The 133,803-nt window shown below is 43.2% G+C and overlaps 2 long non-coding RNA genes across 3 annotated transcripts; both read right to left on the minus strand.

Annotated features, from left to right (window-relative positions):
* Nucleotides 1-6,574: 6,574 nt before the first annotated feature.
* Nucleotides 6,575-14,821, minus strand: LOC309563007. Its single transcript, XR_014225657.1, has 3 exons — nucleotides 14,742-14,821; nucleotides 12,463-12,551; nucleotides 6,575-6,612 (listed from the first exon to the last, which is right to left on the minus strand). It is a non-coding gene; the product is annotated as an uncharacterized lncRNA (long non-coding RNA).
* A 24,031-nt stretch (nucleotides 14,822-38,852) lies between these two features.
* LOC309563005 lies at nucleotides 38,853-103,247 on the minus strand. 2 transcript variants are annotated; one of them, XR_014225654.1, is made up of 3 exons: nucleotides 103,107-103,247; nucleotides 100,799-100,887; nucleotides 38,853-38,923 (listed from the first exon to the last, which is right to left on the minus strand). It is a non-coding gene; the product is annotated as an uncharacterized lncRNA (long non-coding RNA). The 2 variants fall into 2 exon arrangements; XR_014225655.1 differs by lacking the exon at nucleotides 38,853-38,923 and adding an exon at nucleotides 95,748-95,817.
* Between the last annotated feature and the right edge of the window lie 30,556 nt (nucleotides 103,248-133,803).

A 133,803-nucleotide genomic window follows, 5' to 3' on the forward strand; every position in this document is an offset into this window, starting at 1 on the left:
TTGGAACCCGTTTACAAAGCAGTACTGTGTGTGATAGTGAATTCTCCCTCCAAAACTTGTAAATATTGCTGTATAGACATTTAACTGTATTTTTAGTCGATATAAGATTGCATGCCATTGTATAGATGTATGTGGAGATTGTATGTGATATTAAGCTGAGCCTGAAGGTATACACTTGCCCACCAAGGATAGTTAGAAAACCATGAGTCGGGTGTATATAAATCTGATTAGAAAGTAGCAGGAAACCACATAAGTTGGGAAACTAGGTTTTCCAATAGAGTCAAAATACTGACCTCACCACCCCTATATATATATATAAACCTTCAAACTCAGCTGATCTCACTTTGTGTTCTGAGCTTAGATAATGGGAAATTCTCAAGGTAAGGGGAATCTCAAAAAAAAAAAAATGATGAAATTTACGTTTGGGAAATTGTATGTAAATTGTATCGTGTATGGGCAACCTTAGATCCATGAATCGTTATGTTGTGTTCGTTTTAACACTGTTCCTAAAGGTGCTGTATCAGCAAAGCATTTCATAACACTGAATGAATATTGGTTGCATAATAATTTGTTTTGTGTTTATTACTTATGTTTTAAAGTGATGTGATTTTGCCACGGAAAAGGTAACAAATCCGTACTATGCTGGTCATGGCAGCTTTTAGAAGCAAGGAAATATATATTTGGTGTGTAAAGTGTGACCTTAAGGACTAAAATTGTATTTCCATCCTTAAAAATCGTAAGCAATTTTGAACTTTTATCATTAAGGTTTTGTGTCACCAACTTTTCTTTCTTTATCACTGACTTTTTAAAAAAATATATATATTTGCTGGTGCCTTTTTTAGCAAACAAACCCCCCCTCCCCCCTCTTTCTGTCTGTGACACAGGTAATAGCAAGATGGACTGTAAATAGTTGTATTGTCATACAAATTTAACTATCAGTTTTGCTTTGTAGAGAAAACCAGTTTTGAGGAATGTTCCGAATGGGTGAGAAGAATGGTGATGGTGACGTATGGGTTCTTGTATAAATGGTAAATTGCAAATGTTTATTTTTGAGCTGCTCATTTTTTAACCATGGTGAACAATAATAATTTTTTTTCTTTAAGTTTATGGTATACCATAATATATATAAAAAAAAAAAAATATAGAAATCCACGTGGTAATAATTAATTTGACGTCAACAATTTTTGGTATTAGAGAAGTGCACTGTTAGGAAGGAAAATGTTTGACATGCTTACTGTATGCTAAATTCCTCTAACTGTTGGATTATTTTTAGGAGGAAAAGTAAAATGTTTTGTTACTAAACCTTTCTTGATGCTTATTCCTCAGATAAGTATAATTTGAGACTTTCAGAACGAACAATCACAGCCTTCAAGGACAACTCAACCTTATAGGAGTATTGTTTCCAAATTGTTTTTTTTCTGATTGATTAGACTGTTTTTATGGGTGTTAGAAAGTTTTTATTTATTGGGTGTCAGATATTTGATGTGTTCTAATTTGACATATATGAGCTCTGGCATAAATAAGGTGCTATGCTTTAGATAATTAAGCATCTCTGGTCTTTTTAAAGTTTTCTTTTAGTATATTGGTCTTAGAAAAAAAAAAATAGGATGGAAGTGGATGGCTTGTTGATAGTGTGCTAAGAATTATAATGAATTTATGCCAGCGTTACTACCTTGAGATGTTACTACCTTGATATTGTTAAAGATTTAAAATTTTAAGGTAACCTCCTGCGGTGAATTCAATTAGTTGATCTCTTTTCATTCTAAAGGTGACTCATTGCCCAGGCTTTGCATATAAATGGTCCTTGAAGTCAGATCCTGTGTCTCCAAGGCTATTTGTTTTCAATTTCCTGCTCTGTGTCACTGAGCAAACTGTGCAATCTCTTATAAATTTATGTTTGCATGAGTACTTACTTCTAGCTGTTTTGTGTGTCTCTATGTGTCCATGTACACAAGACAGCTTGAATTTCACTCCCTGCTGTTCAGTGATCACAGCATCTTAGCCATGCAAGGGATTCTCAGTTCTAGGTAGCTGCCTGCTTGGGTGAGTCAGAGGACTGCAATTTAACCCATCTCCACCTTTGGAGGAATACAAGGCAGTTCAACCCCTCCAAGGGCCCTCACCATTGTTGCATGCGTAGACATGCTGTGTTCTCCCAAAACAGTGCCATTAGGTAACCTTCCTGTCTGAAAATTACCTGCCTTCCTGTAGGCCCTAAACCCCAGTGCTGCGAGTAGTTTCACTAGCATTTATTTTTGCTGCCTGCCTGTAGGCCAGAAGCCCAGTGGCGCAAAATACTCCTGCCATTCTTGTAAAACTTGTATTCTTGTCTCTGTACTTACCTGCTATTCTTGCTAAAGTCAGAATGACTCCAGACCCGTCTCAACCCCATGAGTCCATTTATTCTCATATCTAGAGATTTTGCAAGAGGAATATGTGGCAGAATTAATTAATTGAAAAAATTAAACAGTGATTATGGTGATATCTCGCTCTCGTTTCCTTTGCCAACAGGTGCACCAACCCACCCATTCAAGCCTGGAGACAGAGTCCTGGTGAAGGCCCCCCCTCCATAAGCTGACGTCGCTAGACCCACCCTATGGACCTCCTGCAATAGTTCAAGCAGTGACCAGAACAGCGGTATTGACAGATGACTCCCCGGTTAGGATCCATGCATCGCGACTGAAGGAAGCCCCACCCCTGGACCCCACGACAACTTACCGGAGATTGTGACGAGCACCAGCCGAATTATTGGAGATTGTGACGAGCACCAGACAAATTCCAGCTGGATCTAGACAGACGCATTGGTACAATGCCAACGGACACCCCTACTCCTGGAAGACTTCGCATTCGTGCGACAGTGGTACGCTTTGTAGCACTAGTAGCCACTGTCTGGTTACTTGCAACATGTGCTCACCACCCGGTGAACCTCTCCTCATTTTGCCCTTGCTCACCCCAGGAAAAGAGAGAGACACGAGACATTCATGTCTCCACTTTACAGTCGAAGTCAAGCCGATTGGACACAAAGGACATTGTTTTACGTTGTAGCCGCCAGGGACTTAGTCTGACCGCTCTGATGACGAGGGTTGAAAGGGAATTTTTTTCCTCTCATTGAACGGGAGGTTTATTTTGCCCTTTCCTGGCAAAGGCTTTAGGACATGTTGAAAAATCACATGCCATAGTCAACAGGTGGTATGTGCTGCCATGGTCTATTTGTAGTGACTTTATTGCAATAATAATGGAGTTGGATTTTTCAGGCCATGGATTCTTGCAAGCTATGACCCTCCCCATTGAACATGTCTGTTTTGATTTGATAGAATTATAAGAAGTTATATCCCTATGTGCACACAACCAAGTCACCAGCCTACATACACCTTGGAATATAATGTCACCTGTTTTGTGCTAATCAGTTACCAATAATATGACATGCACTCATACAAACCCACAACCCAGGTATGTCAAGAATGTCCAGCTCATTCATAGTTGGACATATATCCCAGGAGGGCACATAGTGCTATTCAGAGACTCTAAGTGATCCCACCGTTATGAATAAAGTTGGGATCAAAGGTTGGGTTGAAAGATTGTATTAACATGCCTTATTACATTTCATATATATTTCAACTTATGCCCATTCTATGATGAAATATGGGCCCTTGCATTTACATAGTAACAAGCTAGACTGACACCCATTCATCCACCTTGGACAGCAGCCAGCTGTATTTTGCATTTAGACGACATGTTAAACCACCTCTCCATTCATTCATTTGAACACTTGACAGTTGGATATTTAGCATTTAGATTACAAGACATTTTGCATAAGAGATTACTGACACCACCCATAAACAATTGACAATGGCTTACATTAACACATGACAACTGAATGCAGACGGGGCGACTCTGCCACAGGACACAGATTCAGATACAAAGACACCTCATATTGACACAAATGCATAGGGAAACCAAAGCCATTCATGTACAGTTTCTGTAAAACATGTTCTATTGTCAATTTGACCAGTAAATTGTAAACCAGTTAAAGCAGTTTTTTCCCCGCTTAAACGTGCCTTAAATAAGAGCTACACTTGCAATAAAATCAGTTGTGACTGCGCTAAGTTTGAGTGCTATGTGTCGTCATAACTCCCGGCCGGACGAGAGGGAATTTACTATCTAGGGGGGTTGGCAACTGAAGGGCTGTATATCATCGTGATTGCCTCCTGACGAGAATTGAGCTAACACTCCTCCTATATCTACTTGATAGTGGACTCTGATAGAGTACAGGTGTGTGTGGGGGGTGGGGTGCTCAACCTCAGAAGTCTGGTCAGACCGAATACATAATAAACAAGCAAAAAATTGGGGGAGAAAACCCTGAACATGTATATCTAAAGCCGGTGCAGCTATGGACCAAGCGACATGTATATTAAAAAAGAATAGAATAGCGCACACATGCAAAAGAAATGACTATCAAATATGGAGACAATCCATAAATAAAAATGGGGATTTAGTCCCACCATATGGCCATATCATGCTCAAGCCCACCACTGCGTCAAAGTACCCCATTATCAGTGGGTCCTACACTATCCATAAAAAAGGGGTGAATCCAGCCTCTCTAACCCTTGGAGACAACACTTCTTGCTGGGATAGATGTGCTAATGCACTACAAAGGACTCCTCCTATATCTACTTTATGGTGGACTCTGATAGAGTACAGGTGTGTGTGGGGGGTGGGGTGCTCAACCTCAGAAGTCTGGTCAGACCGAATACATAATAAACAAGCAAAAAATTGGGGGAGCAAACCCTGAACATGTTAAGTGCCTGTATCTCATTGTTCTATTTTGTTCTATTTGCATTGGGATCAGCCTATTATGGGATGTATATGATTATGTGGATTAGCTGCTAAAGGAGAGGGGGGATTGTCCCAGAGTGTATATCTCTTTGTGTCTGTGTTTGAATAAACAATCTTACTGTATGCTTCTTACCACCCTAAACTGATGTCTCGACAAGTGACTGGGTGGGCTAAGGGATCTTGGATCGTGCTGGTATCAGGCAAAGGGAAGCTTATACGGCGGACATACTCTTCTTGAGTACGGGTTCCGTTACATATCCATTTATATTTGTATATTGAATTAGTCTCAGAAGGGGTCTGTGTAAGAAAGAGGTTGTATTATAATTTTTATTTATTATTTTTAATAATTTTTAAGATTTTGTTTATATTTTTTGTTACCATTTTTAACATCCAACATTGTACTAATTTTCAAAGTGTAAAATTGTTTATGTTTTATAGTAGAGGTGCACAATAGTAGGGGTAATGGTATATAAAATAGTATTTATCATATTTTTAAACATTACCGTTATTGATAAATGATAGGGTATGGTATATAATGTTTTTGTACATCAGTCATCCTGAGGAGTGTCATGTCGGGAGGTTAATAGTTTGTCACGGGTATAGCTGGCCGAATAATTTTAGATGTCCCTGTCAGTTTGCCGTTGTTCCGGTGACTACTGAGAAGTGACGGCATCGTCACTTACGGTTTCCGGAGTATAGATGCGTAACGTCACTTACGGTTCTGGAGAGGACGAAGTTCTTGTTTGAGTAAGGGACAGGGACACCCCACAGACATGGGCACTTCCGGATGTCGCTGATTGGCCACTTGTTTAGAGTTGTTTAGAGTATTGGAAAAAAAAAGGGGCCGAATATTAAGTCCACTCCCCATCTACTGAGGAAGTCCAATAGAAGGGTGTAACAGGTATAAGTGGGAGGAGCCGAGGCTGTGACGTCATACCAATGTTTGAGTATCAGTGATGAGCTGAGGATTTGTTAAGCTTCCCTGTTTTTAAGTGAATACCAAGTTATACAGAGAGCACTATGGTTCTCCCCCTTTTTTGTTCCATGGCATGTTCTATGAAGGATGAGTAAAACTATACTCTGACCACTCATAATTGGATAGAGGAGAAGCTTTAAAGAAATGGAGACATCAAAAAGAGAAGTGCATAAGGCATTATAGACTCTGTAGTGGGGTCTGATGCAGGAGGTGAGCGGGCACTTCGTATAGAGGTGGAGGTTCACTGAACACAGTTGGGAAGATTGTTTTATTTGTCACAAGTTTTATGCACTGTGGCGTAAAATGGAAGGACACTATCATGCACATATAGTCAAGAGATGAAAGAGACTTTCCAAATTCATTAGGTTTTTGTTATTACTTTTCACAGGGCTTATGGGATATGACTTACTATGTTATATGAAAGAATGAATTGCGCTGCACTGTTATATTTATAATGTATCCAACTGAAAGTCAATAAATGATTAAATTCCCTGGAAAGTGCGCTAAGGACATTATTTTCCACAACTAAAGTAGGTTCATCACAAAAAAATAATAAAAAAAGGAATACGCAAAGTATGTGATATCTTAATTTTTTTATAAGACATCTGTTGTGCATTTAGTTAAATGATATTCCACATCAGATGATTTCCAATTCCATTTCCAAAGTTTCAACATTTTTGGGTTATTTGCCGAAAACTTTACTCAAAAGTCCTGCAATGCCTGCAATGACTGGTAAAAATCGTTTTTCCATTTCAACATTACTTTCATCTGGATCATCTCTTCTTTCTTCCTCGGCATCTCTCCTGGGAGAAGACAGAAATTATCGGTCAATAAAATATCATTGATTATTTCACAAAAACCCTATTTCACTGGAACCACAAATGTGTATTTTTAGGCCATGTTGACTATTATTCTATGACTACATTAACATGGTAAAGGAATATGGCACAGCAGGATGCTACAAACTTAAGTCTCTTATTGAATAACCAGCTGGAGCATTCTGATGTGTTTCATTCTACAGCACAAGTGGACACAGCTAAAGCTGCCCATACATCAGTAGGATTTCATTCATATGGAAATTCTGAAAAATCATTCACCAGACTTGGCGTCATTGAGTCAATTATTATTGTTCAAAGGCCCTTAAAAATTCATTCAGACCTGCTGCTTGCATGGAATCCCAAATGTATTAAAAAGGTTTCTTCTGTGCTTTAGAACATCTGCATTACAGTATGTGTGATTTTTCCCAAACAGAAATCGCATTCACTTCTTTAAATGTAAAAGGTGCCTTTGTGTAAAACTATCAGGCATAAGGATCAAAAGAAAAATACATTTTAACCATATCATACTAGTAAACAATATAAAATAGATAAACGAATTTCCTGCCATAGCTCACATGTCACCTACATATTGGAGTGTCCTTGTGGCCTCCAATATGTGGGAAGCACAACTAAGAATCTTTCTACCCAGATTAATGAATACATAAACAATATACATAAGGGTTTTAAGAAAGATAAGGGTTGATTTACTAAAACTGGAGAGAGCAAAATCTGGTGCAGCTCTCCATAGAAATCAGTCAGCTTCCAGGTATTTTTTTGTCAAAGCTTAATTAAACAAGATGAAGTTAAAAGCTGATTGACTACCATGCACAGCTGCACCAGATTTTGCACTCTCCAGTTATAGTATATCAATCCCATAGTGTTTTAAGCCACTTTAAAGTATGCATTACTAAGGACTGAAGTGGCTTGATTTTTTTTGGAATAGATATAGTAAGTATCCACTGGAGAGGATCGGACCTAAGAGAGAAGATTTCCAGGAATGAAACCTTATAAATATATGAAATTGAAACACTTAAAGTGTTTGTAAACCTAAAATAAGAATATGCTCCTATCTCTTTAAGGCAGGATAAACTGCATTGTGATCTTGCTGTGTAAAGTTTTCTACGTTGAACAATACCTGGTTGATCCTGCCTATTCCCGTGTACCTATCTGTAAACTGACCATGCTAATCATGGCTGCCGATCCATGATAGCGTGGTCAGTTAGCGTCCCTCTTTCATGGGTATCTCTGTACATCGTCTCTCTATCTCCCCCTCCCTTCCTTGTTCCTTTCTGTTATTTCCTTCCCTGGTCTGTGTAAAGCCCCTACCCTTCTCTCCCCCTCCTGGCGTGAATGGCTGAGCATTTCTGCTCTTCCCCTCCTCCTCCTTTGTTAAAGCTGCAGTGTTTTCCAGCATTTATGATCTTTGAAGACAGCATCAAACAGGACAGTTTTGCATGCTTTCACATGGCAATATATTAGAACAATTTAAAAAGCTATATCTAATTTAAATAAAATGTACAAATAATTAACTGACACACTTAAAGTGTTTGTAAACCTTAAAAAAGAATATGCTCCTATCTCTTTAAGGCAGGATAAACTGCATTGTGATCTTGCTATGTAAAGTTTTCTACATTGTACAATACCTGGTTGATCCTGCCTATTCCCTTGTCCCTATCTGTAAACTGACCATGCTAATCATGGCTGCCTATCCATGATAGCGTGGTCAGTTAACGTCCCTCTTTCATGGGTATCTCTGTACATCGTCTCTCTATCTCCCCCTCCCTCCCTTGTTCATTTCTGTCATTTCCTTCCCTGGTCTGTGTAAAACCCCTACCCTTCTCTCCCCCTCCTGGTGTGAATGACTGAGCATTTCTGCTCTTCCCCTCCTCCTCTTTTGTTAAAGTTGCAGTGTCTTCCAGCATTTATCATCTTTGAAGGCAGCAGCAAACAAGACAGTTTTGCATGCTTTTACATGGCAATGTATTAAAACAATATAAAAAGCTATATTTAATTTAAATAAAATGTAAAAATAATACTGAATTATTGAATAATAATGAATTATTTCTGCAAAGTTTTTTAAAATTGACTATATATATATATACATACATATATATATAGATAGATAGATAGATATATGTCTGTATATATGTCCAGGTGTGTATCTATGAATGCATGTATGCATTTATGTGCATATGTCAGTGCATGTATGTATGTGTGCATTTTAATGCGTGTATGTACCTGTGTATATGTGTATACGTGCATGTGTGTATCTATGAATGCATATTTGTATGTGTGTACGCATTTATTTGTATGTGTTATCATGTACTATATGTATGTGCATGCGTGCATGGTTTTATTTCTATCAAGTTCATTATTTTTGTGCTATTAATTTTTTGGTGCTAATAAAATTGTATTTTTACTTTTTCGCAAATATATATTTAGATATATATTAACATACAGTATATGTATATATATATATATATATATATATATATATATATATATATATGGGATGAATTATTATCAGAGGAGATATAAAGTGGATACAGAACATCACGGCATGCAGAATAATGTGCTAATGTGCCATAATATTCTGCACCCCCTCTTTATCTCCTCTGATAATGATGACTGTGATATTTTTCACCCCCTCTATTTCTCCTCTAAAAGCAATGCAGGCCGTGATATTCTGCACCCCCCTCTTTATCTTCTCTAATAGTAAAGTAGGCCATGATATTCTGCACCCCAGGATACCCCTGCCCCCCACTAACAGAGCCCCACATTCCTCGGACTGACACCCACCAACTACTGGCCTCCCCCATTGACCCTTTCAACTGCCAATCCCTGCTCCCCGCTGACAGATCCCCACCCACACAGACTGACGCCCCCACCACATCAGACTGATGGACTTCCATCACCCACATTGATAGACCCCCACTCCCCCACACTAACACCCCCACCCCATACACTGACACCCTCCCACTCCCCCACACTGACACCCCCCATCCCTCTACACTGACACCCCCTCATTCCCCAACAGTGACACCCCCCCACCCCTGTACTCTGACGACCTCCACTCCCCACAGTGACACCACTACCCCCCAACACTGACACCCCCTACACTCTCACCTCCCACACTGACACCCCCAACTCCTACACTGACACTCCTGGTACCCAAACCCCCACATTAACACACTTCGCTCCCCAACACTGACACCCCCTACACTGACACCCCCCTACACTGACACCCCACACCCCCACTACAATGACACTCCTTACCCCCTACACTGACTGACCCCCATTCCCCCCAGACTGTGAGAAATGACAGATTGAAAATAACTAGCAGACTTCAAGTAGTGGCTGCTAGTTACATAGTGAAAGTGCCTGGCCATTGAGGGGTTAATTGCGATCCTCCTGCTCAGCCCCCCCCCCCCTCCCAACAGCTATGGGGTTAAATCTGTGTGTTTTCTTCCACTGGCTCTGTTGATAATGATGATTATGAAAGCACATATTCCCCTTCTTCCTCCTCTGTTAGTAGAGATATACATGAAGTGTCGGCAGAGTCCGACTCTGTAATTCCTGGCAGTTGCTAGGCTTACTCCCCTCTATGAAATGCTGAATCCCCTGTCCCTCAAATGGTTCTTAGCACATATGGGGTTAACCGCTTTCACGTTCTCTGTAGGCTGCAGCTTGTGATGCAGAATCACCTGCTATATCGGCACAGCACCAATCAGACACAAGGTCAAGGTTTATGGAGTGCTCTGCTGACCTATCATATATACATCAGCAGAGGACTAGCAGCCCCAACCAGATCAGTTCTGGAGCTCCAGAGAGGGACCAGACGTAATCATGTGAATGCAATATTGGGCAACATAGAAAACATTTTGACACTTTATTTGACAAAAAAAAAAAAAAAAACACACTGCCAATATAAGAGCCCAAAAGTAAAACAGATAATGCTGATTTAAATTTTTGACCTTACAACCACTTTAACCCACATGTAAAGAATATTAAAGTTCATCTAAATTTTATTGTAGATTTTTAAAAGTTTAATTATGGGTGAAGTTTATTGTACACTTCCCCCTTTATAAGGCATGATCACATTGGTATTTTATATGTTTATGTATTTTGTTTATTAATATAAGGATGATTTTATTCTGTAAATTTGATAGTGTATTATTTCGGGGTTTTTTTGGTATAATATGAGATGAGGGATAGATAGTTGAGGAATAGATACAATCTTTTCACTACATTAGTCTGTAGGATAGATATGAGTATGAGTCTGTAGGATGGATAATACACATTTTTTGACTATAAAGTGATGTTAGATGCAGTAAGGTGTGTATACTTTTTAACCACAAGATGGTGCTAATATGTTTGATATAGAGCAGTGTTCTCTAAACTGCGGTCCGAGGGCGGAATGCGGCCCTTTGCTAGCCTTTATTCGGCCCTTGAGGCAGTATTCCTCTCAGTGACACCAACAGTGAGGAATAATTTCTGCCACTGACAATAATGATAGGGCACTATTCCTCCCACAAATATAAATGATGGGGCACTAATCCTTCCACTGATACCAATAAAGGGGCACTATTCCTCCTCTACTGACCACAGGCGTTATGTAACTGACCACCAACCCTGTGGCAATGTTTATTCTCACTAATGTTGGGCCCAGGACATTTTCTAACCCCACTGGCCACCATCTAGCCCCCCTAAGGTCTGAAGGACGGTAAACTGGCCATTTGTTTGAAAAGTTTGGAGACCCCTGATATAGAGGTTTCAATAAAGGTTTAAAGGTAAAATTTTATGGCACATTTTAATTTACATTTTATTTTGTATATCAATACCAATGATATACAATTCAATCCCGAAATGACTAAATATAGAATCAATCATGTTTATATTTGTAATTGGATTTGGTTAATGAGTAAATATATGGGGCGGAGATGGCGCCAGACGATCTGCTTCCTGAAGACATCTGATTAGCAATGAAACACGTTGTTGAGATCTGTGTCTCCCAGGTACCATAAGAATATATGATGTAAATACTCTTGGTGGCCAACTAAATGTCCCTCTAAGAGTGTCCTGGGCTTGGAGGAGGAAAATTTGATTTTGAGCACTGGCTGCACCTACTTATAATAAATAAGAGGTAAATTAAAGCTGGTGGAGTGGGCACACTTAAAGGGACACTTTGGAGCACAAATTGGTGTTAAAGGTGGTGAAGATTTATTCACAGAAAGCTTTATTCACAGAAAGCTGGTGCGATGAACTTGTTATAAGTCTTGTGCATTCACAGTGGGGAGGATTATTTTGAGTTCACAAGATACAAGGAGATTGAGACACTGAACTTTGCGTGTAAGTGATTTATTTGGTTAAAAACACTATGTCACAGATGGACTAAAATATTTTTAAGATATATTTTGTGGGGGTTATCACATGGATTTCTATTTCTCTATCACAATTTATGTCGAAATTTAGCACTATCACATTCACACTGCTAGTTTGCACAAATTGGGTAAAAATTAGGACTTTGGATTTATTTAAGGTTTATGCTAAGCGTGGCTTTTTCTCTTTTAATACTTTGTGGTATACATGTACAGGGGTATATGTAGTGAGCTGCTGCTATGAATTTTTGATATTCCCACATTTGATTATTGAATATTTTAGTTATAGGGGTATAGAATGAAGAATGCCCATTAGCCCCGGGTGCTGTGAATATTATAGTGGGAAGTTTTGTTTCTTCATGGAGAGAATGCATTAAGGTAAATCATACTTAGACTTTAGAACCACATTAAGCTTTTAAAATCTATACTTTTATTTAAAAATAAGTCTTAACACACTTACTCTTCCTCACAGAGAGATAAGTTGATGGTCCCAAGGAAGAAAAGGAGTAACAGGGATTTCTTCAAGGTGAACATCTTTGGGCTCTTGATAATTTGGATTCATGGAAAGAAAAAGAGGACAAAATTGAAAATACGGCTCAAAAAAAACACGAAGAAACCCCGATGTTAGGCACACATAAAATGTTTGTTCCAGTACAATAAAAGTTCCAATGTTTGTTCTAAACAATCATAAAGGATCACATACGACTGGCACTCATTATTGGCAGGTTGAGTGTTGTTAATGACATGGATTTGCTTGATGACTTTCAGACCTTATCAGACCTTTCAGACCTTATAGGATCTGGCTACCCGTGGATAATAAAAAGGAATTGCCCAGCAGGCTCTCAGATACCATTAGAGCTTGTTCACAAAAACCAAATCCAATCTCCATTATCTATGGTTTCCAGGGCTTCCAGGGCATCCAGGGCATCCAGGGATGCCTCTTGCCTTACTTTGTCTACCCTCTCTTGCCCTCACTCCAACAGTGGTAAAGGATGTTAGATTGAAATACATTTTAATGTATATGAATCTGCTTTACTAACTGGACTAAGGTTTTCTTTAGGATTTTTCTTGTATGAATGAGAAGAGTTGCCTGAGAATGGTCTCTGTGATTTAAATTTGTTCCTGGTTTGGGGAGAATGAGAATGAGACTATTGAGTTTATGTGAAAATAATTGATCATTATAAGGTATATAACTTATGAATGCTTTCTTTCTACTGTACTGTTTCCTAATAAGGGCATACATGATGAAAGAACAGTACTTTATGTATAACTATATTAGGATATGTAATAATATTTGCACCAAATAATTGATATTGGAATTCAGTGAAAGTATGTTCAGTTTTTCTATGTTCTAAAGGGCAATATCCCCACCCCCTCCTCTACTGGTTGGCTAATAACAAAAAACTTAATTACACCATGTGCTACATATACCTACTGCACCCGAATTGTTCTCTAACATCTGGACACACATTTCCACAAATGTGCACATAAAAAACTGACTTAATCAAATATTTTTTTGTTTCCACTATACCTTTATGTTTATTAGGGTTTATGTTTTGTTTTATTTGCTTACTCAGTAAAATTTACTGTTAAACACATTTTTGATTTTGATACAAGTAAATCGGTACCTTTTTATCTTTATACACTTCCCATCCTTAAAAGGCATTTCTTCAAAGTTTAGGTAGTTCCAAAAATAAAGTTAAACAAAGGGCCACTGATCAGCCTACCAACAGGTACTTATTACGGCACTACAGAAACCCACAAAAAATGAGATCTCTGGGAGTGTAAACGGCTATGGTGCCTATACCCAAAAATGTAGGGAAGGTGAATCCAAAAATATAACATGAAAGATAAACCACAATAGGATGCAGCATCTATTAAGGCTACCATTGTTCTTTATTGAAAATGGGACATACTGTACATCCATATACAAATAACCAATGACAACCCCCCTAAAAATGAGCGCATCCCTCCCCCCCAGACCTTTCCTACCCTTCAACCCAAGCCCCCACCCCACTCAAACCCAGATTTTGCGCCCCAACCCTCACCCCACTACGAGCTGTGAAGGAATTTTAAGACCAAAACTCAAACAAACCAGGTAAAGAAGAGACACCATACTTTGTGGCGTCAGGAGACTTTTTCTTTACTGCATTTTTCACAGAACAGAGAATATAATGAATGCGCAAGAACATTAAATGGGGATCACACTAATATTATTTAACAAGTATATGGCATTTTTCTATTGAAAAGCTATTGGACTCAGAGCTGTCTGAACTTCAATAGTTAAGCTAAATACAGCCCAGAGAGCCTACAAGAGCCCACATGTGTAGATCTACATCATAAATAAATCGCCAAGAGCATTGGTATGAAAAAGTCATGTAGATATGAGCAGGCAGGTCATCATTCTTTCCAAACAGATGTTTTATACTTTTGGTTGACTTTACCCCTATAGCAACCATTATAGCAAAACAATGGATTCCTCCTTTACATATCAAATGTAGTTAAAGGTTGAAGAAATTTGGAAAAAGAAATGACCTAAAGAATTAATTGTGCAAAATAAGCCATCACGCTAAAAATTATATGAGGAACCTTGCCATTATTTAAAATCAAAATGAAACAGAGGAGATTTTTACATTTTACCTGATATCTGAATACTAATGTTTCTTTCCTTATCAAAAACTATATTAAGAATATTAATAATAATAAGATAACCATATTCCAGAATATACTCACCGAGTAGTTCAGTTGGTGCTGAGAATGTAGACAGCTGGAAGACTTCTGTGGAGGTCTATCTTACAAAGGACAGGGTTGGCTTATATAATAAAAGACAAAGAGCTTGAGTACACAGAAGTTTTAATTAAAGTTTAATTTAGAAGTCACATCTTTCTTTTCTCACATACCTGATACCACATGTATTTACTAAAATATTTACCTTCTAGCCTCCAGGTGGGACAAATATCAGCACCCAGTCAGCAGTTTAGTTATCTCCTGATCTGATATTTAGAAAGTTTTATTCTAAAATCAATTTAGGAGGAATTCATGCCAACGTTTTTTCTTTACAGTATTATGGGGTCATTTTGGACAGTTATTTACTCCTGTTTAAAGGATAAGTCCAGGCAAAACCTAACTAATGCTAAACCTGCTCTGTGCCAAATTCCAAACCTAATCTATCCAACCCTGTAAAGTAAAAATCACTGTACTTACCTATTCTGCAGCTGTTCGGGTCCGGTCCCATGGTGAGCTGTGGAGGCGGGTGCAGGAGAGGCACTCGACAATGGAAGCCCCATAGTAAGTCTCTATGTTTGACATCACTTCCCATTTATTTCACAGCCGTTGTCGGTCCTCTCCTGGACAGAGTTTCCATCACAAGAGACCGGATCGAATCGGGTGCAGAATAGGTAAGTACAGCGATTTTTGCTTTACAGGGTTAGATAGATTAGGTTTAGAATGTGGCACAGAGCAGGTTTAGCGTTAGTTAGGTTTTGCCTGGACTTATCCTTTAAGTGTTCACCCAGTTTTGTTTAAAATAAGTGACTGGCACATTAACACCCAATTTTATATGTGACATGTATATATATATATATATGTGATATAGAGAAAGTGAGGCAAGATGATTGAGAGGTTTTGATCAAAGATAAAGAGCCTAGAGAGGTTGGTATAGAGAATGGTGAACAATTCTGAATTATCTTGGATTATAACATACAGAGCAAAAAAGTAAAGAGAATTATTAAAAGATACTGGAATATTTTACAGAGAGTATTGGGTATCGTGTTACCACTCCAACCAAAGTTTAACAAAAAGGCAGCAGCACTTAGGAATATATAAGCCACAGGAGCGATAGATGCCCTCAACAAGAAAAATAATGGCACATTGTTCCCATCATTAGTAGGGTTTCAGGCAGGCAGCAAATGCAAAGCTTGTAGGACAGCGAAAAACAACATTAAAAAGACTTTACAGCTAAAGCCACGGGGTAATTGTATTATGTGCTCCATGAAAGGTGTGGTATACATGCTGGAGTGCATGTGTGGCATCCAGTAAGTAGGACGCACCTCTAGAGAACTAAGAGTGTGAGTCAGAGAACATATAACTAATATTAGGAAAGGTAAGAAAGAGCATAGTGTTCCCAAACATTTTAGATTAGCACATAAAAGAGATCCCACAGGCCTCAAATTTTGAGGATTGGAGAAAGTGGAAAGACATTAGAGAGTAGAGATGGCCTTGCGGTTCACCCTGTGGTCGTTTTGCACCGAATTTTAATTGTTCGCTACCCGCCAATTTTGCGAACACATGGCGTTGTATGCGGCGGCCATATTAGTTTACATTGGGGAGAATTTGACCCATGACACAGCCATCAGGTGGAACGGGACAGCCAATGAAACATTTCAGCACATGGACATGCCCCCTACCTTATAAATAGACCAGAGCAGGCGGCCATTTCACATTCTGCTTTTTTCAGCGTAGGGGGAGGTCTGCTGTGTTCATGAGGGAGAGATTGCCAGACACAAATAGCTCTGTGAGGATCCACAAAAATTCCTTTTCAAGGCTGGTATTTCGTATAGGTCTACTACAGTCTCTTTTGAGTTTAGGGACAGGTATCCAGTCAGTACTTTAGGGACAGTTAGAGATTGGCAGACAGTGACACAAATCGCTCTGTTAATGCCCACAAAAGTCATTTAAAGGGCTGGAATTTTTTTGGTATTGGTGTGCAGTGCACTATATAGGGGTGTAATCCACGGTATAATATACTTTATAGAAAGCATATTAAAGTGGATTTATATTGTGCACTGTGCAGCATTGTGACTGGTGTGGTGAGCGTTGCTGCAGCAATACTACAAACAGTGACAAAAGCACTTTTAATGTATTATAACTAGTGTGATAGACCAGTGGCCCCCCAATACCACATATTGAAGCGGGGTGTTATCTGAGTATACTTTTACAAGTGTTTTTTTGTCCTGCAACAATATTGCCTCTTTTGCTGTGTCAAGTCTGATACAGACAGTGCCAAACTCCCTGGCCAATTTTTTAACAACTGGTGTGATAGACCAGTGGCCCCCCAATACCACATATTGAAGTGGGGTGTTATTTAACAGTATACTTTTCTAAGATTGTATTTTAGTCCTGAGAAATTTGGCCTCTTTTGCTGTGTTAACTGTGCTACACACAGTGACAACAGTTACTGGCCAATTATTTGTAGAACTGGTGTGATAAACCTGTGGCCCCCCAATACCACAGACTGAAGCGGGGTGTTATATACCTTTTTCCAGATATACTGCGATTCTCTAGAGACTTTTGTCACAGGGTAATTTAAAAACATGACAGGCAGAGGAAGAGGCAGACACTTATGCAGGGGTGGTAGGGGTAGGGCAGGAGCAGTAGGCTGGAGCCAAAGTGTGAAGTTTCAGAAGGCGCGTTCGATTACGTCAAAGGATGCACCAGACTTGGTTGTGTGGCTCACTCAGCCTTCCTCTTCTGCACCCTCCTCATCCTCTCTATTTGCACCCTCTTCACTCTCCGCTGTGTGCACCCCCAAAGACACCACCACAAACACCACCACCACCACATACCCTCCGATTGAGTCACTGGAATTATTTTCCGATCTATCACAAGACATTTGCGATGCACAGACATTGTTGGCATTGGATTAGGAAGAGGAGATAGCAACAGCCGCCACTCAGCAGTCTGACGACAGTACCCAGATCAGCCCAAGGAGGTTGGTCCCCGCTGTTGCTGCCTACTCCGAGATCTCGAATGTTAGTGGTGGGGAAGGTGATGTTGATGATGACATGTCTATGGACGTCACGTGGGTGCCCACAAGAGAGAAAGAGGAGGGGAGTTCAGAGGGAGAGATGGACCGGCAGACAGGAAGGAGAGGCATAGAGATGGCCTTGCGGTTCGCCCGGCGGTCGGTTCGCGGCAAATTTTGCTTGTTCGATACCCGCCAAATTTTCGGACACATGGCGACAAAAGTCCTTTTCAGGGCAGGTATTTCGGTAAAGGTCTAGTATCTTTAGAGCTTAGGGGCAGGTATCCTGTGGTTGCTGTAGGGGCAGTTAGAGATCGGCTGCAGTCACACACAAATCGCTTTGTCAATGTCCACCAAAGTCATTTAAAATGCTCCAATGTCGTTTAAGGGTCTATTACAGTCTCTTTAACATTAGCGCTAGGTATCCTGTGGTTGCTTTAGGGATAGTTAGATATCGGCTGCAGTCACACAGAAATTGCTCTGCTGCTAATTTTTGGTATTGCTGTGCAGTGCACTAAAAAAAGGGGGGGGAGGGGGGTAATCCACAGTATAGTATACTTTGTAGAAAGCATATTATAGTGGATTAGTACTATTATTGTGCACTGTGCAGCATTGTGACAGGTGTGGTGGTGAGACTGAGCGTTTCTGCAGCAACACTACACACAGTGACAAAAGCACTTATAATGTATTATAACTGGTGTTGCTACCTCCTCTTCCTGAACCAACCCCCCCCCCCCCCATGCCACATATTGAAGTGGGGTGTTATCTGAGTAAACTTTTTCAAGTGTATTTGTGTCATGCAACAATATTGCCTAGTTTGCTGAGTGAAGTCTGGTACACACAGCGCCAAACTCACTGGCCAATTTTTTGAACAACTGGTGTGATAAACCAGTGGCCCCCCAATATTGAAGTGGGGTGTTATCAATCTGAGTATACTTTCATAAGTGTATTTGTGTCCTGCAACAATATTGCCTCCTCTGCTGAGTTAAGTCTGGTACACACAGTACCAAACTCACTGGCCAATTTTTTGAACAACTGGTGTGATAGACCAGTGGCCCCCCAATAGCACATATTGAAGTGGGGTGTTATCTGAGTATACTTTCATAAGTGTATTTGTGTCCTGCAACAATATTGCCTACTCTGCTGAGTTAACTGTGCTACACACATTGACAACAGATACTAGCCAATTATTTGTAGAACTGGTGTAATAAACCTGTGGACCACCAATACCACAGATTGAAGCAGGGTGTTATCTACACAGACACATGGTCTAGCAAACACGGGCAGGGAAGGTATATCACTTTTACTGCCCACTGGGTGAACCTTCTGACGGCCGTTAAGCATGCAACCCGTGGCACCCATGTAGATTTAGTTGTACTGCCATGGATTGCAAGCAGGCCTGCCTATTCTTCTCCTCCTCCTCCATCCTCCCTCTCCTCCTCGGCTGACTCCTCCTCTTCCGCTGCTACCGTCTCTTCTCCTGCACCGCCCAAGATCCCCAGAACCTATTCCACATCCCAGGTGAGACGTTGCCATGCTGTGCTGTGTCTGTTGTGCCTGGAAGCCAAGAGCCACACTGGTCCTGCACTCCTTTCAGCTTTGCATTCACAGGCAGATCAGTGGCTGTTAACAGCCGATGTGGACGCTCTGAGGAGTGATGAACCCCTGGACTACTGGGTGGGCAGGCCTTACCTCTGGCCAGAGCATGCACAATTTGCTCATGACAGTGTAGACTACCTCACATTTATAAAAATGAATTAGGCATGGATCTCTGAGGAATTCAACACATGTGACCAGTAGACCAGGTTTCATCGAAATTCCTCCACCCACAACAATTCCTGGTCCTTGGCTTCGCTACATACAGCGGCATAAAAGGCATTTCATATCCATTGAATGGCAAATTTTTGGGGCCTTCCAGGGCCGACAATTATTTTTTCTGTGAATGCCTAATGTACCTCAAACCATGTGAGCTAATTTTTGGAGCCTATACAGGCCGACACTTATGGTTCTGTGTACTGTGAATGCCTACCATACCTCTAGCCATCAAAAACTAAGTTTTTTGCTGTCAGTTCAAACCATGTGAGCTAATTTTTGCAGCCTATACAGGCCGACACTTACTTCTGTATACTGTGTGAATGCCTAATGTACCTTCAGCCACAGAATACTACGTACTTAGCTGTCAGGTAAACCCATGTGGGCTAATTTTTGGGGCCTGGAATGGCCGACACTTACTTCTTTATCCTGTGAATGCCTAATTTTTCAGACTGGAATTGAAAATCAATGGGTCTATTAAGGTTCCGCCAAACTGTGGAATGGGTATGGACCAATTTTACAGATGTGTGAATGGACCCTATAAGTATTTGACATGTATTAACCGGCTGCTGTCAGTTCTGGCTGATTTATGAAAAAAAAAATTGCTGTAAAAAAAAAAAAAAATTTAGGGCAACTTTTCCAAATGCAATACTTCTGTTATGACATTGTCCATGTGCTGGGACTATTTGTGCACATAGCTAGTACATCTTTTGTGGCTGCAAATATGACCTAAAGGTTTTTAATGTTCGCCTCCCATTAAAGTCAATGGGGCCCACCGCGAACTTGAGGTTCGCGGACCTTTGAGAAAATTTGCGGCTGACATTCACAAACCGCCCCGGCCTATGTTCATCCATCACTATTAGAGAGGAGGGAACTGTAAACACGATAAATAAGAGATTATAACCTGTGGCAGGAGTCACTTTGTGCGGGGGGCTTGTGGAACCCAGATTACCTTAGAGAGGTCGGGAAACTCCTTGTCCACTTCCCCAGCCCCTCCTATGTGTAAGTCACCCTGTGTCTATTAGGAGCACAGGGTGACCAAGAATCCCAGTATGGTCTGGACTAATCAGACTCACTGTACATAAGGTGCTTGTGATTAAAAGCAATCAAATTAATAAATTATACAGACAATTCATGAAAAATAAATAAACAGTCCAGTGATCTTGTGCTGGAAAGGTGCGAAAGAAGGGGGGCAGGGTCTTCACTGGCAATCTGGAAGCCGACAGCCAGCTCGTTTGATTTACATTGCGGTTTTCATGCACTATTTGTAGTACTCACACATGTGAGTTTTATACTTTATCTTATCTTGAATAAAATCCTGGTTACACTGAGAGCATTAGATACTGTGCCTTTTTGTTTTTTATGCAACATCTACGATGAGAACTTTGTTTGGGCAGCAGTGTTCTGATTGAGAGGCTGGGAGAGAGCCCGTTAACCCCTGCTTGTAATTACTTGCTTATTCTGACCTTGTGGTGAAACACAGGCCAAAATTTAAGGTGAGAGGGCAATTGCTTATGTGTTGGTTGTGGACAGACACAGATTTATCTAAGAGCACTGGTTGAAGTACCATCTCCAAGCTTCTTTCGCACCTTTCCAGCACAAGATCACTGGACTGTTTATTTATTTTTCATTAATTGTCTGTATAATATATTAATTTTATTTCTTTTAATCACAAGCACCTTATGTTCACTATAGCAGTTTATTATTATTGCACTGATATATGTTTGATCCTTTGTTTACATATAGTCACTGAGTGCACTTTAGTCGCGCTGTACCTTTATTATTTGGATATTTGATATTGCTTTGTAGTGGTAAACTAAGTTTGTATAGCAGCTTTATTCTGCACTTTATTCGATTATATATAGTTAATTGTTTGCGCCGATATATATTCACTTTTAGACTCACTGTACAACCACACTGAACTCAGCATTTCATTTTACCCCTCTTATCCTGGGTTCTATATGTGTGGTTTGTGTTGAAAGAATACCGTAGGAGTGTCTCATACACCATGAGTCTGACTAGTTTGAGGTTGGGTGGGGTTAGTTATTAATAAACAAGCAAAAAATTGGGGGAGCAAACCCTGAACATGTATATCTAAAGCCGGTGCAGCTATGGACCAAGCGACATGTATATTAAAAAAAAATAGAATAGCGCACACATGCAAAAGAAATGACTATCAAATATGGAGACAATCCATAAATAAAAATGGGGATTTAGTCCCACCATATGGCCATATCGTGCTCAAGCCCACCACTGCGTCAAAGTACCCCATTATCAGTGGGTCCTACACTATCCATAAAAAAAGGGGTGAATCCAGCCTCTCTAACCCTTGGAGACAACACTCCTTGCTGGGATAGATGTGCTAATGCACTACAAAGGACTCCTCCTATATCTACTTGATAGTGGACTCTGATAGAGTACAGGTGTGTGTGGGGGGTGGGGTGCTCAACCTTAGAAGTCTGGTCAGACCGAATACATAATAAACAAGCAAAAAATTGGGGGAGCAAACCCTGAACATGTATATCTAAAGCCGGTGCAGCTATGGAGTAAGCGACATGTATATTAAAAAAGAATAGAATAGCGCACACATGCAAAAGAAATGACTATCAAATATGGAGACAATCCATAAATAAAAATGGGGATTTAGTCCCACCATATGGCCATATCGTGCTCAAGCCCACCACTGCGTCAAAGTACCCCATCATCAGTGGGTCCTACACTATCCATAAAAAAGGGGTGAATCCAGCCTCTCTAACCCTTGGAGACAACACTCCTTGCTGGGATAGATGTGCTAATGCACTACAAAGGACTCCTCCTATATCTACTTGATAGTGGACTCTGATAGAGAACAGGTGTGTGTGGGGTGCTCAACCTGAGAAGTCTGGTCAGACCGAATACATAATAAACAAGCAAAAAATTGGGGGAGCAAACCCTGAACATGTATATCTAAAGCCGGTGCAGCTATGGACCAAGCGACATGTATATTAAAAAAGAATAGAATAGCGCACACATGCAAAAGAAATGACTATCAAATATGGAGACAATCCATAAATAAAAATGGGGATTTAGTCCCACCATATAGCCATATCGTGTTCAAGCCCACCACTGCGTCAAAGTACCCCATTATCAGTGGGTCCTACACTATCCATAAAAAAAGGGGTGAATCCAGCCTCTCTAACCCTTGGAGACAACACTCCTTGCTGGGATAAATGTGCTAATGCACTACAAAGAACTCCTCCTATATCTACTTGATAGTGGACTCTGATAGAGTACAGGTGTGTGTGGGGGGTGGGGTGCTCAACCTCAGAAGTCTGGTCAGACCGAATACATAATAAACAAGCAAAAAATTGGGGGAGCAAACCCTGAACATGTATATCTAAAGCTGGTGCAGCTATGGACCAAGCGACATGTATATTAAAAAAGAATAGAATAGCGCACACATGCAAAAGAAATGACTATCAAATATGGAGACAATCCATAAAAAAAATTGGGATTTAGTCCCACCATATGGCCATATCATGCTCAAGCCCACCACTGCGTCAAAGTACCCCATTATCAGTGGGTCCTACACTATCCATAAAAAAGGGGTGAATCCAGGCTCTCTAACCCTTGGAGACAACACTCCTTGCTGGGATAGATGTGCTAATGCAATACAAAGGACTCCTCCTATATCTACTTGATAGTGGACTCTGATAGAGTACAGGTGTGTGTGGGGTGCTCAACCTCAGAAGTCTGGTCAGACCGAATACATAATAAACAAGCAAAAAATTGGGGGAGCAAACCCTGAACATGTATATCTAAAGCCGGTGCAGCTTTGGACCAAGCGACATGTATATTAAAAAAAAAGAATAGAATAGCGCACACATGCAAAAGAAATGACTATCAAATATGCAGACAATCCATAAATAAAAATGGGGATTTAGTCCCACCATATGGCCATATTGTGCTCAAGCCCACCACTGCGTCAAAGTACCCCATTATCAGTGGGTCCTACACTATCCATAAAAAAGGGGTGAATCCAGCCTCTCTAACCCTTGGAGACAACACTCCTTGCTGGGATAGATGTGCTAATGCACTACAAAGGACTCCTTGAAAGATTGTATTAACATGCCTTATTACATTTCATATATATTTCAACTTATGCCCATTCTATGATGAAATATGGGCCCTTGCATTTACATAGTAACAAGCTAGACTGACACTCATTCATCCACCTTGGACAGCAACCAGCTGTATTTTGCATTTAGACGACATGTTAAACCACCTCTCCATTCATTCATTTGAACACTTGACAGTTGGATATTTAGCATTTAGATTACAAGACATTTTGCATAAGAGATTACTGACACCACCCATAAACAATTGACAATGGCTTACATTAACACATGACAACTGAATGCAGACGGGGCGACTCTGCCACAGGACACAGATTCAGATACAAAGACACCTCATATTGAAACAAATGCATAGGGAAACCAAAGCCATTCATGTACAGTTTCTGTGAGACATGTTCTATTGTCAAATTGACCAGTAAATTGTAAACCAGTTAAAGCAGTTTTTTCCGCTTAAACGTGCCTTAAATAAGAGCTACACTTGCAATAAAATCAGTTGTGACTGCGCTAAGTTTGAGTGCTATGTGTCGTCATAACTCCCGGCCGGACGAGAGGGAATTCACTATCTAGGGGGGTTGGCAACTGAAGGGCTGTATATCATCGTGATTGCCTCCTGACGAGAATTGAGCTAACAGTTTTGGTGTCAGAAAAGTGGGATCTGCCAAAACACAGTATGGGGTAAGTAATTATATTTTTTATTATTATTATTACTACCCTATACTGTCAGAGCAGATAATCGGTACCCAGTTAACCGCTAATTTTAGCACCTCCCGGGAATCTGATATTCCCAAAGATGGGGTCTGATACTCCAGGGCCTGAAGCTCCAAAGATAAGATGGGGTCTGATATCCCAGGGTTTGGAACCCGTTTACAAAGCAGTACTGTGTGTGATAGTGAATTCTCCCTCCAAAACTTGTATATATTGCTGTATAGACATTTAACTGTATTTTTAGTCGATATAAGATTGCATGCCATTGTATAGATGTATGTGGAGATTGTATGTGATATTAAGCTGAGCCTGAAGGTATACACTTGCCCACCAAGGATAGTTAGAAAACCATGAGTCGGGTGTATATAAATCTGATTAGAAAGTAGCAGGAAACCACATAAGTTGGGAAACTAGGTTTTCCAATAGAGTCAAAATACTGACCTCACCACCCCTATATATATATATATAAACCTTCAAACTCAGCTGATCTCACTTTGTATTCTGAGCTTAGATAATGGGAAATTCTCAAGGTAAGGGGAATCTCAAAAAAAAAAAAATGATGAAATTTACGTTTGGGAAATTGTATGAAAATTGTATCGTGTATGGGCAACCTTAGATCCATGAATCGTTATGTTGTGTTCGTTTTAACACTGTTCTTAAAGGTGCTGTATCAGCAAAGCATTTCATAACACTGAATGAATATTGGTTGCATAATAATTTGTTTTGTGTTTATTACTAGGGATGATCGAACGGTTCGGGTCGAGCATCGGTTCGACCCGAACATTGGATGTTCGATATTCGGCCGAATACCGAACTTTTTGCGGCAAAAGTTCGGTATTCGGCCACCAGAACCGCCCAAAATGCACTGGGACAGGAACTGGGCTTTAAAAGCCCGTGATTGGCCCAGAAACGTCTGCAAAAGCCAATGAGGGGGCAGGAGTCTCCTAGGAACGTGATTGGAGTGACTACGGGGACCAGAGGCCAATCAGGAGTGAATACGCCCCACACTATATAAGATGGCCCCGCCTAACCCCTAGCACAGTTATCCAGAGCCTGTTGAAGAGAGTTGAAGCAGTTCTGTCTGACTCCTGCTTGCTACACTACATTTCCTACATATCGAGTGGTTCTAAAGCTCCATATAGCAGAATTGTATTTAGCTTACAGCCAGTGTAGTTAGATACAGCGATTGTGCTGGTTCTTAGAGTTAAAAAAAAAAAAAAAAAAACTTAAGGGACAGTGTCAGTCTTCTGCTGTATGGAGCTTTCTATTTAGTGGAAAGGGATATCTAGTGTAGTTAGGGAACTTTGTACTACATTAGTTAGATTTGAAAATTTAGTTTCTGTAGGGAAAGTGTGAGGGTTCTGTTTAGTGAGCACGTGGCACAGTGCTGCTGTATCACAGCAGGTATACGTGCTTGCTAGGCAGCAAAATACAGTGACAACTTAACGCCTGTTGTTCAAAGCGTTAGGTGCACTGTACAAAAGCCTTTGCAACTGTGCGTGACACGCAACTGCTGTGCTGTATCCAGCGACAACTGTGGGTCGCATAGCAGTGTGCGTTTTTCACCGCACACAGTTGCCAACGCATCAGTGACAACCTAACGCCTGTTGTTCAAAGCGTTAGGTCCACTGTGCAAAAGGCTTTGCTACTGTGCGTGAACCGCAACTGCTGTGCTGTATCCAGCGACAACTGTGGGTCGCATAGCAGTGTGCGTTTTTCACCGCACACAGTTGCCAACGCATCAGTGACAACTTAACGCCTGTTGTTCAAAGCGTTAGGTGCACTGTACAAAAGCCTTTGCAACTGTGCGTGACACGCAACTGCTGTGCTGTATCCAGCGACAACTGTGGGTCGCATAGCAGTGTGCGTTTTTCACCGCACACAGTTGCCAACGCATCAGTGACAACCTAACGCCTGTTGTTCAAAGCGTTAGGTCCACTGTGCAAAAGGCTTTGCTACTGTGCGTGAACCGCAACTGCTGTGCTGTATCCAGCGACAACTGTGGGTCGCATAGCAGTGTGCGTTTTTCACCGCACACAGTTGCCAACGTATCAGTGACAACCTAACGCCTGTTGTTCAAAGCGTTAGGTCCACTGTGCAAAAGGCTTTGCTACTGTGCGTGAACCGCAACTGCTGTGCTGTATCCAGCGACAACTGTGGGTCGCATAGCAGTGTGCGTTTTTCACCGCACACAGTTGCCAACGCATCAGTGACAACTTAACGCCTGTTGTTCAAAGCGTTAGGTGCACTGTACAAAAGCCTTTGCAACTGTGCGTGACACGCAACTGCTGTGCTGTATCCAGCGACAACTGTGGGTCGCATAGCAGTGTGCGTTTTTCACCGCACACAGTTGCCAACGCATCAGTGACAACCTAACGCCTGTTGTTCAAAGCGTTAGGTCCACTGTGCAAAAGGCTTTGCTACTGTGCGTGAACCGCAACTGCTGTGCTGTATCCAGCGACAACTGTGGGTCGCATAGCAGTGTGCGTTTTTCACCGCACACAGTTGCCAACGCATCAGTGACAAATATGCCTGGTAGACCAAGAAAAGGCATACGTGGCCCTGCTGCGGAAAGGGGCACAGCTTCTAGGGTGTCTAGAGGCAGGGGTGGACGTGGTGGTCAGTCCTCAGCCAGGCCACCATTTGGATTGTTCTCCGGCAGTGGCCAAGCTATACGTCCACAGTATGTACAGGAGGTGGTGGACTATATGAACAAACCCTCATCATCGGCATCATCTGCAACTACAGTGACCCAGGCAGAGAAAAGTGGTCAGTCTTCTGCAGTTGTCAGAACAAATACAGATGAGTCCATGTCCACCTCATGTCCTCCCTTAGACCCAATTTCAGACATGGCAGAGGAGTCAGCTGAGCTGTTTGACCACAGTGTCGGCCATCTACTCCAGCCTGATGCTCAGTCCTTTATGGAGTCTGATGTTGGGTCTGAGTTTGAGGAGGAGGCAGAGCAAACAAGAGGGGAGAGCAGACGGCCCGCTCCATCTAAGGCCGCACCTGTTGTCTCCCAGGCCAGGCCTGATGCTCAGTCTTTGATAGAATCAGATGTTGGGTCTGAGGTTGAGGAGGAGGCAGAGCAAACAAGAGGGGAGAGCAGACGGCCCGCTCCATCTAAGGCCGCACCTGTTGTCTCCCAGGCCAGGCCTGATGCTCAGTCTTTGATGGAGTCAGATGTTGGGTCTGAGGTTGAGGAGGAGGCAGAGCAAGCAAGAGGGGAGAGCAGACGGCCTACTCCATCTAAGGCCGCACCTGTTGTCTCCCGGGCCACTATACACACCTCATCTTGCTGGGCCTTTTTTGAGACATCCCATGCAGATAAAACAGTTGCGATCTGCAAGATTTGTAAGAAGGGTATAAAACGTGGCAAAAATGTCAACCACCTGGGTACAAGCTGCCTAAACAGGCATTTGACAACCCACCACTCGGCCCGTTGGCAGGAGCATTTAAAGAACCCACAAAAGGGCCAAAGATTGGTCAGTCGGCCTCCTAGTTCTCCTCGCGCTCCTCCTCATGCTCCATCTGCTCCACCTGCTCCACCTGCACATCAGTCTGTTCCTGGCCCTGCTATAGTCACTCGTCACCTGTTGGCAGCCTCCACTGGCAGGGATGATGATATAGCAGGCAGTGTCGCATCTACCTCCAGCACACCACCAGCTGTATCATCTAGACGCCAAATTTCGATTCCACACATGCTGGAACGAAAAAAAATGTATACTCCCCGCCACCCACATGCCCAGCGTCTAAACAGTAGTTTGGCTAAACTACTGGCTCTGCAACTATTACCATTTAACCTGGTAGAGTCTGCTCCCTTCCGTGACTTCGCAAAATGTGCAGTTCCACAGTGGCAGGTGCCAAGTCGGCATTACTTTTCCCGTAAGGCCCTGCCATCCCTATACCAACATGTGGAAGGCAATGTAGTGTCATCCCTGGCCAAGTCAGTCAGCCGTAAGATACACTTGACGGCTGACACTTGGTCAAGCAAACATGGGCAGGGACGGTACATTTCTGTCACTGCTCACTGGGTGACACTGCTTGCCAGTGGAAGGGATTGTAGCCAGGGCTCGGTGCTGCAGCCAGTGTTGCCCCCACGTCTGCAAACAGCTGGTGGTGTCGCTGATCCGGGTAGATCGATCACTTCTACCCCCTCCTGCTCCTCCTCCTCTACCTCCTCCATGCCCTCCTCTGCAGAATGGTCCTTTGAATATGATGAGATACCACGTAAACGTTCAAAGGGCTATTCTATGTCTCAGGCCAAAAGGTGTCACGCAGTGCTGCAGCTTGTGTGTCTAGGGGACAGGCAGCACACTGCCCCTCAGATTCTTGGGGCTCTGCAGGCACAGGCCCAGAGGTGGTTGACACCACGCCAGCTGCAGCCAGGGATGGTGGTTACTGATAATGGGTCAAACCTCCTGGCCGCCCTTCGTCAGGGAAAGTTAACCCATGTGCCATGCCTGGCGCATGTCCTGAATCTCGTGGTACAGCGGTTTTTGAACTCGTACCCGGGAATGCAGGATGTGCTAAGGATGGCAAGAAGGGTGTGCAGTCACTTCAGGCGGTCGTACAGTGCCACTGCACGTTTGGCCGAAGTGCAGCGCGAGTTTCACCTGCCGGTACACCGCCTCATCTGTGACATGCCCACCCGCTGGAACTCCACCTTGGCTATGCTGCAGCGCCTGTACACGCAGCAGAGGGCCCTCAATGAATACCTATGCGAGTACGGCACCAGCACTGGCTCTGCGCGCCTGGGCTTCTTTTCACCACGGCAGTGGCTTTTGATTAAGGATGCATGCGCTGTCCTCTCGCCATTTGAGGAGGCCACAAGGATGGTCAGCCGGGACAGCGCATGCATCAGTGACACCCTACCGGTACTGTTTTTGTTGGAGCACACTCTGCGTGGCATTATGGACAGGGCACTGGAGGCAGAGCAGCAGGAGGAAGAGGAGGACTTCCTTGCCTCTCAAGGCCCCCTTTATCCTGAGAATCCTGACCCCATTATGCCTAGCTCCCAGAGGCCCGAGCAGGATCCAGGGGTGGAAGAGGAGGAGGAGGACGATTCTGCGGGAACTTTTGCAGGGTTTGAGGAGGAGGAGGAGGAAGACATGCGGCAATCTGCAAGGCCTAGTTTGACTCCCTCGGGACACTTTGGAGTAGTACGTGGCTGGGAGGAGGAGGAGCCCGTTGAAGATAATGTCGTTATGAGTGACCCCGAGGAGTCAGCTTCTCAGGCCTTCGCTAATTTGCGACGCATGGGAAACATCATGCTCCAGAGCCTGCGAAAGGACCCCAGAATCAAGGCCATTAAAGAGACTAACCACTATTGGTTGGCCACCCTACTTGACCCCCGGTACAAGTGTAAAGTCTCGGAGCTTTTCCCATCCACCCATAGAGTCCACAGGATCAAATCCCTTGAGGACAGTCTCAAGAGGAATCTGGTGAACATGTTCCCCGACTCCCGTAGGGTGCAGGGGCGGGGACAACCTACCATGGATTCTACTGGTGGTCACGAGAGGAGCGTTGGAGAAGGCGTGCGGTTGACGGATGCCTTTCGGTCTTTTTTTAGTCCTCACCGCCCAGGCCTCTCAGCTGCCACATCGCATCGACAGCGTCTGCATCACATGGTGGACGATTACGTGAGGGCACAAAGTGACACAGAGGGCTTTTCATGTGACGAATCCGATCCACTGGCATACTGGGTCTTAAGATTAGACCACTGGCCAGAACTGGCCCAGTATGCCATGGAGTTGTTGGCCTGCCCTGCTTCCAGTGTCCTATCGGAACGGGCATTCAGCGCAGCAGGAGGATTCGTCACAGACCATCGAACTAGACTCTCCACCGACTCAGTCGACCGTTTGACATTCATTAAGATGAATCAGTCGTGGATATCAAGCTTTGATGCACCTGATGCAGACCTTGTAGACTAGGCTATCGTTGTGATGTGGCAGTTGAGCCTCAGTTTAAGCCTGGACCATGGTGCCACCCTCAAACCCTCCTCTCATTCTCTTTACGTTCACAGAACCTCATTTTGGTTATGACAAAAACGACAATGTTTGCGCACCTGTTCCACAGGTGCACACCTTTACAATTTTTGGGCCTCCTTCAACACCAGCTCTTTGGGGTTAAGGTGGGGAGGCTATGCTAAAACAAAAACGACAATGTTTGCGCACCTGTTCCACAGGTGCACACCTTTACAATTTTTGGGCCTCCTTCAACACCAGCTCTTTGGGGTTAAGGTGGGGAGGCTATGCTAAAACAAAAACGACAATGTTTGCGCACCTGTTCCACAGGTGCACACCTTTACAATTTTTGGGCCTCCTTCAACGCCAGCTCTTTGGGGTTAAGGTGGGGAGGCTATGCTAAAACAAAAACGACAATGTTTGCGCACCTGTTCCACAGGTGCACACCTTTACAATTTTTGGGCCTCCTTCAACACCAGCTCTTTGGGGTTAAGGTGGGGAGGCTATGCTAAACAAAAACGACAATGTTTGCGCACCTGTTCCACAGGTGCACACCTTTACAATTTTTGGGCCTCCTTCAACACCAGCTCTTTGGGGTTAAGGTGGGGAGGCTATGCTAAACAAAAACTACCATGTTTGCGAACCTGTTCCACAGGTGCACACCTTTACAATTTTTGGGCCTCCTTCAACACCAGCTCTTTGGGGTTAAGGTGGGGAGGCTATGCTAAAACAAAAACTACCATGTTTGCGAACCTGTTCCACAGGTGCACACCTTTACAATTTTTGGGCCTCCTTCAACACCAGCTCTTTGGGGTTAAGGTGGGGAGGCTATGCTAAAACAAAAACGACAATGTTTGCGCACCTGTTCCACAGGTGCACACCTTTACAATTTTTGGGCCTCCTTCAACACCAGCTCTTTGGGGTTAAGGTGGGGAGGCTATGCTAAACAAAAACTACCATGTTTGCGAACCTGTTCCACAGGTGCACACCTTTACAATTTTTGGGCCTCCTTCAACACCAGCTCTTTGGGGTTAAGGTGGGGAGGCTATGCTAAACAAAAACTACCATGTTTGCGAACCTGTTCCACAGGTGCACACCTTTACAATTTTTGGGCCTCCTTCAACACCAGCTCTTTGGGGTTAAGGTGGGGAGGCTATGCTAAACAAAAACTACCATGTTTGCGAACCTGTTCCACAGGTGCACACCTTTACAATTTTTGGGCCTCCTTCAACACCAGCTCTTTGGGGTTAAGGTGGGGAGGCTATGCTAAACAAAAACTACCATGTTTGCGAACCTGTTCCACAGGTGCACACCTTTACAATTTTTGGGCCTCCTTCAACACCAGCTCTTTGGGGTTAAGGTGGGGAGGCTATGCTAAACAAAAACTACCATGTTTGCGAACCTGTTCCACAGGTGCACACCTTTACAATTTTTGGGCCTCCTTCAAAGCCAGCTCTTTGGGGTTATGGTGGGGAGGCTCCGCCAACACCAAAACTACCATGTTTGCGCACCTGTTCCACAGGTGCACACCTTCATAATTTTTACGCCTTCTTCAACACTAGCTCTTTGGGCTTACAGTGGTATGGCTCCGCCAACACCCAAACAACAATTTTTGCGCACCTGTCACACAGATGCATATCATTGTAATTTTTTTCCTTACAAAGGCAATTATTGCTTTCATTACCAGCACTTTCATAGGGATATGGTGTCAAGGCATCGTCCGCACCACCAAATGCCCAATTTTTAAGCATCCTTTACTTCTATTCAAAGTCAAGAGACAACAGTATTCATCCAAAACATCTCTAATCTTGTTCACTCTGCACTACATTGTGGCCCCTACCCCTAACCCTCAATGTATCCGTGCATATATGTCTGTTTCTTGTGAGATTTCAAGTTAAAGTGCACCAAACACCATTTTACATGAAATAAAGTGCAATTACATACATCTTTGGACTTCTTGAAACAATTGGTAATAAAAGCCCCATTGTGGAAATACACCCGTTAATTATATGCACATTTAAAGAGACAGCACCTTTTTCCAAAAAAACCTCTAATCTTGTTCCCAGTGCACTGCATTATGTCCCCATCATACACATTGGCTGAGCCGTTGATTAGGAGCAAAAGAAAGGTGCGGTTAAGCAAAAAAGTCATTTTTGAAGGTTTGGTATGCTGTAATTCTGGTTCTGGACATGCTACAGAGCTGAAACTTCACAGGTACAACTTTTAGACCCCCCAGACACTAAATCCAAAGAAATCTCTTTTTTTTTTTTTTTTTTTTTTTTTTCAATAATTGGCTATCTATCAAAAACGACAATTTTTAAGAACTTTTTTTTGTGTGATTAATAGTCCCTGGGGCATGACCCAGAACCCTAGGCACTTTTTAGGGGCATTTATTGGGTTTTAGGGCTTAAAAATGGTGTTTTTTGATTACAGAAGTTCGGGTCCCATTGATTTCAATGGGGTTCTGAAATCCGAACCGAACTTTCGTGAAGTTCGGGTGTTCTGGTCGAACCGAACTTTTCAAAAGTTCGATCATCCCTATTTATTACTTATGTTTTAAAGTGATGTGATTTTGCCACGGAAAAGGTAACAAATCCGTTCTATGCTGGTCATGGCAGCTTTTAGAAGCAAGGAAATATATATTTGGTGTGTAAAGTGTGACCTTAAGGACTAAAATTGTATTTCCATCCTTAAAAATCGTAAGCAATTTTGAACATTTATCATTAAGGTTTTGTGTCACCAACTTTTCTTTCTTTATCACTGACTTTTTAAAAAAATATATATATTTGCTGGTGCCTTTTTTAGCAAACAAACCCCCCCTCCCCCCTCTTTCTGTCTGTGACACAGGTAATAGCAAGAGGGACTGTAAATAGTTGTATTGTCATACAAATTTAACCATCAGTTTTGCTTTGTAGAGAAAACCAGTTTTGAGGAATGTTCCGAATGGGTGAGAAGAATGGTGATGGTGACGTATGGGTTCTTGTATAAATGGTAAATTGCAAATGTTTATTTTTGAGCTGCTCATTTTTTAACCATGGTGAACAATAATAATTTTTTTTCTTTAAGTTTATGGTATACCATAATATATATAAAAAAAAAAAAATATAGAAATCCACGTGGTAATAATTAATTTGACGTCAACAATTTTTGGTATTAGAGAAGTGCACTGTTAGGAAGGAAAATGTTTGACATGCTTACTGTATGCTAAATTCCTCTAACCGTTGGATTATTTTTAGGAGGAAAAGTAAAATGTTTTGTTACTAAACCTTTCTTGATGCTTATTCCTCAGATAAGTATAATTTGAGACTTTCAGAACGAACAATCACAGCCTTCAAGGACAACTCAACCTTATAGGAGTATTGTTTCCAAATTGTTTTTTTTCTGATTGATTAGACTGTTTTTATGGGTGTTAGAAAGTTTTTATTTATTGGGTGTCAGATATTTGATGTGTTCTAATTTGACATATATGAGCTCTGGCATAAATAAGGTGCTATGCTTTAGATAATTAAGCATCTCTGGTCTTTTTAAAGTTTTCTTTTAGTATATTGGTCTTAGAAAAAAAAAAATAGGATGGAAGTGGATGGCTTGTTGATAGTGTGCTAAGAATTATAATGAATTTATGCCAGCGTTACTACCTTGAGATGTTACTACCTTGATATTGTTAAAGATTTAAAATTTTAAGGTAACCTCCTGCGGTGAATTCAATTAGTTGATCTCTTTTCATTCTAAAGGTGACTCATTGCCCAGGCTTTGCATATAAATGGTCCTTGAAGTCAGATCCTGTGTCTCCAAGGCTATTTGTTTTCAATTTCCTGCTCTGTGTCACTGAGCAAACTGTGCAATCTCTTATAAATTTATGTTTGCATGAGTACTTACTTCTAGCTGTTTTGTGTGTCTCTATGTGTCCATGTACACAAGACAGCTTGAATTTCACTCCCTGCTGTTCAGTGATCACAGCATCTTAGCCATGCAAGGGATTCTCAGTTCTAGGTAGCTGCCTGCTTGGGTGAGTCAGAGGACTGCAATTTAACCCATCTCCACCTTTGGAGGAATACAAGGCAGTTCAACCCCTCCAAGGGCCCTCACCATTGTTGCATGCGTAGACATGCTGTGTTCTCCCAAAACAGTGCCATTAGGTAACCTTCCTGTCTGAAAATTACCTGCCTTCCTGTAGGCCCTAAACCCCAGTGCTGCGAGTAGTTTCACTAGCATTTATTTTTGCTGCCTGCCTGTAGGCCAGAAGCCCAGTGGCGCAAAATACTCCTGCCATTCTTGTAAAACTTGTATTCTTGTCTCTGTACTTACCTGCTATTCTTGCTAAAGTCAGAATGACTCCAGACCCGTCTCAACCCCATGAGTCCATTTATTCTCATATCTAGAGATTTTGCAAGAGGAATATGTGGCAGAATTAATTAATTGAAAAAATTAAACAGTGATTATGGTGATATCTCGCTCTCGTTTCCTTTGCCAACAGGTGCACCAACCCACCCATTCAAGCCTGGAGACAGAGTCCTGGTGAAGGCCCCCCCTCCATAAGCTGACGTCGCTAGACCCACCCTATGGACCTCCTGCAATAGTTCAAGCAGTGACCAGAACAGCGGTATTGACAGATGACTCCCCGGTTAGGATCCATGCATCGCGACTGAAGGAAGCCCCACCCCTGGACCCCACGACAACTTACCGGAGATTGTGACGAGCACCAGCCGAATTATTGGAGATTGTGACGAGCACCAGACAAATTCCAGCTGGATCTAGACAGACGCATTGGTACAATGCCAACGGACACCCCTACTCCTGGAAGACTTCGCATTCGTGCGACAGTGGTACGCTTTGTAGCACTAGTAGCCACTGTCTGGTTACTTGCAACATGTGCTCACCACCCGGTGAACCTCTCCTCATTTTGCCCTTGCTCACCCCAGGAAAAGAGAGAGACACGAGACATTCATGTCTCCACTTTACAGTCGAAGTCAAGCCGATTGGACACAAAGGACATTGTTTTACGTTGTAGCCGCCAGGGACTTAGTCTGACCGCTCTGATGACGAGGGTTGAAAGGGAATTTTTTTCCTCTCATTGAACGGGAGGTTTATTTTGCCCTTTCCTGGCAAAGGCTTTAGGACATGTTGAAAAATCACATGCCATAGTCAACAGGTGGTATGTGCTGCCATGGTCTATTTGTAGTGACTTTATTGCAATAATAATGGAGTTGGATTTTTCAGGCCATGGATTCTTGCAAGCTATGACCCTCCCCATTGAACATGTCTGTTTTGATTTGATAGAATTATAAGAAGTTATATCCCTATGTGCACACAACCAAGTCACCAGCCTACATACACCTTGGAATATAATGTCACCTGTTTTGTGCTAATCAGTTACCAATAATATGACATGCACTCATACAAACCCACAACCCAGGTATGTCAAGAATGTCCAGCTCATTCATAGTTGGACATATATCCCAGGAGGGCACATAGTGCTATTCAGAGACTCTAAGTGATCCCACCGTTATGAATAAAGTTGGGATCAAAGGTTGGGTTGAAAGATTGTATTAACATGCCTTATTACATTTCATATATATTTCAACTTATGCCCATTCTATGATGAAATATGGGCCCTTGCATTTACATAGTAACAAGCTAGACTGACACCCATTCATCCACCTTGGACAGCAGCCAGCTGTATTTTGCATTTAGACGACATGTTAAACCACCTCTCCATTCATTCATTTGAACACTTGACAGTTGGATATTTAGCATTTAGATTACAAGACATTTTGCATAAGAGATTACTGACACCACCCATAAACAATTGACAATGGCTTACATTAACACATGACAACTGAATGCAGACGGGGCGACTCTGCCACAGGACACAGATTCAGATACAAAGACACCTCATATTGACACAAATGCATAGGGAAACCAAAGCCATTCATGTACAGTTTCTGTAAAACATGTTCTATTGTCAATTTGACCAGTAAATTGTAAACCAGTTAAAGCAGTTTTTTCCCGCTTAAACGTGCCTTAAATAAGAGCTACACTTGCAATAAAATCAGTTGTGACTGCGCTAAGTTTGAGTGCTATGTGTCGTCATAACTCCCGGCCGGACGAGAGGGAATTTACTATCTAGGGGGGTTGGCAACTGAAGGGCTGTATATCATCGTGATTGCCTCCTGACGAGAATTGAGCTAACACTCCTCCTATATCTACTTGATAGTGGACTCTGATAGAGTACAGGTGTGTGTGGGGGGTGGGGTGCTCAACCTCAGAAGTCTGGTCAGACCGAATACATAATAAACAAGCAAAAAATTGGGGGAGAAAACCCTGAACATGTATATCTAAAGCCGGTGCAGCTATGGACCAAGCGACATGTATATTAAAAAAGAATAGAATAGCGCACACATGCAAAAGAAATGACTATCAAATATGGAGACAATCCATAAATAAAAATGGGGATTTAGTCCCACCATATGGCCATATCATGCTCAAGCCCACCACTGCGTCAAAGTACCCCATTATCAGTGGGTCCTACACTATCCATAAAAAAGGGGTGAATCCAGCCTCTCTAACCCTTGGAGACAACACTCCTTGCTGGGATAGATGTGCTAATGCACTACAAAGGACTCCTCCTATATCTACTTTATGGTGGACTCTGATAGAGTACAGGTGTGTGTGGGGGGTGGGGTGCTCAACCTCAGAAGTCTGGTCAGACCGAATACATAATAAACAAGCAAAAAATTGGGGGAGCAAACCCTGAACATGTTAAGTGCCTGTATCTCATTGTTCTATTTTGTTCTATTTGCATTGGGATCAGCCTATTATGGGATGTATATGATTATGTGGATTAGCTGCTAAAGGAGAGGGGGGATTGTCCCAGAGTGTATATCTCTTTGTGTCTGTGTTTGAATAAACAATCTTACTGTATGCTTCTTACCACCCTAAACTGATGTCTCGACAAGTGACTGGGTGGGCTAAGGGATCTTGGATCGTGCTGGTATCAGGCAAAGGGAAGCTTATACGGCGGACATACTCTTCTTGAGTACGGGTTCCGTTACATATCCATTTATATTTGTATATTGAATTAGTCTCAGAAGGGGTCTGTGTAAGAAAGAGGTTGTATTATAATTTTTATTTATTATTTTTAATAATTTTTAAGATTTTGTTTATATTTTTTGTTACCATTTTTAACATCCAACATTGTACTAATTTTCAAAGTGTAAAATTGTTTATGTTTTATAGTAGAGGTGCACAATAGTAGGGGTAATGGTATATAAAATAGTATTTATCATATTTTTAAACATTACCGTTATTGATAAATGATAGGGTATGGTATATAATGTTTTTGTACATCAGTCATCCTGAGGAGTGTCATGTCGGGAGGTTAATAGTTTGTCACGGGTATAGCTGGCCGAATAATTTTAGATGTCCCTGTCAGTTTGCCGTTGTTCCGGTGACTACTGAGAAGTGACGGCATCGTCACTTACGGTTTCCGGAGTATAGATGCGTAACGTCACTTACGGTTCTGGAGAGGACGAAGTTCTTGTTTGAGTAAGGGACAGGGACACCCCACAGACATGGGCACTTCCGGATGTCGCTGATTGGCCACTTGTTTAGAGTTGTTTAGAGTATTGGAAAAAAAAAGGGGCCGAATATTAAGTCCACTCCCCATCTACTGAGGAAGTCCAATAGAAGGGTGTAACAGGTATAAGTGGGAGGAGCCGAGGCTGTGACGTCATACCAATGTTTGAGTATCAGTGATGAGCTGAGGATTTGTTAAGCTTCCCTGTTTTTAAGTGAATACCAAGTTATACAGAGAGCACTATGGTTCTCCCCCTTTTTTGTTCCATGGCATGTTCTATGAAGGATGAGTAAAACTATACTCTGACCACTCATAATTGGATAGAGGAGAAGCTTTAAAGAAATGGAGACATCAAAAAGAGAAGTGCATAAGGCATTATAGACTCTGTAGTGGGGTCTGATGCAGGAGGTGAGCGGGCACTTCGTATAGAGGTGGAGGTTCACTGAACACAGTTGGGAAGATTGTTTTATTTGTCACAAGTTTTATGCACTGTGGCGTAAAATGGAAGGACACTATCATGCACATATAGTCAAGAGATGAAAGAGACTTTCCAAATTCATTAGGTTTTTGTTATTACTTTTCACAGGGCTTATGGGATATGACTTACTATGTTATATGAAAGAATGAATTGCGCTGCACTGTTATATTTATAATGTATCCAACTGAAAGTCAATAAATGATTAAATTCCCTGGAAAGTGCGCTAAGGACATTATTTTCCACAACTAAAGTAGGTTCATCACAAAAAAATAATAAAAAAAGGAATACGCAAAGTATGTGATATCTTAATTTTTTTATAAGACATCTGTTGTGCATTTAGTTAAATGATATTCCACATCAGATGATTTCCAATTCCATTTCCAAAGTTTCAACATTTTTGGGTTATTTGCCGAAAACTTTACTCAAAAGTCCTGCAATGCCTGCAATGACTGGTAAAAATCGTTTTTCCATTTCAACATTACTTTCATCTGGATCATCTCTTCTTTCTTCCTCGGCATCTCTCCTGGGAGAAGACAGAAATTATCGGTCAATAAAATATCATTGATTATTTCACAAAAACCCTATTTCACTGGAACCACAAATGTGTATTTTTAGGCCATGTTGACTATTATTCTATGACTACATTAACATGGTAAAGGAATATGGCACAGCAGGATGCTACAAACTTAAGTCTCTTATTGAATAACCAGCTGGAGCATTCTGATGTGTTTCATTCTACAGCACAAGTGGACACAGCTAAAGCTGCCCATACATCAGTAGGATTTCATTCATATGGAAATTCTGAAAAATCATTCACCAGACTTGGCGTCATTGAGTCAATTATTATTGTTCAAAGGCCCTTAAAAATTCATTCAGACCTGCTGCTTGCATGGAATCCCAAATGTATTAAAAAGGTTTCTTTTGTGCTTTAAAACATCTGCATTACAGTATGTGTGATTTTTCCCAAACAGAAATCGCATTCACTTCTTTAAATGTAAAAGGTGCCTTTGTGTAAAACTATCAGACATAAGGATCAAAAGAAAATTACATTTTAACCATATCATACTGGTAAACAATATAAAATAGATAAATGAATTTCCTGCCATAGCTCGCATGTCACCTACATATTGGAGTGTCCTTGTGGCCTCCAATATGTGGGAAGCACAACTAAGAATCTTTCTACCCAGATTAATGAATACATAAACAATATACATAAGGGTTTTAAGAAACATAAGGGTTGATTTACTAAAACTGGAGAGAGCAAAATCTGGTGCAGCTCTCCATAGAAATCAGTCAGCTTCCAGGTATTTTTTTGTCAAAGCTTAATTAAACAAGATGAAGTTAAAAGCTGATTGACTACCATGCACAGCTGCACCAGATGTTGCACTCTCCAGTTATAGTATATGAACCCCATAGTGTTTTAAGCCACTTTAAAGTATGCATTACTAAGGACTGAAGTGGCTTGATTTTTTTTGGAATAGCTATAGTAAGTATCCACTGGAGAGGATCGGACCTAAGAGAGAAGATTTCCAGGAATGAAACCTTATAAATATATGAAATTGAAACACTTAAAGTGTTTGTAAACCTAAAATAAGAATATGCTCCTATCTCTTTAAGGCAGGATAAACTGCATTGTGATCTTGCTGTGTAAAGTTTTCTACGTTGAACAATACCTGGTTGATCCTGCCTATTCCCGTGTACCTATCTGTAAACTGACCATGCTAATCATGGCTGCCGATCCATGATAGCGTGGTCAGTTAGCGTCCCTCTTTCATGGGTATCTCTGTACATCGTCTCTCTATCTCCCCCTCCCTTCCTTGTTCCTTTCTGTTATTTCCTTCCCTGGTCTGTGTAAAGCCCCTACCCTTCTCTCCCCCTCCTGGCGTGAATGGCTGAGCATTTCTGCTCTTCCCCTCCTCCTCCTTTGTTAAAGCTGCAGTGTATTCCAGCATTTATGATCTTTGAAGACAGCATCAAACAGGACAGTTTTGCATGCTTTCACATGGCAATATATTAGAACAATTTAAAAAGCTATATCTAATTTAAATAAAATGTACAAATAATTAACTGACACACTTAAAGTGTTTGTAAACCTTAAAAAAGAATATGCTCCTATCTCTTTAAGGCAGGATAAACTGCATTGTGATCTTGCTATGTAAAGTTTTCTACATTGTACAATACCTGGTTGATCCTGCCTATTCCCTTGTCCCTATCTGTAAACTGACCATGCTAATCATGGCTGCCTATCCATGATAGCGTGGTCAGTTAACGTCCCTCTTTCATGGGTATCTCTGTACATCGTCTCTCTATCTCCCCCTCCCTCCCTTGTTCATTTCTGTCATTTCCTTCCCTGGTCTGTGTAAAACCCCTACCCTTCTCTCCCCCTCCTGGTGTGAATGACTGAGCATTTCTGCTCTTCCCCTCCTTCTCTTTTGTTAAAGTTGCAGTGTCTTCCAGCATTTATCATCTTTGAAGGCAGCAGCAAACAAGACAGTTTTGCATGCTTTTACATGGCAATGTATTAAAACAATATAAAAAGCTATATTTAATTTAAATAAAATGTAAAAATAATACTGAATTATTGAATAATAATGAATTATTTCTGCAAAGTTTTTTAAAATTGACTATATATATATATATATACATACATATAAATATAGATAGATAGATATATGTCTGTATATATGTCCAGGTGTGTATCTATGAATGCATGTATGCATTTATGTGCATATGTGAGTGCATGTATGTATGTGTGCATTTTAATGCGTGTATGTACCTGTGTATATGTGTATACGTGCATGTGTGTATCTATGAATGCATATTTGTATGTGTGTACGCATTTATTTGTATGTGTTATCATGTACTATATGTATGTGCATGCGTGCATGGTTTTATTTCTATCAAGTTCATTATTTTTGTGCTATTAATTTTTTGGTGCTAATAAAATTGTATTTTTACTTTTTCGCAAATATATATTTAGATATATATTAACATACAGTATATATATATATATATATATATATATATATATATAAATGGGATGAATTATTATCAGAGGAGATATAAAGTGGATACAGAACATCACGGCATGCAGAATAATGTGCTAATGTGCCATAATATTCTGCACCCCCTCTTTATCTCCTCTGATAATGATGACTGTGATATTTTTCACCCCCTCTATTTCTCCTCTAAAAGCAATGCAGGCCGTGATATTCTGCACCCCCCTCTTTATCTTCTCTAATAGTAAAGTAGGCCATGATATTCTGCACCCCAGGATACCCCTGCCCCCCACTAACAGAGCCCCACATTCCTCGGACTGACACCCACCAACTACTGGCCTCCCCCATTGACCCTTTCAACTGCCAATCCCTGCTCCCCGCTGACAGATCCCCACCCACCCAGACTGACGCCCCCACCACATCAGACTGATGGACTTCCATCACCCACATTGATAGACCCCCACTCCCCCACACTAACACCCCCACCCCCTACACTGACACCCTCCCACTCCCCCACACTGACACCCCCCATCCCTCTACACTGACACCCCCTCATTCCCCAACAGTGACACCCCCCCACCCCTGTACTCTAACGACCTCCACTCCCCACAGTGACACCACCACCCCCCAACACTGACACCCCTACACTCTCACCTCCCACACTGACACCCCCAACTCCTACACTGACACTCCTGGTACCCAAACCCCCACATTAACTCACTTTGCTCCCCAACACTGACACCCCCTACACTGACACCCCCCTACACTGACACCCCACACCCCCACTACAATGACACTCCTTACCCCCTACACTGACTGACCCCCATTCCCCCCAGACTGTGAGAAATGACAGATTGAAAATAACTAGCAGACTTCAAGTAGTGGCTGCTAGTTACATAGTGAAAGTGCCTGGCCATTGAGGGGTTAATTGCGATCCTCCTGCTCAGCCCCCCCCCCTCCCAACAGCTATGGGGTTAAATCCGTGTGTTTTCTTCCACTGGCTCTGTTGATAATGATGATTATGAAAGCACATATTCCCCTTCTTCCTCCTCTGTTAGTAGAGATATACATGAAGTGTCGGCAGAGTCCGACTCTGTAATTCCTGGCAGTTGCTAGGCTTACTCCCCTCTATGAAATGCTGAATCCCCTGTCCCTCAAATGGTTCTTAGCACATATGGGGTTAACCGCTTTCACATTCTCTGTAGGCTGCAGCTTGTGATGCAGAATCACCTGCTATATCGGCACAGCACCAATCAGACACAAGGTCAAGGTTTATGCAGTGCTCTGCTGACCTATCATATATACATCAGCAGAGGACTAGCAGCCCCAACCAGATCGGTTCTGGAGCTCCAGAGAGGGACCAGACGTAATCACGTGAATGCAATATTGGGCAACATGGAAAACATTTTGACACTTTATTTGACAAAAAAAAACACACTGCCAATATAAGAGCCCAAAAGTAAAACAGATAATGCTGATTTAAATTTTTGACCTTACAACCACTTTAACCCAGATGTGAAGAATATTAAAATTGATCTGAATTTTTTATTGTGGATTTTTAAAGGTTTAATTATGGGTGACGTTTATTGTACACTTCCCCCTTTATAAGGCATGATCACATTGGTATTTTATATTTTTATGTATTTTGTTTATTAATATAAGGTTGATTTTATCCTGTAAATTTGAGTTGAGGGATAGATAGTTGAGGAATAGATACAATCTTTTCACTACAAGTCTGTAGGATAGATATGAGTATGAGTCTGTAGGATGGATAATACACATTTTTTGACTATAAAGTGATGTTAGATGCAGTAAGGTGTGTATACTTTTTAACCACAAGATGGTGCTAATATGTTTGATATAGAGCAGTGTTCTCGAATAAAGGCTAGCAAAGGGCCGCATTCCGCCCTTTCTCTAAAGGGCGGAATGCGGCCCTTTGCTAGCCTTTATTCGACCCTTGAGGCAGTATTCCTCTCAGTGACACCAACAGTGGGGGAATAATTTCTGCCACTGACAATAATGATAGGGCACTATTCCTCCCACAAATATAAATGATGGGGCACTAATCCTTCTACTGATACCAATAAAGGGGCACTATTCCTCCTCTACTGACCACAGGCGCTATGTAACTGACCACCAACCCTGTGGCAATATTTATTCTCACTAATGCTGGGCCCAGGACATTTGTTAACCCCACTGGCCACAATCCAGCCTCCCTAAGGTCTGAAGGACGGTAAACTGGCCCTTTTTTGAAAAGTTTGGAGACCCCTGATATAGAGGTTTCAATAAAGGTAACATTTTATGGCACATTTTAATTTACATTTTATTTTGTATATCAATACCAATGATATACAACTCAATCCCGAAATGACTAAATATAGAATCAATCATGTTTATATTTGTAATTGGATTTGGTTAATGAGTAAATATATGGGGCGGAGATGGCGCCGGACGATCTGCTTCCTGAAGACATCTGATTACCAATGAAACACGTTGTTGAGATCTGTGTCTCCCAGGTACCATAAGAATATATGATGTAAATACCGTTGGTGGCCAACTAAATGTCCCTCTAAGAGTGTCCTGGGCTTGGAGGAGGAAAATTTGATTTTGAGCACTGGCTGCACCTACTTCTAATAGATAAGAGATAAATTAAATCCGGTGGAGTGGGCACACTTAAAGGGACACTTTGGAGCACAAATTGGTGTTAAAGGTGGTGAAGATTTATTCACAGAAAGCTGGTGCGATGAACTTGTTATAAGTCTTGTGCATTCACAGTGGGGAGGATTATTTTGAGTTCACAAGATACAAGGAGATTGAGACATGGAACTTTGCGTGTAAGTGATTTATTTGGTTAAAAACACTATGTCACAGATGGACTAAAATGTTTTTAAGATATATTTTGTGGGGGTTATCACATGGATTTCTATTTCTCTATCACAATTTATGTCCCAATTCAGCACTATCACATTCACACACGACTTTACTGCTAGTTTGCACAAATTGGGTAAAAGTGAGGACTTTGGATTTATTTAAGGTTTATGCTAAGCGTGGCTCTTTCTCTTTTATTACTTTGTGGTATACATGTACAGGGGTATATGTGGGGAGCTGCTGCTATGCATTTTTCATATTCCCACATTTGATTATTGAATATTTTAGTTATAGGGGAATAGAAATGAAGAAGGCCCATAAGCCCCAGGTGCTGTGAATATTATAGTGGAAAGTTTTGTTTCTTCATAGAGAGAATGCATTAAGGTAAATCATACTTAGACTTTAGAACCACATTAAGCTTTTAAAATCTATACTTTTATTTAAAAACAAGTCTTAACACACTTACTCTTCCTCACAGAGAGAAAAGTTGATGGTCCCAAGGAAGAAAAGGAGTAACAGGGATTTCTTCAAGGTGAACATCTTTGGGCTCTTGATAATTTGGATTCATGGAAAGAAAAAGAGGACAAAATTGAAAATACGGCTCAAAAAAAACAGTGCCTAATGTTAGGCACACATAAAATGTTTTTTCCAGTACAATAAAAGTTCTAATGTTTGTTATAAACCATCATAAAGGATCACATACGACTGGCACCCATTATTGGCAGGTTGAGTGTTGTTAATGACATGGATTTACTTGATGACTTTCAGACCTTATCAGACTTTTCAGACCTTATAGAATCTGGCTGCCCATGGATAAAAAAATGATTAGAGGATTTGATCTATCGTATTCCTCAATACCACAAAAGGAATTGCACAACAGGTTCTCAGATACCATTAGAGCTTGTTCACAAAAACCAAATCCAATCTCCTCTATCTATGGTTTCCAAGGATTTTTATCCTAAACAGGGATGCCTCTTGCCTCACTTTGTCTACCCACTCTTGCCCTCACTCCAACAGTGGTAAAGGATGTTAGATTGAAATACATTTTAATGTATATGAAACTGATTTACTAACTGGACTAAGGTTTTCTTCAGGATGTTTTTTGTATGAATGAGAAGAGTTCCCAGAGAATGGTCTCTGTGATTTCAATTTGTTCCTGGTTTGGAGAGAATGAGAATGAGACTACTGAGATTATGTGAAAATAATTGATCATTTTAAGGTATATAACTTATGAATGCTTTCTTTCTACTGTACTGTTTCCAGGGCATAAATGATGAAAGAACAGTACTTTATGTATAACAATATTAGGATATTTAATAATATTTGAGCCAAAAAATTGAAATTGGAATTCAGTGAAAGTATGTTCGGTTTTTCTATGTTCTAAAGTGCAATATCCCAACCCCCTCCTCTGCTGGTTGGATAATAACAAAGACTTTAATTACACCATGTGCTACATATACCTACTGCACCAGAATTGTTCTCTAACATCCAGACACACATTTCCACAAACTGGACACACAAAACTGACTTAATCAAAGATTTTTTGTTTCTACTATACCTTCATGTTTATTAGGGTTTATATTTTGTTTTATTTGCTTACTCAGTAAATTGTACAGTTAAACACATTTTTGATTTTGATACAAGTAAATCAGTACTTTTTATCTTTATACACTTCCCATCCTTAAAAGGCATTTCTTCAAAGTTTAGGTAGCTCCAAAAATAAAGTTAAACAAAGGACCACTGATCAGCCTACGAACAGGTACTTTTTACGGCACTACGGAAACCCTTCAAAAAATGAGATCTCTGGGAGTGTAAATGGCTATGGTGCCTATACCCAAAAATGTAGGGAAGGTGAATCCAAAAATACAACATGAAAGATAAACCACAATAGGATGCAGCACCTATTATGGCTACCATTAGTCTTTATTGAAAATGGGACATACTGTATATCCATATACAAATAACCAGTGACAATCCCCCTAAGAATGAGCGCATCTCTCCCCCCCCCCCCCCAGACCTTTCCTACCCTTCAACCCAAGCCCCCACCCCACTCAAACCAAGATATCCCACCCCAACCCTCACCCCACTCTGAGCTGTGAGTGGATTTTAAGACCAAAACTCAAACAAACCGGGTAAAGAAGAGACACTGTGCTTTGTGGCATCAGAAGACTATTTCTTTACTACATTTTTCACGGGGAAGAGAATATAATGAATTCGCAATACCATTAAATGGGGATCACACTAATGTTATTTAACAAGAATATGGCATTTTTCTATTGAAAAGCTATTTAACTCAGAGCTGTATGAACTTCAATAGTTAAGCTAAATACAGCCCAGAGAGCCTACAAGAGCCCACATGTGTAGATCTACATCATAAATAAATCACCTAGAGCATTGGTATGAAAAAGTCATGTAGATATGAGCAGGCAGGTCATCATTCTTTCCAAACAGATGTTTTATACTTTTGGTTGACTTTACCCCTATAGCAACCATTATAGCAAAACAATGAATTCCTCCTTTACATATCAAATGTAGTTAAAGGTTGAAGAAACTTGGAAAAAGAAATTACCTAAAGAATTAATTCTGCAAAATAAGCCATCACGGTAAAAATGATACGAGGAACCTTGCCATCATTTAAAACAAAAATGAAACAGAGGAGATTTTTAAATTTTACCTGAAATCTGAATACTAATGTTTCTTTCCTTATCAATAACTATATTAAAAATAATAATTTTAAGATAACAATATTCCAGAATATACTTACCGATTAGTTCAGTTGGTGCTGAGAATGTAGACAGCTGGAAGGCTTCAGTGGAGGTCTACTCTACCAAGAATGGGGTTGGCTTATATAATAAAGGACAAACAAGTTGAGTACACAGAAGTTTTAATTAAAGTTTAATTTAGAAGTCACATCTTTCTTTTCTCACATACCTGATACCACATGTATTTACTAAAATATTTACCTTTTAGCCTCCAGGTGGGACAAATATTAGCACCCAGTCAGCAGTTTAGTTATCTCCTGATCTGCTATTTAGACAGTTTTAATCTAAAATCAATTTAAGAGGAATTCCAGCCTAAAGTTTTTTCCTTTACAGTATCATGGGGTCAATTTGAACAATTATTTACTACTGTTTAAAGGGTAAGTCCAGGCAAAACCTAACTAATGCTAGACCTGCTCTGTGCCAAATTCTAAACCTAATCTATCTAACCCTGTAAAGTAAAAATCACTATACTTACCTATTCTGCAGCCGATCCAGTCCGGTCCGACGCTGAGCTGTCAGCGGCGGCTTCAACATGGAGGCGGGTGCAGGAGAGGCACTCAACAACGGAAGCCCCATAGTAAGTCTTTGGGTGACATCACTTCCCATTCATTTCACAGCCATTTTCTCTCCTGCATAAAGCTTCCATCACTGGAGACCAGACCGGATCGGATCGGCTGCAGTATAGGTAAGTACAGTGATTTTTGCTTTACAGGGTTAGATACTGTAGATTAGGGTTTAGAATGTGACACAGAGCAGGTTTAGCATTAGTTAGGTTTTGCCTGGACTTATCCCTTTAAGTGTTCAGCCAGTTTTGTTTAAAATAAGTGACTGGCACATTAATACCCAATTTTGTATGTGGCTTGCTGTTGCAATAAATTTTAATTGGTACTATGTGACCGGACATCACCGGTTTCTGGGTACAAACTGCATTTTTAGGAGACTACCTCCGGATAAAAAGTGACCCCAATTCTGTCCCCAGCAGTGGTGGTGCTCAGGACGGCATTCAGGCTTCTGTCAGTATAGTCAGAGTCAGCCTCACACTTTATCACTCAAAATAAATATTTCAGCACCCCCAACCCCAGGCCAGCCAAGCATGAGGAGGGACACGAGATTACTAAAGCTGTGCTGCCTCCATCCCACCACTTCAATCAATGGGGACAGGCATGACTGAACCCCCAGTACCCCATCTATTCTACTACCATTAGCCCACCACATATGAATCCACTCCAGAGTATGTGATATAGTGAATTTTTTCCGAAATAAAATGTGAAAAACCACTGCGCGAATACTGTGTGACATGAAAAATTGCAACGATTGCGATTTTATTCTCTAGGGTATCTGCTAAAAAAAATATATAATGTTTGTTCTAAGTAATTTTCAATCAAAAGAAAATAATTTTTACTTGTAAACATAAAGTGCCAGTAAAGGCCTGGTCTTCAACAGGTTAAGGTAGGCTCCCAGTAATGTTTTAATGTGTGCAGAAAAGCATTTGTAATGGAAAGGTTTAATTTTTAAAAAAGGATCCTTTGTCCCGAGGTATGTATCCGTGAGACTGTCATTTGAGGCATAATAATTAGGAGTATTTTGTGGGTACAATGTGGTATTTCATATGTGTGCAGTGACTAGACACAGGTTCTCTATTAAAACAGTAAATTAATACCCGCGCTGTGAGGAATAAATATAGTGAATTTTTTATATATATATATATATCCTGAAGCTGCTGCTCACCAAGTATAACACCAGGAAAAACTAGAAAACATATATAGGCAGCGCTAGCAGGTAAAGTCTATAGATAAGTGCTATATAATTAAAATTAGTATACTGTGATATAGGTTATACTAAAAATTAAGTGCATATAAATTCAGTAAAAATTCATAAATACATAAAGTGCAACAATAAATATGGTTAAATGTATACAAAATTAGTGAATTCATAAAGTGCCACAATAAATAGGATCCAGTGTCCAAAATGTAATCATAAATAAAGTGCATAATGTAATTAAAGTGCAGTCCAAACTTATATTCTTCCAAAGAAGTTATGGTGCCAAAAAGGTGCTCAGAATCCAAATAAAGTGCCCAAGTGCTCTTCAAAGAAAATCCCCCTATGGGGATGCACTCACCAGATTTGGGATGTAAATGAGCCTTAAACGTATGTAATATTCCGATTGGAAAGTAAGAGCAGCCTCACGGATACTAAAGGTTTCCCTTGCCCAGGTGGATGGATGGCTGCAATCCTTTACTATTAGCTCCTTACTAGCTCCTCTCCACTCTCTCCCCAATGGTGTGTTCAGAAGGAAGGAAAGAAGCCAGACATCGTGAAGCCCGTAATGTATTGTATTTATTAAAACGATTAAAAAATGGTACTCACAAAGGTGGTAAATAGTTAGGCATTAGTCAGCAAATACAGCAAAGTCCTTCACTTCCGTGTCCGCTGCCGGTGTTGTAAAATTTTGTCGGACCCATGAAAAAATCGGACCTCGTCACTTCCGGTGATAGAGCAACACAAAACAGCGGATGGGAGTCGTCCGTGCGCATGCGCAGAAGACATTTTTTCGAGGTTTGGCAAAATTATAACAGAGAGCGGACAGCTGATTGAGAGGAGGCGGGGCTGAGGTGCGACGGAGGACGGAGGACACATATGCAGAGCTGGTGGAGGAGGCGGGACGGAGGTGCGGCCGTGTAATATATGCAGGACTTTAGCGACTCCTTATGTTTTATTATCTTTAGCAATTATCGTATTATTTATCCCTAGGATTTCATTACATTTAGTATTTCTTATTTCGTATTATATAAATAGTAAATGTAATGAAATCCTAAGGATAAATAATACGATAATTGCTAAAGATAATAAAACAAGGAGTCGCTAAAGTCCTGCATTTATTACACGGCCGCACCTCCGTCCCGCCTCCTCTATTCAGCTCTGCAGATGACGCTGCGGTGTCTTCCGTCCCACCTCAGCCCCGCCTCCTCTCATTCAGCTGCCCGCTATGTGTTATAAGTTTACCAAACCAAGATAATGTCTTATGCGCATGCGCACTTGAGACTCCTAGCACCGGAAGTGACGAGGTCCGATTTTTTCACGGGTCCGAGAAAATTTTAGAACACCGGCGTGCGGTTCACGGTGGTTCTCAGGAAATGACGCTGTAGCGTACCGCTGCCCGGAAGTGCGTCGACGCGTTTCGCCCGCCTTGTGGGCGTTATCAAAGACATCACTTCCGGTAAGGCGGCTCGTATTTATACTTATCATGCTCCGCTTACAGCCAATCGGCCGGAAAGGGGGGTGAGACAGATTGAGTGTTGACTTCCTGCCAGTGTTTATCCCGAGCGTGTCCCCACAGGGCTCAATTGGCAGTTAAGTCCGCAGACAATTTCTATTAAACAGAATTATATGGCTTTAATATTAATTTATTTTTGTTATCAGACCAATAAAACAGTCAGTTAATGCCACCACCTCATTTCCTGTTACCGATTCATTAAGTACTTAACATTTAAAACATATTTAATTAATTTAAAAACATATTATGCATTTAAAATTATTTAAAATTATTTTATGGTTAGGTAGCAATGGAAAATTAATACCGCTAGATTTCCTAATCCATGATATATTCCATATCTCTAGTCCATAGTAATCCTCTATTGCAATTCATCTCCTGCATGAACAATTAATTTTAAAACCATGCAAATATTGTATAACAATTCCTCAGAGTGCATTATTTATAAAAATTGTTGTATCCTCTAAATATACTTTTACTAATAAAGATATTAACTGAGATTAATGAAAAAAATAAATAAATAAATAAATTAAAAAAATAATAATAATAAAAATAAAAATAAATATAAAAAGATAAAAATAAAAATAAAATAAAAATAAAAATGAAAATAAAAATAAAATAAATAGAAATGAAAAATAAAATAAAAATAAAAATGATAATAGAAATAAAATAAAAATAAAATAAAATTAACAAAATATAATAAAAATAATAATAAAAATTGAAACGGAAAAAAATGGAAAAAAATGGAAAAAAAATTCCTATGTTTCAATAATGATATTTTTTTTTTCATTAATCTCAGTTAATTTTTTTTTCATTAATCTCAGTTAATATCTTTATTAGTAAAAGTATATTTAGAGGATACAACAATTTTTATAAATAATGCACTCTGAGGAATTGTTATACAATATTTGCATGGTTTTAAAATTAATTGTTCATGCAGGAGATGAATTGCAATAGAGGATTACTATGGACTAGAGATATAGAATATATCATGGATTAGGAAATCTAGCGGTATTAATTTTCCATTGCTACCTAACCATAAAATAATTTTAAATAATTTTAAATGCATAATATGTTTTTAAATAAATTAAATATGTTTTAAATGTTAAGTACTTAATGAATCGGTAACAGGAAATGAGGTGGTGGCATTAACTGACTGTTTTATTGGTCTGATAACAAAAATAAATTAATATTAAAGCCATATAATTCTGCTTAATAGAAATTGTCTGCGGACTTAACTACCAATTGAGCCCTGTGGGGACACGCTCGGGATAAACACTGGCAGGAAGTCAACACTCAATCTGTCCCACCCCCCTTTCCGGCCGATTGGCTGTAAGCGGAGCATGATAAGTATAAATACAAGCCGCCTTACCGGAAGTGATGTCTTTGATAACGCCCACAAGGCGGGCGAAACGCGTCAACGCACTTCCGGGCAGCGGTACGCTACAGCGTCATTTCCTGAGAACCACCGTGAACCGCACGCCGGCAGCGGACACGGAAGTGAAGGACTTTGCTGTATTTGCTGACTAATGCCTAACTATTTACCACCTTTGTGAGTACCATTTTTTAATCGTTTTAATAAATACAATACATTACGGGCTTCACGATGTCTGGCTTCTTTCCTTCCTTCTGAACACACCATTGGGGAGAGAGTGGAGAGGAGCTAGTAAGGAGCCAATAGTAAAGGATTGCAGCCATCCATCCATCCGGGCAAGGGAAACCTTTAGTATCCGTGAGGCTGCTCTTACTTTCCAATCGGAATATTACATACGTTTAAGGCTCATTTACATCCCAAATCTGGTGAGTGCATCCCCATAGGGGGATTTTCTTTGAAGAGCACTTGGGCACTTCATTTGGATTCTGAGCACCTTTTTGGCACCATAACTTCTTTGGAAGAATATAAGTTTGGACTGCACTTTAATTACATTATGCACTTTATTTATGATTACATTTTGGACACTGGATCCTATTTATTGTGGCACTTTATGAATTCACTAATTTTGTATACATTTAACCATATTTATTGTTGCACTTTATGTATTTATGAATTTTTACTGAATTTATATGCACTTAATTTTTAGTATAACCTATATCACAGTATACTAATTTTAATTATATAGCACTTATCTATAGACTTTACCTGCTAGCGCTGCCTATATATGTTTTCTAATTTACAGGTTCTCTTTAATCATTCTGCTTTAAGCCACTTCCTCTGTTAGGTGCAATCTTATCTTACCACCACCGTTTTTTCTAAATCCCGTCCCTGGGTGCCCCGGGTCTTTCTTAATCTTATAACACCAGAAAAAAGAAAAACATACAGTACGACTTTTTGGGTACTAATGCAACTGATTAAACTGCCTTATAAAATTGATAGTTTTACTAATATTTCCTTAAAATGTCAACATAAAAATGTATGGCTGTCACATATATTAATATCACATTATTAAAGAATCTCCTTTCATCGCCCATTTTATTATCTTCTATTCAACTCATAGGAGTCCAACTTTCAGTTAACTGATGGGGTCAACTTGACATCCCTTCATGTTTTGTGAACATATGCAGACACTTCCTCAGAAGACTAAGAGGAGTATAATAATGTGTAAATTAATGTGAAATTTAGGCTAGACACAATAAAACCTTATGGGTGTCTGTCCCGTATGTGTGTGTAGGCTGGTTGCCTACTGTGTTTAGTAGGCCCAGGTGAGGTGGAAGGGATTAATGTTTTTCCCTTGTCATGTTTGCAGTCTTTCTAGGGTCTGGCCTGCCTTTCCGCATCATATAAAAGGGAAGAGGTTTGGGTCCCAATGGGTCCCAAGCAGGGCTGCCGTTAGAATTCACGGGGCCCTAAACAGCATACCTGACTATCCTCCCCAGCCTGTCCATTTCTTTGTAGCCACCGATGCACAGATTAATGAACAGGATAGCTTATGCTCATTTATAAACTGAAGCACAGTGAGCACAGTTTACTATGCATCAGTGATGAATGAGAACAGGAGTGATTGGTACCGATTTCTCACTGTGTTCATACAGAAAAGGAAGGGGCCAGTAAATTACATCCACCTGTGTGCCCACAGCAGCTGCCAGTGGGGGAGGAGGGAATCTGGAAGCGCTGTGGGGGAAAGGGGGCCCAGACAGCAGATGGAATGGGCGCATGTGCTAGAACCAATCCTATTTCAGTGAAGGCAGTGAGAGGGAGAGAAGGAAAAGCCGGAAGCACTGCAGTGGGTGACAGAAGAGGATCAGTGTCTGCAATAAGACAGTACAGCCGGCCCTCCTGCTCAAAAAGTGCCTGGCCCCTCTTTTGAACTGATGGGGACCGGGCCCAGTACAGGAGGGTTGGCTGTACTGCATTATCAGGGGCCCTGGTCCCAAGACCACGAGCAAAAGATCAGGGACATTTGAAGCTTACTGTGACCTGTGGTCCATCTTTAGGACACAGCTGATCGGGCCCCGAAACAGTGGAATTCTTCACTCTGGATTCTCCAGCTATTGACTATACCCTTCAGGACTTTACCTGCACAGGTATGCTGGGGCCGCCACAAGTAGAGTTAGATAGGGAAAGGACGTTTTACCCTGTTGCAAATGTTATGCTGAATTTTAATAAAAGTTGTTCAACTGTTTTGAGTCTGGTCTGAAGTTATTCAAGGAAGACAGAAGAGTGCCTCTAAGTGTAATATTTTAATGTACATAAATGGAGCAATCAGCCACATAAAAATTCACATGGGGTACAGAAATAAAGGCTCAACTAAGGGTGACAATCCTGCAGTGGGGAGATCCATGCGTCCAGTCCAGAAGGTTTAAAGCCGCAGTGTGGCGTGTACTCGCCAGCGAGGATGGAGTCATTCCTGGTAAAAGCTGAGTGGACAGCAGAATGGAAGGCAGCGCTGGCTGGCGTGTGACATCACCAATGGGAGAGGAGACACAATGCATTTCAGAGCATGCGTAAGACTCGTTCGGAGCATGCACGCTCCTTTAGAATAGAGTCTTGGGGCAAGTAGAGATGTCACACGCCAGCCGGCGCTGCCTTCCATTCTGCTGTCCACCCAGCTCTCACCAGGAATTACTCCATCCTCGCTGGCAAGTACACACTACACCACAGCTTTAAACCTTCTGGACTGGATGCATGGATCTAGTGAAAAAACTATCAGCGCAAGACTAAGTGAAATTCAAATGTGTATAAAATGTGCTAGAATAAATCAATATATAAATCCGGCTGCATACACAAATTGTGTCCACACCTCACAACAAAAACATAAAAATCAAAAAACGTGCTGCGCCAGAAGTGCACAAAAATAATTAGTGATTACATGAATCAACAAGTGTTATCAACAAAATATGGTGTCCATCATATGTGCTCTGATGAAACATAAATGTTCATATAAAGTGCTCCAAAGTAATGATTAGTATATCCAGGTGATGACAGGACAGCCTCAATCCCTTGTGAATCAAGCAGGAACCACCAGTGTGTGAACTCCCTCCACCAGTAAGATTGGCCTCTCACCTTGATACCAGACCCAAACGGGCCAGCATGAGCATATCAGGGGATAAACAGACTATCACAGGTAACCTCTCCAGCCTTCACCTCCGGGGGTCGCCAGGACATAAAATAAAGATAAAGCAAAGATCTAGTGCTCTCTGAATGTAAATAATGAGCTTTTATTGAGCATAAAGGGGTAACTCACATTTGTTGGGCACTCAGCCGTGCCTGCTATTATGGCATTCAGTGTTGGAGAGTAGCACCCGAGCGATGGGCGTCAGGCACGCAGGCTCCGCCTCCCTATACGCGTTACGCCTGGAGCGTGGGCTCCGTTTGGCTTCTTCGGTAGGGACCCCTACCGAAGAAGCCAAACGGAGCCCACGCTCCAGGCGTAACGCGTATAGGGAGGCGGAGCCTGCGTGCCTGACGCCGATCGCTCGGGTGCTACTCTCCAACACTGAATGCCATAATAGCAGGCACGGCTGAGTGCCCAACAAATGTGAGTTACCCCTTTATGCTCAATAAAAGCTCATTATTTACATTCAGAGAGCACTAGATCTTTGCTTTATCTTTATTTTATGTCCTGGCGACCCCCGGAGGTGAAGGCTGGAGAGGTTACCTGTGATAGTCTGTTTATCCCCTGATATGCTCATGCTGGCCCGTTTGGGTCTGGTATCAAGGTGAGAGGCCAATCTTACTGGTGGAGGGAGTTCACACACTGGTGGTTCCTGCTTGATTCACAAGGGATTGAGGCTGTCCTGTCATCACCTGGATATACTAATCATTACTTTGGAGCACTTTATATGAACATTTATGTTTCATCAGAGCACATATGATGGACACCATATTTTGTTGATAACACTTGTTGATTCATGTAATCACTAATTATTTTTGTGCACTTCTGGCGCAGCACGTTTTTTGATTTGGATGCATGGATCTCCCCGCTGCTGGATTGTCAACCTTAGATGAGCCTTTATTTCTGTACCCCATGTAAGTTTTTATTTGGCTGATTGCTCCATTTATGTACATTAAAATATTACACTTAGAGGTGCTCTTCTGTCTTCCTTTTTATGCTATATACAGTGACGGCTTAACTCCAGAGGAGAGCTTTTCCCTAGTGCATATATTGACCATCCACATTGACATTATCATTATTTATATCTTGAGCGCTAGCATTTTATTTCTGTTTTTTGAAGTTATTCAAGGGGTGCATGTTGAGTCTTGGCGTTTTCCTAAAGAACCTGGGACTATAAAACCATGATGGGGTATTTGTAATACCACTACATAAGATTAACACGCAAGATAAAGAAGAGGAGGTAGTTGCCATGGATAACGGCAAGGAAGAACAGCTGAAGTCTTTTGGCATGGTACCTGGTTAGGTGACAGGTCTTTCAGTAGCAAGGGGTTCAGTGCTAAGGTTCCCTCCCTAGCTGTCCATCTCCTCCAGTCTCTGGAAGCAGACTAGCATTACGGAAATTCAAGACCACTATCATCACCATGATCACTAGGTACAGGAAGGAAGAGTTAATGAGCATGCATGGGGTCCATTATATGCTCGGTTGGACTCCATTCTGCTACTGGGAGTGAGGTAACAGAGGTACGCTGGACTGGTAAAGTGGACAAAGGCTCTGCACGTCCCTCCTATTGCAAACATTCATATGGCACACAAGTGGCTCATCTCTGAGCCAGGGACTGCCTTAATGTTTGATTCGTCCCATGACTGCAGCCTCCGCCTGGTCCCAGACATTGATGAGTACACCTTTGGGCAAGGTGTTACCACACGTGCATGGGGGCAGTAGACCATGCCCACAACTGAACCCAATGATCCAGGGGTGAACAAAGGGGGCGTGGAGGACAACAGATTCACCACTATCACCGATATTGTCCCAGTAATCAATCTACATAGAAGGCATGTTGCTATGTTCATTGTATATAGAGGACACATTGTTAATGGTACTCCAACTATGAGACACAGCCTTACACCTCAGGCCTGTGGTGATGCTAGCTTTGGATTCAGTGGTTTCCTAAAATTGTGGTCCTCACTTATTTAATTTTTCAAGACCCAATCTTCCCTAAATTGGTGTCCTAACCAGGCCAGGCCCTACCATGGGTCCTCTTGGGTCCATTGGACCCAGGCGGCACTTTGAGAGGGGCAGAAAATTGACGCCCAAGACGCGGGAGTCGGCTACCTGACAATTGTGGCCCACCTGTCGACTGAGTGCAGGTGACAGGTTCCTTCTTTCCCTACCCAGCCTCCACCCTCTTCAACCACACCTGTCCCGCTCTCTCCCATGCTCCCCCTCTGCCTCCACAAGCCTCCTCCAAGGTCATCAGTGAACAGCAGAAAGAAGGAGGCAGCTTAGTTTAGGACGGAGGGCAGGAGGAGGAGCTGCTAATATTGAAAGTCACTCTGCTGGATCCCGCTCCCAGCCCCTGTCCAGAACTGTGCTGCCTTCTGCTCTTGGTTGTGAGGCAGGACACTGCTGTGGGATGGAAAGGTGGGGGCTTTTGAGGGGGACCAGAGGTCACTGCTATAGGGGAAAGTGGGTCAGAGGACATTACTGTGTGTGTGTGTCAAGGGGGGAAGTGATGTGAAGGGGGCAGAGGACACTGTTATGGGCAGGGCCCCCCCATAGCAGTGTCCTCTACCACCCTTTACATTACCCCCCATTCCCCCGATCCCTGCATTCTGATCCTAACGCACTGTTTTCTGATCATGATATAAAATAATGGATGTAGGGCCTTTTGATGGCCGTGTTTTTTTTTTTTTTTTTTTTTGAGGGGGGTGGGGAATTCCATTCTTGGACCCAGGCAGCACAATTTCTTCAGCCAGCCCTGGGGTAATTTATTGACGCATTTTTTTATGTCACTTTTTCAGATATTGCAAAATTATGTTCAGCAGCCCACTCTTCCAGTTCCAAACCTTTCATTCTTACTTGACCCCCAAAAAAAATCTCTTAGCTCTCTTTCTGACAGTCATAATCTCATTATTAGTCAAGCCAATAAGGGGATGGTATAATCCTCCAGAACAAAACTGACTATTTGGCTGAAGCCACTAGGGTACTTTCAGATAACTTCACCTACCTCAGGCTTCCTCCAGGACCCTCTACCTGGTTTTCAGTTAGAACTTAAATCCCTTTTGGATTCAGTCTTGGATGAAAAGATCATAAATAAAAGTGAATATTTATTCATGTATAGGGAATGTTTCAGACAGCAATATTTTTATCATCTCTCTAAGGTGCATAAAGATCTCCTAAATACACCAGGAAGCCCCATTGTCGCCTGTTTGGAGAGCATCTCCAGCGGGCTCCCTCAGTATATTGATTTCTTTCTATGACCCCTTGTACAATCTTTACCTTCCCACGTCAGAGATTCCTACAGCTACTAAACATTCTCAAAAATTACCCTTACAGTTTTCATGACAGTAAGGGCAGTGTACACCCCATTTTCTACTTTTTCTCTAGCCCTGTGGTCCATGTCATCTACTGCCTCTCCTGTCCCTGTAACCTTCTATATGTTGGCCGGACAGTTCGGGTGGTCCGGACATGATTTGGCGAGCACAGGAGGTTAATTGAAGTGGACAATATCATCATAGTGTCCCGACACTTTAGGTCTGTTCATAATGGCTCCACAGAAAGTCTTTGTGTCCTCAAGCAGATCCCTCCTGTGATTCTGAGGCAGAGAGGCACCATGCTCTGTCGCAGGTAAACTTTTTGGATATGGCATCTCAAAACCTTATCACCAGGGGGTCTAAATGAGTAGCTGGAGGTGTGGACCATTCTCTCATTTTTGGTATTTATTGTATGACTTTTTATAAAGTTTTTTTTCTGCTGCTAATGGTATCTTTTACCCCCTCCCCCCTTTTGTCTTGTCATAGCGGTCATATTTTCTTACTGCACTATAACCACAATCCCTCCTTTTTTGCTAACTGTATTAGCTATTTAGCCTTAACGCATGTATTACATGCATTTTAGGTGAAAGGCTTTTTTTTTCATTAGTTTAATCATGCCATTCTCCATTTTTCTTCTTCTTTTTTTTATTCCCCACCCCTCTTTCCCCTTTCCTCTTTAGACCATGTATTATGAGTATTTTTAGGCATCATGTATAGTCTTCACACTAACCAGGTCCCCTGTACTCTTTTATCCACATTCATTGATATATAGTTGCTCACTCTATCATAGTTTTACTATTATATGTCATTTTATCATTGTTTTTTTATATTTGTTGATGTAGCACATTCTACTATTGTAGTTTAGAAATAATTCATGCATTTTTCTCTGATGTACACTTTTGTGGGCAGCCTACCATAATCTGCATGTGTATTGTATTATTGTGACATTGTCGATAATGCAGCAGCTCAGTCTCTGGCCTTTTCCCTCCTCTTCTCCTCCCCATTGCCCACCCCACTGGTTATTTAAACCTTTAGCTTCTGGCTTTAACTTTGCATTTGAAAAAGAGGGCTGTGTCTTTTGAAACGTGACCCTGGAAAGAAGCGACTATATTGAAACTTGATCGGCAGGCATTTGAGGCTGCGGATCTTCTCCTGGTACATGAAGCCCCAAATGACTGGTTCCTGCCGCTCCTCGTCTCTGGCCTCTTCTAACTCAAAGCTTATCGATGTGTATGTTGGGAGCCCGGAACACCCATCCACACCATCCAGTAATGCAGACTGTACTGACTTATCCGAGGGTTTACCTTGGGCCCAGGTGAAGAGGAAATAAAAGTTACATCTGGCCCCTTGCCACCGGAAGCCCCTAATTCACCTTTGTCAGATGACTCAACAGATGAATAAGGTAGCCAGAGTCCTTTGCGGTCCAACCATGGGAAGCATCCTGCAAGATATTCTGACAATTTTGTTTGAATTTGTTTACTGTTCTTTGCATTTATCACTGTTGTTATGGTTGTTTCCATGTTGCGATGCTAAGGACATGGTTCCTCTATTTTTCTAGGGTCATTGGAGAAGCTATCCGATTGGATGCTGTTACCCCATGTGACTCTAGTAGCCATCTTGAGTCAGGCAGAGCCTATTTAAGGCCCCGGCTCCCAGGTTTGGCGCACAATTACGAGTAGGTAAAGTATGGACAGTTACCCTGTCTGTTAGGGACAAAACTAGCGGCAGGGAAAGGCTTCTGATGAGGAGGGAAAGCATGAGGCTCACAACTTCTGTGAACATCTTTTCACATATTACCATACATATTACCTTTTTGGAAACATATCCATACTTGTATGATTTTATAGCCCTTGCAATCATACAGCCATTATATAAGTATATTATGGAATAAGGAGCACACTGTTTTTTGACCACACATCTAATTAACTCTGATCCAACAATGAGACACATTCTGTATATATATTTCATGTTCATCTAGATGCTGTATTTGGGGAACTATCGTCATCTCATCGCAAGTGCCTGCCGCAGTGGATACCTGCCGCTTACTTACGTACGGTCCAGTCTGCACCAGTCTATCTGTCCCCAGGGTGGGCGCCTCCTGCCCCCTATGGGTGACAGTTGGGGTTCAGGGGCCTGTATGGTTCTGAAGTGCACCTGGTTGAATCGATACGTAATTGATGATGGTTATGAAGTATGGTAAGCATGTATATAATTGATAGAGATATGGTGCTATGTCCCATACGCCAATATTGATTGTACACAATGGTGATCTGTCTCCTTTTTTCTTATTCTCTTATAAGCTTGTAAAGGTGAACTAACCGCCTACTGTGTTCCTGATGAAGCAGTGTCTGGATATACCGGTCTGCGAAATGCGTAGAATTGGCAGTCCATAGGACACCTTACAGCAGATGTATTTCACGATTATAATGTGATATATTGTTTGTACATGTTCGAATATTGAGTGGTTTAATAATATATTTCTTTGAATAAATATATATTATTTTACATATGCTTGTCATTTTTACTGTAAGTACCAGACCCCATAAAGTCCCATTAACAAGCATGATCACGGTTGGGTTCTAGGACCACGTGATCATGTGCCAACTTGTTTCTTTATCTATTTATCTATTAGGGATGGGGGTTTGGTACGATTTTCAGAGTTGATACTTCGTATTGTTCAATGTGGACATCTTTCCATTTGGACACAAGACGGCCAGGCTGCATTCTGCCACTCTTAATAGGGGCTGTCAGTTTGGCTGAAATCTGCTCTCCACACACTGTTGGAACCCGTGAGTGTTCCCGGTTGGGCTAACTTCCCATCCGGTTTATTGTGAACTGTCTTTGCAATACTTCAATACAAGTTCTTTACATCGCACTTGGACTGTGTGTGTTATTGCCACCACACCACGCTGCACCTCACCTACAAGCTGCTTGAAATTTGATCACAGAATTTATGGACTTTTTTTCACCGTGGATCATTTGATTTTGTTTTGAGAAGTCAATTTAGAGGAGATTTTTTCAAGTGATACTCAGGGTAATGCACTGGGAAACCTGAACCATGCCTTAAGGAAACTGAACCATATGTTTAAAAGGAAAGTAAAAACCTGATGGGACATATTGCCTCCAAGACGATTAAGATGGGATCAGGGCCGGCCCTACCATGGGTCTCACTGGGTCCATTGAGCCCAGGTGGAATTTTAGGAGGGGCAGCAAAACGCCGTCCGTTGCAGCATTAACACTCTCAGCTCAGAACTGCACATGCCCAGTACCCGTGCCGGCCCGAGAGTCTCGAATGATTATTCCGACTCTGAGCTCTTCTGCTACTATTTGTTCTCCCCTTGCCCATTGCGCCTCTTTTGATTTCATTACTAGAGATGGCCTTGCGGTTCGCCCAGCGGTCGGTTCGCAGCAAATTTTGCTTGTTCGCTACCCGCCAATTTTGCAAACACATGGCATGCCATATTAGTTTACATTGAAGAGAACTTTGACCCATGACACAGCCGTCAGGTGGAACGGGACAGCCAATTGAAACATTTCAGCACATGGACATGCCCCCTACCTTATAAATAGACCAGAGCAGGCAGCCATTTCACATTCTGATTTTTGTCAGCGTAGGGAGAGGTCTGCTGTGTTCATGAGGGAGAGATTGCCAGACACAAATAGCTCTGTTAAGATCCACAAAAGTCCTTTTCAGGGCTGGTATTTCGGTATAGGTCTACTACAATCTCTTTTGAGTTTAGGGACAGGTATCCAGTCTGTGCTTTAGGGACAGTTAGAGATCAGCAGACAGTGACACAAATTGCTCTGTTAATGTCCACAAAAGTCATTTAAAGGGCTGGTATTTATTTGGTATAGGTGTACATTCTCTGTTCAGTTTAGGGACAGGTCTGCAGTGACACAAATCGCTCTGTTAATGTCCACAAAAGTCATTTAAAGGGCTGGAATTTTTTTGGTATTGGTGTGCAGTGCACTATATAGGGGTGTATTCCACGGTATAATATACTTTATAGAAAGCATATTATATTGGATTTCTATTGTGTACTGTGCAGCATTGTGACTGGTGTGGTGAGCATTGCTGCAGCAATACTACAAACAGTGACAAAAGCACTTTTAATGTATTATAACTAGTGTGATAGACCAGTGGCCCCCCAATACCACATATTGAAGTGGGAGGTTATCTGCGTATACTTTTACAAGTGTATTTGTGTCCTTCAACAATATTGCCTCTTTTGCTGTGTTAGCTCTGCTACACACAGTGCAAAACTCACTGGCCAATTTTTTGAACTGGTGTGATAGATCAGTGGCCCCCCAATACCACATATTGAAGTGGGGTGTTATTTAACAGTATACTTTTCTAGAAGTGTATTTTAGTCTTGCAAAAATGTGGCCTATTTTGCTGTATTAACTGTGCTACACACAGTGACAACAGTTACTGGCCAATTATTAGTAGAACTGGTGTAATAAACCTGTGGACCCCCAATACCACAGATTGAAGCAAGGTGTTATCTGAGTATACTTTTACAAGTGTATTTGTGTCCTGCAACAATATTGCCTCTTTTGCTGTGTTAACTCTGATAAACACAGTGCCAAACTCCCTGGCTAATTTTTTGAACAACTGGTGTGATACACCAGTGGCCCTCTATACCACATATTGAAGTGGGGTGTTATCTGAGTATACTTTCATAAGTGTATTTGTATCCTGCAACAATATTGCCTCTTTTGCTGTGTTAACTCTAATACATACAGTGCCAAACTCCCTGGCTAATTTTTTGAACAACTGGTGTGATAAACCAGTGGCCCCCCAATACCACATTTTGAAGTGGGGTGTTATTTAACATTATACTTTTCTAAGAGTGTATTTTAGTCCTGCAAAAATGTGGCCTCTTTTGCTGTGTTAACTGTGCTACACACAGCGACAACAGTTACTGGCCAATTATTTGTAGAACTGGTGTGCTAAAACTGTGGCCCCCCAATATAACATATTGAAGTGGGGTGTTATTTAACAGTATACTTTTCTAAGATTGTATTTTAGTCCTGCGAAAATGTGGCCTCTTTTGCTGTGTTAACTGTGCTACACACAGCGACAACAGTTACTGGCCAATTATTTGTAGAACTGGTGTGATAAACCTGGGCCCCCCAATACCACAGACTGAAGCAGGGTGTTATATACCTTTTTCCAGATATACTGCGATTCTCTAGAGACTTTTGTCACAGGGTAATTTATAAAACATGACAGGCAGAGGAAGAGGCAGACACTTACGCAGGGGTGGTAGGGGTAGGGCAGGAGCAGTAGGCCGGTGCCCAAGTGTGAAGTTTCAGAAGGTGCGTTCAATTACATCAAAGGACGCACCAGACTTGGTTGAGTGGTTTACTCAGCCTTCCTCTTCTGCACCCTCCTCATCCTCTCTATCTGCACCCTCTTCACTCTCTACTGTGTGCACCCCCGAAGACACCACCACAAACACCACCACCCCCCACCACATACCCTCCGCTTGAGTCACTGGAATTATTTTCCGATCCATCACAAGACATTTGCCATGCGCAGACATTCTTGGCCTCGGATCAGGAAGAGGAGGTAGCAACAGCCACCACTCAGCAGTCTGACGACAGTACCCAGATCAGCCCAAGGAGGTTGGTCCCCACTGTTGCTGCTTACTCTGAGATCTCGAATTTTAGTGGTGGGGAAGGTGACATGGATGATGACGTGTCTATGGACGTCACGTGGGTGCCCACAAGAGAGGAAGAGGAGAGGAGTTCAGAGGGAGAGACGGACCGGCAGATAGGGAGGAGAGGCAGGCAGAACTTGCATTGCACAAGAGGTACAAAGCAGACTGCAAATGTATCAGGAGCGAGCCATCAACCATGTACAGTCACATCTGGCCCTCCCAGGATGCCGGCACATGGCTCCGCAGTGTGGACTTTTATAATGTGTCCTTTGCTGACAACAGTGTTGCCATCTGCAGCCTTTGCAGTCAACGCATAAGTCGCGGTAAGCCCAACACTCACCTAGGGACGACCGCCTTAAGAAGGCACCTGAACTCCCATCACCGAGCCCAGTGGGAGCATCATCGTCAGAACCCACAAAGCCACACTCCATGGTCTCACTGTCCAGCCTTTTCTCCTTCTCCTCTCTCCTCACATTTGTCCTTCACTCCACCTTCCATGATGCCGTCGTCACTTGTTCTGGAAAAAGGCAGGCTTCTGTGACCCAAATGTTGGAGCGGAAAAAAATTATGATGCCGGATAACCCTCTTGCCCAACGTTTGTTGACTGCTGGCTTGTCGGAACTGATAGCCCGCCAACTACTGCCATATCAACTGGTGGACTCGGAGGCCTTTTGTAAATTTGTGGCCATTGGAACACCACAATGTAGGGTCCCAGGCAGGAAATATTTCTCGCAGAAGGGCATTCCAGAGCTGCATGGCCATGTTCAGCTGTAAGTGAATATATCTCTGGCACACAGTGATGGTGCCAAGATACATCTGACCACGGACACATGGTCTAGCAAACACGGGCAGGGAAGGTATATCACTTTTACTGCCCACTGGGTGAACCTTCTGACGGCCGTCAAGCATGTAACCCGTGGCACCTGTGTAGATTTGGTTGTACCGCCACGGATTGCATGCAGGCCTGCCTCTTCTTCTCCTCCTCCATCCTCTCTCTCCTCCTCAGCTGACTCCTCCTTTTCCGCTGCTACCGTCTCTTCCGCTGCGCCGCCCAAGATCCTCAGAACCTATTCCACATGCCAGGTGAGACTTTGCCATGCTGTGCTGCGTCTGTTGTGCCTGATAGCCAAGAGCCACACTGGTCCTGCACTCCTTTCAGCTTTGCGTTCACAGGCAGATCAGTGGCTGACACCGCTGAATTTGGACAGTTGGTAAAGTGGTGTGCGACAACGGTGCCAATCTGCTGGGCGCGCTGAAACAGGGCAAAATAACACATGTGCCATGCATGGCACACGTCCTGAACTTGGTGGTGCAGCGATTCGTTGCCAAATACCCTGGGGTCCAGGACGTCTTGCGGCAGGCCAGGAAAATCTGGGGCCATTTCAGAAGATCTTGCACAGCCATGGCTCGCCTTGCTGATATTCAGCAGTGACACAACCTGCCAGTCAGGCGTCTTATTTGTTACTGCCCGACGCGATGGAACTCAACGTTGCTTGATAGGCTGTTCCAGCAGAAACGTGCAGTTAATGACTACCTGTACGAACTCTGCGGTAGGACAGGTTGTGGGGAGCTTGGGTTTTTTTCACCTCGCCAGTGGCTGCTCATGCGGGATGCATGCAGACTTCTGCGGCCATTCGATGAGATCACCAAACTGGTCAGTCACGGCCAGGGCGCCATCAGTGACATTGTACCTTACGCCTTCTTTCTGGAGCGTGCATTGCATCGTGTCATTGATCAAGCCGTCTAGGAGCAGGAGCAGGAGCAGGAAGATGAGGAAGTCGCAATGTTGGATGAATTCCCAGTGGGGGCTACTTAATCTGAGACAAGTCAACAGCAGGAGTCTGAAGAGGAGTCAGAGGAGAATGGTGCTGGAGGGGATGAGGAGGAGCAAGAAGAGCTTGCTTTAAATCTTTCTGGGATCCCTGGTGTTATCCGTGGATGGGGGGAGGAGAACGAGGACGACATTATCCTGGATGATGAGCTGGAAGCAGGCCACTACACCGCTTCCAGTTTAGTGCGAAAGGGGGCCTTCATGCTCCAGTGTTTTAAGGGGGATCCCCGTATAAAAAGCATAAAGGCCAAGGACCAGTACTTGGTGGCAACGTACTTAGACCCCCGGTACAAACAAAAAATGGCGGAAATGTTACCACAATCACAGAGGGCAGTCAGAATGCAGCACTTCCAGGCCTTGCTGCGGGAAATGCTGCATTCTGCTTTTGCGTGCGCTGGCAGAGGAATTTCCACTCACAGAGACAGTTGTGGGTAGCAATCCAACAGCGCCTGCAAGAAGGCGGCAGTTTGAATATGTCTTGGTCACTTCAGATATGAGATCCTTCTTTCAGCCGACCCATCGACAGCTGTACTCCGGATCCAGCATCAGAGAACGCCTAGACCGACAGGTGTCCGACTACATCGGGTTAACGGCCGATGTGGACGCTCTGAGGAGTGATGAACCCCTGGACTCCTGGGTGGACAGGCTTGACCTCTGGCCAGAGCTTGCACAATTTGCAATAGAAATGTTGGCTTGCCCCCCCCCCCCCGTCAAGTGTCCTGTCCGCAAGGACGTTCAGCGCAGCAGGGGGGATCGTGACCGATAAGCGCACTCGTCTAGCTCATGACAGTGTAGACTACCTCACATTTATAAAAATGAATGAGGCATGGATCTCAGAGGAATTCAACACATGTGACCAGTAGACACATGTGACCAGTTCGCTAAATACAGCGGCATAAAAGGCATTTCATGTCCATTGAATGGCAAATTTTTGGGGCCTTTCAGGGCCGACAATTATTTTTTCTGTGAATGCCTAATGTACCTCCAGCCACAGAATACAACTTTTTTTGCTGTCAGGTAAACCCATGTGGGATAATTTTTGGGGCCTATATAGGCTGACACTTACTTCTGTATCCTTTGAATGCCTAATGTACCTCCAGCCACCAAATACTAAGTTCTTAGCTGTCAAGTAAACCCATGTGGGCTAATTTTTGGGGCCAATACTGGCCGACACTTACTTCTGTATCCTGTGAATGCCTAATGTACCTCCAGCCACCAAATACTAAGTTCTTAGCTGTCAAATAAACCCATGTGGGCTAATTTTTGGGGCCAATACTGGCCGACACTTACTTCTGTATCTTGTGAATTCCTAATGTACCTCCAGCCACCAAATACTACGTTCTTAGCTGTCAAGTAAGCCCAAGTGGGCTAATTTTTGGGGCCAATACAGGCCGACTCTTACTTCTGTATCCTGTGAATGCCTAATGTACCTCCAGTCACCAAATACTACGTTCTTAGCTGTCAAGTAAACCCATGTGGGCTAATTTCTGGGGCCTATACTGGCTGACACTTACTTCTGTATCCTGTGAATGCCTAATGTACCTTCAGCCACAGAATACTACGTTCTTAGCTGTCAGGTAAACCCATGTGGGCTAATTTTTTGGGCCTGTACTGGCCGACACTTACTACTTTATCCTGTGAATGCCTAATTTTTCAGACTGCAATTGAAAATCAATGGGTCTGTAAAGGTTCCGCCAAATTGTGGAATGGATGCGGACCCATTTTACAGATGTGTGAATGGACCCTATATGTATTTGACATGTATTTACCGGCTGCTGTCAGTTCTGGCTGATTTATAAAAAAAATATATATTTTTTGCTGTAAAAAAAAAATAAAAATTTTAGGGCAACTTTTCCAATTGCAATACTTCTGTTATGACATTGTCCATGTGCTGGGACTATTTGTGCACAGATAGTACATCTTTTGTGGCTGCAAATATGACCTAAAGTTTTTAAAGTTCGCCTCCCATTAAAGTCAATGGGGCCCGCCGTGAACTTGAGGTTCGCAGGCTTTTGAGAAAATTTGCGGCTGACGTTCTTAATTTTTATAATAGTAACGAGTAACTATGCAGCACAAAAAAAAATATCGGAGTAGAAGTATTGAAATCATTGAAAAGATGTAGTGAAGTAAAAGTGGAAGTAGGAGAAAAAAATTCTACTCCAGGAAAGTACAGATATCGCATTTCGGTACTTAAGTACAGTAGTGAAATAGTTCTACTTAGTTACTATACATCTCTGGTGTGTCTGTATAGTGTATGATCATTATATATTAGATTATTTATTTTGATGGTCTTAAGGTATTATGTACTGTATATACACTGCTTCAAAAATAATAATGGAACACTTTTTAATCAGAGTACAGCATCAAGTCAATTAAACTCCTGGGACATTGATCTGGTAAGTTAAGTAGCGGGGGGGGGGGGGAGAAATTAACAACAGGGGCACTAGATGGGCAACAATGAGACAATCTCCAAAACATGAATAGTTTTACAGGTGTAGGCCACTGAAATCTAAAGTGGTAAAATTACACCAATGATGTTTATTTTTCTCACCTGTCAGTTGTATCAGAAGTCATACCTTTCTTTTACATGTGATTTCAGTCTGACGAATAATAAGTTGCTTTTATTTGACTAAATGTTTGCTTTAAGCAGTGTGTGTTGACAGGTAATCAAAGCCTCGATACATTTTGATAAAATTAAATTCCAATCAATACACCTTTATTTATCTAAACACATGAAGAAATGAGTCCGGATGACTGATGAGAAAAGTCTTTTACTCGAATGACCAAGTTACATAGTTACATAAATGTTTAGTTAGTCATGCTGAAAAAATACACTACTCAAAAAAAAAACACTTTTTAATCAGAGTATAGCATTAGGTCAAGTAAACTCCTGGGATATTGATCTGGTCAGTTAAGTATCATAAGCAGACATCTCAAGTCTCCCGCAAGTCGCGGGAGACTCCCGCTTTCCGCCCTGAGCTCACGGACACCCGCGAGCTCAGGGCAATATCCCGGCTCTGTGTGTGAGTCACAGTGAGTCAGATGACTCATCGATGCAGGCAGAAGAGTGTGTCAGCTGTCAGCAAGCCTGCACAGAGAAATCATGTCGGAGCCGAAGTAGTGCCGGCTCACAGGCGGAGTGATATGAGTCACGCACTCCGCCTGTGGGAGGAGCTGCAGAGAGCAAGCAGCGGCTTTGCTCTCTACTACAGCCACATCTTCTACTCCAGGAGGCATTTTGGCGCGCGCGGGACAAATCATTGCGACACCCCACTCTGTGACAGACACAGTGACCTAACCTGAGAGCAGCACCAGAGAGCCAGCACCTGAGACCAGTACCAGCAAATGACCAGCACCTGTGACCAGCGCCAATATCAGCACCAGTGACCAGGCCAGTACCAGCACCAGTGACCAGCACCAGTACCAGCACCAGTGACCAGCACCAGTACCAGCACCAGTGACCAGGCCAGTACCAGCACCAGTGACCAGGCCAGTACCAGCACCAGTGACCAGCACCAGTACCAGCACCAGTGACCAGCACCAGTACCAGCACCAATGACCAGGCCAGTACCAGCACCAGTGACCAGGCCAGTACCAGCACCAGTGACCAGGCCAGTACCAGCACCAGTGACCAGCACCAGTGACCAGGCCAATACCAGCACCAGTGACCAGGCCAGTACCAGAGACCAGTACCAGCACCAGTGACCAGGCCAGTACGAGCACCAGTGACCAGTACCAGCACCAGTGACCGGTACCAGCACCAGTGACCGGTACCAGTGACCAGTACCAGCATCAGTGTCCAGTACCAGCATCAGTGTCCAGCACCAGTGTCCAGTACCAGCACCAGTGACCAGTACCCGCACCAGTTACCAGACCAGTACAGTACCAGCAACAGTGAACAGTACCAGCATCAGTGACCAGTACCAGCATCAGTGACCAGCACCAGTGACCAGGTATACTGATTACATTTCATTTCATTATTCTCTGGTAGTGTTAAATTGGAAAGGGGGGGTGCGGCGCAGGCGTGCGTGGGGGGGGGGCGGCGGCGTGTGGGGGGGCTCACCTCTCTGAAATGACTTTGCCACCTCCCTGAAATGAGTTTTTGCAGGTTGGGATGTCTGCATAAGTAGCAGAGGAGGTTTTTAATCAGTTTCAGCTGCTTTGGTGGTAATGAAGTTAACAACAGGTGCACTAGATAGACAACAATGAGTCAACCTCCTTTTCTGACTGTTTTTCACTAGTTTTGCATTTGGCTGGGGTCAGTGTCACTACTGGTAGCATGAGGCGATACCTGGACCATAGAGGTTTAAAGGCAGTCCAACTCCTCCAGGATAGCACATCTATACGTGTCATTGCCAGAAGGTTTGCTGTATCTCTCACCAGTCTCAATAGCATGGAGGAGATTCTAGGAGACAGGCAGTTACTCTAGGAGAGCTGGACAGGGCGTAGAATGTCTTTAACCCATCAGCAGGACCGGTATCTGCTCCTTTGTGCAAGGAGGAACAGGATGAGCACTGCCAGACCTCCAAATGACCTCCAGCAGGCCTCTGGTGTGAATGTCTCTGACCAAACAATCAGAAACAGACTTCATGAGCATGGCCTTAGGGTCCAATTTAATCTAGTGGGCCCTGTGCTCACTGCCCGGCACTTTGGAGCTCGGCGGGCCCTGTGCTTTTCACAGATCAGGGCAAGGCTCACCCTGAGCATATGTGACAGACGTGAAAGGGTCAGAAGAACCCGTGGAGAACATTATGCTGCCTGTAATATCATTCAGCATGACTGGTTTGGTGGTAAGTCAGTGATGGTCTGGGGTGGTATATCCATGGAGGGATGCACAGACCTTTACAGGCTAGACAATGGCACCCTGACTGCCATTAGGCATCGGGATGAAATTCTTGGACCCATTGTCAGACCCTACGCTGGCGCAGTGGGTCCTGGGTTCGTCCTGGTGCACAACAATGGCCGGCCTCATGTGGTGAGTTATGCAGCCAGTTCCTGGAGGATAAAGGAATTGATACCACTGAATGGTCCCCCACACTCGCCTGACCTAAATCTAATAGAACACCTCTTGGACATTATCTTTCGGTCCGTTCGACACTGCCAGGTTGCACCAGGAGCTCATAGACACCATCTGTCGTCTCATTAGGAGCATGCCCCAACGTTGTCAGGCATGCATACAAACTACTGAGGACCATTTTGAGTTGCAGCAATGACATTTCAGCAACATGGACTAGCCTGCTGCATCATTTTTCACTTTGATTTGCAGGGTGTCTTTGAATTCAGCCCTTTGTAGGTTGATAGTTTTCATTTCCATTAAACGACGTGGCATGCTTTCATTCCTAACACATTACCCAGTCCATATCCATATAGATATCCAGCATGATATTTTTTTCCCATTGAGATCTGATGTATTTTTAAAGTGTTCCCTACATTTTTTTGAACAGTGCATTTTTTTATCTGAGTAAGTAGTGAGCACATTTGGTGTGGCAGCACTCTAGAGTATTTTTATTTGTTTAGAATGGAAAGACAGAGTGGTGGAGTGATAAGGGAGGGAGATGGAAAGAGTGAGGGGTGAGTAAAGGATGGAGGTATAGATTGGGTGACAGAGAGACCGATAGATAAAGGTATGGAGCAAAGCATGGAGGGATAGTGAGAGAGACAGAGAAATGGAGTGATGGAACAAAGGATAGAGGGATGGGGTGATGGAGTTATGGAAAGATAGAGGGAGAGACAGAATAAAAGAGGGATGAAAGTAATGGAGAATAGAAAAGATGGGATATAGGGCACAAGGATTGTTGGATGTACAGTATGATGGAGGGATGGAGTAAGAGATAAAAGGAAGTGATGGAGTTATGGAAGAATGAAAGCAGGGATGGAGGGAGGAATAGAGTAACAGAGAGATGAGAGTGATGGAGGGTGAAGGGATTGGAGGGACCTACAACAGAGGGATGGTAGGATGGACAGGAGGTAATGGAGGAATTGAGACAGGAGGTGATGGAGGGATGGAGACAGGAGGTATTGGAGCGATGCTAAGTATGGAGCTCCTGATGTTAAGGGGGAACTTGTGATGTGGGGGTGTGCTGTGGAATGTAAATCTTACTTCCTGATAAATTAATGTAGCACCCTACAGGTAGGTGCTAGGTAAAATATATAGTGGGCCTTGTCTGCCTAACAGCAGGGCTGTGATTTGTTAGGTAGGGTGTCAGGACTTCCAGATGTGCCTGCTGACGGGAGAAGTATCCCCACTGGCTCCTGTGAGAGGCTTCTCATAGGGCAGTGTGGGAAGCCCAATCAGGGGACACATCCCACCTTGTAACTACCCCAGAAGGCAGATTAGGCTGCAAAGGATTCTGGGAGTGGGTATAAGTTTGGGGGGAAGTGCGTGACAGATTGTCTTTGGCAGGAGCAGAGTCCCAGGAAGGAGAGTGCGGCTGTCACTCCTCCTGTCTGAGGAAGGTGGATGTCTCGGGGTGTCGCCTGAGTATCCAGAGAGTGCTGAGTTGAGCTGAGGGGAGCCGGTGTGCCGAGAGCCTGCGGAGAGAGAGAGGGGTCCAGTCCCAGGAAAGCCTACACAGGTTGTGAGTACTGAGGATTGCCCCTGGGGTTCACCTGAAGCGTTAGAGAGGACCACTCCGGAAGAGGTTCTGGGATCCAGTGTCAGCTACTGTAGCTGTAAAGGGGGTGCCTAGGTAGAGGACCCTGAAGTTGTAAAGGGGGTACCAGCAGTCTGGGCCCTGAATTGTACAGAGAGTGTCAGTGAAGCGACAGTCACACAAAGTTCTACAAGATACTACCTCAAGCTGTACCTAGCGGGGGACAGTATTTAGTGACTTCCACAGCAGTGTCAGGAGTTCTACAGCTCAGTCTTGGATCTACAGGACTATAAGTCGGAGATTCAACACTTTTTCAGCTACACAGAGAGTTCTCAGAGTCAGTGAGCATTGGCTGGTGCTGGCTGGCGTCAAGGAAGCACCAACAGGCATTTTTCAGTAACAAAGTCCCATGAGTAATTAGTTGGAGCCGCAAGGAGTATTCCACTCATTCCCTTCTCCCATCCCCTTTAAATCAAATAAAACCCACAAAAAAAGATGCCGGAGTTGTCGCTGCTTCAGTTGTCACACCCAGGGCCGCAGCTCACATGGGCTGGAGAGAGTACCGGTTCTAATGGCAGACCCACATCAGGCCACAGGCCTAGAAACCTTGCTACATTAAATTTTAGTTTTCCGTTTTTAATTATCATGATATAAATTAATGGATGTTGGGGCCTTTTGGTGGGCGTGATTTTTTTTTGGGGGGGGGGGTGCAGCATTTTATTCTTGGACTCAGGCAGCACAATATCTTGGGATGTGCTACCAAATGATGGGTTAGTGGATCAGGATTCCTTAAGAGAGTCTTTTCATTCAAAAGGGGTACATCTTCTGCATTAATGGATGTGGGGGCCTTTTGGTGGGTGTGATTTCTATTTTTTTGGGGGGGTGGGGTCGCAGCATTTTATTGTTGGACCCAGGCAGCACAATATCTTGGGATGTGCTACCTAATGATGGGTTAGTGGATCAGGATTCCTTAAGAGAGGTTTTTAATTCAAAAGGGGTAGATCTTCTGCATTTCCTTCTTAAAAGGAAACAGAAAAAAAATGAAAATCATAGAGTACCAGATTGCAAAGTTGAAAAAAGCTGTAGAACCAGTTAAGGATAAACCCAAATTTAATAAACTGTCTAGCGAATTAAAAACTAAGATAATAAAACGGGATAAATAAGTACAAGAGAAAAAATTCTTAAGAGATCTTGAAGATTATAAAACAGAAGATGTTTACAAGTGACAATCCAAATTAGGAGAAATACAGATTCCCTCTATTTCAACCACACCTATAAAAGATATACAGGAGGTCACTCCAGAGGTAATAAAAATGAGAATGACAGAGGAGCAACTACGAAACCTCCAATGAATAAGTCCAGACAGGAGAATAATGGTTATTTTAGACCTCAGTATTATAACAGCGGACCCCAGATACCAAATGGATATAATAATAGAAGAGGAAACGGGGGGGGGGGGGGCCGTGGTATGGGAGACCGAATCCACCTAGACCTAACAATTATTGGAGACCAGAGAACAGGCCACCACAATATTATAACCAATCACCTAGCCAAGGGGGTTATCCCATATATTAGTACAGACAGGATGTTCCGACCTACAACCGGTATGCAGATAGGGGTTTTGTTTTAGAAACCTGGATGACCCCCCAACAGGGGGAATACAGCAAAGAGTACACTGGAAACAGAACTGGAGTAAAAATAGGAGGAGGAGAGAAAGAAGGGCAGGGAAGAGGGTTGAAAAAAAGAAAATACCAGTAGGGGAAGGCATTTATAATTTAAGTGGGACTGAACTCACAAGAGAAGAACTTTAGGTTCTTGACAGGGGTTTGAAGTTTGCCCCTTCATTTTACAAAGTTAAGGGACAAATCTATTTTTAACCCCCCGAATACAGATAACAAATACATAGAAGTTTTCTGCAATATGGTCACTATTATGATTTTGATTCTTTAAAAATGTAAAAGGTAAGTGATCTTGGGTATATTGAGAAAGGTATACAAACATTGGAAAAGAGGAATGATATTATAATCTGGCCTGCAGACAAGGGAGGGGGGATAATGCTGATGTCCAAAAACTATTATAAAGAGGAAATTAATAGGATGTTGGGAGAAAGAGAGACATATCAATTGCTCAGAAAAAATACAGCTCCAGAATTTAGAAAAGAAAAAAGGTATTGTGAGGGGTTAGCTCGGTAGCGGGGTTCGTTACACAGAGAGACAGCCGAGGAGTGGTTGAAAACAGCAGTCTATGGTTTATTCTTCCAATTTTCTTCAAACAAGTGCAAGCATCCAAAACAGCATAAATCAACACAAACATAAAATAAACCCTTGCCACTTGGGGCGTCTACCTTCACACACAGGAACCTACCTATGGTGTCTGTCCCAACCTACTGCTGGGCAGACACTGCTGGTCATACAGCAGAAAACCAATAGTCTTCATTTTCTTTTCACACAGAAAATATCCAACACTTCACCTTCAGAAGTCTTTCAGCTCACTGCTCTCCTTAACGCACACAGCTTCAGGAGGCTTTCAGCTCACTGCTCTCCTTAAAGCGGAGTTCCAGCCATTTACTCACCTGTCCAACGGTCCAGCGATGCGGCCGCCGGAAGCCTCGATCCTCTCCCTCGGCGCCGGCATCACTGCTGTGGGCACCCGGCTGTTACAGTTTGCGGCTTCACAGCCGGGTACCCACTGCGCATGCGCGAGTCGCGCTGCGCGCCGTGATTGGCCGGCAATCTTCTGGGACCTCTGACGTGTCCCAGAAGATTGCAGGGAGGGAGGGGGTGAGGAGAACTTCCGCTCAGGGCGCCGCGGCGCTCCGAGCGGAAGTGGGAGCGGGTACCTGTCAAAACTAGGTACCCGCTCCCCCCCCCCAAAAAATGACATGCCAAATGTGGCATGTCGGGGGGTCAGGACTCCCTAAAGCGGAAGTTCCACTTTTGGGTGGAACTCCGCTTTAACGCACACAGCTCCAGGAGGCATTCAGCTCACTGCTCTCCTTAACGCACACAGCTCCAGGAGGCATTCAGCTCACTGCTCTCCTTAACGCACACAGCTCCAGGAGGCATTCAGCTCACTAGTCATCCTCTGGATAACTTATAGAGGCCTTAATTGCCTCATCCTGAATAGCTGAAGCTTTTTCAACATCCTTACACCTTTCTGGCTACCTCTGCAGCCGACACCCTATAGTAATTGGTGAATTGTCTAAACAAGGCAGAAATGTATCTCCCGTCTGTGACAACAACCACAGATTTACCTGACTTCCTGTCACAGTATATAAAAAAAAAATACATGAAAAAGAGGCTCAATATCTTGTGCCCTGTGCAAGTAGAAGGCCTGTGATTTATTTTTTACCTAAAATACATAAGAATGCCACTAGACGACCAGGAAAACCCATAGTGAATGGGGTCAACTCCCTGTACGCCCGTCTAGAGCAATATATAGATATACACTTGCTGCCATTAGCGTGTTCTACTAGAGCTTTCCTAAAAGACAACAAACATTTGCTACCAACATTAAACGATATAACAGGAGTGAGAGAGTGTTTCTTGGTTACAGCGGACGTTGGGTAGCTGTTTACAATTATAAAGCATCAGGATGCTGTGGACTCCGTAAAGTGGGCGTTGGATTTTTCAAATCTGACGGGGAAACAAAAAGGGTTCCTTTTGGACAGTTTGGCATAAGGATTAGGCCATAATTATTTTTGGTACAGTGACCAATACTATTACCAAGTGACAGGTGTCGCCATGGGGGCTAGATTCGCTCCTAGTGTGGCCAATATTTTTATGGCACACTGGGAGGAAGAAGCCATATTTAATGATACGCCAGAGCAATTGATCTTTTACACATCTTACATAGATGATGTGTTTTTGGTTTGGCAGGGGGAAGAGGCTGACAGTTGCCATCATAGGTCTTGGTTATTTAACATTCCAAGAGGCCATTTTTAGAAAAAAGTTTCCTGTAAAAAGGTTACAATTAGAATAAGATTAAACAAGATATAGAGAAAGTGAGGCAAGTTGATTGAGAGGTTTTGATCAAAGATAAAGAGCCTAGAGAGGTTGGTATAGAGAATGGTGAACAATTCTGAATTATCTTGGATTATAACATACAGAGCAAAAAAGTAAAGAGAATTATTAAAAGATACAGGAATATTTTACAGAGAGTATTGGGTATCGTGTTACCACCCCAACGAAAGTTTAACAAAAAGGCAGCAGCACTTAGGAATATATTAGCCGCAGGAGCGATAGATACCCTCAACAAGAAAAATAATGGCACATTGTTCCCATCATTAGTAGGGTTTCAGGCAGGCAGGAAATGCAGAGCTTGTAGGATAGCGAAAAACAACATTAAAAAGACTTTACAGCTAAAGCCACGGGGAAATTGTATTATGTGCTCCATGAAAGGTGTGGTATACATGCTGGAGTGCATGTGTGGCATCCAGTAAGTAGGACGCACCTCTAGAGAACTAAGAGTGCGAGTCAGAGAACATATGACTAATATTAGGAAAGATAAGAAAGAGCATAGTGTTCCCAAACATTTTAGATTAGCACATAAAAGAGATCCCACAGGCCTCAAATTTTGAGGATTGGAGAAAGTGGAAAGACATTGGAGAGTAGAGATGGCCTTGTGGTTCGCCCGGCGGTCAGTTCGCGCCAAATTTTGCTTTTTCGCTACCCGCCAATTTTGTGAACACATGGCGTTGTTCGCGGCGGCCATATTAGTTTACATTGGGGAGAACTTTAACCCATGAAACAGTCGTCAGATGGAATGGGACAGCCAACTGAAACATTTCAGCACATGGACATGCCCCCTACATTATAAATAGACCAGAGCAGGCGGCCATTTCACATTCTGCTTTTTGTCAGCGTAGGGGGAGGTCTGCTGTGTTCATGAGGGAGAGATTGCCAGACACAAATAGCTCTGTGAAGATCCACAAAAGTCCTTTTCAGGGCTGGTATTTCGGTATAGGTCTACTACAGTATCTTTTGAGTTTAGGGACAGGTATCCAGTCAGTGCTTTAGGGACAGTTAGAGATCGGCAGACAGTGACACAAATCGCTCTGTTAATGCCCACAAACGTAATTTAAAGGGCTGGTATTTATTTGGCATAGGTGTACAGTCTCTGTTCAGTTTAGGGACAGGTATCCAGTGCTCTATAGGGACAGATCTGCAGTGACACAAATCGCTCTGATAATGTCCACAAAAGTAATTTAAAGGGCTGGAATTTTTTTCCTATTGGTGTGCAGTGCACTATATAGGGGTGTAATCCACGGTATAATATACTTTATAGAAAGCATATTAAAGTGGATTTATATTGTGCACTGTGCAGCATTGTGACTGGTGTGGTGAGCGTTGCTGCAGCAATACTACAAACAGTGACAAAAGCACTTTTAATGTATTATAACTAGTGTGATAGACCAGTGGCCCCCCAATACCACATATTGAAGTGGGGTGTTATCTGAGTATACTTTTACAAGTGTTTTTTGTCCTGCAACAATATTGCCTCTTTTGCTGTATCAAGTCTGATACACACAGTGCCAAACTCCCTGGCCAATTTTTTGAACAACTGGTGTGATAGACCAGTGGCCCCCCAATACCACATATTGAAGTGGGGTGTTATTTAACAGTATACTTTTCTAAAAGTGTATTTTAGTCCTTCAAAAATGGGGCCTATTTTGCTGTGTTAACTGTGCTACACACAGTGTCAACAGTTACTGGCCAATTATTTGTAGAACTGGTGTAATAAACCTGTAGCCCCCCAATACCACAGATTGAAGCGGGGTGTTATCTGAGTATACTTTCATACGTGTATTTGTGTCCTGCAACAATATTGCCTCTTTTGCTGTATCAAGTCTGATACGCACAGTGCCAAACTCCCTGGCCAATTTTTTGAACAACTGGTGTGATAAACCAGTGGCCCCCCAATACCACATATTAAAGTGGGATGTTATCTGAGTATACTTTCATAAGTGTATTTGTGTGCTGCAACAATATTGCCTCTTTTGCTGTCTCAAGTCTGATACACACAGTGCCAAACTCCCTGGCTAATTTTTTGAACAACCGGTGTGATAAACCAGTGGCCCCCCAATACCACATATTGAAGTAGGGTGTTATTTAACATTACGCTGCATTCACATGTCAGCTTATAATGGCGGGCAGAACCGCCGCGGTTCCGCCCGCGATTCTGAGATTTATTGCAAATCGCGGGACGCCTAGCGTTGCCCGTTGATTTGCAATAGCCCCCCAAACGCCGAGCGATGTTGCCGCGATTTACGCCCGCCGAATCGCGGCAACATCGCGCAAACAAAATCGCGGGACGCAATACGCTCCAAAGAAGCTCTTGTACTTTTTTGGAGCGTATTGCGTCCCGCGGCAACATCGCTCGGCGTTTGGGGGGCTATTGCAAATCAACGGGAAACGCTAGGCGTCCCGCGATTTGCAATAAATCTCCGAATCACGGGCGGAACCGCGGCGGTTCTGCCCGCGATTATAAGCTGACATGTGAATGCAGCCTTATACTTTTCTAAGATTGTATTTTAGTCCTGCAAAAATGTGGCCTCTTTTGCTGTGTTAACTGTACTACACACAGTGACAACAGTTACTGGCCAATTATTTGTAGAACTGGTGTGCTAAAACTGTGGCCCCCCAATATCAAATATTGAAGTGGGGTGTTATTTAACAGTATACTTTTCTAAGATTGTATTTTAGTCCTGCAAACATTTGGCCTCTTTTGCTGTGTTAACTGTGCTACACACAGTGACAACAGTTACTGGCCAATTATTTGTAGAACTGGTGTGATAAACCTGTGGCCCCCCAATACCACAGACTGAAGCGGGGTGTTATATACCTTTTTCCAGATATACTGCGATTCTCTAGGTACTTTTGTCACAGGGTAATTTAAAAACATGACAGGCAGAGGAAGAGGCAGACACTTATGCAGGGGTGGTAGGGGTAGGGCAGGAGCAGTAGGCTGGAGCCAAAGTGTGAAGTTTCAGAAGGCGCGTTCGATTACGTCAAAGGACGCACCAGACTTGGTTGAGTGGCTCACTCAGCCTTCCTCTTCTGCACCCTCATCATCCTCTCTATCTGTACCCTCTTCACTCTCTGCTGTGTGCACCCCCAAAGACACCACCACAAACACCACCACATACCCTCCGCTTGAGTCACTGGAATTACTTTCCGATCCATCACAAGACATTTGCGATGCACAGACATTGTTGGCATTGGATCAGGAAGAGGAGGTAGCAACAGCCGCCACTCAGCAGTCTGACGACAGTACCCAGATCAGCCCAAGGAGGTTGGTCCCCGCTGTTGCTGTATAATCCGAGATCTCGAATGTTAGTGGTGGGGAAGGTGACGTTGATGATGACATGTCTATGGACGTCACGTGGGTGCCCACAAGAGAAAAAGAGGAGGGGAGTTCAGAGGGAGAGACGGACCGGAAGATAGGAAGGAGAGGCATAGAAATGGCCTTGTGGTTCGCCCGGCGGTCGGTTTGCGGCAAATTTTGCTTGTTCGCTACCCGCCAAATTTTCGGACACATGGCGTCGTTCACGGCGGCCATATTTGTTTACGTTGGGGAGAACTTTGACCCGTGACACAGCCGCCAGGTGGAACAGGACAGCCAATTGAAACATTCCAGCACATGGACAGTTCCCCTACCCTATAAATAGACCCGATCTGGCGGCCATTTCACATTCCGCTTTCTGCCAATGTAGGGAGAGGTCTGCTGTGCTCATTAGGGAGAGTTTGCTATACACATATAGCGCTGTGAAGATCCACAAAAGCCCTTTTCAGGGCTGGTATTTTGGTATAGGCCTTCTACAGTCTCTTTTCAGGTTAGGGACAGGTTGCAGTCACACACAAATCGCTTTGTCAATGTCCACCAAAGTCATTTAAAATGCTCCAATGTCGCTTTAGGGTCTATTACAGTCTCTTTACTATAGGGCCAGGTATCCTGTGGTTGCTGTAGGGGCAGTTAGAGATTGGCTGCAGTCACACGGAAATTGCTCTGTTAATGTCCACAAAAGTCATGTAAAGGGCTGCAAATTTTTTGGTATTGCTGTGCAGTGCACTAAAAAGGGGGGGGGGTGGGGGAGGGGGGTTAATGCACAGTATAATATACTTTGTAGAAAGCATATTATAGTGGATTAGTACTATTATTGTGCACTGTGCAGCATTGTGACATGTGTGGTGGTGAGACTGGGCGTTTCTGCAGCAACACTACACACAGTGACAAAAGCACTTATAATGTATTATAACTAGTTTTGAGCGAACACGGACTTTATTATTCGGGTCCATACCGGTTAATTGGATTTTTGCTACCCGGAAACGGACCCGAAAACTTTACTGTATGTTCAGGTTTAAAATCCGTGTTCAGTAATTTTATTTCCTGTTTTGTATGTAATGGCACGCTTTTAATGGCGGGCTTTCAACAGCCAATCAACAAGCGTTTAACTGGTGTGCCTTAAGCCATCTCAGCCATGCCTATTAATGTATTAGTAGCTGTGATTGGCCATCTGAAGCATGTGACCCATGTCTTTATAAGCTCGAGAGACACAACGCGGTGCGTCAGTCTGCTGTAGTGTAGGGAGAGAGCACACATCATACGTGCTGGCTGCTGCTGATTAGGGACAGACAGGGAAAAACAACATTGTTTAGATAGGAGACACAGGACAGAACAATCGTCTGTTAGCGATCTACATCAATTTTGCTGTGTGGGGGGTGGTGCAGTGAACAATCTTTTTGCCCTCACTTGAGCCCACTGAGGAGGAGGAGGAGGAGGAGGGAGAAAAAAATATATTTTTAGCAGTCTGTTGTGTGCAGCGTTCAGCTATATTTTACAACAGATTGCAGTTCTAATCTGCTATTTAAAAATTACAAAGTTAAAGGGGAATTTTTTTTTACCCTTCATAACCTGCTGCTGACCGTGACATAAAACATAAGACACTGCTGTGTTCACATGTGCTATTGAAAAATCACCAATTTTATATACATTTTTCTATTCCACTATTCAATATACACCCTTTTGGGGTAAAAAAAATTAAATTGTGGCATAGTCTGTACTAATCTGCTATTTAAAAATTACAAATTTAAAGGGGAATTTATTTTTTTTCCCTTCATAGCCTGCTGCTGACCGTGACATAAAACATAAGACACTGCTGTGTTAACATGTGCTATTGAAAAATCACCAATTTTATATACTTTTTTCTATTCCACTATTCAATCTACACCCTTTTGGGGTAAAAAGAATTAAATTGCGGCATAGTCTGTATCGGTACGTGTGAGATACACCTTTCAAATTTTTGGGCGCATCTTACACCGCCGAGGATTGCAGGGTGCTTCAGTTTGCCTCCTGTTCCGAACTCCTCCTACTCCTCATCCTCATCCTGCCTTTAGGGTACAAAAAATTGTAATCGGGGCCTAGTCTGGGTTTGTACGTGTGAGATACACTTTTTTATATCATATTTTCTATTCCGCTGTTCAATCTACACCCTTTTGGGGTAAAAAAAATTAAATTGCGGCATAGTCTGTATCGGTACGTGTGAGATACACCTTTCAAATTTTTTGGGCGCATCTTCCACCGCCGAGGATTGCAGGGTGCTTTAGTTTGCCTCCTGTTCCGAACTCCTCCTACTCCTCATCCTCATCCTGCCTTTAGGGTACAAAAAATTGTAATCGGGGCCTAGTCTGGGTTTGTACGTGTGAGATACACCGTTTTATAAAAAATTTTCTATTCCGCTATTAAATATACACCCTTTTGGGGTAAAAAAAATTAAATTGCGGCATAGTCTGTGTTTGTACGGCTGAGATACACCTTTTTATATCATATTTTCTATTCCGCTATTCAATCTACACCCTTTTGGGGTAAAAAAAATTAAATTGCGGCATAGTCTGTATCGGTACGTGTGAGATACACCTTTCAAATTTTTGGGGCGCATCTTCCACCACCGAGGATTGCAGGGCGCTTCAGTTTGCCTCCTGTTATGGAACTCCTCCTACTCCTCATCCTCAACTTGCCTTTAGGGTACAAAAAATTGTAATCGGGGCCTAGTCTGGGTTTGTAGGTGTGAGATACACCTTTTTATATCATATTTTCTATTCCGCTATTCAATCTACACCCTTTTGGGGTAAAAAAAATTAAATTGCGGCATAGTCTGTGTTTGTACGTCTGAGATACACCTTTTTGTATAATATTTTCTATTCCGCTATTCAATCTACACCCTTTTGGGGTAAAAAAATTAAATTGCGGCATAGTCTGTATCGGTACGTGTGAGATACAACTTTCAAATTTTTGGGGCGCATCTTCCACCACCGAGGATTGCAGGGCGCTTCAGTTTGCCTCCTGTTCCGAACTCCTCCTACTCCTCATCCTCATCTTGCCTTTAGGGTACAAAAAATTGTAATCGGGGCCTAGTCTGGGTTTGTACGTGTGAGATACACCTTTTTATATCATATTTTCTATTCCGCTATTCAATCTACACCCTTTTGGGGTAAAAAAAATTTAATTGCGGCATAGTCTGTGTTTGTACGTCTGAGATACACCTTTTTGTATCATATTTTCTATTCCGCTATTCAATCTACACCCTTTTGGGGTAAAAAGAATTAAATTGCGGCATAGTCTGTATCGGTACGTGTGAGATACACCTTTCAAATTTTTGGGGCGCATCTTCCACCTCCGAGGATTGCTGGGTGCTTCAGTTTGCCTCCTGTTCCGAACTCCTCCTACTCCTCATCCTCATCTTGCCTTTAGGGTACAAAAAATTACAATCGGGGCCTAGTCTGTGTTTGTACGTGTGAGATACACCGTTTTATAAAAAAAAAAATTTATTCCGCTATTCAATATACACCCTTTTGGGGTGAAAAAATTAAATTGCGGCATAGTCTGTATCGGTACGTGTGAGATACATCTTTTTATATACTTTTTTCTATTCCGCTATTCAATATACACCCTTTTGGGGTGAAAAAAATTAAATTGCGGCATAGTCTGTATCGGTACGTGTGAGATACACCTTTTAAATTTGTTTGGTGCATCTTCCACCGCCGAGGATTGCAGGGTGCTTTAGTTTGCCTCCTGTTCCGAACTCCTCCTACTCCTCATCCTCATCCTGCCTTTAGGGTACAAAAAATTGTAATCGGGGCCTAGTCTGGGTTTGTACGTGTGAGATACACCGTTTTATAAAAAATTTTCTATTCCGCTATTAAATATACACCCTTTTGGGGTAAAAAAAATTAAATTGCGGCATAGTCTGTGTTTGTACGGCTGAGATACACCTTTTTATATCATATTTTCTATTCCGCTATTCAATCTACACCCTTTTGGGGTAAAAAAAATTAAATTGCGGCATAGTCTGTATCAGTACGTGTGAGATACACCTTTCAAATTTTTGGGGCGCATCTTCCACCACCAAGGATTGCAGGGCGCTTCAGTTTGCCTCCTGTTATGGAACTCCTCCTACTCCTCATCCTCAACTTGCCTTTAGGGTACAAAAAATTGTAATCGGGGCCTAGTCTGGGTTTGTAGGTGTGAGATACACCTTTTTATATCATATTTTCTATTCCGCTATTCAATCTACACCCTTTTGGGGTAAAAAAAATTAAATTGCGGCATAGTCTGTGTTTGTACGTCTGAGATACACCTTTTTGTATAATATTTTCTATTCCGCTATTCAATCTACACCCTTTTGGGGTAAAAAAAATTAAATTGCGGCATAGTCTGTATCGGTATGTGTGAGATACACCTTTCAAATTTTTGGGGCGCATCTTCCACCACCGAGGATTGCAGGGCGCTTCAGTTTGCCTCCTGTTCCGAACTCCTCCTACTCCTCATCCTCATCTTGCCTTTAGGGTACAAAAAATTGTAATCGGGGCCTAGTCTGGGTTTGTACGTGTGAGATACACCTTTTTATATCATATTTTCTATTCCGCTATTCAATCTACACCCTTTTGGGGTAAAAAAAATTAAATTGCGGCATAGTCTGTGTTTGTACGTCTGAGATACACCTTTTTGTATCATATTTTCTATTCCGCTATTCAATCTACACCCTTTTGGGGTAAAAAAAATTAAATTGCGGCATAGTCTGTATCGGTACGTGTGAGATACACCTTTTTATATCATATTTTCTATTCCGCTATTCAAGCTACACCCTTTTGGGGTTTAAAAAAATGAAATAGCAGCATAGTCTGTATCGGTACGGGTGAGGTACACCTTTCAAATTTTTGGGGCGCATCTTCCACCTCCGAGGATTGCTGGGTGCTTCAGTTTGCCTCCTGTTCCGAACTCCTCCTACTACTCATCCTCATCTTGCCTTTAGGGTATCGGGGCCTAGTCGGTACGTGTGAGATACATCTTTTTATATACTTTTTTCTATTCCGCTATTCAATATACACCCTTTTGGGGTGAAAAAAATTAAATTGCGGCATAGTCTGTATCGGTACGTGTGAGATACACCTTTTAAATTTGTTTGGTGCATCTTCCACCGCCGAGGATTGCAGGGCGCTTCAGTTTGCCTCCTGTCCTGAACTCCTCCTACTCCTCTTCCTCATCCTCATCCTCCCTTTAGGGTACAAAAAATTGTAATCGGTGCCTAGTCTGTGTTTGTACGTGTGAGATACACCGTTTTATAAAAAAAAATTCTATTCCGCTATTCAATATACACCCTTTTGGGGTGAAAAAATTAAATTGTGGCATAGTCTGTATCGGTACGTGTGAGATACATCTTTTTATATACTTTTTTCTATTCCGCTATTCAATATACACCCTTTTGGGGTGAAAAAAATTAAATTGCGGCATAGTCTGTATCGGTACGTGTGAGATACACCTTTTAAATTTGTTTGGTGCATCTTCCACCGCCGAGGATTGCAGGGCGCTTCAGTTTGCCTCCTGTCCTGAACTCCTCCTACTCCTCTTCCTCATCCTCATCCTCCCTTTAGGGTACAAAAAATTGTAATCGGTGCCTAGTCTGTGTTTGTACGTGTGAGATACACCGTTTTATAAAAAATTTTCTATTCCGCTATTCAATATACACCCTTTTGGGGTAAAACAATCAAATTGCGGCATAGTCTGTATCGGTACGTGTGAGATACACCTTTTTATATACTTTTTTCTATTCTGCTATTTAATATACACCCTTTTGGGGTGAAAAAAATGTAATTGCGGCATAGTCTGTATCGGTACGTGTGAGATACACCTTTTAAATTTGTTTGGTGCATCTTCCACCGCCGAGGATTGCAGGGCGCTTCAGTTTGCCTCCTGTTCCGAACTTCTCCTACTCCTCTTCCTCATCCTCATCCTCCCTTTAGGGTACAAAAAATTGTAATCGGTGCCTAGTCTATGTTTGTACGTGTGAGATACACCGTTTTATAAAAATGTTTCTATTCCGCTATTCAATATACACCCTTTTGGGGTAAAAAAAATACATTGCGGCATAGTGGTGTGTGAACACACTCAGACTATCACTCGGTGGGTGCATAAAAAAGTACACAGGGTGTACACATGGTCCTCCTCCCGAAAGAGGCTGCTGACGGGGACTGGTGTACTTACACTGGCAAACTACTAGATGGGTGAACCAAGCCAAAAGGCCATATCCATACCCCCCCCCCCCCCAAGACGTTCAGGGACAGTCCCAAGGACCTACACCCTACTAATGAGATTATGTGTGCAAATAAAGTGTACCGCCACATTACAAAAAGACAAACGTGAAACACACAAACAATAAAGAGTGAGGGAAAGGGAGTTGGAGAAGTGCAAGCCCGAAGCTTTAATGAAAGGACAAAAACAAACAAGGGAGAGTTGGGGAAGGGGAAATCGCTAGACCTTCTCTTCCTCCATGAGATCCATTAGGTTATAGTCTCTGAGCAGACTATGGACCAGTCTGCGACAGTCCTCAATGGGCATCCTCTCTCGCTGGTAGATAAGGCACTTTTTGGCACACCATAAAGCGTCCTTAAAGGAACACAGAACCTGCCAGGCGTTGTCAATGTCCTCTTGGGAAAAAGTTCCACCAAATAATCCATTTAGCACACCAAAGTGTGTATTGGCAGTCTGTGGTACAAAGTCCTTAAGTTCAGGTTCCAAGGCCCTAAACTGGCTCTGTGCAAAGGGGCACTCCCAGAAAACCTGCAAAGCAGTTTCCTCCTGGATGAACTATTCCTCTATTCAATATACACCCATGCGGGTGAAAATAATTCAATTGCAGCCTAGTCTGTACGTGTGAGATATACCCTTTTATATACTTTTGCTCTATTCCGCTATTCAATATACACCCATGCAGGTGACAAAATTAAATTGCGGCATAGTCTATATGTGTGAGATGCACCCTTTTGGATACTATTTTTCTATTCCGCTATTCAATATACACCCATGCGGGTGACAAATATTAAATTGCGGCATAGTCTGTATGTGTGAGATTCACCCTTTTAGATACTATTGTTCTATTCCGCTATTCAATATACACCCATGCGGGTGAAAATAATTAAATTGCGGCCTAGTCTGTACGTGTGAGATACACCCTTTTATATACATTTGTTCTATTCCGCTATTCAATATACACCCATGCAGGTGAAAAAAATTAAATTGCGGCATAGTCTGTATGTGTACGTGTGCGATAAACCCTTTCAATTTGTTTGGCGCATTTCCTTCCACCACCGAGGATTGCAGGGCGCGTCAGTTTACATCCTGTTCCTAACTCCTCCTACTCCACTTCCTCATCCTCTACCGCCTCCTCATCCGGTCAGCGTAACACCTGCACCACCAAATTCAGCAAAGCCAGGGATAGACGACAGCAGGCAGTTTTAAAACTTGCATGTTTGGGGGAAAAATCCCACACCGCGCATGAGTTGTGGAGGAGCATGGAACAGCAGACCGATGAGTTGTTGGTGCCAGCGAGCCTCAAGCCCGGCATGGTGGTGTGCTATAACAGGCGAAATCTCATAGCAGCTCTGGGCCTAGCCGGTTTGACGCACATCCATTGCCTGGCGCATGTGCTGAATTTGGTGGTGCAGAGGTTCCTTCAAAATTACCCCGATATGTCAGAGCTGCTGCAGAAAGTGCAGGCCGTCTGTGCGCACTTTCGGCGTTCTCACCCTGCTTCTGCTCGCCTGTCAGCGCTGCAGCGTAACTTCGGCCTTCCCGCTCACCGCCTCATATGTGATGTGCCCACAAGGTGGAACTCCACCTTGCACATGCTGGAAAGACTGTGCGAGCAGCAGCAGGCCATAGTGGAGTTTCAGCTGAAGCTCGCACGCATGAGTCGCTCTGCGGAACAGCACCACTTCACCACCAATAACTGGGCCTCCATGCGAGACCTGTGTGCTTTGTTGCGCTATTTTGAGTACTCCACCAACATGGCCAGTGCCAATGACGCCGTTGTCAGTTTAACTATCCCACTTCTATGCCTCCTTGAAAAAACGCATCGGGCGATGATGGAAGAGGATTTGGCACAGGAGGAGGAGGAAGAGGGATCATTTCCATGCCTTTTAGGGCAGTCATTCACAAGTGGCTCCGAGGGTGGGTTCCTGCACCCACAAACACCAGGTATACAATTGTCCAGCAGGGGCACAGTTCTGGAGGATGAGGTGGAGGAGGAGGAGGAGATGGAGGAGGAGATGGAGGAGGAGATGGAACCATGTTCACAGCAGTGTGGCACCCAGGCCAGCTCATGGCCATCACTGGTGCGTGGCTGGGGGGGATACAGAAGACACAGACGATACACCTCCCACAGAGGACAGCCTTTCGTTGCCTCTGGGCAGCCTGGCACACATGAGCGATTACATGCTGCAGTGTCTCCACAACGATCGCCGAGTTGACCACATTCTAACTTGTGCTGATTACTGGGTGGCCACGCTGCTGGATCCCCGTTACAAGGACAACGTACCGTCCTTAATTCACTCACTGGAGCGTGATCGCAACATGCTCGAGTACAAGTGCACGCTGGTAGACGCGATGCTGCTGGCATTCCCACCTGACAGCGGGGCCACAGTGGAAGCACAAGGCCAAGGCAGAGGAGGAAGAGGTCGCCAACGCAGCCAGGGCACCGCCAGCACCTCAGAAAAGCCCTTCAACTTCTTGGTCTCCAAATTGGGCACATGGCCTGAGCTTACCATTTACGCCTTGGAGGTGCTGGCCTGCCCTGCAGCCAGTGTATTATCTGAATGTGTATTTAGCACGGCTGGGGGCGTTATCACAGACAAGCGAAGCCGCCTGTCCAGAGACAATGTGGACAAGCTCACGTTCATTAAAATGAACCAGGCATAGATCCCACAGGACTTTTCCGTACCATGTGCAGAATAGAGATGGATACCGACCTTACCCAGCCATTGTTATATTTTTGATCTTTCTCACTCTTTTGGGGTGTACCCTAATTTAAAATGACTGAAAAAAAGCAGTGTTGGCTACCTCGTCCCCCTCCACCGCCGCTTCCACCTACACCGCCACATCCACCGCCACCTCAACCTCCCTCCTACTCCATATGGGCCTCGTCCTTCACAGATGAAGAAAATTGTTTTATTTTTCTGTTTTTTTTGTTGTTTTAAGTTATTTCCCTATCCACATTTGTTTGCAGAGCACTTGCCATGCTCTTAACTACATTTTGCTGCCATTTGCAGCACTCTAGCCCTTTCCATTGTTTTATTAGAGCCATTTTAGTGCCTGAACGTTCGGGTCCCCATTGACTTCAATGGGCTTCGGTGTCCGGGTAAAGTTCGGAAAAAGTCCGGGACACGGACCCGGACTTTTTTTTCACCCGCCGCACATGGACATCCAGGTGTCCGCTCAACTCTAATTATAACTGGTGTGATAGACCAATTGCCCCCCCCCCCCCAATGCCACATATTGAAATGAGGTGTTATCTGAGTAAACTTTTTCAAGTGTATTTGTGTCATGCAACAATATTGCCTAGTTTGCTGAGTGAGGTCTGGTACACACAGCGCCAAACTCACTGGCCAATTTTTTGAACAACTGTTGTGATAAACCAGTGGCCCCCCAATACCACGTATTGAAGTGGGGTGTTATCAATCTGAGTATACTTTCATAAGTGTATTTGTGTCCTGCAACAATATTGCCTCCTCTGCTGAGTTAAGTCTGGTACACACAGTGCCAAACTCACTGGCCAATTTTTTGAACAACTGGTGTGATAAACCAGTGGCCCCCAATACCACATATTGAAGTGGGGTGTTATCTGAGTATACTTTTACAAGTGTATTTGTGTCCTGCGACAATATTGCCTCTTTTGCTGTGTTAACTCTGATACAAACAGTGCCAAACTCACTGGCCAATTTTTTGAACAACTGGTGTGATAGACCAGTGGCCCCCCAATAGCACATATTGAAGTGGGGTGTTATTGAACAGTATACTTTTCTAAGATTGTATTTTAGTCCTGCAAAAACAACAGTCTGTGTCTGTTGTGCCTGGAAGCCAAGAGCCACACTGGTCCTGCACTCCTTTCAGCTTTGCGTTCACAGGCAGATAAGTGGCTGACACCGCTGAATTTGTCAGTTGGTAAAGTGGTGTGCGACAACTGTGCCAATCTGCTGAGCATGCTGAAACAGGGCAAAATAACACACGTGCCATGCATGGCCTACGTCCTGAACTTGGTGGTGCAGCGATTCGTTGCCAAGTGTATTTGTGTCCTGCAACAATATTGCCTCTTTTGCTGTGTTAACTCTGATAAACACAGTGCCAAACTCCCTGGCTAATTTTTTGAACAACTGGTGTGATACACCAGTGGCCCTCTATACCACATATTGAAGTGGGGTGTTATATGAGTATACTTTCATAAGTGTATTTGTGTCCTGCAACAATATTGCCTCTTTTGCTGTGTTAACTCTGATACATACAGTGCCAAATTCCCTGGCTAATTTTTTGAACAACTGGTGTGATAAACCAGTGGCCCCCCAATACCCCATTTTGAAGTGGGGGTGTTATTTAACATTATACTTTTCTAAGAGTGTATTTTAGTCCTGCAAAAATGTGGCCTCTTTTGCTGTGTTAACTGTGCTACACACAGCGACAACAGTTACTGGTCAATTATTTGTAGAACTGGTGTGATAAACCTGGGCCCCCCAATAGCACATATTAAAATGGGGTGTTATTGAACAGTATACTTTTCTAAGAATGTATTTTAGTCCTGCAAAAATTTGGCCTCTTTTGCTGTGTTAACTGTGCTACACACATTGACAACAGATACTGGCCAATTATTTGTAGAACTGGTGTGATAAACCTGTGGACCCCCAATACCACAGATTGAAGCGGGGTGTTATCTACACAGACACATGGTCTAGCAAACACGGGCAGGGAAGGTATATCACTTTTACTGCCCACTGGGTGAACCTTCTGACGGCCATCAAACATGCAACCCGTGGCACCAGTGTAGATTTAGTTGTACTGCCACGGATTGCAAGCAGGCCTGCCTCTTCTTCTCCTCCTCCTCCTCCATCCTCCCTCTCCTCCTCGGCTGACTCCTCCTTTTCCGCTGCTACCGTCTCTTCTGCTGCGCCGCCCAAGATCCCCAGAACCTATTCCACATTCCAGGTGAGACGATGCAATGTTGTGCTGCGTCTGTTGTGCCTGGAAGCCAAGAGCCACACTGGTCCTGCACTCCTTTCAGCTTTGCGTTTACAGGCAGATCAGTGGCTGACAATGCTGAATTTGACAATTGGTAAAGTGGTGTGCGACAACGTTGCCAATCTGCTGAGCGTGCTGAAACAGGGCAAAATAACACACGTGCCATGCATGGCTCACGTCCTGAACTTGGTCGTGCAGCAATTCATTGCCAAATACCCTGGGGTCCAGGACGTCTTGCGGCAGGCCAGGAAAATCTCGGGCCATTTCCGAAGATCTTACACAGCCATGGCTCGCCTTGCTGAGATTCAGCGGCGACACAACCTGCCCCTCAGGCGTCTTATTTGTGACTGCCCGATGCAATGGAACTCAACGTTGCATATGCTTGATAGGCTGCTCCAGCAGACACGCGCAGCTAACGACTACCTGTACGAACTCTACGGCAGGACAGGTTCTGGGGAGCTTGGGTTTTTTTCACCTCGCCAGTGGCTGCTCATGCGCGATGCATGCAGACTTCTGCGGCCATTCGATGAGATCACCAAACTGGTCAGTCACGGCCAGGGTGCCATCAGTGACATTGTACCTTACGCCTTCTTTCTGGAGCATGCATTGGGTCATGTCATTGATCAAGCCGTCGAGGAGCAGGAAGATGAGGAAGTTGCAATGTTGGATGAATTCCCATGGGGTGCTACTCCATCTGAGACAAGTCAACAGCAGGAGTCTGAAGAGGAGTCAGAGGAGGATGGTGCTGGGGGGGATGAGGAGGAGCAAGAAGAGCATGCTTTAAACCTTTCTGGGATCCCTGGTGTTATCCATGGATGGGGGAGGAGAACGAGGACGACATTATCCTGGATGATGAGCTGGAAGCAGGCCACTACACCTCTTCCAGTTTAGTGCAAATGGGGGCCTTCATGCTCCAGTGTTTTAAGGGGGACCCCCGTATAAAAAGAATAACGGCTAAGGACCAGTACTGGGTGGCAACGTACTTAGACCTTCGGTACAAACAAAAAATGGCGGAAATGTTACCACAATCACAGAGGGCGGTCAGACCGCAGCACTTCCAGGCCTTGCTGTGAGAAAGGCTGCCTTCTGCTTTTGCGTGCGCTGGCAGAGGAATTTCCACTCACAGAGAGACAGGTGCGGGTAGCAAACCAACAGCGCCTGCAAGAAGAGGGTGGTTTGAAGATGTCTTGGTCACTTCAGATATGAGATCCTTCTTTCAGCCGATCCATCGACAGCTGTACTCCGGATCCAGCATCAGGGAACGCCTAGACCGACAGGTGTCTGACTACATCGGGTGAACGGCCAATGTGGACGCTCTGAGGAGTGATGAACCCCTGGACTACTGGGTGGGCAGGCTTGACCTCTGGCCAGAGCTTCCACAATTTGCAATGGAAATGTTGGCTTGCCCCCCGTCCAGTGTCCTGTCCGAAAGGACGTTCAGCGCAGCAGGGGGGATCGTGACAGATAAGCGCAGTCGCCTAGCTCATGACAGTGTAGACTACCTCACATTTATAAAAATTAATGAGGCATGGATCTAAGAGGAATTCAACACATGTGACCAGTAGACCATGTTTCATTGAAATTCCTCATGCCAGGCCACAAATATCCACCAGACCGCCATCCGCCCACCCACAACAATTCTTGGTCCTTGTCTTCTCTAAATACAGCAGCATGAAAGACATTTCATGTCCATTGAATGGCAAAATCTTGGGGCCTTTCAGGGCCGACAATTATTTTTCCTGTGAATGCCTAATGTACCTCCAGCCACGGAATACAACTTTCTTTGCTGTCAGGTAAACCCATGTGGGCTAATTTTTGGGTCCAATACTGGCCGACACTTACTTCTGTATCCTGTGAATGCCTAATGTACCTTCAGCCACAGAATACTACGTTCTTAGCTGTCAGGTAAACCCATGTGGGCTAATTTTCGGGGACTATACTGGCCGACACTTACTTCTGTATCCTGTGAACGCCTAATGTACCTTCACCCACAGAATACAACGTTCTTAGCTGTCAGGTAAACCCATGTGGGCTATTTTTGGGGGCCAATACTGGCCGACACTTACTCCTTTATCCTGTGAATGCCTAATGTACCTTCAGCCACAGAATACAACGTTCTTAGCTGTCAGGTAAACGCACGTTGGCTAATTTTTTGGGGTCTGGAATGGCCGACACTTACTTCTTTATCCTGTGAATGCCTAATTTTTCAGAATGGAATTGAAAATCAATGGGTCTGTAAAGGTTCCGCCAAATTGTGAAATGGATGCGGACCCATTTTACAGATGTGTGAATGGACCCTATATGTATTTGACATGTATTTACCGGCTGCTGTCAGTTCTGGCTGTTTATGAAAAAAAAATTTGCTGTAAAAAAAATAAATAATAATTTTAGGGCAACTTTTCCAACTGCAATACTTCTGTTATGACATTGTACATGTGCTGGGACTATTTGTGCACAGCTAGTACGTCTTTTGTGGCTGCAAATATGACCTAAAGGTTTTTAAAGTTCGCCTCCCATTAAAGTCAATGGGGCCCGCCGCGAACTTGCGGTTCGCAGACTTTTGAGAGAATTTGCGGCTGACTTTTGCGAACCACCCCGGCCGATGTTCATCCATCACTATTAGAGAGGAGGGAACTGTAAACATGATAAATAAGAGATTATAACCTGTGGCGGGAGTCACTTTGTGCGGGGGCTTGTGGAACCCAGATTACCTTAGAGAGGTCGGGAAACTCCTTGTCCACTTCCCCATCCCCAGCCCCTCCTATGTGTAAGTCTATACATATATACATAATAGACACTATATCTAGTGTCTATTAGGAGCACAGGGTGACCAAGAATCCCAGTTGGGTCTGGACTAATCAGACTCACTGTACATAAGGTGCTTGTGATTAAAAGTAATCAAATTAATATATTATACAGACAATTCATGAAAAATAAATAAACAGTCCAGTGATCTTGTGCTGGAAAGGTGCGAAAGAAGGGGGGCAGAGTCTTCACTGGCAACCTGGAAGCCGACAGCCAATTCGTTTGATTTACATTGCGGTTTTCATGCACTATTTGTAGTGGCCACACATGTGAGTTTTATACTTTATCTTATCTTGAATAAAATCCTGGTTATACTGAGAGCATTAGATCCTGTGCCTTTCTGTTTTTTATGCAACATCTACGATGAGAACTTTGTTTGGGCAGCAGTGTTCTGATTGAGAGGCTGGGAGAGAGCCCGTTAACCCCTGCTTGTAATTACTTGCTTATTCTGACCCTGTGGTGAAACACAGGACAAAATTTAAGGTGAGAGGGCAATTGTTTATGTGTTGGTTGTGGACAGACACAGATTTATCTAAGAGCACTGGTTGAAGTACCATCTCCAAGCTTCTTTCGCACCTTTCCAGCACAAGATCACTGGACTGTTTATTTATTTTTCATTAATTGTCTGTATAATATGTTAATTTGATTGCTTTTAATCACAAGCACCTTATGTTCACTATAGCACTTTATTATTATTGCACTGATATATGTTTGATCCTTTGTTTACATATAGTCACTGAGTGCACTTTAGTAGCGCTGTACCGTTATTATTTGTATATTTGATATTGCTTAGTAGTGGTAAACTAAGTTGGTATAGCAGCTTTATTCTGCACTTTATTCGATTATTTATAGTTAATTGTTTGTGCCGATATATATTCACTTTTAGACTCACTGTACAACCACACTGGACTCAGCATTTCATTTTACCCCTCTTATCCTGGGTTCTATATGTGTGGTTTTGTGGTGTGTTGAAAGAATATCGTAGGAGTGTCTCATAGACCATGAGTCTGACTAGTTTGAGGTTGGGTGGGGTTAGTTATTGTTAAGTGCCTGTATCTCATTGTTCTATTTTTTTCTATTTTTCTCCGGTTTCCGAAGTATAGATGCATAACGTCACTTACGGTTCTGGAGAGGACGAAGTTCTTGTTTGAGTAAGGGGCAGGGACACCCCACAGACATGGGCACTTCCTGGTGTCGCTGATTGGCCACTTGTTTAGAGTATTGGAAAAAAAAGGGGCGAATATTAAGTCCACTCCCCATCTACTGAGGAAGTGCAATAGGAGGGTGTAACAGGTATAAGTGGGAGGAGCCGAGCCTGTGACATCATACCAATGTTTGAGCATCAGTGATGAGCTGAGGATTTGTTAAGCTTGTTTTTTAAGTCTTTTTTGTAATGGTTTTATTCCCTGTTTTTAAGTGAATACCAAGTTATACAGAGAGCACTATGGTTCTCCCCCTTTTTTGTTCCATGGCATGTTCTATGAAGGATGAGTAAAACTATACTCTGACCACTCATAATTGGATAGAGGAGAAGCTTGAAAGAAATGGAGACATCCAAAAGAGAAGTGCATAAGGCATTATAGACTCAGTAGTGGGGTCTGATGCAGGAGGTGAGCGGGCACTTCGTATAGAGGTGGAGGTTCACTGAACACAGTGGGGAAGATTGTTTTATTTGTCACAAGTTTTATGCACTGTGGTGTAAAACTGAAGCACACTATCATGCACATATAGTCAAGAGATGAAAAGAGACTTTCCAAATCGATTAGGTTTTTGTTATTACTTTTCACGGGGCTTATGGGATATGACTTACTATGTTATATGAAAGAATGAATTGCGCTGCACTGTTATATTTATAATGTTTCCAACTGAAAGTCAATAAATGATTAAATTCCCTAGAAAGTGCGCTAAGGACATTATTTTCCACAGCTTAAGTAGGTTCATCACAAAAAAATAATAAAAAAGAAGAATACACAATGTATGTGATATCTTTATTTTTTTATAAGACATCTGTTGTGCATTTAGCTAAATGATATTCCACATCAGATGATTTCCGATTCTATTTCCAAAGTTTCAACATTTTTGGGTTATTTGCCGAACAGTTTACCCAAAAGTCCAGCAATGAGTGGTAAAAATCGTTTTTCCACATCAACATCCCTTTCTTCTGGATCGTCTCTTCTTTCTTCCTCAGCATCTCTCCTGGGAGAAGACACAATTATCGGTCAATAAAATATCATTGATTATTACACAAAAACCTATTTCACTGGGACCACAAATGTGTATTTTTAGGCCATGTTGACTATTATTCTATGACCACATTAACATGGGAAAGGAATAGGGCACAGCAGGATGCCACAAACTTAAATCTCTTATTGAATACCCAGCTTGAGCATTTTGATGTGTTTCATTCTACAGCACAGAGCTTTCGCATCCGTAAGTGGACACAGCTAAAGCTGCCCATACACCAGTAGGATTTCATTCATGTGGAAATTCTGAAAAATCATTCACCAGACTTGGCATCATTGAGTCAATTATTATTGTTCAAAGGCCCTTAAAAAATCATCCAGGCCTGCTGTTTGCATGGAATCCCAAATGTATTAAAAAGGTTTCTTTTGTGCTTTAGAACATCTGCATTACAGTATGTGTGATTTTTCCCAAACAGAAATCGCATTCACTTCTTTAAATGTAAAAGGTGCCTTTGTGTAAAACTATCAGACATAAGGATCAAAACAAAATTACATTTTAACCATATCATACTGGTAAACAATATAAAATAGATAAATGAATTTCCTGCCATAGCTCGCATGTCACCTACATATTGGAGTGTCCTTGTGGCCTCCAATATGTGGAAAGCACAACTAAGAATCTTTCCGCCCAGATTAATGACTACATAAACAATATACATAAGGGTTTTAAGAAACATAAAGGTTGATTTAATAAAACTAGAGAGTGCAAAATCTGGTGCAGCTCTCCGTAGAAATCAGTCAGCTTCCAGGTATTTTTTTTTGTCAAAGCTTAATTAAACAAGATGAAGTTAAAAGCTGAGTGACTGCCATGCACAGCTGCATCAGATTTTGCACTCTCCAGTTTTAGTAAATCAACCCCATAGTGTTTCAAGCCACTTTAAAGTATACCATACTAAGGACTGAAGTGGCTTGATTTTTTTTTTTTAAATAGATATAGTAAATATCCACTGGAGAGGATTGGACCTAAGAAAGGAGATTTCCAGGAATGAAACCTTATAAATATATGAAATTGAAACACTTAAAGTGTTTGTAAACCTAAAAAAAGAATATGCTCCTATCTCTTTAAGGCAGGATAAACTGCATTGTGATCTTGCTATGTAAATTTTTCTACATTGTACAATACCTGGTTGATCCTGCCTATTCCCGTGTCCCTATCTGAAAAATTACCATGCTAATCATGGCTGCCGATCCATGATAGTGTGGTCAGTTAACGTCACTCTTTCATGGGTATCTCTGTACATCGTCTCTCTATCTCCCCCTCCCTCCCTTGTTCCTTTCTGTCATTTCCTTCCCTGGTCTGTGTAAAGTCCCTACCCCTCTCTACCCCTCCTGGCGTGAATGACTGAGCATTTCTGCTCTTCCCCTCCTCCTCCTTTGTTAAAGCTGCAGTGTCTTCCAGCATTTATCATCTTTGAAGACAGCAGCAAACAGGACAGTTTTGCATGCTTTCACAATGCAATGTATTAAAACAATTTAAAAAGCTATATTTAATTTAAATAAAATGTAAAAATAATAAATGAATTATGAATTATTTCTGCAAAGTTTTTTAAAATTGACTATATATATATATATATATATATATATATATATATATATATATATATATAGATAGATAGATAGATAGATAGATAGATAGATAGATAGATAGATAGATAGATAGATAGATAGATAGATAGATATATGTGTGTATATATGTCCAGGTGTGTATCTATGAATGCATGTATGCATTTATGTGCATATGTGCGTGCATGTATGTATGTGTGCATTTTCATGCGTGTATGTACCTGTGTGTATGTGTGTATGTGCATGTGTGTATCTATAAATGCATATTTGTATGTGTGTACACATGCATATTTGTATGTGTGTACACATTTATTTGTATGTGTTATCATGTACTGTATGTATGTGCATGCGTATATATATATATATGTGTGTATGTATGCGTGCCTGGTTTTATTTCTATCCCCCTCTTTATCTTCTCTAATGGTAAAGTAGGCCATGATATTCTGCACCCCAGGATACCCCTGCCCCCCACTAACAGAGCCTCACATTCCTCGGACTGACAGCCCCATCTACTGGCCTCCCCCATTGACAGACCACACCCTTTCAACTGCCGATCCCTGCTCCCCGCTGACAGATGCCCACCCACACAGACTGACAGCCCCACCACATCAGACTGATGGACTTCCATCACCCACATTGATAGACCCCCACTCCCCCACACTAACACCCCCACCCCCTACACTGACACCCTCCCCCTCCCCCACACTGACACCCCCCATTCTTCTACAATGACACCCCCTGTTCCCCAACAGTGATACCCCCCACCCCTGTACTCTGACTACCTCCACTCCCCACAGTGACACCACCACCCCCAACACTGACACCCCCTACACTCTCACCTCCCACACTGACACCTCCAACTCCTACTCTGACACTCCTGCTCCCCAACCCCCCACATTGACACACTTCGCTCCCCAACACTGACACCCCCTACACTGACACCCCTCTACACTGACACCTCCCCACACTGACACCCCACATCCCCACTACAATGACACTCCTTACCCCCTACACTGATTGACCCCCCATCCCCCCCCCCAGACTGTGAGAAATGACAGATTGAAAATAACTAGCAGACTTCAAGTAGTGGCTGCTGGTTACATAGTGAAAGTGCCTGGCCATTGAGGGGTTAATTGTGATCTTCCTGCTCAGCTCCCTCCCCAACAGCTGTGGGGCTAAATGTGTGTTTTCTTCCGCTGGCTCTGTTGATTATGATGATTATGAAAGCATGTATCCCCCCTCTTCCTTCTCTGTTAGTAGAGATATACATGAAGTGTTGGCAGAGTCCAGCTCTGTAATTCCTGGCAGTTGCCCGGCTCACTCCCCCCTATGAAATTCTGCATCCCCTTTCCCTCAAATGGTTCTCAGCATATATGGGGTTAACTGCTTTCACGTTCTCTGCAGGCTGCAGTTTGGGATGCAGAATCACCTGCTAAATCGGCGCAACACCAATCAGACACAAGGTCAAAGTTTATGGAGTCCTTTGCTAACCTATGTTATATACATCAGCAGAGGACTAGCAGCCCCTCCCAGATCGGTTTTGGAGCTCCAGTGAGGGACCAGAAGTAATCACTCGAATGTAATATTGGGCTACATAGAAAAAATGTTGACACTTTATTTGACAAAAAAAACCCACTGCCAATATGAGAGCCCAAAAGTAAAATGGATAATGCTGATTTCAATCTTTGACCTTACAACCACTTTAACCCACATGGAATGAATATTAAAATTGATCTAAATTTTTTATTGTAGATTTTTAAAGGTTTAATTAGGGGTGAAGTTTATTGTACACCTCCCCTTTATAAGGCATGATCACATGCCTTATAAATGAGTATGAGTCTGTAGGATGGATAATACACATTTTATAACTCTAAAGTGATGTTAGATGCAGTAAGGTGTGTATACTTTTTAACCACAAGATGGTGCTAATATGTTTGATATAGAGCAGTGTTCTCTAAACTGCGATCCGAGGGCGGAATGCGGCCCTTTGCTAGCCTTTATTCGGCCCTTGAGGCAGTATTCCTCTCAGTGACACCAACAGTGGGGAATAATTTCTACCACTGACAATAATGATAGGGCACTATTCCTCCTACAAATATAAATGATGGGGCACTAATCCTTCCACTGATACCAATAAAGAGGCACTATTCCTCCTCCTACTGACCACAGGCGCTATGTAACTGACCACCAACAATGTGGCAATGTTTATCGTCACTAATGCTGGGCCCAGGACATTTTTTAACCTCACTGGCCACAATCCAGCCCCCCTGAAGTCTGAAGGACGGTAAACCAGCCCTTTGTTTGAAAAGTTTGGAGACCCCCAATTAAGGTTTACTCAGGTAATATTTTATGACACATTTTACTTTACATTTTATTTTGTATATCAATACCAACGAAATACAATTCAAGCCCGAAATGAATGAATATAGAATAAATCATGTTTACATTTGTAATAGGATTTGGTTAATGAGTAAATATATGGAGCGAAGATGGCGCCGGATGATCTGCTTCCTGAAGACGTCTGATTAGCAATGAAACACGTTGTTGGGATCTGTGTCTCCCAGGTACCATAATAATATATGATGTAAATACCGTTGGTGGCTAACTACATGTCCCTCTAAGAGTGTCCTGGGCTTGGAGGAGGAAAATGTGATTTTGAGCACTGGCTGCACTATACTACATAATAGATAAGAGGTAAATTAAATCTGGTGAGTGGGCAGGCATAAAGGGACACTTTGGAGCACAAATTGGTGTTAAAGGGGGTGAAAATTTGTTCACAGAAAGCTGGTGTGATGAACTGGATATAAGTCTTCTGCATTCACATTGGGGAGGAATATTTTGAGTTCTCGTGCTATAAGGAGACTGAGACATGGAACTTTGCGGGCATGTGATTTATTTGGTTAATAAAACTATGTCACAGATAGACTAAAAAGTTTTTAAGATATATTTTGTGGGGGTTATCACATGGATTTTTATTTCTCTATCACAATTTATGTCCCACTTCAGCACTATCACATTCACACATAACTTTACTGCTAGTTTGCACAAATTGGGTAAAAGTGAGATCTATTTAAGGTTTATGCTAAGCGTGGCTCTTTCTCTTTTATTACTTTATGGTATACATGTACAGGAGTATATGTGGTGAGCTGCTGCTATGCATTTTTGATATTCCCACATTTGATTATTGAATATCTAGTTATAGGGGTATTGAAATGAAGAAGGCCCATAAGCCCCGGGTGCTGTGAATATTATAGTGGGAAGTTTTGTTTCTTCATAGAGAGAATGCATTAAGGTAAATCATACTTAGACTTTAGAACCACATTAAGCTTTTAAAATCTATACTTTTATTTAAAAATAAGTCTTAACACACTTACTCTTGCTCACAGAGAGATAAGTTGATGGTCCCAAGGAAGAAAAGGAGTAACAGGGATTTCTTCAAGGTGAACATCTTTGGGCTCTTGATAATTTGGATTCGTGGAAAGAAAAAGAGGACAAAATTGAAAATACGGCTCAAAAAAAACACGAGGAAACCCTAATGTTAGGCACACATAAAATGTTTGTTCCAATACAATAAAAGTTCCAATGTTTATTATAAACCATCATAAAGGATCACATACGACTGGCACCCATTATTGGCAGGTTGAGTGTTGTTAATGACATGGATTTACTTGATGACTTTCAGACCTTATCAGACTTTTCAGACCTTATAGAATCTGGCTGCCCATGGATAAAAAAATGATTAGAGGATTTGATCTATCGTATTCCTCAATACCACAAAAGGAATTGCACAACAGGTTCTCAGATACCATTAGAGCTTGTTCACAAAAACCAAATCCAATCTCCTCTATCTATGGTTTCCAAGGATTTTTATCCTAAACAGGGATGCCTCTTGCCTCACTTTGTCTACCCACTCTTGCCCTCACTTCAACAGTGGTAAAGCATGTTAGATTGAAATACATTTTAATGTATATGAATCTGCTTTACTAACTAGACTAAGGGTTTCTTTAGGATGTTTCTTGTATGAATGAGAAGAGTTCCCAGAGAATGGTCTCTCTGATTTCAATTTGTTCCTGGTTTGGAGAGAATGAGAATGAGACTACTGAGATTATGTGAAAATAATTGATCATTTTAAGGTATATAACTTATGAATGCTTTCTTTCTACTGTACTGTTTCCAGGGCATAAATTATGAAAGAACAGTACTTTATGTATAACAATATTAGGATATTTAATAATATTTGAGCCAAAAAAATTGAAATTGGAATTCGGAAATTGGAAAGTATGTTCGGTTTTTCTATGTTCTAAAGTGCAATATCCCAACCCCCTCCTCTGCTGGTTGGCTAATAACAAAGACTTTAATTACACTATGTGCTATATATATCTACTGCACCAGAATGGTTCTCTAACATCCAGACACACATTTCCACAAACTGGACACACAAAACTGACTTAATCAAATATTTTTTGTTTCTACTATACCTTTATGTTTATTAGGGTTTATATTTTGTTTTATTTGCTTACTCAGTAAATTGTACTGTTAAACACATTTTTGATTTTGATACAAGTAAATCAGTACTTTTTATCTTTACACACTTCCCATCCTTAAAAGGCATTTCTTCAAAGTTTAGGTAGTTTCAAAAAATAAAGTTAAACAAAGGACCACTGATCAGCCTACGAACAGGTACTTATTACGGCACTACGGAAACCCACAAAAAAGTAGATCTCTGGGAGTGTAAACGGCTATGGTGCCTATACCCAAAAATGTATGGAAGGTGCATCCAAAAATACAACATGAAAGATAAACCACAATAGGATGCAGCACCTACTAAGGCTACCATTAGTCTTTATTGAAAATGGGACAAACTGTATATCCATATACAAATAACCAGTGACAACCCCCCTAAAAATGAGCGCATCTCTCCCCCCAGACCTTTCCTACCCTTTAACCCAAGCCCCCACCCCACTCAAACCCAGATAGCCCACCCCTACCTGCACCCCACTATGCGCTGTGAAGGAGTTTTAAGACCAAAACTCAAACAACCCGGGTAAAGAAGAGACACTGTGCTTTGGGGTGTCAGAAGACTATTTCTTTACTGCATTTTTCACAGGGCAGAGAATATAATGAATGCGCAAGAATATTAAATGGGGATCACACTAATATTATTTAACAAGAATATGGCATTTTTCTATTGAAAAGCTATTTAACTCAGAGCTGTATGAACTTCAATAGTTAAGCTAAATACAGCCCAGAGAGCCTACAAGAGCCCACATGTGTAGATCTACATCATAAATAAATCACCAAGAGCATTGGTATGAAAAAGTCATGTAGATATGAGCAGGCAGGTCATCATTCTTTCCAAACAGATGTTTTATACTTTTGGTTGACTATACCCCTATAGCAACCATTATAGCAAAACAATGGATTCCTCCTTTACATATCAAATGTAGTTAAAGGTTGAAGAAACATGGAAAAAGAAATTACCTAAAGAATTAATTGTGCAAAATAAGCCATTATGGTAAAAATGATACGAGGAACCTTGCCATCATTTAAAATCAAAATTAAACAGAGGGGAATTTAACATTTTACCTGAAATCTGAATACTAATGTTTCTTTCCTTATCAATAACTATATTAAGAATAATAATAATAAGATAACAATATTCCAGAATATACTTACCGGGTGGTTCAGTTGGTGCTGAGAATGTAGACAGCTGGAAGACTTCAGTGGAGGTCTATCTTACAAAGAACAGGGTTGGCTTATATAATAAAATACAAAGAGGTTGCGTACACAGAAATTTTAAATAAAGTTTAATTTAGAATTCACAATATACTTTTCTCACATACCTTATACCATGTGTATTTACTAAAATATTTACCTTCTAGCCTCCAGGTGGGACAAATATCAGCACCCAGTCAGCAGTTTAGTTATCTCCTGATCTGACATTTAGACAGTTTAAATCTAAAATCAATTTAGGAGGAATTCCAGGGCAAATTTTTGCTTTGGTTTCTTTACAGTATCGTGGGGTCATTTTGGAGAGTTATTTACACCTGTTCAAAAGATAAGTCTAGCACAAAAGTGTTCTAATACTAAACCTGCTCTGTGCCACATTCTAAACATAATCTAGCTAACCCTGTAAAGTAAAAATCACTGTACTTACTTATTCTGCAGCTGTTCCAGTCTGGTCCCACGCTGAGTTGTGGAGGTGGGTGTAGGATAGGCACTCGACAATGGAAGCCCCATAGTAAGTCTATGGTTGACATCACTTCCCATTCATTTCACAGCGGTTGTCGGTCCTCTCCTGCACAGAGCTTCCGTCACAAGAGACCGGATCGGATGCAGAATAGGTAAGTACAGCGATTTTTGCTTTACAGGGTTAGATAGATTAGGTTTAGAATGTGGCACAGAGCAGGTTTAGCGTTAATTAGGTTTTGCCTGGACTAATCCTTTAAGTGTTCACCCAGTTTTGTTTAAAATAAGTGACTGGCACATTAACACACAATTTTATATGTGACTTGCTGTTGCAACAATGTTTAATTGGTACTAGAAAGTGACCGGACATCTCCGGTTTCTGGGTACAGACTGCGCTTTTAAGAGATAAAAAGTGGCCCCAATTTTGTCCCTAGCAGTGGTGGTGCTCAGGACAGTATTCAGTCTTCTGCTACCAGACAATAGGTGTGTTAATTAGCACAATTAACAATACAAACAATGATCTCCCCTCTCCTCAGACTAGTAGGCAACAGACTATAGCAGGAAACCTACTTACAATAAACACATTATGGCAGAGGACCCCATCGGTTTGAGCGGGTTACATTAACATCTACAGTCATTGCTGGTTTGAGGCATAGAGGCCCCAAAAGGATATGGAACCTCCAGTTCCCAGAGTCTCTGTGTTTTTTTGGGAGACATGAACTTCAATCAGAAACAAGACCACCCCACAGATCCCCCAGACATACACCTTCCAAAGAGTAGTGTTCCCTTAAAAGCCAGGGCCCGTAGTCAGTAGGCGAGAGGCTAGCCTGCAGTCCCCTCTAAAAGCCTCTGTCTCGGGTGAGTCTATCACACCAATGTGTACCATGACCACTGGGTCCTCCCCAACCCCACCCAATAATTGGTCCATCTGATCCTCGATGTGCCGAACCCGAGTGCCCGGTAAACAATATACCATTCGGCAATCACGGTCTTTGTGACAGACTGCTCTATCTGTCCTTTTAATAATTGAGTCTCTTACTACTAGTACCTGTCTAACCTTGCCTGTGTCCGCGCCCCCCTCCCCCTTCTTACCAAAGCAGTCATTCCCCTGGCAGCTAGGGGAGGGCGCCTGTTGCAGCAATGTCCCCCCTAAACTGATATCCCCAACATCATGCAACTTGGCATATTTGTTGGGATGTACCAACTCAGGACTAGCCTCCCTACCACTCTTTCCTCTACCCCTTCTTCTAACTGTCACCCAGCTACCTAACTCTGGCTCCTGTACCTCCATTTCTCCATTCCCCTCTATACTGGCCCCGCCAGCACCTGCTGGGTAATGTCCAAGCTTCTTTCTAAGTTGTTAATGGTGCGCAGTGTTACCATCCGACTCTCTAGATCCAGGATCTGGGCTTCCAGAGAAACAACTAACTGACATCTCGCACAGCAGTATTCGCCCTAGAATGGTTCTTCAAGGAACGCATACATGGAGCAAGATGTGCACTGCATGGCATCACCAGTCTTGTTAGACATTTTACCCGCTACTGTAATGGGGATATTAAACAGCTACTCTTGGTACTCTACACTACTGAAATGACTCCTTGTGCTACTGCTATTCTAAGTTACTCAAGGTCACTCCCAGTACTCCACGTTGTTTCAAATTACTCACAGTTACCCCCCAATACTCCAGCTAATCTCAAACACTTCCAGTTTTCCAAGTCACTACCCAGTACCCAACTTATCAGTCACTACTCAGCACTCCAGGTTCGTACCCAGTACTCCAAGTCAATACTTAAGTTACCTCAGGTCACTCACAGCACTATGTCAATAAGTAATAAGTACTGCAATGTTCTAAATTTCTTACAGTTTCTCCTAGTACACAGAGTCACTATCCAGTACTTCAAGTTATTTAAAATTACTCCCAGTTGCTCCCAATAATAAAGTTACCTCTAGTTACTCCAGTACCCCAAAGTACTCTCAGTATTTTAGGTCACCCTCCATACTCCTGGTTACTCCCAGTACTCCAAGTTAAAGTAAAATCCCTCCAAGTTAGTGCAAGGTCACTTCAAGTTAGTGCAAGTTCACCCCAAGTTAGTTTAAACATTGATCTCGGTACTCCAGTTAATTAAAAATTACTCCCAGTACTTCAAGTTATTACAAAAATGTACTCCCAGTACTCTAAGTTGCTACAAATATTATTCTCAGTACTTCAAGTTACAAGTTACAACATGTATTACCCTCAGTGTTTCCAGTTACCACTGGCATTACTCTCAACACTCAAAATTACTAACGGTATTACTCCAAGTAGTATATGCATCAGTACTAGAGTTACTACAGGTATCACTCCCAGCTCCAAGGTTACCACAGGTGTTACTCCCAGTAATTTCAGGTATCACTCCCAGTACTTCAAGTTCCTGCAGGTATTTCCCCCAGGAATTACTCCCACTACTTAATGTTACTACAGGTGACACTCCCAGTACTCCAAGTTACTACAGGTAATAATAAGCCCCCTCCCCCCATCATGTCGGGAGGGCCAACAAGGAGATCAGACATTCCCATTCCCAGCGTATTGCCAAGTTGGCTCCAGTGATAATGAGGATGGAAGGGATGATGATGATGAGGTCCCTGACGCGACTCTGGTGCCTGATGGAGCAGAAGAGGAAAGTGAGAGTGAGGCAAAACCCCAACAAGGCAGCCATCAAGGAAGAGTAAAGAGTAGCCACCCTATTCCATCACATTGTGGAGCTGTTATCTTCCGGCCTACTTCCCACAGCACAGCTGTGTGGGCATTTTTTAGCACATAGGCAGCTGATCGCACTGTTGCAATTTGCAAACTTTGCCTCAAACAGATTAAGCGTGGCAAAAACACCAGTCATTTGGGTACGCATTTAAGCTCCCACCACTCAGCCCAATGGCAAGAGCACCTGAAGGCCACACAAAAGGGATAAGATAATGGTTAGTTCCTGCCCTAAACTACAAACTGTGGTATCTATCCCAAAATCAAACATAGAAAAAATCAATTCCCACAAAAAGGAATTGGCACTCGGGGAAAGGGATGTTGCGATACCAGGGAAGTGTAATAGAGAATGTAAATGCAAAATCAATAAAATTTCTCTTTTTATTAGATCCAAGTAAAAGATCAATATGCTGAAATTACAGCATTAAATCAATGATACAAAAATATTGCTAATGCAACAAACAATTAAAAGTGCATAGAATTCCACAGAATACAAAAAACATAGAAAAAGATTTTTCATTCATATATAGCAAGACATATGGACTCCAAGGAAACCCTACGCGTTTCTTCTGGGGGTATATTCCTCCACAGTTTTTAAACCATATCTTGATATTTGCCAAAAGAGCATCAGATTATTGAAGTATTCTCCAAGATTAAAGAAAAAATCTCACATTGGGAATCCCAGAGCTAGGGACACATCTGTGTCAGAAGGCAAATACCAGTCTGATTCCGCAATCTGTATTCACCAAAGCCCAGCGCACTTCCTCCCAGAACAGGAACGGAATGGAAAAGGGATGCAATTCTTCTCCTCCTCACCTTTCAGGTCTACCCCCGCTATATCTCATAACCTCTCAGCAGCCTTCACTGACAGGGATCATGGTATAGAGAAGGGTGTCACAGGTACTTGCAGCATGTCTTCCAGTAGCACACCACTAAGTGTAGACTTTATGCAACAGGTTTAATGAATAAAATTATGCACTCACGTTAGTAAGCATATATTCATGCCCATAAAACAAGGTTCCAGTGTGGAGAAGTGTACATCATCCGGTCATGGACATCCGTCCTGCTGGAGCCGAAATCCTTTCGCCGTGGCCGACTTTTTACGGCAAGGTTAGAACCAGGAAGTAGGCTCGGTGTATTTGCTTGACAGCGAGGCTTGGTGGATAGTCATACCTGGATGATATCATCTGCATGCGACGCGTTTCCGAGTGTGCTTGCTGCCCCCAGGCCAAGGATTTCCGCTCCAGCAGGACGGATGTCCATGACCGGATGATGTACACTTCTCCACACTGGAACCTTGTTTTATGGGCATGAATATATGCTTACTAAAGTGAGTGCATGATTTTATTCATTAAACCTGTTGCATAAAGTCTACACTTAGAGGCGCCTCTGTTTGTCTTTGTTTTAGCCCTGTGGAACCCCTGGCTTTTGGTTTCTGGATAGCTGCCCTACATGGTGGACTTTTTTTCCCCCTGTGCCATTAATGACTTTTAACTTCATGGACTTTTGGTTCGATAAGTGATCAAGCGCCTGTTAACATTGTGTATTTAAATTTCTCTGCCCCAGCTGCTGTTGTGAAAAAAAATACAGTCCCTGCCACCCACATGCCCAGCTTCTAAATTCCATTTTTTTCAAGCTGCTGGCTTTACAACTCCTGTCTTTTTGTCTGGTGGATTATGCCCTCTACTGTAAATTTGCAGAAAGTGCTGTACCACAATGGCAGGTTTCCACTATTTCTTTGCACCTACAGTAAGTCCATTCCAGCTCTGTACCATCATGTGGAAGGCAATGTTGCGGCATCATTGGGAAGGGCAGTCAGCCGCAAGGTCCACATTATAGTGATGAGCTGAACATCCCCTGGTTCAGTTCTCACCAGAACAACGCGAAAAAAAGGAAAAGTTAGTTTGAATAAAGGAACCCCATTGATGTCTATGGAACTCGAACATCAAAAATCAAATGGCCTAATTTTGAAGGCTTAAATGCAAGTTATTGCACCAAAAAGTGTATGGGGTCCGGATACTGACCTGGGGAACATGTAGCAATGAAAAAAAAGTTTTAAAAAACGATCGTTTTTAAACGAACACCGATTTACTGATTTTAATGAGGCTTAAAGAGAAATTATAAAAATGAAAAATTCCTTCAAATATCGTGCCTGGGGGGTCCCCTGCATGTGCCTGTAAAGTAGTGCATCTCTACATGTATGTAGCCTGCTGCAGCAATACTGACATTTCTAAAGCAAAAAATGTCATATACAAATATACATACAAATTTCAAATCAAATGTACTTGTCATACAGGTGCAAAAAAATTGGGCCTTGGATGTTGGTGGTGCCTGAACACTGTAATCCCTCACAGTTAATCTTGCTGGGCACAGGGACAGGCCCTGCCATTAGAAATTAGATACGAAATTGAAATCGCATGAACTTGTTATACATGTGCAGAAAAATTAGGCCTTGGTTGTTGCTGGTACCTGAACACCATAACCTCTCGCAGTTACTCTAGCTGGGTGCAGGAACGGGACCTGCTGGTAAGAATTCCACACAAATTTGAAATTGCATGTACTTCTCATACAGGTTCAAAAATATTGGGCCTTTGGTCTGGTTGGTGCCTGAACACCATAACCCCTCAAAGTTAGCAGGGCACAGGACAGGGTCTGCTGTTAAAAATGACATATGGCATTTAAATTGTATGCACCTGTCATAAAAGTGAAGAAAAATTAGGCCTTGGGGGTTGGTAGTGACCTAAACCAAAAACATTGTTGGAAGCTAGCAGAATCAAGGTAGAGGAATAGGATAGGCAGCATATGCAGTCTTCAAGGGATGGCAGACCCCTAGCAAATTCAATCAGTTACATCAGCATCAGGGGCTTGATAGCTTTTGTTGATCCAGGACTGGTTCATTTTGATAAAAGTCAGCTGGTCAACAGAGTCTCTGGACAGACGCACTCTTTTGTCCGTCACTAAACCTCCAGCAGCACTGAATGTCCGTTCGGAAAGCACGCTGGAAGCAGGACAGGCCAATAGCTCCATTGCATATTGAGCAAGTTCTGGCCAGTGGTCCATCCTCAAGACCCAGTAAGCCAGTGGATGCTCAGCTGGAAAGGTGTCCAAGTCTGCTCTTGCGCCTAGATAATCATGCACCATATGATGGAGACGCTGCCGATGGTTGCTTAAACCTAACAGCCCTGGGTGCCGCTGAGGACAAAAGAACTGTTTAAAGGCATCGATCAGCCGGCCGCCTTCTCCACCGCTCCTTCTTTGGCTGAACGGTGCCTCAGAAACACGTCCAGAGAATGTTGACCTCCCAGTGTCTGGAAAGGTAGTACACAAATTTTTTTTCAAGGCCTCCTCAAGATGTTTCATCCTCTGCTCCCTCTGCAAAGGCAGGATGAGCTCTGCAACTTTACCCTCTGAACGTGGATCAAGAAGGGTTGCCAACCAGTAATTATTAATCTCCTTGATAGCACGAGTTCTTTCGCAGGCTTTGCAGAATCAGGGAACCCATGCAATGTAAGTTGGAGGAGGCATGAGCTTCTGAGTCCTCTGGGTCACTAAGGATGACATTGTCAGCAGGAGCAACCTTTTCCCAACCACGTACAACTCTTGGGGATTCTGGGGAATTAAAACCATCCCTTGAAGACTGCTGTTTGCTATCCTCTACATCCATGCTGCCAAAATCATCATCCTCCTCCTCCTCTTCCTCCTATGTGTTTTGTGGCCCTGCAGGAATGATATCTGCATAAAGGGGGCCTTGTGAGGAAAGGAAGTCCTCCTCTTCCTCCCGCTGTTCTGCCTCAAGTGCCCCGTCCATGATTCCACGCAGTGTGCTCCAGCAGGTAGACTAGTGGTATAGTGTCACTAATGCATGCATCTTCCCGGCTCACCATCCTTGTGGCCTCCTCAAATGGTGACAGGACGATGCATGCATCCTTTATCAAAAGCCACTGGCATGCCAAAAAAAGCCAAGCTCTGCTGACCCTGTCCTTGTGCCATACTCACACAGGTACTCATTGATGGCCCTCTGCTGTGTGTGCAGCTACTGCAGCATTGCCAACATTGAGTTCCACCTGGTGGGCATGTCACAAATGAGGCGGTTGGTGGGCAGGTTGAATTCCCGTTGAATGTCAGATAAGCGAGCACTGGCATTGAACGAACGGCGGAAATGGCCACAGACTTTTCTGGCCTGCCTCAGGAGATCTTGGAAGCCTGGGTATCTGCTCAAGAAATGCTGCACCACCATATTCAGAACATGTGCCAAGCATGGAACATGTGTCAAATGTCCCTGTCGGAGGGCGGAGAGACGGTTGGTGCCATTGTCGCATACAGCCATTCCTGGCTCAAGCTGTCATGGCGTCAACCATCTCTGAGCCTGCCCCTGCAGAGCTGACAGAATCTCTGCACCGGTGTGACTCCTAACCCCTAGACAGACCAACTGAAGCACAGCATGGCATCTTTTAGCCTGACTGCTTGCGTAGCCCCTTGAACGCTTAGGGAGCACTGCTGCTTCAGAGGACAATTGAGCAGAAGAGGACATGGAGGAGGAGGTGGTGGGGTAGCCAGATGTGGCAGAACCAGCACCAGCTTTTTGGAGGCATGGTGGCAAAACAAGCTGCAACACCGAACCCTGTCCTGCATCCTTCCCAACTGCCAGCAGAGTTACCCAGTGCGCCATGAAAGAAATGTAACGTCCCTGTCCATGCCTGCTGGACCAAGAGTCAGCAGTAATGTGCACCTTCCTGCTGACTGCTTTGTCCAATGAGGCCAAAACACTACCTTCCACATGACGGTAAAGAGCCGGAATGGCCTTACGCGAAAAGAAATGCCTTTTTGGGACCTGCCACTGTGGTGCAGCCCATTCCACAAATTTGCGAAAGGAAGCCGAGTCTACCAGATGAAAAGGCAGCAACTGTAATGCTAGAAATTTGGCCAAGCTAGCGTTAAGACACTGAGCATGTGGATGGCTGGGCCAGTATTTCTATCTACGGTTCAAAAACTGGGGTAGTGAAATTTGCCTGCAAGTCAAATCAAGCGGTGGTGTACTGCTAGTAGATTGGGTGCAAGTCTCTGTGCCACTCATTGCTATTCCATCATCCCTCTCAATGCTGGTATTTGAGAAGGCATGAGGTATAGTAGGGTTAGAAATCACAGATGAGGAGCAAGGTGATGTATGCTTTTTTTGATCTGGTACCTCTTTTAGGTGCTGTTGCCAATGGACTGCATGGTTGTCATATGCCTTGTCAAGCATATGGTGCCCACGCGACTGGTGTTCTGGCCATGCTTGATCCACTTTAGACAGATATTGCAAACAGCAACGCTGCGGTCTACTGCACAGTTGCTGAAAAAAGCCCACACTAATGAACTTTTTGGAGTCTGCTGGGATTTTGCAGCACCCTGCACCTGTGGAGCTCTGTGCTGTGAAGCAATAGGTTGGCTACTGCTATGGCAGCCCCTGGAGCACATCCTGCCTCGTTGGAGTTGTTCGTCCTCCTCATCCTCCCCCTGCTCCTCCTCTATCCTGTCAAGCACCCAAGTACAGTCAGTGACCTCATCATCCCCTACCTCCTCGTCACTGGAGCAAACTTGGCGATATGCTTCAGTTGTGGCAACATGACTGCTGGTTTCTTGTCCATCATTGTCACCCCCTCTCTCTAGGCTCACGTTATTCCCTTCATCAATCTTTGAACCAACATCACAGCTTTCAAATTGCTGCGCATCCTCCAGCAGCATGTCACTGACACTATGTTCGAATAGTTCAGGTGACTCCTCCGTGCATGATGGTGGGGCGACTGAAGGAGTAGCTGTGGAGAAGGAGCCTGTGGAATGGGTTGCTTTCGCAGCTGCAGTGGAAGGCAAACTACTGTGAGCATGGGTGTCAGAGGACAAGGAGGATTAGGACGGCTTATTGATCCACTCCACCAACTCTTCCACATGTTGTGGCTGAATAGCACGGGCAGCACCGGAAATATAGGATGGGCGTGCCCGCCTGCAGAGGATGCACTATGTCGACTGTGACCACCACTTTCACAATGGACACAGAGGCTGCTTGCCCTCATTTTGTGGCCTGTGAGTGTCGGTCTCTCCTTGTCGGCCTTTCGGACATTATGTTGATACAGATCAATATAGGGTATACGCAACTGACCAATAGATACTCAATGGCCTGATATGATGTAATCAATAGCCCTATAGATGAGCTGTGGTGGTTATAGATGTACACAAGTGACCGATTAACAATACTCTCACTGATATCTCATGTATTCTATAATCCTATAGATGGATGATCTGTGCTGCTTATAGGATGTACCCAAAAGACAGATGAACAATACTCTCACTGATATATGCTGTTATCTATAATCCTATCGATGATCTGTGCTGCTTATAGGATGTACCCAAGTGACCAATGAACAATACTCTCACTGATATCTAATGTAATCTATAATCCTATAGATGGATGATCTGTGCTGCTTATAGGATGTACCCAAGTGACCGATGAACAATACTCTCACAGATATCTGATGTAATCTTTAATCCTATCGATGATCTGTGCTGCTTATAGGATGTACCCAAGTGACCGATGAACAATACTCTCACTGATATCTGATGTAATCTATAATCCTATAAATGGATGATCTGTGCTGCTTATAGGATGTACTCAAGTGACCGATGAACAATACTCTCAGTGTTATCTGATGTAATCTATAATCCTATAGATGGATGATCTGTGCTGCTTATAGGATGTACCCAAAAGACAGATGAACAATACTCTCACTGATATATGCTGTAATCTATAATCCTATCAATGATCTGTAGAGATGTATAGAACTGTTCGCCGGCGAACAGTTCCCGGCGAACTTAGCATGTTCGCGTTCGCCGCTGCCGGCGAACATATGCGATGTTCGGTCCGCCCCCCATAAGACATCATTGAGGCAAACTTTGACCCTGAACTTTACAGTCAGCAGACACATTTCCAGCCAATCAGCGTACCTCCCTCCCACACCCTCCCACCTCCTATAAATAAGCAAGGGCAGCATCCATCTTAGATCATTCTGAAGCAGTGTGTGTAGTGAGAATAGGGAGAGAGCTGCTGCTGCTGCTGCTGCTGTTAAGCTAGGGACAGTTAGTCAGTGTTCCTGGTCTTGCAGTGTTCTTGGTCCACTACTGCTGTAATATCAGCACCCCAAAAAGCCCTTCTAAGGGCTGGTATTTGTGGTTTTTTTTTTTTTTTATATATATATATATATATATATATACCTAGCGTCCCCAAAAGCCCTTTTAAGGGCTGGTAATTGAGTTGTTTCTTCATATATATATATATATCTATATCTATCTAGTGTCCCCAAAAGCCCTTTTAAGGGCTGGTAATTGAGGATTTTTTTATTTTTATATATATACATATATATATATATATATATATAGTGTCCCCAAAAGCCCTTTCAAGGGCTGGTAAGGTAATAGATTTTTTTCTTTAAATATATATATATATATATATCTATTGTACACTGCAGTTGCCTGCCCGCTGTGTGTGAGAGGCCACAGACCTACCACAGACTGTACTGTGTGCACACCACACTCATTTCGGGTGGCACAGGCACAGTACCTGGCATTTTAAAAAATATTTTTTTTTTCTCTGTCATAATTGCAGTGAGTGCTGTGTCAGGTCCACAGAGTGCACTGTACCCACTGCAGTGCACTGCCCACCACTGATATATATACGTTGGCACAGCATCTTGTTGCAATAAATTGAAAAAAAAAATATTTTTTATTATTGCAGTTGCCTGGGCTGCCAGTGACTGTCAGGTCCACAGAGTGTACTGTGCCCACTGCAGTGCCACTGTGTGCCCACCCACCACTGATATATAAGGTGGCACAGCAGCTTGCAAAGTAAAAAAAATATATATATTTTTTTAAATTGCAGTTGCCTGGGTGCCAGTGACTGCTGTCAGGTCCACAGAGAGTGTACTGTGCCACTGCCCACCCACCACTGATATATAAGGTGGCACAGCAGCTTGCAAAGTAAAAAAAATATATATATTTTTTTAAATTGCAGTTGCCTGGGTGCCAGTGACTGCTGTCAGGTCCACAGAGAGTGTACTGTGCCACTGCCCACCCACCCACCACTGATATATAAGGTGGCACAGCAGCTTGCAAAGTAAAAAATATATATATATTTTTTTAAATTGCAGTTGCCTGGGTGCCAGTGACTGCTGTCAGGTCCACAGAGAGTGTACTGTGCCACTGCCCACCCACCACTGATATATAAGGTGGCACAGCAGCTTGCAAAGTAAAAAAATATATATATATATTTTAAATTGCAGTTGTCTGGGTGCCAGTGACTGCTGTCAGGTCCACAGAGAGTGTACTGTGCCACTGCCCACCCACCACTGATATATAAGGTGGCACAGCAGCTTGCAAAGTAAAAAAAAATATATATATTTTTTAAATTGCAGTTGCCTGGGTGCCAGTGACTGCTGTCAGGTCCACAGAGAGTGTACTGTGCCACTGCCCACCCACCACTGATATATAAGGTGGCACAGCAGCTTGCACTCATAGTACAACAGTAACAACACATTAAAAAAAAAATGACAGGCAGAGGCAGGCCACCCCGCAAGGGCCGTCGTGGTCGTGGTGCTGTGATTTCCTTAGGCTCTAGAATAATGCCCAGTGTTCAGAGGCCACCACAGCCCCTGAACTCAAAAAATTCTGAGGCCATAGTTGACTGGCTTACACAGGACACCCAATCGTCTACAGCTTCCGCTCGGAACCTTAATGCACCATCCTCCTCCAGCTCAGCTTCGGGCACCTCTCAATTTACCACTCGCCAGCCCGCCGGCACCACCACCAACACTAGCACCACAGCCGCTTCACTTGATCCGTCAGAGGAGTTATTTTCACATCAGTTTGAAGAAATAAGTGATGCGCAACTATTAGTGCCAGAGGATGTAGATAACGGGGATATGTCTCAGTCAGGCAGCATTATACACATGGACGTACATTGTGATGATGATGATGTTGTACCTGCTGCTGCTGCCTTTGCTGAGTTGTCAAGTGAAGCGGCTGATGATGACGATGTGTCTGTGGATGTCACCTGGGTGCCTGCTCGAAGAGCAGAAGAAGAGGGGGAAAGTTCAGATGGGGAGACAGAGAGGAGGAGGAGACGAGTTGGAAGCAGGGGGAGGAGGTCATCGCAAGGAGCTAGTGGCGCAGTCAGACAGCATGTAGATTCGGCACCCGGGGTCAGCCAGACAGCACGCCAATCAACGCAAGCTGTTGCCACCACCAGAATGCCGTCCTTGCAAAGCTCAGCAGTGTGGCATTTTTTTTGTGTGTCTGCCTCTGATATCAGCGATGCCATTTGTAACCTGTGCCAAAAGAAACTGAGTCGTGGGAAGTCCAACACCCACCTAGGTACAACTGCTTTGCGAAGGCACATGATCTCACATCACAAACGCCTATGGGATCAACACATGAGTAAAAGCAGCACACAAACTGAAAGCCACCATCCTCCTCCTGGTCCAGCATCTTCAGCCACGTCAACCACTGCTGTCCTCCATGCCCCCTATCAACAACCCGCCCCTCCGCCTCTCACCTTCAGCAGTTCCTGCTCGTCACCTGCCCACAGTCAGGTGTCTGTGAAGGAAATGTTTGAGCGCAAAAAGCCAATCTCGCAGAGTCACCCCCTTGCCCGGCGTCTGACAGCTGGCTTGTCGGAACTCTTAGCCCGCCAGCTTTTACCATACAAGCTGGTGGAGTCTGAGGCCTTCAAAAAATTTGTCGCTATTGGGACACCGCAGTGGAAGGTACCCGGCCGAAATTATTTTTCACAAAAGGCAATCCCCAACCTGTACTCTATTGTGGAAAAAGAAATCATGTCACGTCTGGCACACAGTGTTGGGGCAAGGGTCCATCTGACCACTGATAGCTGGTCTGCAAAGCACGGTCAGGGCAGGTATATAACGTACACTGCGCATTGGGTAAACCTGCTGGCGGCTGCCAAGCATGGAATGCGTGGCTCTGCTGCAGAGGAGTTGGTGACACCGCCACGACTTGCAGGCAGGCCTGCTGCCACCTCCTCTACTCCTCCTACTCCATCCTCTTTGCTAACCTCCTCGGCTGAGTCCTCTTCTGCTGTTGCGTCTTGCTCCACACCAACTGCACCCCCCCAGCTCCCCAGGGGCTATTCCACATGCCGGATACGACAGTGTCACGCTGTCTTGGGGTTGACTTGCCTGAAAGCAGAGAGTCACACCGGACCAGCACTACTGTCCGCCCTGAATGCACAGGTGGATCAGTGGCTGACCCCGCACCAACTGGAGATCGGCAAAGTGGTGTGTGACAACGGGAGCAATTTGTTGGCGGCATTGAATTTGGGCAAGTTGACACATGTGCCGTGCATGGCACATGTGTTGAATCTGATTGTGCAACGTTTTGTGCAGAAGTACCCAGGCTTACAGGACGTCCTCAAGCAGGCCAGGAAGGTGTGTGGCCATTTCAGGCGTTCCTACACGGCCATGGCGCACTTTGCAGATATTCAGCGGCGAAACAACATGCCAGTGAGGCGCTTGATTTGCGACAGCCCGACACGTTGGAATTCAACACTGCTAATGTTCGACCGCCTGCTCCAACAAGAAAAAGCGGTCAACGAGTATTTGTATGACCGGGGTGCTAGGACAGCCTCTGCGGAGCTGGGTATTTTTTTGCCACGCTACTGGACGCTCATGCGCAATGCCTGTAGGCTCATGCGTCCTTTTGAGGAGGTGACAAACCTAGTGAGTCGCACTGAAGGCACCATCAGCGACATCATCCCATATGTTTTTTTCCTGGAGCGTGCCCTGCGAAGAGTGCTGGATCAGGCCGTAGATGAGCGTGAAGAGGAAGAGGAAGAGTTGTGGTCACCATCACCACCACCAGAAACAGCCTTACCATCGATTGCTGGACCTGCGGCAACACTGGAAGAGGAGTGTGAGGAAGAGGAGTCAGAGGAGGAATGTGGCTTTGAGGAGGAGGAACACCAACCACAGCAGGCATCCCAGGGTGCTCGTTGTCACCTATCTGGTACCCGTGGTGTTGTACGTGGCTGGGGGGAAGAACACACCTTCAATGACATCAGTGAGGACGAGGAATTGGACATGAGTAGCTCGGCATCCAACCTTGTCCAAATGGGGTCTTTCATGCTGTCATGCCTGTTGAGAGACCCTCGTATAAAAAGGCTGAAGGAGAACGACCTGTACTGGGTGGCCACGCTACTAGACCCCCGGTATAAGCAGAAAGTCTGTGACATGTTACCCAATTACCGGCAGTCGCAAAGGATGCAGCAGCTACAAAATAAGTTAAAAACTATGCTCTACACAGCGTATAAGGGTGATGTCACAGCACAACGGGAATCCAACAGGGGAAGAGGTGAAAGTAATCCTCCTCCTACCACCACAACCACGCCGGCAAGGACAGGACGCTTTACAGACGTCTTGTTGATGGAGGACATGCGGAGCTTTTTTAGTCCTATGCATCGCCACAGCCCTTCGGGGTCCACCCTCAGAGAACGACTCGACCGACAGGTAGCAGACTACCTTGCCTTAACTGCAGATATCGACACTCTGAGGAGCGATGAACCCCTTGACTACTGGGTGTGCAGGCTTGACCTGTGGCCTGAGCTATCCCAGTTTGCCATTGAACTTCTGGCCTGCCCCGCTTCAAGTGTGCTGTCAGAAAGGACCTTCAGCGCAGCAGGAGGTATTGTCACTGAGAAGAGAAGTCGCCTAGGTCAAAAAAGTCTTGATTACCTCACGTTTATTAAGATGAATGAGGCATGGATCCCGAAGGGACTGACAGTGGGGGATGCATTTGACTAAAAAAGGCCTGGTGATGACTGAGATGCCTTGGCCTAAAAATGGTCCACACGCTGCTGTATATAATCATTCTCTGCATGCCGGATGACTTACGTGACGTCTCCGCCACCAACTACGGTTCAAGCAGCAATGTTTTAGTGCACTTTCTGCCTTAAAACCTCAATTTTTCAGGCCGCTGCTACAGCAGCGGCTGCAACAATACCTACTTTTTCATGCATGTGTACATGCCTAATTTTTCTGGCCTCTGGTGCTACACTGTGGCTGCAAAAAAACAAAAAACAAAAAAAAAGGCACATACATGTGTCAATTCCCCTTCGTGATCGTTACCTTGTCGTGGTGAAGGGGCTTGCGTATCACAATGAAGCGATCACCTCTAGGATTGTGTTGGCACACCCCAGATGATAAGGTCGTTGCTTCATTGTGTACAGACCAAAAGCGATCCGCAGGATAATTTTTCATAAAAAAAAACATTCATTTTCTTTCATTCTTTCTGCGGAGCTGGGTATTTTTTGGCCGCGTTACTGAATGCTCATGAACAATGGCTGTAGGCTCATGCGTCCTTTTGCGGAGATGACAACCCTGGTGGTCAGTCGAACCCAAGGCAACATCATCGACCTCATCCCATATGCGTTTTTTCTGGAGCGTGCCCTGCGAAGAGTACTGGATCAGGCTGTAGATGAGCATGAAGAGGAAGAGTTGTGGTCCTCATCACCACCAGAAGCAGCCTTGTCGTTGTCAATTGCTGGACCTGTGGCAACGCAGAGAGAGGAGTCTGAAGAAGAGAAGTCAGAGGAGGAAGGTGGCTTTGAGGAGGTGGAATACCAGCCACAGCAGGCGTCCCAGGGGGCTTGTTCTCACCTTTCGGGGACCCTTGGTGTTGTATGTGGCTGGGTGGAGGAAGAGACCTTCAATGATGTCAGTGAGGACAAGGAACGGGACATGGCTAGCTTGGTATCCAACCTTGTGCAAATTGGGAGTTTGCGGTTGTGCAAATGGACTGACTGACTGTTAAACGGGGAGTTTGGTCTGTCAGAGTTTCGTCTGTCACTGTGAAGCGGGCAACGGGCGTAACCCTTACACTACTTGACCGATAAAACATCATACCTGATCGTATTCACACACTGGATGTTTTAGTGCTGGTTTACACTGCCGCTACCACTAAAGTAGCGTCGCTTCCAGTGCGACTTTGGCGCGACTTAGCGCGACTTTGGCGCGACCTCATCGCGAGGTGACTTTTTATTTGGCCAATCACAATATCATGTTTTGTTACCGTCACCTAATTTCCTTTTCCTGTTTTTTGTTTTACATATTTCCCCATGTGTGCAGTGTTGTCTGTGTCATAGCTCAACTGATAGGCATGTTTGCCTTGGCATATCATATTTCAGCTTGCCAGAAAGAAAAAAAGACAGCTGGAAAGACACTGCATTAGTTTTCTACTAAAAATCATAAGAAAAATGCTGTTTTTTTTGGGTTGTGGACATACTACAGAGCTGAAACTTGACAGGTACACTTTTTAGACCCCCCAGACACTAAATACAAAAAATGACATGCCTGCCTAAAAAAATGCCCGATAAATGCCTGCAAGAGAAAAAGACAGCCGCAGAGAAGCCGTATTCCTGAAAATATAAGAAAAATGCTGTTTTTTAGGGGTTCTGGACATGCTACAGATCTGAAACTTGACAGGTACACTTTTGTGACCCCCCAGACACTAAATACAAAAAATGACATGCCTGCCTAAAAAAATGCCCGATAAATGCCTGCAAGAGAAAAAGACAGCCGCAGAGAAGCCGTATTCCTGAAAATATAAGAAAAATGCTGTTTTTTAGGGGTTCTGGACATGCTACAGATCTGAAACTTGACAGGTACACTTTTGTGACCCCCCAGACACTAAATACAAAAAATGACATGCCTGCCTAAAAAAATGCCCGATAAATGCCTGCAAGAGAAAAAGACAGCCGCAGAGAAGCCGTATTCCTGAAAATATAAGAAAAATGCTGTTTTTTAGGGGTTCTGGACATGCTACAGAGCTGAAACTTGACAGGTACACTTTTGTGACCCCCCAGACACTAAATACAAAAAATGACATGCCTGCCTAAAAAAATGCCCGATAAATGCCTGCAAGAGAAAAAGCCAGCCGCAGAGAAGCCGTATTCCTGAAAATATAAGAAAAATGCTGTTTTTTAGGGGTTCTGGACATGCTACAGAGCTGAAACTTGACAGGTACACTTTTTAGACCCCCCAGACACTACATACAAAAAATGACATGCCTGCCTAAAAAAATGCCCGATAAATGCCTGCAAGAGAAAAAGCCAGCCGCAGAGAAGCCGTATTCCTGAAAATATAAGAAAAATGCTGTTTTTTAGGGGTTCTGGACATGCTACAGAGCTGAAACTTGACAGGTACACTTTTGTGACCCCCCAGACACTAAATACAAAAAATGACATGCCTGCCTAAAAAAATGCCCGATAAATGCCTGCAAGAGAAAAAGACAGCCGCAGAGAAGCCGTATTCCTGAAAATATAAGAAAAATGCTGTTTTTTAGGGGTTCTGGACATGCTACAAAGCTGAAACTTGACAGGTACACTTTTGTGACCCCCCAGACACTAAATACAAAAAATGACATGCCTGCCTAAAAAAATGCCCGATAAATGCCTGCAAGAGAAAAAGCCAGCCGCAGAGAAGCCGTATTCCTGAAAATATAAGAAAAATGCTGTTTTTTAGGGGTTCTGGACATGCTACAGAGCTCAAACTTGACAGGTACACTTTTTAGACCCCCCAGACACTAAATACAAAAAATGACATGCCTGCCTAAAAAAATGCCCGATAAATGCCTGCAAGAGAAAAAGCCAGCCGCAGAGAAGCCGTATTCCTGAAAATATAAGAAAAATGCTGTTTTTTAGGGGTTCTGGACATGCTACAGAGCTGAAACTTGACAGGTACACTTTTGTGACCCCCCCAGACACTAAATACAAAAAATGACATGCCTGCCTAAAAAAATGCCCGATAAATGCCTGCAAGAGAAAAAGCCAGCCGCAGAGAAGCCGTATTCCTGAAAATATAAGAAAAATGCTGTTTTTTAGGGGTTCTGGACATGCTACAGAGCTGAAACTTGACAGGTACACTTTTTAGACCCCCCAGACACTAAATACAAAAAATGACATGCCTGCCTAAAAAAATGCCCGATAAATGCCTGCAAGAGAAAAAGCCAGCCGCAGAGAAGCCGTATTCCTGAAAATATAAGAAAAATGCTGTTTTTTAGGGGTTCTGGACATGCTACAGAGCTGAAACTTGACAGGTACACTTTTTAGACCCCCCAGACACTAAATACAAAAAATTACATGCCTGCCTAAAAAAATGCCCGATAAATGCCTGCAAGAGAAAAAGACAGCCGCAGAGAAGCCGTATTCCTGAAAATATAAGAAAAATGCTGTTTTTTAGGGGTTCTGGACATGCTACAGAGCTGAAACTTGACAGGTACACTTTTTAGACCCCCCCAGACACTAAATACAAAAAATGACATGCCTGCCTAAAAAAATGCCCGCTAAATGCCTGCAAGAGAAAAAGCCAGCCGCAGAGAAGCCATATTCCTGAAAATATAAGAAAAATGCTGTTTTTTAGGGGTTCTGGACATGCTACAGAGCTGAAACTTCACAGGTACACTTTTTAGACCCCCCAGATGCTAAATCCAAAGAAATTTTTTATTTTTATTTTTTTTTAATTTTTCCAATAATTGGCTCTCTATCAAAAAATTATAATTTTTAAGAACTTTTTTTTGCGTGATCCCTCTCCGGCATGCCACAGTCCAGGTGTTAGTCCCCTTGAAACAACTTTTCCATCACTATTGTGGCCAGAAAGAGTCCCTGTGTGTTTTAAAATTCGCCTGCCTATTGAAGTCTATGGCGGTTCGCCCGGTTCGCCGGTTCGCGAACCGCGAATTTTAGGTTCGCGACATCACTAATGATCTGTGCTGCTTATAGGATGTACCCAAGTGACCGATAAACAATACTCTCACTGATATTTGATGTAATCTATAATCCTACAGATGGATGATCTGTGCTTCTTATAGGATGTACCCAAAAGACCGATGAACAATACTCTCACTAATATCTGATGTAATCTATAATCCTAAAGATGGATGATCTGTGCTGCTTATAGGATGTACCCAAGTGACCGATGAACAATACTCTCACTGATATCTGATGTAAAGAAACAAATCTCTCCCTGCCTGAAACACGTTCCTGGCCCTCCCTACACTGCTAGGAATGAATCACTCACTGGCGCTGCACTGTCTGATATGGTGTAAAGAAACAAATCTCTCTCTGCCTGAAACACGTTCCTGGCATTCCCTACATTGCTAGGAAAGAATCACTCACTGGCGCTGCACTGTCTGATATGGTGTAAATAAACAAATCTCTCCCTGCCTAAAACACATTCATTGCCCTCCCTACACTGCTAGGAATGAATCACTTGCTGGCGCTGCACTGCCTGATATGATGTAAAGCAGTGGTCCTCAACCCTGGCCTACAGGGCCCACTAACAGGCCACATTTTAGGTATTACCTTGGGGAGATGCAGACTAGAGTACTGCAATCACTGAGCAGCCAATGATATCACCTGGGATGTATTTCAGTTATCTTGAAAATCTGGCCTGTTAGTGGGCCCTGTAGGCCAGGGTTGAGGACCACTGATGTAAAGAAACAAATCTCTCCCTGCCTGAAACACGTTCCTGGCCCTCCCTATACTGCTAGGAATGTCTATCTGCACTGTACCCAAAAGACAGATGAACAATACTCTCACTGATATATGCTGTAATCTATAATCCTATCAATGATCTGTGCTGCTTATAGGATGTACCCAAGTGACCGATAAACAATACTCTCACTGATATCTGATGTAATCTATAATCCTATAGATGGATGATCTGTGCTTCTTATAGGATGTACCCAAAAGACCGATGAACAATACTCTCAATGATATCTTATGTAATCTATAATCCTAAAGATGGATGATCTGTGCTGCTTATAGGATGTACCCAAGTGACCGATGAACAATACTCTCACTGATATCTGATGTAAAGAAACAAATCTCTCCCTGCCTGAAACACGTTCCTGGCCCTCCCTACACTGCTAGGAATGAATCACTCACTCACAAACTCCAAAAAAAGCTACTCTCTCCCTGCCTCACATGCATCCTTCTCCCTATCTCCTCGCCCGCACAATCACACTACACGCTGCGGCTGCACGGGCAGCCTTTATGTAGTGTGAGGCGTGTACTTGGCCCCTGAGACATGATTGGCTAAAGGCAGCCTGCCTTTAGTCCAATCATGGCAGAGATCATTTGATTGGCCAAAGCATGAAGTCAAGGGTGCATGCTTTGGCCAATCACATAACGTGCTGCACGCGTGCAGTGCATTATGGGAATCTCGAATTTCCCGCGAAGAAGCACATTTGTTCATTATTGGATGAACGATCGAAGGACCGATGTTCAAGTCGAAACTTAGCTGCGACTCGAACTTGAAGCTCATCCCTACCACATTACTGCTGACTCATGGTCCAGCAAGCATGTTCAGGGACAATACATTTCATTCACAGCACACTGGGTATCTCTGCCTGCAACTAGGAAGGATGCAGGACAGGGCTCAGTGCTGGAGCTTGTTTTTCCGCCATGTCTCTATACAGCTGGTGGTGGTGATGTGAGAATTGTCAGCTCCACCCCCTCCTCCTTCTCCATGCCCTCCTCTGCTGAATTGTCCTATGAACCACCAGTACCCCCTAAGCATTTCAAGGGGCTATTCAACGAGTCAGGCTAAAAGATGCTATGCAGTGCTTCAGCTGGTCTGTCTAAGGGACAGGATCCACACTGGAGCAGAGATCCTTTCAGCTCTGCATGGGCAGGCCCAGAGGTGGTTTATCCCACACCAGCTTAAGCCAGGAATGGTGGTGTGCGATAATGTCACTAACCTCCTGTCCACCCTAAAACAGGGAAAGTTGACACATGTGCCATGCCTGGCACATGTCCTCAATTTGGTGGTGCAGCGTTTCTTTAATTCCACCTGCCCGCAAACTGCCTAATTTGTCACATGCCCACCAGGTGGAACTCAACTTTGGCAATGCTGCAGCAGCTGCAGATGCAGCAGAGGGCCGTCAACGAATACCTGTGTGAGTTTGGCACAATGACAGGCTCTGCTTTTTTTCCCCATACTAATGGCTGCTGAAAAAGGATGCATTCCATTTGAGAAGGCGACAAGGAGCCATGACAATGCATGCAATAGTGACACAATCCCTGTTGTGTTCCTGCTGGTGCAGACTCTGCATGGCATTATGGACAGGGCACCCGAGGCAGAGCAGCTGGGGAAGAAGAGGACTTCCTTTGCTTTCAAGACCCACTTTATGCAGACTTGCAATGCCATAGAACACACAAGGAGGATTATGGCTGTTTTGGAGGCATTGAAGCAGAGGAAAACATACTGTACATCAAACCTTAACAGATGGTTTTCCATTCCCAGGACCCTTGGGAGTTGTGCGTGGCTGGGAGGATGCAGTTCCAGATACTGTAATCCTTATTGTCCACCAGGACTCTGCTTCTCATGCCTCCGCAAACTTGCAGTGCATGGGCTCCCTTATTCTTCAAAGCCCGCAAAAGACGGAAGCCGGGGCTCGCAGACGATCGGGAGGAAGCTCCGCCACCGCACACCGCCCGCAGTCTTCACTGGATCCCGGAGAAAAGGTAAGTAAAACCTCCTCCAGCATCCAGCGATCTTCTTAGCGCTACCCCGAGTGTGACTCGGGGTTACCGCTTTTGGCACTAAAATCTTACCCCGAGTCACACTCGGGAATACCGCTAGGAAGGTTAAAGAAACTCTGGTAGGTTACAATCTCATGAAAAAGATAGTTTTGGGGCTTATGTTGGTCAAAGGAAGAGCGGTGGAGAAGAGGGCTGCCTCAGAAATGCATTTGAAAAATGTTTTAGTCCTCGGCGCCCAGGGCTGTCAGCTTTTACATCCCATTGGCACCGTTTGCATCATATGGTGGGAGATTACAGAAATGAAGGGCTTTCCAGTTGACGATCCACTGGTTTACTGGGTCAGGAGAACAGACCCCTGGCCAGAACTTGCCCAGTATGCAATTGAGCTGATGGGCTGCCTTGCATCCAGCATGCTTTCCGAATGGGAATTCAGTTCTGCTGGAGGTTTTGTGAAAGTTAAAAGAGCGCACCTGTCCACAGACTCTGTTGACCGGCTGACTTTTATCAAAATGAATCATTCCTGAATTGGCAGCAGCTATCAAGCCGCTAATGCAGATGTGCCAGATTAGGTGTTTTTGGGATGTGGGGTCTCTGCAAGACTGTCTACGTTGCCTAGCTTTGTGGGTGTTGATTTTATCTGGAAGAAATTTTTTGGTATATGTTTCACTTTTTCCGCATACTTTTTTTCGAACAGGTGCATCCAATTTCAGTTTTTTACAGCAAGGCCAATTCTTGCTTTTATCAAGAGTACCTCTATAGATTAAAGGTGTAAAGGCACCAGCAACATCCAAAGCACAATTTTTCCGCACCTGGTACTTCTATCCAAAGAAGCACACACCAAAATTTATGCAAAAAAATTTTAATCTCATTCTGAGTGCACTAAATTGTGACCTCATCATACAGACTGGCTCCCCAAGCCATTGTTTACAAAATTATGAAAGATTGCAGGGAAAATGTCACTTTTTTTTTTTTTTTTATAAATGTAATTTTTGCTGCAGCAGGTTCTATACACGGCACAGATGCGCCACTTTACAGGCAGACTAAGAAGACCCCCCAGGCATTATATTTAAAGGAATTTTTTATTTTTATTGTTGCATTTTAAGAATCATTAAATCACTGCTCATTTTAAAATCTTTTTTAAAAACATTTTTTGCATTAAAACATGTCCCCGAATACCCGGACCCCCATACTCTTTGTATGCCAAATAACTTGCATATAAGCCTTCAAAATTGGCACTTTTGCTTTTTCCAGTTTGGTCCCATAGACTTTAAAAGGGTTCGTTTTTCCACTTTTGGGATGTTCGAAAGTTCTGGTGTGAACTGAACTGGGAGGTGTTCGGGCCCATCCCTAGCAACTACTAGATCTTTTTCAGCACTTGCTTGTTGTGCCAATGGGAGAGCTTAAAGTTACACTAAGGTCATTTAATTATACCTCAAGAAAATATCAGTTAATGCAGAGAGACTGGCAAACTACTGAGGACAGAGTGGGTAGCTGGAAAATTAGGGATAAAAGTTAATTCTCTGCACTGCTGCCCCTCTCTTCCCAGACAACCAATTTTCACAGAACTTCTCCCTACTAGTGCTCTGACTATGCTGACAGCTCTCCTGTTACCTTTTTAATTTCCTTTCTGAAGGTCAGTGACTACTGTATGTGACTGCCAGATGCCACTTAGAACCAAAATTGGGCTGTAGAGCCTTGCGATCTGTAGTTCCACCCCGGGGAGGCCTACCTCAACAACAGGCTCAACCTGCATGCAATCAATTTTGTTTAAAGGTCAAAGCTGAGATGTATAAGCCATTTATGGTAGTTCTGTTCCTTTGGTCAAGCCTCAACCTCTTTCCCCCTGTAGGATGTCATGTGACGTCCTGGACTTTGAGTGAGGACTTTGAAGCTACAGGCATCATCCTGATAACCCTAAACTGGTAATCTGTAAACATGTTTAAAGCGTCGCCTACGGAGATATTTAAGTACCAAAGTTTGGAGCCATTCCACAAGTGTGAGCAATTTCAAAGTGTGACATGTTAGGTATCTATTTACTAGGCGTCACATCATCTTTCTTATTATACAAAAAGATTGGGGTAAATATTGTTTTTGTTTTTTGTTTCAATTCATGAAATTATTATTTTTTTCCTCAAAAATTGCATTTGAAAAATTGCTGCGCCAATACCGTGTGACATAAAAAATGCAACAACCGCCATTTTATTCCCTAGGGTCTCTGCTAAAATATTAATAAACATATATATATATATATATATATATATATAATGTTTGGGGGTTCTGAGTAATTTTCTAGCAAAAAAAATCATAATTTTTATATGTAGGAGAGAAATGCAAGAACTGATGTGGGCTAGTAGTGGCTAATGCTTGCAAAACCTACTTTGAGCTCCTGTTCCATAATCCAGATCTCCCAGCCTCCTTACAAAAGGCAAGCAGCAAAAACAAACCAACAATTTTATTGGTTGAACTAGATCAGGGCTTCCCAAACTTTTTTGGGCCGAGACCAACTTCTGAATACAGTTATTTTTCGGGACCCACTTGCTTGTAATTGAATATTGTAAAGCGCTATAGAATTTGTTGCCGCTATATAAATGCAAATAATAGTTGTAAATAATCAGCACCCTCATACACAGTAAAGGGCAGGCAGAGGACATAAATCAACCACCCTAGGACAGTGATCAGCAGGCTATATGTCACTCACCCTCCTTCCTCTCCCACTGGTCCACAGTGAAGTTGAAGCCCCTGTTTGCCCTCTCCAGGGCCCAGCACACCTCACCCAGAGTCTCCATGATGAGGAGCTCTATGCTGGTCTTGGTGTCCTGGCTCTTCTTCTTCAGATCCTCTACTGGGGTCACAGGAGCTGCCATGAACTCCTGACACCGCCGGGCCACCTGGTCCTCCTATGAAACAGAGGCTGCGTCTCTGCCCACTATAGAGAATCCCGCCACCACCACCGCTGCCGCCAGCAGGACCAAGAAGCTGGCTCTGCACCCCATGAACCTTTCCTACATAACAGCCCACATACGTATAAATACAACATTACAATGCCATAGAAATGGTTACTCCAAGCAAGTATCCTCCTCATGGGAAATGCAGACCAGCCTCCGTAAACTGCGTGGCGGGGTCCTGAATCCATCGTGATTTGACTGCTCTGGCTCTCTGTAATTTGCGCGGGCTCACTCAGCACAATTTAAGCGGGCCTGCTCTCAGTGATTTCCGGCTCAGTGCGACCCACTCGAATGCAGCTCGCGACCCACAGTTTGGGAACTCCTGAACTAGATGGACTAGATGTACACTGCTCAAGGAACACTTTGAAAACACATAAGATCTCAATGGGGAACAATATTATGCAGGATATTTATACTGATATGGACTGGGTAATGTGTTAGGAACGAAAGGATGCCACATTGTTTGATGGAAATTAAAATTATCAACCTACAGAGGGCTTCATTCAAAGACACCCTGAAAATCAAAGTAATAAAATGATGCAGCAGGCTAGTTCATTTTGCTGAAATTTCATTGCAGCAACTCAAAATGGTATTCAGTAGTTTGTATGGCCCCCATGTGCCTGTATGCATTCCTGACAACATCGGGACATGCTCCTAATGAGACAATGGATGGTGTCCTAGGGTGCAATCTGGCAGCATCGGATTAACCGAAACATAATGTCCCAAAAGTGTTCTTTTGGATTTAGGTCAAGCGAGCTTGGGGGTCATTCAATGGTATCAGTTCCTTCATCCTCCAGGAACTGGCTGCCTGCACTCGCCACATGAGGCCAGGCATTGTTGTGCACCAGGACGAACCTAGGACCCACTGCACAAGTGTAGGGTTTGACAATGGGTCCAAAGATTTCAACCCAATACCTAATGGCAATTGGGGCGTCATTGTCTAGCCTGTAGAGGTCTGTGAGTCCCTCCATTGATATGCCTCTCCAAACCATCACTGACCCACCACCCAACTTTTCATGCTGAACAATGTTACAGGCAGCATACCATTCTCCATGGCTTCTACAGACCCTTTAACGTCTGTCACATGTGCTCAGGGTGAACCTGCTCTCATCTGTGAATAGCACAGGGTGCCAGTGGCAGACATGCCAATCCTGGTGTTCAATGGCAATTGCCAGTCAAGCTCCATGGTACGAGGCAGTGATCACAGAGCCCACTAGAGGACGTTGGGCCCTCAGGCCCCCCTCATTAAGTCTGTTTCTGATTATTTGGTCAGAGACATTCACACCAGTGGCCTGCTGGAGGCCATTTTGTAGGACTCTGGCAGTGCTCATCCTGTTCCTCCTTGCACAAAGGAGCAGATACCGGTCCTGCTGATGGGTTCTACGGCCTTGTCCAGCTCTCCTAGAATAACTGCCTTTCTCCTGGAATTCCCTCCATGCTCTTGAGACTGTGCTGGGAGACACAGCAAACCTCCTGGCAATGGCACGTATTGATGTGCCATTCTAGAGGAGTTGGACTGCTGTGCAACCTCTATAGGGTCCAGGTATCGCCTCATGCTACCAGTAGTGACACTGACCCTAGCAAATGCAAAAATAGTGAAAAACAGCCAGAGAAGTTGAGTAGGGAAAAAAATGTCAGTGGGCTTTACCTGTAAAACCATTCCTGTTTTGGAGGTTGACTCATTGTTGCCCACCTAGTGCACCTGTTGTTAACTTCATTACCACAAAAGCAGCTGAAACTGATTAACAACCCCCTCTGCTACTTAACTGACCAGATCAATATACAGGGAGTTTACTTGACCTGATGCTATACTCTGATTAAAAAGTGTTTTTTATATACATTTTTTTGAGTAGTGTATTTTTTCAGCATGACTAACCAATCATTTATGTAACTTGGTCATTTGAGTAAGACTTTTCCCATCGGTCATCCGGACTCATTTCTTCATGTGTTTTTAGATAAATAAAGGTGTATTGATAGGAATTTCATTTTATCAAAATGTATTGAGGCTTTGATTACCTGTCAACACACGCTGCTTTAAGCAAACATTTGGGGCAAATAAAAGCAACTTATTATTCGTCAGACTGAAATCACATGTAAAAGAAAGGTATGACTTCTGATACAACTGACAGGTGAGAAAAATAAACATCATTGGTGAAATTGTAACTTTAGCCCTGGAAGGTTTTACCCCCTTAACCACTTTAAGACTGGAAGGATTTGCCCCCTTAATGACCAGGCCATATTTTGCGATTCGGCACTGCGCTATTTTAACAGACAATTGAGGGCTCGTGTGATGCTGTACCCAAATAAAATTGACGTCCTTTTTTCCCTCAAATAGAGTTTTCTTTTGGTGGTATTTGATCACCTGTGCGATTTTTTTTTGCGCTATAAACAAAAAAACGACAATATTTTTCACATTCTCCAAAAAAAAGTTTAAAAATCAAAATTTGTTTTCTGCTACATATTTTCGGTAAAAAAAAAATCGCAATAAGTGTATTTTGATTGGTTTGCACAAAAGTTATTGCCTCTACTAACTAAGGGAAAGATTTATGTCATTTTTATTGTTTTTTTTTTACTAGTAATGGCGGCGATCAGCGATTTTTTGCGGACAGATCGGACCCCTAACTGACATTTTTGACACTTTTGGGGGGACCTACTATTTCAACAGACCAGGTTGGCCCAAAGCAATATCTTTGATCTTTTCCTTGCTGCTCTGTAGGATACCCAAAATCTCAGGGCCATCTGGCATTCCAAAAGGAACCACAGCTTCTCTGGCTCCGGCCTTTTTTTTTGGCTTTTTGAACTGTTATAACGGGTACAAACTGGCTTTACTGGCCAAGAGGAGACATACCAAAGCCTAACCATGAAAACTGCTCATGATTTGCTCCCCTGAGATCTAATTCAAATAGAAAACCGAAGAAACAAGCAGGCGGATCTTCTCACACTTTCCCCGACGATCGGGGAAGAGAGAAGGCAATTGCCGCCTCTCCTCCTCCGGCCCGACTCCCGCTGTGTCCAAACACAGTGGGAGCGAGCCTTTGGCGGCGTGCGTACGCCACCGAGATCACTAGGAGTCCAGCGACGTAGGTATAGATCTGAAGGTAGATCTATATTGTCCTCTGCCTACCAGAGAGCAGGATCTGTTAGTGAGGTCTGCTAATTGTGCTCAGGATGCAACTCATTCTGTCTAGAGAATGTTTCACGCTGGTCCAATAGGGAGGCATGTTGGACAGTGGAAGGAAAGCTGACGAATGGGTGCAAAGGCTTTTGATAGAGTCCTGAAGATTGGCAGAGGGAAAGTGCCTTGGTGCATGTTGAGATACTGTATAAAAGCCAGGTCTTTCATCTAGATAGCGGAGTCCCAGAGGGAAGGGGGAGGCTGCCTCAGGGGGTCGTCCTGAGGGCCTGGAGAGTAGCAGTGAGAAACTGAACCCAGAGGTTCAGAGAAGCTGAGACGGGAGACACTGGAGGGTCTATCTCTGCAGTAAAGTGCGTACAGAATCTCGTGTCAAGGGGCTGACCTGAGGGGGGCAACCCCTGCTCCTAGGATAGTCAGTGGACAGGTGTCAGTTGAAAGGGGATGCTAGTGGGAGTGTCCTGAAGAAAAGTTATTGTCCACCAAGTCGTTTTGTAGACTTAACCCTTTCTACATTTGTGGCAGTGTGGATTAAGCAGTCTAGCTGTTTCCAATGTGAATAGTTCAGCCAGAGTATCCCACTATTCCCTTCTTCTACCCAATTCCAAATAAACACCAAAAAACCCCCAAACCCCTAGACTGTTCATTTGTGTGATGAGCAATCAGGAGAAATGAGGAATTCATGGACTATGTCTCAAGTTAACCATGTGCTGGTAATCAGGGGAGCCCATCAAGTTACTATTCAGCAGGCCCTGTGGGGACAGTGCTACATTTATCATTAAAACTTGATAAAAAAATAATGTTCTTTAGCAAGGAACATACATTCCACATTAAAAATTATGCTACCAAAATGAGTGTTTAAATTGCCTCCAGCATTATTGTGGTTTCTTCTTGCTGGGGGCTGCCATTTTGCTGAAGCCCAAAGCCCCTAAGCAGCAGTAAATCTTTAGGCTGTCAGCAGATGAGCCTCTAGTGGCTCTGCTTTTCAACACAGCGCCAAAAAAAAAAATAGAAGGCAACAGAGCATGTGCGGAGCAGGGTTAGACATTACTGGATTTTTAAAAATATAGGCACTTTTTTTAATGTTACACCTGCATTGGGGCAAGCCTAAAGTGATCTAGCAGGACTTAATTTTCTAAAGCTTTTCCCTTGTGTACCACTTGCCCCTCCCAATTAGATTGTAAACTCTAAGCAGGTCCCTTCTAACCCTCTTGCATTGAATACTATTGTATCTTTCCTGACATTGTAAAGCACTGCACAATTCATGCGTTACTTTCTCTTAAACCATAGGTCGGCAACCCGCAGGTCCGGAGCCGCATGCGGCTCTTTTGAACCTTTGCTGTGGCTCCGGGGCGGATGCTAGCGAGGGGAGGAGGCGCACTGTGCGCCCCGACACTCCCCACTGTGGCGCTGTACTGGCTGTGACGTCGCGCGGGGGGCGTTGCGTGCGTTAGTCACGCACCGTCCCGACGTCACCTTCCTGCTCGCTGTCAGAGAGGAGGGCAGCGAGCGGCGCGCCTGCAGGTCTAGTCGAGGAGGAAGAAGACGTCCATCCAGACTCCCGTCAGCAGCAGCACGCCAGCCACCAGGGTGAGGTAAGGGAAGTGATGCCTCAGGGGGGGGGGGCACACACTGCATTGAAGGGGGCATGCACGCACGCTGGTCTCTGCATTGAAAGGGGCATGTATGCTGGTCACTACATTGTAAGGGGCATGTATGCTGGTCACTACATTGTAAGGGGCATGTATGCTGGTCACTGCATTGTAAGGGGCATGTATGCTGGTCACTGCATTGTAAGGGGCATGTATGCTGGTCACTGCATTGAAAGGAGGCATGTACGCTGGTCACTACATTGTAAGGGGCATGTATGCTGGTCACTGCATTGAAAGGGGGCATGTACGCTGGTCACTACATTGAAAGGGGCATGTACGCTGGTCACTACATTGTAAGGGGCATGTATGCTGGTCACTACATTGAAACGGTCATGTATGCTAGTCACTACATTGTAAGGGGCATGTATGCTGGTCACTACATTGTAAGGGGTATGTATGCTGGTCACTACATTGTAAGGGGCATGTATGTTGGTCACTACATTGAAAGGGGCATGTATGCTGGTCACTACATTGTAAGGGGGCATGTATGCTGGTCACTACATTGTAAGGGGCATGTATGTTGGTCACTACATTGAAAGGGGCATGTATGGTGTATATAGCATTAAGGTAAGAAACAATATATGCAGTGTTATATTTGTTTTAAATGTCGCAATGGTTTTGCGGCTACCAGTTTTTTTTTCCTTCGGAAACGGGTCCAAGTGGCTCTTTTTGTCTTAAAGGTTGCAGACCCCTGTGACCTAAACCATGCAGTATATGAATTACTTACTCCTGGTGCCTTCACTTTGTGCATTACTTACTCCTGACCTGTACACTCTTTTGTGCTTTGCCCTTCTGACCCTTGCACTTTGTGCATTGCTTGCTGCTAATCTTTGTGCATTACTCCTGACCTCTGCACTCTCTAAACACTTGGGAAAAGTACATAGAGGTTTTATCTACCCTTAACTATTTATGCCCCCCCCCCATTGTTAGAGTAATTCGGACACATTTACTATTCAATGCAGTGCAGTAAGTGCACTGCAAAAAGCTCTGCCCTCACTAAGCCCCACTCTGCCCCACATAAAAGAGGTGGTAACCCTAGCTGCTCCCCATCAAAACATCATACTGTTTGTGCCAAACAGGGTTGCCAAGCTTGCAAAATGCAATTTACTGATGCAACACAAAATTTACTGACAGAGACAA

This window comes from Pelophylax lessonae (genome assembly GCF_965119305.1).
Source record: "Pelophylax lessonae genome assembly, chromosome: 9".
In the NCBI taxonomy this organism is placed as follows: domain Eukaryota; kingdom Metazoa; phylum Chordata; class Amphibia; order Anura; family Ranidae; genus Pelophylax; species Pelophylax lessonae.